General features: G+C 53.3%; 4 protein-coding genes across 5 annotated transcripts; 1 reads left to right on the top strand and 3 right to left on the bottom strand.

Moving 5' to 3' along the window:
* Window positions 1-25760: 25760 nt before the first annotated feature.
* On the bottom strand, window positions 25761-33723 carry LOC147645209 (uncharacterized). 2 transcript variants are annotated; one of them, XM_086874779.1, is made up of 4 exons: window positions 33623-33723; window positions 32248-32401; window positions 29135-29207; window positions 25761-28948 (listed from the first exon to the last, which is right to left on the bottom strand). In XM_086874779.1, exons 3-4 carry the CDS (start codon window positions 29178-29180, stop codon window positions 27942-27944), a joined length of 1053 nt encoding a protein of 350 aa, XP_086730905.1. In that variant the 5' UTR covers window positions 29181-29207; window positions 32248-32401; window positions 33623-33723; the 3' UTR covers window positions 25761-27941. The 2 variants fall into 2 exon arrangements, with proteins under 2 accessions (XP_086730905.1, XP_086730906.1); XM_086874780.1 differs by lacking the exon at window positions 33623-33723 and having other exon boundaries at window positions 32248-32395.
* A 16694-nt stretch (window positions 33724-50417) lies between these two features.
* On the top strand, window positions 50418-54419 carry LOC111945524 (olfactory receptor 14J1-like). The gene is made up of 3 exons (XM_086874783.1): window positions 50418-51215; window positions 52141-52266; window positions 53329-54419. The coding sequence occupies exons 2-3, from the start codon at window positions 52236-52238 to the stop codon at window positions 54282-54284; spliced, it is 987 nt and encodes a 328-aa protein (XP_086730909.1). The 5' UTR covers window positions 50418-51215; window positions 52141-52235; the 3' UTR covers window positions 54285-54419.
* A 19974-nt stretch (window positions 54420-74393) lies between these two features.
* On the bottom strand, window positions 74394-81059 carry LOC147645210 (serine/threonine-protein kinase pim-1-like). The gene is made up of 3 exons (XM_086874747.1): window positions 81051-81059; window positions 79345-79703; window positions 74394-74463 (listed from the first exon to the last, which is right to left on the bottom strand). The coding sequence occupies exons 1-3, from the start codon at window positions 81057-81059 to the stop codon at window positions 74394-74396; spliced, it is 438 nt and encodes a 145-aa protein (XP_086730873.1).
* An 8524-nt stretch (window positions 81060-89583) lies between these two features.
* On the bottom strand, window positions 89584-112658 carry LOC147645211 (serine/threonine-protein kinase pim-1-like). Its single transcript, XM_086874748.1, has 6 exons — window positions 112649-112658; window positions 91417-91646; window positions 91256-91306; window positions 90685-91051; window positions 89982-90158; window positions 89584-89725 (listed from the first exon to the last, which is right to left on the bottom strand). The coding sequence occupies exons 1-6, from the start codon at window positions 112656-112658 to the stop codon at window positions 89619-89621; spliced, it is 942 nt and encodes a 313-aa protein (XP_086730874.1). The 3' UTR covers window positions 89584-89618.
* Between the last annotated feature and the right edge of the window lie 9238 nt (window positions 112659-121896).

A 121896-nucleotide genomic window follows, 5' to 3' on the forward strand; every position in this document is an offset into this window, starting at 1 on the left:
ATCACAGTGGGAGCAGCTGGGTCCCTGCTGGCTGAGACTGGGATCCCACTGAGGGGACTGGAATCATACTGGGATTGACTGGGAGTGGCTGGGAACAACTGGGATCATGCTGAGAGCAACTGGGAGGAGCTGGGAATGACTGGGAGCGTGCTGGGGCTGACTGGGATATACTGGGAGAGACAGGGAGTCCCAGGGATCCCACTGGAGGCTACTGGGGTCACACTGGCACTGCCAGGGAGCAACTGGGGGCCACTGGCCTCATACTGGGAGTGACTGGGATGATACTGGGAGTGTGAAGGAAACTGGAAAATTGGGGAAAAAATGGAAAAAAACCCAGGATAAATTCAAGGAAAATGGAAGGGAAAATTCAGGGAAAAACCAGAAAAGTATCAGGGTGAAATCCAAAAACATCAGGGGAAAATCAGGAAAAAATTGGGAAAAATTTGGGAAAAATGAGAAAATTTGAAAAAATTGGGGAAAACCAGGAAAAATTTGGGGGGAAAAAAAGAGAAAACTCAAGGAAAAAATGGGGAAAAATTGGGGAAAAAAGTCAGGAAAAGAAAGTGGAAAAAAATTTGGGAAAAATCAGAAAAAATGGGGGAAAAATCAGGAAAAACCAGGGAAAATTGGAAAGAATATTGGGGAAATCAGGAAAAAAACTGGGAAAGAACTTGGAAAAACTGGGGAAGATCCATAAAAGAAAGAGGAATAAAATCTGGAAAGAAATAGGAAAAATCACAGGAAAAATCAGGTAAAAACTAGGAAAATTTGAGAAGAAATTGGAAAAAAGCTAGAAACGAATTGGAAAAGGAAAAGAGAAGAATCAGAAAAAAGTGGGAAATACATGAAAAAAATTGTGAAAAATTGTGAGAAATCAGGGAAAATATCAGGAAAAGAAAGCCGAAAAGACCCTGGGAAAAATCAGGAAAAAATTAGGAAAAATATTGGAAAAATGAAGGAAAAACCAAAAATATTTGAGAAAAAAAATTGCAAAAAAATCTGGAAAATAATTGGGAAAAAATCAGAGAAAAAATGTGGAAAAAAAGGAAAATCACGGGAAAATCAGGGAAATGAAATGGAAAAGGATAAAAATATCTGGAAAAATCAGAAAAAAAAAATAAAAAAAAATCAGGAAAGAATTGAGGAAAACCAGAAAAATTAAGGAAAGGATAAGGGAAAAATCTGGAAAAAAATGGGAAAAAAAGGAAAAAACACAAAAATCAAGGAAAAGTTTGAGAAAAAAAATGGGAAAAAATTGGAAAAAAAAAATCAGGAAAATAAAAAAAAATCATTGAAAATATTATGAAAAAAAATAAGGGAAAATCAGGAAAAATATTGAGAAAAAATTGGGTAAAATCAAGAAAAGAGGGAAGAAACCTGGAAAAAATTAGGAAAAATCAGTAAAAAAATTAGGAAATACAGGGAAAAATCAGGGACAAATTGTGAAAAAAATCGGGGAACGATGAGGAATAAATTGCGAAAAGAAGAGGGAAAAGTCAGGAAAAAACGGGGAAAAATCAAGAAAAAAATTTAGGAAAAGAATTGGGAAAAAACAGGGAAAAAACAGAAAAAGAAAGAGGAAGAAGACTGGGAAAAAACTGGGAAAAATCAAGGAAACAAATCAAGGAAAAAATCAGGAAAAGAAAGTGAGGGAAAAAACTTTGGAAAAATGGGAAAAAAATTGGGAAAAAAACAAGAAATATCAAGGAAACAAACAGGAAAAAATCAGAAAAAATTAGGAAAAAAAAGGGGAAATATTGGGACAAATCAGAGGGAAAAATCAGGAAAAAAATTTTAAAAATATTCGAGAAAAATTGTTTGAAAAATGAGGAAAAAAATCAGGAAAAGAAAAAGGGAATAAAACCTGAAAAAAATCAGGGAAAAAAATCAGGGAAAAAAATAAAAAAAAAAAAAGAAAAAGAAAAAAATTGCAGGAAAATCAGGAAAAGAAAATGGGTAAAACAGGGGAAAAAATCGTGAAAAAAATGGGAAAAACCAGAAAAATTACAGAAAAATTGGAGAAAAAGTTGGGAAAAAGACAGAAAACTTTGGGAAAAGAAGAGGAAAAAATCAGGAAAAAATGGGGAAAAAAATGGGAAAAATTCAGGGGAAAATGAGGGAAAAATCAGGAAAAAATAAGAAAAAAAACAAAGAGAGAAAAAAATTGGGGAAAATCAGGAAAAAAACAGGATGAAATCCCCCTATCCCATTTTTCCATGGAATTTTGGGAATTGCGTGCCTGGGAGGTTGTAGAAGAATTTCCAGATCTGGGAATCCAGGGAGAGGGGAAAGGTGGAATTTCAGATGAGCTGGTCAAAATTTTTGGGAAGGTTGATGGCCTGGTCCTATTCCAGCTTCCAGAATGTTCAGATGAATCCCACGCCTCCTTCCAGCTGAAAATCATGGAAAAATCACGGGAAAGCTGTGATTCAAATTCATGGAGTTTTGCCCCCAAAGCACCCTTTTTTCCCACCAAAATTTCTATTTTTCCCCCAAATTTCAATTTTTGAGATAATTAAATGGCGAAGATAATGGGAAATGGGGAAAAATAAGATAGAAATTGAGGAAGAATGGGGAAAAGTTGGGGAAAATTAGAAAAATATGGGGGAAAAGTGAGAAAAATGGGAGGAAAAATGGAGCAAAATAGAGGAAAATGGGGAAAAATGGGGAAAAAATAGGGAAAAAATGGGATAAAAATAGGAAAAATTTGAGGAAAATGAGATGGAAATGGAGAAAAAATTGGGAAAAATGGGAGAAAGAAAGGGAAGAAAATTAGGATAAAATTGTGGAAAAATGAGATAAAACCAGGATAAAAATGGGGGGGGGGGAATAAGGAAAACTGGGATAAAAATGGGAATAAAAATGGTAAAGACGAGGCAAAAATGGGGGAAAAATGGTAGAAATTGGGGAAAATAGGAGTAAACATGGGGAAAAAACTGGTAGGAAATGGAGCAAAAATAGGGTAAAATGGGGAAATAATAGATTAAAAACAGAAAAAAAAAATGGGAAAAATAGGAAAACATGGGGAACGATTTGAGGAAAAATGGAGGAAAAATAGGAAAAAAATCAGAAAAACTGGGAAAAAATGAGGACAAATGAGATAAAAAAATGGAAATTGAGGGAAAAAGGAAAAAAAAGGAGGAAAATTGGGGAAAAATAAAAAATAGGACAAAAATTTGGAAAATTGTTATGAAAATGGGATAAAATTAGAAAAAATAGAGCAAAAATGGGATAAAACTGTGGAAAATGGGATAAAATGGAGACAAATTGTACTCTAATAGGGAATGCCTGGGAGTGACTTGGCTTATGGTGGGGGGCACAGGAAACTGGAGCCACACGGGGGGAGCAACTGGGCAATGCTGGGAGCAGCCACTGCCGGCACCGGGAGCCCCGAACCCCTTTCCCGGCCATGCCGGACCCGCATCCCCCCGGCCCCTTTGCCGGGGCTCTGCCGCCACCGCCACCGGGACCCCCCAAAAACACCTCCCGGGGACCCCCGGGGTGCCCCCGAGGGGCATCTGCGGCTCTGGAGCCCTGCCATCCCCAAACATCCCCCCCAAAAACCCCAAAGCCAGGGAGCCCCGGGGGATTTGGGGCGAGCTCCCCCTCCCCGGGCACCTGCGGGATGGGGGGCGATGGTCCCGAAGGAGCTGCAGATGCAGAGAGCGGGGAGCGCAGGTGGAGCCTCCTCTGCCTGCTCCAGCTCTTCCTCCTCCTGCTCCTCCTCTTCCTCCTCCTCTGTCCCTCCTCTTCCTCCTCCTCTGTCCCTCCTCTGTCCCTGGGCGTGGTTCGGAGCCCTCGGGTGAGCGGGGCCGGGCCGGGACACGATGGGAAAGGGCTGGGTCCCCCCAAACCGAGCTGGGGGCAGCGGAGCTTTGGGGGAACAATGGGAACGGGGCGGGACAGGGGAACAGGGGGAGGTGGGAGCACTGAGGGTCCCCCAGTTCACCCCAGGAGCCCCAAGCCCCGTCCCAGCCCCCCCAGTTCCCCCCGCAGCCCCGGCTGAGGGGGGCTCAGCCCAGGAGCCGCCGTCGTTCGGGGCTCCCCCGAGTGCAGGAACGGGAGAGTTCCCGGCTCGGGGAGGCCCCAGCACAGGAGGGGATCTTGTCCCTCTTCCAGGGCCTTCCAGGGTCTTCAGGACCCTCTCAAGAGGAGTTTTTCTCTTTTTCAAGTTTTTTTGGGGGGGATCCCACCACTACAGGGGTGTTTTTTCCTCCCCATTTTAGGGTGTTTGTGCGGCCGCAGCCCCACAAGCCCCTTTTGAGGGGGGATCATGACGGCTTTAAGTGACATTTTTAGGGGTGTCCCCACCCCAAGCCCCTGTAGGGGATGTTTTGTCCCCCAGGGTGGATTTTGGGGGTTCTCTCTACCATGGCCGCTTTAAGGGCCCCCGGTGTTGTCGGGTCCCACTGTAACTCCTCTTAAAAGGGCAACACCGCTCCCGTTGGTTCCGGCAGTGGAGCCCGGGAGGGGTTGGGGGTCCCGGGAGGGGTTTGGGGGTACCTGGGTGATGCCGATGAAGGTGATGGGGTCCTCATGCTGGGTATAAACCTTCGTGAGGGGTTCCTGGGGATTTTCAGAAGTTCTGGGTGGTTTTGGTGCCATGGTGGTTTTTGGGGGGTTCTCAAGGGGGTTTACAGGGGTCCCGATGGGGGAATTTGGGCGATCCTGGGGATGAAATTGGGGATCTCAAGGCTGTTTTGGGGAACATGCTGGTGATGGACATGGGGACCCCATGCCAGGTATGAACCTTCTCAATGTCTGTATGGAGTTTTGCGGTTTTTTGGGAGTTTTTGGAGCATCCTGGTCTGTGTTTAAGATCCAAAAGAGGTTGGGGTGTCCCGGGGGCTTTGGGGGTTCTCGGCAGGTTTGGGGGTACCTGGGCAATGCGAGTGGCAGTGCTGGGGACCCCGTGCTGAGTTTGAACCTTCTCACAGCGCACAGGCAGCGTGAGCGTGTTCAGGGAGATCCTGGGGGGCCCGGGGGGTCACCCCAAATCCCAGGGACCCCAAATGCTGAGGGACCCCCCGAACTGCCCTCACCGCTGGATCTGCTGCAGGCAGGGGGGCACCAGCACTCGGCCCCCACCCTCCACCATCACAGGGGGGCTGTGGAAGAAATCTGGGGGTGCACGGACAGGTCGGGTGGGACCCCCAAAGTCCTGGGGGAGGGGATACGGGGGGACTTCCAGGAATTCCAGTTATCGGGGGATGAGAGGGGACCCAGGAAGAGTTTAGGGGGGCTGGATGGGTCCTGGGGGAGACCCCCAGGAGTCTTGTGGGGGGTGGGGAGGGCAAGGAACAGGGCAACCCCCAGGATGGGTTTGGAGGGGAACCGGATTGGGGCTCTCATGGCAGTGGGATGGGGAGATCTGCCCATGGAATTCCATGGGAATGGCATGGCAGTGAGATCCATCCACAGAATTCCCATGGGAATGGGACAGCAGCGGGATCCATCCATGGAGGTCCCGTGGGAATGGGATGATGTCTGAGATCCATCCATGGAATTTGCATGAGAATTCCCACATTCCCAAATTTTGCCTACCGAAATCCCACATTCCCATTCCCATATTCCCATGGGAATTCTGCCCTCCCCACCTTTACACTGCAGCGCCTCCCGCCCATATCTGACATATTTCCGGAGACATTCCCTGCAGCTGTGAGCCAGGGAATTTGTTAATCCCTCAGCCTGGATCTCAGGGATCCCCATGGCGGTGCCACAGTTGCCATCGCAGCCCCACAGATCCCCCAGCCCCGGCTCCCCCCGCTCAGCCCCGCTCTGGCTGTGCCGCTGCTGCAGCATCTGCAGCTCCCCGCTGGCCCCGCCATTGGCGCCGCTCTTTGCTGCCCGCCAGTGGCAGCCCGAGGCTGCAGTGACGTCACCGGTCGCCGGGCAGATCCCGGCGGCGCAGGGCGGCCAAGGCGGAAGCGAAAGTGCCCGAGGGAGCGCGGGGGGAGGGGACGGGGCAATTCCAGGGAATTCCCCTGGATCCCCTCCCGGGATCCCCCGGGACCCTCCTCGGCCGCGCACTGCGGGACCCCCGGGACAAACTGGGCTGAACTCCCGGGCCCTGCGCTCAAACTCTGCCTGGAACCCGCCGGCTTCGGCCCAAAGCGGGGGAAGCCCCGACATCCGCGGATCCCATTTTTCCTGCGGCTGCGGCTCCCCAGCCCCGGCGGAGCAGGAGCGGGCGCTGGGAGCCCGAGCCCCGATTCCCAGTCTCCTTCTCTCTCTCTCTGCTGCTCTCTCCCTCTCCTTTGGGTGATCAGAAATGCCAGAGCGGCTGGAGAGCCCCGTGCCCAGCTCGGCTTTCCCTGGAAAGGGAGGCCTGGGGGTGCGGTGCCCCGGGATGGCCGGGAATGGGGCTCCGGGGGTCCCCGGGCTGACGGAACCGGAGGATCCAGGGGCTGCCAGGGGAGGATCCCCGGGAAAGGGGGTGCAGGGCGCTGTTGGTGCAGGAGAAGGGGGTGCAGGGGGTCCCGGAGCTGGGGAAGGAGATGCGGGGGGGTCCCAGGGCCCAGGAATGGGGATCCAAGGGGGTCCCAGGGGGGCTCCCCAAAGCCCCTCCCAGGGCACAGCAGGAGCTGGGTCAGGAGCTCTGGCAGAGACAAAAGGGGGTGAGCCCGGCATGGGGGGGACATGGGGGAGTCACAGGCGCTCCCGGGGGGGGGACACGACCCCCGGGGACCCCTCCTCACCTTCTCCCACGTACCCCAACAGAGCCCCTAAATGGATGAGCAGAGCTCGGTGACTGCAGTATGAAACTTGTTCAGTGGCACAGGAGGATTTAGAATTGAGGACAGGGAAAGGGTTTAACACAGCCTCCTGTTTGAACAGCCTGGAGAGGGGGCTGGGGAGAAACCCATGCCTGCATTGAATTGAGAGAGATCCAGACCCGGGCTGGGAGAGATTTGAGACACACCCACCTTTGGACTTTGCTGTCCACAACACCCTGACACATAAAGGTAAAACCTTACAAAAGAAAGGACTTGGAAAATCATGGTTTAGGACTTGTTACGTGGGCTTAGTGTAGCTAGCAGCTGGCCTGATAAGTTCCCAGGCAAAAACATCTTGAGAATGAAAAGTTTGTTAACATAACAAGCTATTCTTGGGGAGAAAAACAAGTGCACCTGTAGTAACAAGGGATCTGTCCCATGGGAATCAGTAGAAAAAGTATGTAAACATTGTTAGAGAGAAAAGTTTGGATTGACGTGTACACTCACCATTACCAACCAGTGAACTGAGTTCCCAACCAACTGGAATTAAGCACGGAGCCTTCTGATAACCATGTAAATATAAGCTGTGTGCAATAAAGCTTTGGCTATGGTGGAAGAAGAAACAGGTGTCATTGTCCATCTCTACTGCGACACACCCAAGCAGGACATCGGGTCCTGCCGAAGCAGTGGAAAGAAGCAGCTCTGGTGGCCAAGTGGCACGGCCCATTCCAAGTGTCCCTGAGCACAGAAACAGCCCCAGCACAGCTGAACACGGGGGGACCCCTCAGCCTCGGCTCAAGGGCTCTGCAGCCCCGCAGATTTGGATTTCCCGGCTGCAGCAGGAGGATGGGAGCCGCCCCTGAGCCTGCACTGAAGGCAAGGCAGCAGCAGCCAGGGCTCCCCAGCGGGGGAAGCCCCTGGGCCTGCCCACAGATCCTCTGCTCAAATCCTCGGCCTGGGCACCCTCCTTTGGCATCTCCAGCCCCTGCGGGACAATCCTGGCTGGCACTGCTGGAGCTTCAGGGCTTTCTGTGCCTGCCCTCGCCACAGCTGCTGGGGAAGGCACCGGGAGAATTCCACTCTGGCTCTCAATTACACTCACACTCTGGGCTGGCTGGGATTAGAGTATATGAAAATATATCAAGTATAAAATTATTTTTTATTTGATTTCTCCAGTCAGGCTTGGTTTGCATTTGCCTTGGGGAAAGGAATTTTAAAGGGTTTTTCTTTTAAGGGATGTTCCACCTCTCAGCAGAGATGAACTTAACATCTCAATTGACTGGGAACGGCCCAAAAGATTCCCACAAAGACAACGACCATCAACAAAACATCAAGGCCCCACAGCAAACATCAACCAACATCTACCCCAGACACTGCCCTGGCACAGCTGGAGACACCTGGTCTGGAAAAGGCTGAGCAGGAAATCCAGGAGTGCAGACCTAATTCACATCAGAGACACAGAAATCCAGGTGCAACAGGAAACCAAACACTAAGGACTCCACACCTTGGAAACAATGAACACTAAACCAATGGATTTCTATGGGTTCAGACTGTATAAAGTTTAGGAAACATCTAGTAAAACTCACATGTCATGGAATGATTTTCTCTGCACATGCAGACTATGTGTGGTTGAAATGATTCTGTTCAGAATCAAGTCATGCCTTATTTCTCTAAAGACATTGTTGGAGAGTTTTTGCTTTTCACAGTTTCAGTGAAAGGATTACACCCTTAGAAGAATTTTTCGTAATAATTCTACTTTTCTATTGTCAGTTCTGTTTGGGCCAGGGGTGTGAGAATCAGTTTTTAGTCAGAGGAGAAGAAAACACTTGATTTTTTTCTAATTTTTGTTTTTATGATTGTGCGTGGCTCGTAGTGATGGCAACATTATGGTATGGGTTTTTCCATGTTCACCTTTAAGCTGCATTTTGAAAAGTAGAAGAGTTTGAAAGGTGGCCCATTAAAATGTAAAGAGTTAGTAGAAAATTGTTAAAAAAAAAAAAGAAAAGAAAATTGTAAGGGGGGGGCGGTGGGCTCCATGTGAGTCATCCCATGGCTGCCCTGGAAGAGAAGCTTCATTCCAGGCAGCCAGCAGAGGAGCTTTAGAAATGCAAATTAACACCCCTGGGGCAAAGCATGGACAATGTACCAGGGTGTTCCTGCCTGGGGGAGGAATTGGGCTGAATTCCTCTGCCCCTCACCCCAAGCTCTGCCTGCTGGCACAGATGGAATTTGCACAGCTGAAGGCAGATCCCATGGTGAGGATATCTGACTGCAGCAGAAATTGGTTAAGCTAAAAAGGAAAACAGCTAATTGAGAATGTTGTGAAAACTTCACTATAAAAAATGGGGGGAAGTCATCCCAGTCCCCACCTTAACTTGTGCTCTCAATTTCTATGTTATCTAGGGTGAATTAGAGCACTGGGGTTTTTTTGCTCCAAGTTAAGGGAAATCCGTTGGGAATCCAAGTATGTGCTGAATTAATTAGAGAAAAGCCAAAAATTGATGCAACCCTGGCTGGAGGGAGCACCCAAAAATGGGGAAAAGATGAACAGCCACCAGAACAAATCCTGCAACACCATGGACCAGGCCATGGGAACCCTAACAAATTCATATCAGGAGCCAGAGAACTAATTTATCATTTCCATGGTATAATTAGATTACATGATGTCCTCAAAATAATACCCAACCAGACAACTCCAGTTCCTGACTTTCTTCCCAACCAATCCACCCAGATGAGGAACACAACATTTCACCATGGGATGGGGTCGGATTATCTTTTAGCAGGAAAAGGAGGTAGAGTTTGTGGAAAGTTAAATTACTCAAACTGCTGCTGGCAAATAGATCACAGAGGAAAAGTGGTGAAACAGATAACAAAGGATGTAAGAAAAATGTCATGTACTGGTCCAAACGTGGAAAGGATGGGAATGGGCAACATTTCTGTGGTTCCCTGGCAGACCATGGGTTAAACTAATGCAGTTTCTCCTCTTATGTGCTACAGCAACTCTCATCTTTTCACCATGCACTGCATCTTGCTGAGTGCAGCTCATTCAGCAGCTGAGCAAGGGGATGCAGGGGGCAGCCAGGCCTCCTGAGCCACAAACGGCTACAAAAGGACAGAGAATGAGGGCACTGAGAGCAATCCCAAAATCAAAGAACACCCAGGAAGAAAAAACAGAGCCAATGAGTGAATCTGCTTGCAGATAGGGCCACGGACTTGCACATAAGGAAACAATGGGAGAAAGCCTCAGTTTCAGAAAATGTTACTAATTGACAAGGACCGCTGCTCTGACAAAGTCCCGCTAAATTCCTGAACTTCCAGAAGAACAAAGACTTAACAGAGCCATCAATATCGGATGTTCTACAAAAGTGGTGGGTACATATTAACCGGGACATGCAGGAGGCAGATGGGGAAGTCTGAACCTTCCAAGCACCTCCGCCAGTGGGGAAAGGGACAGGGACACGCGGCCGGGAAAATCAGGACAAAAACGAGGCCGCGTCCTCCAGCAGCTGGAGAGAGCGCACGGCAAATGCCCCACGGCCTCTCCCTTTGGGCAGCAATAAAGTCACTCTCACACCGCTCCTCGGGCTCCTTTGGCCACACAAACCTCTGGCGCCGGGAATTTTCCCGCCCAGCCCCGGGCACAGCGCAGCCACCTCCGGGCTACCGACACGAACCGGGACGAGCCAGCGCTGCTCCGGCACCGGCTCCTGCCGAGGCCCCAGCGGGAAGGAGACCGCGGGCAGCCGCTCCCGCAGCGCCCTCACGCCAGGGCCAACACGGGCCGGCCACGGCACAAGCCACCCGCCACAGCCCCCTGCCGCCCCCTCCCGGGCCCGCAGCGAGCCCCGAGCCCCCGCAGAACCGAGCGCGGCTCCCACCTGCGATGGCTGGGGCCGCCTCCGAGCTCCGCCGCCGCCTCACCGGGCTCCGGCCGCTGCCGCCGCTGCCGAGCCCGCACAGACGCTCCGGCAATGGCGGCTCTCCTGCCCCACGGCCGCCCTGGGGGCGCCAGCGGGGCCGGGCTTGTCCCCGCTCTGCCCAATCAGCGCGCGCCAGAGCCACGAGTGACGGCAGCAGCAGCCAATCGCAGCCAGTGGCGGGCTCTGCACACGGCACAGCCCCGCCCCGCGCTCTCAGGGCCCCCCCCCGGGCTGTGTGAGGGGAAGGGCGGAGATGAGGAACAGGCCTGGAACGGGCCCGGCCCGAGCCGCCATTGAGCTCCCAACACAAACAAAGTTGTCCGCAGCTCCCAGCCCGCTTTTCCCTGCCCTGGGTGTTCGGTGGCTCCGGCTCAGCGGGAAGCCCTGGAGCCTCACTTCTCCCACCTCTAATTAGGTGCCTCAGTGCATCGCTCGGATTTCTCCCAAAAAGGAGAAAACCGCCCCAAATCCCTGTGGATGAGTGGGGGAGGAGAGAGATTTCTGGCAGAAAATTCCAAAAACTCAGTGAAGGATCATGAGAAGTAAATTAATACCCCTAAAACCAGCTTCCCCCCACCCCTTCCTCCTCCCAGCTGTGCCTCCTACCCCGGCAGTGCAGGTGCGGTGAATTAAAGGGCCAGGAGACCTTCTGCTCCCATTAACAAGCCTTTATTAGAGAGAACTGGGCCTAGAGGTGGGGGCTCGGAGTGCACGCCGCCGCTGCTCCCTGTGGTCGATGTCGAGGATCACACAGGCCTGTCATCATCCACTGTCAGCAGGACCAGAGCCTCTATCCTCGCCAGGATCACCCAGAGACTCTGTCTTAGGCTCGAAAGTCCAGGGGTGTCTTCCCTCTCAAGTCCTGCCCAGGTCATGGCAACCAGCTTGCTGGACTGGGATTGGCGTACCCAGTCTCCCCAGGTCCCCGCTGCCTCCACAGTGTGGTCCTCCAGATGTTCCCTGAGCGTGGCTTGTTGTCCAGGGCTGTCTTTGCTCCCAGGTGGTAATATGATTTTAATATGCACCCATGTGCAAGTCTTTATGGGAAATGGGGAAGTTCATCCTGGGCAGCAGCGGCTAAATTACCTGATGGGTTGGGAGGGGGTAAGGGATGGGGATACAAATGCAAGGATAAAACAAGTACAAACTTCTTAACAGTGAACACTTTTGGGACTTAAAACACCAAAACCCCTTATCCAGGGACCCAAACTGGGATTGAAACATGAACATATAATTTGAACATTGGGATTTTTGTTTATAACAATATCCCCCTTCTTTTAATTTGACCAGGCATCAGCCTGCGTCAACTTGTTGTTTCAGGCTCCTGGTAGTGAAACTTCTTTAGTCTTTGGTGTTGGTCATATACCCTTTTTGCTTCTTTCAGCTCTGAACTTTCTAACATTAGGATCTTAGTTTTTCCCTTCTCTTGGGTTATTTCTAACGAGTTGTAGATCGTGCTGCTAGACTGTATTACTGAGGTAATCATTCTGATCAAACACAGGATGATGCAGGGAAGAAATAACAGTCCTGCTAGTCCCGCTATACCAATGAATGCCACCTTTTTCCACCAGCCCTTAAAGGACCAGAAACTATCCCACCAATCAGTATTCAGGATCGGCATCCATTCTTGGTTCCCTACGTAGGAGATTTTTCTGATCTCTTTAGAAATGTTCCAGATTACTTCACTTTTATCATCTATTTCTAGGCAGCATTCAGAGGTGTTGAACTTCCCACAGATTTCCCCCTCATCAGCGAGAAGGTAATCTACTGCCAGTCGGAGTTGGTACACCAGGTACATCAGGTCTGGGAGAGGTGGTCACTTATATGATCAAGGGCCAGGGCTGTTTTGTTCCATGTTATTTCAATTACAGCTTGGAGCCTGATTATTCTGTTTAACATGTATATTGGGGTCCTATATCCCCAGGACCCATCCTGGGCCCAGGTCGCTGGCCCATAAGTTCTTATTATTTTCTCCAGGGTCCAGACTGTTCCTTTCCAATTCTGGGTCCCTCCTGTGCTTATTACACTCCTCTTCTTCCTTTTTAGGGGCCTGTACTAGTTTGAAATCAAACCAGTGAGAGATCGCAAGTCAGAATTATAATTTAATAGGAAAATGATAAAAAGAATAAATGCAATAATATCAAAAACACTGACAGAGTCAGAATACAGCCTGGAACCCTGTTAGGGTGATGGTAGTCGTCCAGATGAGGTGGTCTTGTTGAAGCGTGATCCTCTGGAAGAAAGGGGGTCTGGTCTTCAGCTGAAAGTCCAGCAGTAGCTCCTGTCCTCTGGAAGTCCCGTAGGTAAGGGCTGCTGTGGTGTTCGAATTCTCAGCTTATATCCAGTATGGAATGCTTGGCTCCTCCCTCGGGGAGGAGCATCTCACAATGGGATGGTGAGTCATGAGATAAGGCCTTGATGAGCCATTAACAGAAAACAGTCCAGGAGGAAGTTATCTCTGAGTCATGCAGCAAGGCAGTGGTGGGCCCATTAACAGGGGACAATACAGGGGGAAGTTATCTATGAGTCATGGGGCAGGGCATTGATGGGCCCATTAACAGAAGGTAGCCCGGGGGGGGGGGGGGGGAGGCAGGGAGCACTGCCTCACCTGGTTTCAACAGTACACGAGGATGGTGATAGAATATACTGCAACCCAGGACATAATCCACCCCTTATTCTATTACCATCTACATAATTCCAAATCAGTACCTTCCTTAAACTCCACACACACACACACACATATATATATATATATACAATGGAACCTTACACACAGTTCTCACTTAAAATGAGGTCTCCTTGTGGCACACATCGGGTTTCCCCATCTTTCCGCATTACCCACCAAGTGCAACCAGGTCCTTGAGCGAAGACAATCCCACGGATAGGTTTGCTCTTGCCTGAGGTGGGATTAATCCAAACAGTCTTTCCTAACATACCTCTCATGTGTACCACAGGGACTTTATCTCCATCCACCGTGTGCAAGGGTTCAGACTGGGCAGGACCAGCTCGATTGATGGATCCTTTGGTGTTAACCATCCAGGTGGCCTTTGCTAAGTTCACTTCCCAATTTTTGAAGGTTCCTCCACCAAGTGCTTTTAGGGTAGTCTTGAGTAGTCCATTGCACCGTTCAACTTTCCCAGCAGCTGGTGCATGATAAGGGATATGATAGATCCATTCAATTCCATGTTCTCTGGCCCAAGTACTTACGAGGCTGTTCTTGAAATGCGTCCCGTTGTCTGACTCGATTCTCTCAGGGGTGCCATGTCTCCAAAGGACTTGCTTTTCCAGGCCCAAGATGGTGTTCCGGGCAGTAGCATGAGGCACAGGGTATGTCTCCAGCCATCCAGTGGTTGCTTCCACCATGGTCAACACGTAGCGCTTGCCTTGGCGGGTTTGGGGAAGGGTGATGTAGTCAATTTGCCAGGCTTCCCCATACCTGTACTTGGACCATCTTCCACCGTACCACAGAGGCTTCACCCGCTTGGCCTGTTTGATTGCAGCGCAGGTCTCGCAGTTGTGGATAACCTGTGAGATGCTGTCCATAGTAAGGTCCACCCCTCGCTCACGAGCCCATCGGTACGTTGCATCTCGTCCCTGATGACCAGAGGCATCATGGGCCCAACGAGCTAAAAATAATTCTCCCTTGTGCTGCCAGTCCAGATCCACCTGTGATATTTTCACCTTGGCAGCTCGATCCACCTGCTCATTGTTACGGTGCTCTTCATTAGCCCGACTTTTGGGTACATGAGCATCCACGTGTCGAACCTTCACGATCAGCTTCTCCACCCGAGCGGCGATGTCCTGCCAAATCTCAGCGGCCCAGATGGGTTTCCCTCTGCGCTGCCAGTTGGCTTTTCTCCATCGATCCAGCCATCCCCACAGAGCATTAGCTACCATCCAGGAGTCAGTGTAGAGATAGAGCCTCGGCCACTTCTCTCTTTCAGCAATATCTAAAGCCAGCTGGACAGCTTTAAGTTCTGCGACCTGACTCGATCCACCCTCTCCCTCGGTAGCTTGTGCAACTCGTCGTGTGGGGCTCCATACAGCAGCTTTCCATTTCCGGTTAGTGCTTACAATTCGGCAGGAACCATCGGTGAAGAGGGCATATCGTCTTTCACTCTCCGGTAGCTCATTATATGGTGGGGCTTCCTCAGCACGTGTCACTTGCTCCTCTTCTTCAGAAGATAATCCAAAAGTCTCACCTTCAGGCCAGTTTGTTATAATTTCCAGAATCCCAGGGCGGTTCAGGTTTCCAATATGGGCACGCTGTGTAATGAGGGCAATCCATTTGCTCCAAGTAGCATCGGTGGCATGATGCGTGGAAGGAATCTTTCCCTTGAACATCCACCCCAGCACCGGCAGTCGGGGTGCCAGAAGCAGCTGCGCTTCAGTACCAATGACCTCTGAGGCAGCTTGGACTCCTTCATAGGCGGCCAAAATTTCCTTCTCTGTTGGGGTGTAGTTGGCCTCGGATCCTCTGTAGCTTCGGCTCCAGAATCCCAGTGGTCGACCCCGAGTCTCACCAGGCACCTTCTGCCAAAGGCTCCAGGACAGACCATTGTTCCCGGCTGCAGAGTAGAGCACGTTTTTCACTTCTGGCCCCGTTCTGACTGGACCAAGGGCTACCGCATGAGCGATTTCCTGCTTGATCTGGGCGAAAGCTTGTTGCTGTTCAGGGCCCCAATGGAAATTGTTCTTCTTGCGGGTAACCAGGTAGAGAGGGCTCACAATCTGGCTATATTCAGGAATGTGCATTCTCCAAAAGCCTATGGCACCTAGGAAAGCTTGTGTTTCCTTCTTGTTGGTCGGTGGAGACATCGCAGTGATCTTATTGATGACTTCAGTGGGAATCTGACGCCGTCCATCTTGCCACTTTACCCCCAGGAACTGGATCTCCCGGGCAGGTCCCTTGACTTTGCTCCTCTTGATGGCAAAACCAGCCTTCAGGAGAATCTGGATGATCTTCTGTCCCTTCTCAAATACTTCTGCTGCCGTGTTCCCCCACACAATGATGTCATCAATGTACTGCAGGTGTTCTGGAGCCTCACCCTTTTCTAGCACAGTCTGGATCAGTCCATGGCAGATAGTAGGACTGTGCTTCCACCCCTGGGGCAATCGGTTCCAGGTATACTGCACACCCCTCCAGGTGAAGGCAAACTGAGGCCTGCACTCTGCTGCCAGAGGAATGGAGAAAAACGCATTTGCAATATCAATGGTCGCGTACCACTTTGCTGCCTTGGATTCCAGCTCATACTGAAGCTCCAGCATGTCTGGTACGGCTGCACTCAGTGGTGGCGTGACTTCATTCAGTCCACGGTAATCCACCGTCAGTCTCCATTCTCCACTGGACTTACGCACTGGCCATATGGGGCTGTTAAAGGGTGAACGAGCCTTGCTGACCACCCCTTGGCTCTCCAGCTCACGAATCATCGTATGGATGGGGACCACAGAGTCTCTGTCGGTGCGGTATTGCCGACGGTGCACTGTTGCTCTGGCAATTGGTACCTGTTGTTCTTCAACTCTCAGTAGTCCCACAGCAGAAGGGTTGTCTGAGAGACCAGGCAAGGTACTCAGTTGTCTGATGCCTTCTGTCTCTAGAGCAGCTATCCCAAAAGCCCAGCGATAACCTTTTGGGTCTTTGAAGTACCCGTTCCTGAGGTAATCTATGCCGAGGATGCATGGGGCCTCTGGACCAGTCACGATGGGGTGTTTCTGCCACTCATTCCCAGTTAAACTCACTTCAGCTTCCAGTACCGTGAGCTCCTGGGATCCCCCTGTCACCCCAGAAATAGAAATGGGTTCCGCTCCCACATACCTTGATGGCATTAGAGTGCATTGAGCGCCGGTATCAACCAAAGCCGTATATCTTTGTGGGTCAGATGTGCCAGGCCATCGGATCCACACTGTCCAATAGATCCGGTTGTCCCTCTCCTCTACCTGGCTAGAGGCAGGGACCCTCTAATCCTGGTCATGGTGCACGTTGCTCTCCTCCGGTGAATATGCTCTTGATGTCCCTTCAAGAGGATCACTCATATCATCATTTCTATACCTTCTGATGTTCTGGCCACGAGAGACCGGAGCGGCGCTGGCTCTAGATGAGCTCCTTGTGGTAGTTGTCCCTCTTTTTAGTTCACGTACCCGGGCTGCTAAGGAGGAGGTGGGTTTTCCATCCCACTTCCTCATGTCTTCTCCATGCTCCTGGAGAAAAAACCAGAGGTTACCTCGTGGAGTGTATCCTTTCTCCCTGGCTGGGGAATGCCTACTCCTAATAGCAGAGACTCTTGTTGGTTCTGGGGAGACGTGGTAAATTTCTTCCTTAAGTTCCTTTTTTAGTTTCTGATGGCCCTCTTCAATCAAGCTCCGGACTTGCTCAGCCAGCCTTGTTTCCACAGATGAGACATGGGTGCGAAACGGGGCAGTGACAGTGTCCTCGTAGATTCTTAGTTTATTGGCCAGGACACCCACCCTGTCCTCACCTTCCCTCCATTGCAGTGTTGCCAGGTAACGGGAGTACATCTCTGGTCCAAGCCGTGCAAATCTCAGCCACATCTGTGATGTGCACTGGACACCATCTGGGCTCTTAGGAAATCTCTCATCTTCTGCAAAAATGATCTCCAGCACAGCCAACTCCCTCAGGTATCGGATACCCTGTTCCATTGTGCTCCATTTTCCCTGGTGCACCTGGAGGTCTTCTTTGCAGAGGTATCTGTCCCTTACACTTGTCAGCAGTCGCCTCCAGAGGCTGAGAGTTTCTTGGGTTCTCCCAATCCCCTGGTCAATGACCACATCCCGGGACAGCGATCCCAGTTGCCTGGCCTCACTTCCATCCAGGATGGTGTCGTTTGCTGCAGCGTCCCAGATGCGGAGCAGCCAGGTTAGGATGGACTCGTTCGTCTGGCGGGTGAATTCCCTCCGCAGGTCACGCAGCTCACCTAGGGATAGAGAGCGAGTGATAATCTCTGGTTCTGTCTCCTCCGCTGCGTGTGAAGGTCCTGCCTCACCCTCATCAGTCACTATGCGGACTGATTTGCTTTTTGATTTCTTTTTCTGAATGGGGGCAACTTCTACCGGTTTAGGCTGCTCTGGTTCGGTGACTGTTTGTGTGGAGGTGCTCATGGCCCTTTTGGTTCCTTTCTCCTCTGTGGTAGTCTGCGTAGACATGGACGCTGTTGTTTTGCTCTTGGTTCCTTTCTCCTCTGTGGCAGTCTGAGTGGACACGGATGCTGTTGCTTTGCTCTTGGTTTCTTTCTCCTCTGTGGCAGTCTGCGTAGACACGGACGCTGTGGCTTTGCTCTTGGTTCCTTTCTCCTCTGTGGCAGTCTGTGTGGTCATGGATGCTGTTGCTCTGCTTTTGGTTCTTTTCTCTTCCTCCTCAAGAAGACGCTGTACCACACCAAACAGTGCTTTGTTTCTAAGCATGGTGTACATGGTGCAGGCCATGCAGAGAAAACAAAACAGCAAGACTAGGCTGTCCTTGGCATCCAGAGAGAACTCAATATTTTTAAAAACTGCTGTGCCTGACCTGAAAGGCTGGAAGAAACCACTCTCCACTCTTCCCACCAAGGGCAGGGTGCGATTGTTGAGAAGGTCCCAGATGTAGCAGCCCAGACTAGGACAAGCAAACAAAATTGAGTATATATTCCGAATGGTATTCATTGCCTCACAGGTTATCATGCCATAAGCATAATAAACCAATAAAGCAATTCTCATACCATTCCCTGGTCTCAACAGGAGCAATACAACAGGCAAGTAGTTCCCCATGTGAGGGAAAATATAGAGAGCAAGATACAGTACCCATATAGACAAGCCAACCACCATGGTGGATAGGTTTCTGTTAATATGAAATTGCAATTCTGACTTTCTCTCAGGTTAATGCCCCACGTTGGGCGCCAAAATATGTACTAGTTTGAAATCAAACCAGTGAGAGATCGCAAGTCAGAATTATAATTTAATAGGAAAATGATAAAAAGAATAAATGCAATAATATCAAAAACACTGACAGAGTCAGAATACAGCCTGGAACCCTGTTAGGGTGATGGTAGTCGTCCAGATGAGGTGGTCTTGTTGAAGCGTGATCCTCTGGAAGAAAGGGGGTCTGGTCTTCAGCTGAAAGTCCAGCAGTAGCTCCTGTCCTCTGGAAGTCCCGTAGGTAAGGGCTGCTGTGGTGTTCGAATTCTCAGCTTATATCCAGTATGGAATGCTTGGCTCCTCCCTCGGGGAGGAGCATCTCACAATGGGATGGTGAGTCATGAGATAAGGCCTTGATGAGCCATTAACAGAAAACAGTCCAGGAGGAAGTTATCTCTGAGTCATGCAGCAAGGCAGTGGTGGGCCCATTAACAGGGGACAATACAGGGGGAAGTTATCTATGAGTCATGGGGCAGGGCATTGATGGGCCCATTAACAGAAGGTAGCCCGGGGGGGGGGGGGGGGAGGCAGGGAGCACTGCCTCACCTGGTTTCAACAGTACATGAGGATGGTGATAGAATATACTGCAACCCAGGACAGGGCCTCTTTATGTTGTCATATAGTGGTATTCCAAGCTCTGAGCCAATCTCTTTTGGGAGCAGGAAGAAAGCTGGCTTTATCACCCCAATCGTGCAGCTACCTGACCAGTCTCCTGGTAGATGTGTATAAGCTGCATCCCCGCAGATCCAAAAGAAATCATCTGGGGCTTCCCAAAAACCCTCCCTGTCTTAATAAGGGTTCTCACAATACTTTGATAGGCTTCTAATTCCCCAGAAGGGATTGATCCTTTTTTCTGCACATTCATAAAGGTTATATCCTTTGTGATGAATGCACCCTTTTTCCCTCTTCTCTAAGGACCAATATCTTAGGTTGGGCTCTTGGGGGACCCATTTAGTTCCTAGATTCTTCGTTATATCTTTTGCATGCCATCCGCTCCACCAGGGTTCTATATCTTTTTCCAGTTTGTGGAATACAGTCTTCCCCAATTACCTTAGCCTTTAACTCCCATTTTTCCCTTCTCCTATACCCTGGCGTTCTTTGGCCTTCCCCAGTTCATTTTATGCTTAAAATTTCTCGAGGTTTCAAGCTAATTCCCTCCCAGGGCCAAATATCAGACATTTTAGTACTCCCACACACCAAACAATCAGTTATATTTAATTCCTTGCTGATGTTTTCAGCTGAATCAATGAACAAGTTCTTCCCACTCAAATTTTCCCATTCTTCATTTCCCACGCTCATGTCCACTCTTTTCTCCTTTACCACATCAGGTTCACCTTTTACTGGTTCGTTCTTTTCAAAGCACAGCCAAGTATCCCTCATGGGACAGTCTCCCAGAAGACGTTCTCTAAAAGTGACCGTATTTCTGGTAATCCAATATGTTTTTCTGTTTTCTTGGCATTCTTCTAATTGTGATTTGTTGTAACAAGAAGGACTCAAATTTGTGTGGACCCTTACCAGGGACCCTAGATTTTCCCCATCATACAAGGGATAATAACATTTCATGCAACAGTCTGTCCCCATGGCATTGGTGAGGTGCATTGCTATCACCAGACCTACCATGAGCCTTGTGATGATCCTTTTAGGCTCCCTGCAGTCCGTGAGTCCCAAGAGTCCAGCAGGAAACATGTTTGATCTCCCCTGGTCTTGCCTCTTGGGGTTTTCCTCACACTTTTTTGGGTGTCTGAGTCCAAGGCTTACAGCTTTATTATTTTTTTTGTCCTTCTCCTTTTTACTGTTGTCGGTTTTGGTCTTGGGAAAGCTGCCCTGTGAGGGATATAGTCTTGGCTAGGGATTCGAGCCCTATTTGGGGTTCTTCCACCTTTTCAAGCAATAATAACAATAGTTACAAGTTAATGACAACTGGAAAACACTTTAGCATTATTTCACAAACTTTAAAGAAACACTTAACCACAAATGTTGCAGCCAAGAGATCACTTAACAACAACTGTTATAATTCCAGTTCCTGATTGGGGACTTTAGTCTCTGGGTTTCCTTCTTTAGGTTATTTTCAAGTCCTTGGTGTTGGAGACAACAGTCCAGTTAGAGGGATCTTTTTTGGAGTTTACTTCCCCATCTGGTAGTGCCACTAGTCCTTTAACTCGAGTTACGTGTGTCCACCCTTTTTCCCGGGTTCTCACAGCCGTATGTGTGGTGAGTTGAAATTGGTAGGGTCCTTCAAACTTTGGAGTGAGAGGAGAGTTAGCCCAAGATTTTACCAATACCCAATCCCCAGGGTTGATATGGTGTGTGTCTACCTCAAAGGGAGGAGTTTGAGGGAGATACCCTTTTTTCCTGAGGTTTTCTAAAGTTTTAACAACAGTTTCCAAATACCTCCTTGAGGTTTCCTCCCCTTCAGTATACTGGGCAGTGCTGTAAGGAGTAATTAGGAAGGGGAGTCCAAATAACATTTCATAGGGGGATAGCCCTAAATCTGCTCGAGGTTGGGTTCTTATTTGCAACAAAGCCAAAGGGAAACATTTTATCCAGTCTAATTCTGTCTCCAGAGTCAGCTTGGTTAAGGTCGTTTTTATGGTCTTATTCATCCATTCTACCCGACCGGAGCTCTGGGGATGCCATGGGGTGTGTAACCTCCACTTTATCCCCAGGGCTTCAGTGGTTTCCTGGAGGACACGGGCAGTGAAATGGGGGCCTTGGTCTGAGTCTATGTTATTGATTAACCCATACCTGGGGACAATATATTCCAAAAGTATTTTGACTACTACTCTCGCTCTTTCATTCCAAGTAGGAAAAGCCTCTGGCCAATGGGTCAGGTGATCTATGATCACTAGCAGGTGTTTGTATCCCTGTGCTAGAGGCATTTCTGTGAAATCAATTTGCACATTTTGGAAGGGTCTCTCCGCTAGTTCCCTCCCCCCTGGTACGGGTTTCGTCATCACTCGTTGGTTTACCCTTTGACACATTACACAGCCCTGAGTGATGGCCTTTGCTATATCATAAACCCCTATGCAGATGTTCTCCCTCAAGGAGTGGTCACATAGATTCTGCATCCCCCAATGTGTCAATTTGTGTATTTCATCCAATACCCTGCTGTTGCAGTCCACAACTCCAGGATCTCATCCAGGGAAGCAGCAGGATTCTGGGGACCAGCATCAAACACCAACCGAGACGGGCTCCCGTTCATGAAACCATTTATTCAGCATGGGAACAAAGTCAGGTCCAGAACAGAGAGCCCCGAACAGAGGCACAGCAGGGGTTTTTGAGGGACAGAACCCCCGAGGGTTTCCACCTTTCAGGGTGGAGTTCAGGGTCAGGGAGCAGTAGAAGCACAGCAAGGGAGAACCCCTCAGGGACTCAAACCCAATCAGAACTCCTGGGCCGCCCTTCTCAAGGGGTTTGGGGTGGGACAATGTAACTCTTTGTCTCCTGAGGCTGCTGCCACACCACTATAATATTTTTTCCCCTGATCTATCATGCTGAGCACCATGCAAGGCTGTAGAGAGGTCAAGACAACCTCTGTTTTTAAAACTCTGCCCTGCAGCTATTCCTTACGGTGCTGTCAGCAGGGAAGACATTTTGTCTTCTAAAACCTTACCTCTGATAGTTTTTCCATCTGAAAACTATCTGGGCCAGGGGCAGCACCCAGGGACCTGCCCTGCCTGGGGGAACTTATACCTGGATCTTATAACTAAGTATCAGAAACAAGGGCACACACTCTGTATTCCAGACTCCAACATTTTATTCTTATTCTTAATTTTCCATGGTTTAAGTACTACTACGTCTTCATCTACTTCAGCTTCTACCTCTTCTTCCTAATATTCCTATTCTTATTCTTGATCATTTTTTGGTTTCTGGAGGGTCTTATGCAGGTTTTAGTGGGGGGGATTGGTGTTTTTTTCTTTTCTACTACTACTTCCTAAACACAACTTTCTTTTCTTTTGTTAGAATTGTGTGTGTTGCAGTCCAGCAGGCCGCCGTCGTGTCCTGGGAGCAACACCTCCTGTCTGTGTCCATTCCTCATGGCCAAAGTGCCCCAGGATCAGCATGGAGTCCTTTCCGGAGGAGAGGAAATGGCCTTGGAGTCCAGCAGGGAGGAGCTGGAGCCAGTGTCCCTGCAAAGGGCCAAGAGCCGTGTGGCTGTGGCCCTCGGGGACCCGGTGCAGGGGTGCCGCTGGCGGTGCCAGGCTGCCGCTGGGAGCCGATGACTTTCCAGGTGCCTTCCCGGCCGGACGATGGGCCGGGATGTGGCACTGAGCCCCGGCAGCGAGGGTCCCCCTTCGGGTGTCGCTTTGGGCTGCCGTGTGCCCTCAGGGAGCCGCCCTGGGGGTGCCGCAGAGCGGCCGGGGCCGACTCGGCCCACAGGGCCAGCGCAGGCCGGGGCAGCCCGTGCGGCTCCCTCGGGGCGCCGGGCAGGCCGCGGGGCAGCCGCCATCTGCAGCCCAGCGCTGCTGGCAGCGGGCGCTGATCCTGTGGCTGTGCCGCCAGGCAGGGGCAGTGGAACAGCCCCCACAGCCCCCGCAGCGCCCGCAGCCCCCGCAGCACCCGCCTCAAGAGCGAGCGGCCTTTCCTGTGGGGAAGCAGCTACCCAGGAGAAGAGACATCTTCCACCGTGGCTTGGGCTGCCAGAGGGCCAGGCCCGGCACAGAGTTGCTCTTGCGGGCACAGCTCGGGCTCCTGGCACTCCACCCAAGCTTCTCAAGGGACAGGCAGCAGGATTCCCTCTTGGGCTAAATCTGCCAGTCTCTGCTGCCTGGCCTCTTCTCCTTCCTCGTGCAGCTCCAGGACGCTCACCTCATCCCAGTCATCGTCCTCCCGCTGCCAGGCCTTGAGCTGGCTGCACAGGATGTCGCAGTATTCCCTGCTGTCCTGAGCCAGCTCTCCATCACTGTCATCATCCCAGCTGGACCTGGAGGATTTTCTCTTTGCTTTGCCTCCAGGCACCTCCTGGCCATCCTGGCACAGCTCTTGCTTGCGGCAAGCTTCCCAGTCCAAGAGTGCCCGGCGGCTCGTGCCTTCTCCTGGGGACAGCCGCTGCTCAGGAGATTCTTCCCAATCTGAGAATTCCTGACAGTGATCGCTGTCCGCCTGCCACGGCTCCTGCTCCCTGCACTTGCCCCACTCGGAGACAGCTGGGGAGGGCTCTTGCTCCCTGCCCTCATCCCAGTCCCAGAAATGCCAGTAGCTCCCCCATACTTGGACCAGCTCTTGCTCAAGGCCTTCATCCCACTCAGAGAGCTCCTGGCAGCTCTGGGCTTCTCCTGGGGACAGCTGTGGCTCAGTGCAGGCTTCCCCTGGAGTCCCTTGCTGGAACTTGTTCATTTCTCCTCAGCAGAGCTCTGGCTCTTCCTCAGCGCAGGACTCCACAGCTCCTCTCCTCCCTCTGCTTGCCCTCTCAGCCTCCTCCTGCTGCTCCCTCAAGGCCTGGGCTCTCTGTGAGCCGGGCCAGGGCCTGGGGGGCTGGGACTTAGGCTTCGCCTTCTCCTCCTCCGTGCCTGCAGTCCTCTGGTGCACACAAGTACCTGGACACAGCCACTGTCCTGGGACTGACCCAGGCCCCACAAGCCCTTTATATACCCCCCAGCCGGGGCGGGGCTCTGCCATGTCACAATGGACTTTGGGCACCGCAAGGTCCCGCGTCACCACGGGCCCTGACGCACCGTGCCTGTGTCACAAAGGCCACCCCGGCACCCCATGCCTGTGTCACAAAGGCCACCCCGGCACCCCGTGCCTGTGTCACAAAGGCCACCCCGGCACGCCTTGGACAGCCCAAGGCACCAGGAGCGGCCTGGAGCAGCCCAGGCCTTGGGGGATTGCAGCCCCTTCTTCTGAGCCGCTCCTTCAAATGATCAGGAGTGGCTGGGGCCAAGTGAAGGTGCAAAAGGAGACCGTGTGTGTCTTCGTTTGAAAGACAGGGGCCTGCTAAGGGAGGCAGGAGGCTCCTTTGCAATGGAAAATGTAAACCCCCTCCCTCCCAATTATTATCCCTTTGAAAGGCACTCTCTGGCAAAGATAGAAGGACAGGAAGAAGAGTTTGTGCTGCTTTTGCATGAATTGCAATTTGGTGAGCAGGGAAGAAGCCCCCCCATGGAAATGATTTTACTGAGAGGAGCTGCTAAGCGAGAGCTGCCTCTGTGCCAAGCAAAATCCAAGAGCTGGCTAGCTGTGGGAACTGACTACCTATTAAAGCATTTAAAAAGCTGGATCCACCTCTGTGAGACTGACATTTTGCAGACAGGCAAGCCCGGGAAATCTCTCTCTTGCTTCCACCTTTGAGGAGGTACCCGGCTGCCGGTCGAGCCGGGCCCCGCTGCACTGCGGCCCTTGCAGTCGTGCTGACAGTGGCCACAACAATCCTTAAAGCTTCAGGGTCCCCTGACACCCGGGCAACCGAGGAGGAAATTAAAGGAGCGGGTTCGCTGGAGTCCCCAAAACCAACTGGAATAGGAAAATCAAGTAGGGATGAGGCCCATAAAGCCTGCGCAGCACAGGAGCAAAGTGCAAAGACCAGGCCTAGGGGCAGACACAACAATATCTAGGGGAGGTGTGAGGGCACAGTCTGAGGGCGTGGGTCCAGACACAGACTGGGGTTAGAAAGATGCAAAATACTGCGACGAATTGCAACCAATACGGGGAGAGATACAGGAAGATTCTAGAAACATAACTTTCAGTGGGGTGACTTGATGAACGTATGAATTGCCATCAAGCCTTTGGCAAGCGCTTCCCAAGGCTTGAACTCAAAGCCTGCTGCTTCAGGGCTGAAGTCTTTCTGGCCCTGTGTCCCAGAAGGGCTGAATCGCACAGGCTCGGCCTGGCGGGGCCGGGCTGGCCCCAGCAGTGACCGGGTGGGGACGGGAGGCTGCGGGACCCCGGCTGAGGCTGGGCCGGACCACGGCTGCTCACACCTTGCCGAGCCTAAGCCGTGCCCCGCTGCCGGCCCCCGCTGAGCTGGAGTCCGCTGGGCTCCGGGAGGAGCTCCGGGTGGGTCCAGGCCCCCTCGGCCATGGCCTGACGCTGCCCGCCGCGGCCCTTCACACCTGGGCTAGCTCTGCTCACTGGCCGCTGGCAGCACCAGGAGTGGGGAACGGTCTGGGAGCTGTTTTCCCGGACCGAGCCTTCAGAGCCTCTCCGCCACTCAAGGCTCTGCGGATCTTAGCATCGTGGGCTTCAGTAAGGAGATGGAGGAGACCCAGAGTCCAAGCAGCTTTCCAGGAACAGGATTTACTGAGGGAAAGGAGCGGTGACAGGACGAGGGCTGGAAAGACACAAAGGGACCCAAGGACTCTGAGCCCTGAGCACTCCTGTGCTCTCCAATTTAAAGAGGGGAGGGTACAAACCAAGGACCAATGGGAATACAGTATGGGAGGAGTCGGGAGGAGGGTTCACAATACTAGGAGCCAATAGCGGTAACATTTGGGAGGGGTGGCAGTCGCAAAGCCAATGGGGCTTCGAGTAGGGGATGAAAGGCAGGGAACTTGCTGGAACAAAGGGTTGGGTTTACATTGAATGACAGGGACCAGGGGCAGGCTAAAGGTTATGGACAAGGAAGGTTCAGGAAAAAGGGGAGGGGTTTACAAAAACTGACAGGAGGGCAAAACCATTACACAATCATAGGGGGATAACAACAGGAACAAACCATTCACTTAATAATCAGAACAAAATAAACAGACTGCAACAAGCACTGACTGAGCCAACTCGTCCAACCCATCCAACTTCAAGCTATCCAGATTTTGAAAACTGGAAGTCAGGAGAAAAGAGAGGGACAAAGATCCACAATCAGCCTTGGATCCAGCGCCATCGTAGCTGCTGTGAGCTCCAGGGCCGTGGCACATGTCAGTGTCACACCCGTGTCACAGCCTCACCTGCTCTGCTCCCTCTCCCAGCTGGGGTTTTTGGGGTGCCAGGGGCTTGGCAGCCACTTTGGGGCTGGAGCAGAGGCTGCAGTGGCTGGGCTGGGGCAGTGACCGCCCCACACAGGCAGAACTTGCTCTGCCCCCAAACACACCCTGGAGATGTCTGGGGCCATTCATCATTTCTCTGCTCTCCAGCACTGAGGCAACGCACTCTGGCTACAGCTCTGAGCTCGTGCCCATGGCAACCAGCCCTGGCAATGGGGCTCCATGGAGCTGCTCTCAGGAACACCCCAAGAGCTGGGGAGTGCCCCAAAAGCGCCTCAGAAATGTGAGATGCCCCAAAGTCTCTTCAGGAATGTTGAATATCCAAAACCTCATTCAATAATGGGCTCCCCCTCCCTTCATCATCCCCAAACTTTGGCTGTCTCATTGCAGACCCCACCCCACATCCCCAATCCCAACCCCAACCCATCCCATCCCTGCTGGACATCAAGACCCCCTTCCCAAGACCAATTTCCCTCATTTCACACCTCCCAAACTCTATCCCACCTATCCTGCCCCATCCAATGCCATTCTCAACTCACCTGATTTGCATCCCACTTCACCTCGTCCCCTTCCAACCCCATTCCACCTGATGCCTTTAGAAGGCTGACCTAGAACAGGGGCTGCACAGAGTTAAGAATAAAGTTTATTAAAAGGCCTTAGAGGATACACCTTGGGCAGTACAAGAACCTGGACAGGGCTACACCCAAGATGGACCAGAAATGGTCACAAAAATGGACAAGTGATCATGAGGTCTCACATTTTCAGAAGTTTAGGTCCATCTGCATATTTGGATTCACTGTCCAATTACAGCTTCAGATGAGGAAGTCCTATCCTTGTTTTCTCTCTTCAGTCCACCCTTGTTCATGCTTTTGGGCATGGAACTTGTAACAATTGTCCTTGGTATCAAGCTAGAAAAGGAATTGTTTTGTCTACCTTCTCTCTGAAGAGAGCTCCCTAGCACTTAATAGGAAGTTCAAAACTACAAACCTAGGCAGTGCAGAATACGAAAAATATGAAAGCTAAAACTTAAGGCAACACACCCTGAGGGACTGTGGAATCCAGTCATTTTGGGTGGGATTGAGTAGATTTCAATGGCACTGAGTGATTTTGAGGTGACAGATAGAACTCGCTCATCTCCTTGAGTGGCAAGAGATGGAGACAAATAAACCAAATACCCCCAAAACCCTCCCCATTACCTCCCTGAATACCAGATTCCCTTCAAGCACTAGTAAAAGAGATGTTTTAGATGCCTTTGATGAATCTGTAGACTTTTACCCCAATTTTGTCTGTTTTAAAGGGATGAAGATGAATCAAAAGAAAATTAGGGCCAAATCAAAATGACCACCAGCCCAGTGTCTTCCCAACACAGATCACTGGGAACGTGGGTCATCAGGGCTCTGCCCAACGTGGGTCCTCTGATGGGGGATGGAGCTGGAGCAGCGCATGGACACCTTTCTGCACTTGGGGCACTCACAGGGCTTCCCTTACCGGTGCCTCCGTTGGTGCTGGGTCAAGTTAGAGCTCTGGGTGAAGCTCTTCCCACACTGGGGACACTCGTAGGGCCTCTCCCCAGTGTGGATACGCCGGTGCCTGATGAGGTTGGAGTTGTCCTTGAAGCCCTTCCTGCAGTCAGGGCAGTGGAAGGGCCTCTCATCTGTGTGAATCAGCTGGTGCTGGAGGAGATGGGAGCTGGTCTGAAACCTCTTCCCACACTCGGAGCACTCGTAGGGCCTCTCCCCAGTGTGGATCATCTGGTGGATGATCAGTTGGGACCTCCGGCTGTAGGTCATCCCACATTCCCCACACTCATAGGGACGTTCCCCAGTGTGGGTTCTCTGGTGGCAGATCAGGCTGGAGCTCTGTCTGAAGCTCTTTCCACATTCCCCACACTCGTAGGGCCTCTCCCCAGTGTGGATGCGCCGGTGGGTGATGAGGTTGGAGTTGTGCTTGAAGCCCTCCCCACAGTCAGGGCAGCGGAAGGGCCTCTCATCCGTGTGAATCCGCTGGTGCTGGAGGAGACTGGAGCTGGTCTGAAACCTCTTCCCACACTCAGGACACTCGTAGGGCCTCTCCCCACTGTGGATGCGCTGGTGGATGATGAGGTGGGAGTGGCAGTAGAAGCCATTCCCACATTCTCCACACTCGTAGGGCCATTCCCCAGTGTGGATCATCTGGTGGCGGATCAGGCTGTTGCTCTGTCTGAAGCTCTTCCCACACTCCAAGCACTTGTAGGGCTTCTCCCCATCCTGAAGCTGCTCATGGACCACCAGCTCAGAGCCCCGCCTGGATCTCTGGCCGCCTTCCCGGCACAGGGTGGGTCTTTCCTCCTCAGAGCACCCTGGGATGGGTTTGGAGCCCCTCCTCCTGTGGGATCTCCATGGCTTTTCTTCCATGTTGAATTCCTGCGCTGTGGAGCCACTCAAAACAGCCTCTTCCATGAGGTTCTGCTGTGGGGATTTGTCCTCCCTGGTCTCCATCCTCAGCTCCTGGTCTGGGGGAGGAAGGACAAGGAGAGGATGGGATTTGTCTCCGTGCCAGAGGGAAGGGGAAGGAGATCCCCCCAGTGCGTCCCCGGCAGGACGGCGTCGGCAGCGGGGTTGTCCTGCAGCCGGGGGCCAGGCTGGGCTGGGAGATGGAGCAGGAGAGAGGGGGAAAGGGGCACTGACTTCCTCCTCACCTGCCTGGGTGTCCTGGTGCATCTTCCTCGTAGCCTCCTTCTCCATCTGGCCAAGGTTTGGGAATGGGAAATCCTGGTTTGGGGAAATACAAGGGATGAGGACATTGAGTTTGAAGGTCCCTCTGTCCAAGCTCGTCTCTAGAAGTCACCGGACATCTGGGGTCCGTAAAACCTCCAAAAAACACCAAGATTCAGCCCTGAAAATGCCTCCCAGGATTTCCCCAACTCTAGTCTCTCCTGTTTGGGGTTCAAGGGTTCCCGCCTGTCCCAGCTGCTGGGAGTCAAGCTTGTACTGGGGACAACCTGTCTGCTCGGTCCCTACCATCCCCAGGCTGCTGGGAGTGCCAGGAATCCGAAAAGTTCCCCGTTTCCATTTCCCCACTTAGGGATGGTGAGACCCCCCAATGTCCCCCCAGGTAGGATTTTTCGCTCAGCTTTGCAGTTCCACATTCTCCAAACATCCCCCCCCGCAAAATAAACCCAACCCAGGGACCCCCCCAGGATATCCGGGCAAAGCTCCCACTCCCCCATCACCTGTGGGATGGTGGGTGATGATCCCACAGGAGGGGGCTATGAATTCAAGGAGTGCTCAACCTTGTGGTTCCTTCTCCTTTCCGTGATCCTCCTTTGTCCCTCCTCTTCCTCCCTCTCCTCCCCTTCCATCCTTCCTCCTCCTCTTCCTCCCTAACGCCAACTCCTTCTCCTATTTCCATCCCTTCTCTCTCTCCTTCTTCCTCCCTCCTCTTCCATCCCTCCTCCTCCTCCCCCAGGAGCAGCGACACCCTCGGTGCCCCGTTCCCAAACCCCTCACAGCCCACGGCAGGAGCGGGGATGGAGCCGGGACAGGTCGGGATGGGCAGCGCGGGGCTCTCCGCTGCTCCCACCCGCTGGGGACGGGGGGAACCCGGCCCGGGGAAAAGGAGAGGGAAACTGGGAAAATTGGGGGCTGCAGATCCAACCTGGGGCTGGCTGGGGACCCTGGCTGGGGACTGCCAGCCCTTGGGGCTCCTCTGGGGAGATGTGGGAGGGGGGAACACAGAGAGGGCTGGGGGATCCCAGGAGTGGCAGCACTGGCAGGGACTGGTTTGTACTGGGGTAACTGGAACCTTACTGGGATAACTGGGAATGATTGGGAATGAGCACAAGCATGCTGAGGGCAGCTGGGATATACTGTGAGTGACAGTGACCATACTGGGAACAGCTGGAACCACACTGGGAGAAACGGGGAGTGAGTGGGACCGTGCTGAGATGGACTGGGACTATTCCAGGGACAACTGGGATCATACCAGGAGGAACTGGGAAGAATTGCAACTATTCTGGGATCATACTCAACTGGGATCATACTGGTAGGAACTGGGAAGAATTACAACTATTCTGGGATCACACTCAACTGGGATCATACTGGGATCACAGTGGGAGCAGCTGGGTCCCTGCTGGCTGAGACTGGGATCCCACTGAGGGTGACTGGAATCATACTGGGATTGACTGGGAGTGGCTGGGAACAACTGGAATCATGCTGAGAGCAACTGGGAGGAGCTGGGAATGACTGGGAGCGTGCTGGGGCTGACTGGGATATACTGGGAGAGACAGGGAGTCCCAGGGATCCCACTGGAGGCTACTGGGGTCACACTGGCACTGCCAGGGAGCAACTGGGGGCCACTGGCCTCATACTGGGAGTGACTGGGATCAGACTGGGATGACTGGGATCAGACTGGGAGTGACTGGGATTAGATTGTGACTGGGATGATACTGGGAGTGTGAAAGAAACTGGAAAATTGGGGAAAAAATGGAAAAAAGCCCAGGATAAATTCAAGGAAAATGGAAGGGAAAATTCGGGGAAAAACCAAAAATATCAGGGTGAAATCCAAAAGAATCAGGGAAAAATCAGGAACAAATTTGGGAAAAACGGGAAAATCTGACAAAAAATTGGGGAAAACCAGGAAAAGTTTTGGGGAAAAAAAGAGAAAACTCAAGGGAAAAAATGTGAAAAAATTGGGGAAAAATCAGGAAAAGACAGTGGAAAAAATCTGGGAAAAATCAGGAAAAATCAGAAAAAATGGGGAAAAAATCAGAAAAAATAGGAAAAGAAGGAAAAGTAATGAAAAACCAGGGAAAATTGGAAAGAATATTTGGGAAATCAGGAAAAAACCTGGGAAATAACTTGGAAAAATTGGGGAAAATCCAGAAAAGAAAGAGGAATAAAATCTGAAAAGTAATAGGAAAAAAACCAGGAATAATCAGGTAAAAACAAGGGAAATTTGAGAAGAAATTGGGAAAAAGCTAGAAACTATTTGGGAAAGGAAGAGAGAAGAATCAGGAAAAAATGGGAAATACATGAAAAAATTGTGAAAAATTGTGAGAAATCAGGGAAAATATCAGGAAAAGAAAACCAAAAAGACCCTGGGAAAAATCAGGAAAAATCAGGAAAAAATTGGGAAAATATTGGAAAAATGAAGGAAAAACCAGAAATATTTGAGAAAAAATTGCAAAAAAATCTGGAAAATAATTCGGAAATAATCAGAGAAAAAATGTGGAAAAAAAAAGAGAATCAGTGTAAAATCAGGGAAACAAACAGGAAAAGGATAAAAAAAATCTGGGAAAATCAGAAAAAAATAATGAAAAAAAATCAGGAAAGAACTGGGGAAAACCAGAAAGATTAGAGAAAGGAAAAGGGAAAAATCAGGGAAAAAAAATGGGATTAAAACAGGAAAAAGCACAAAAATCAAGGAAAAGTTTAAGAAAAAAATGGGAAAAAAAAGAAAAAAAAATCAGAAAAATAAAAAAATAATGAAAAAAACCCCTGGGGGAAAATCAGGAAAAAAAATGGGAAAAACAAGGGAAAAAATTGGGAAAAAATGGGAGAAACCAGAAAAATTATGGAAATATTAGAGAAAAAGTTGGGGAAAGACAAAAAATTTTGGGAAGAGGGAAAAATTAGGAAAAACAAAAAAATCAGGAAAAAAATGGCGAAAAAACTGGGAAAAATTCAGGGAAAAATGAGGGAAAAATAAGAAAAAAAAAAAAAAGGGAGAAAAAGATTGGGGAAAATCAGGAAAATTCCAGGATGAAATCCCCCTATCCCATTTTTCCATGAAATTTTGGGAATTGCCTACCTGGGAGGTTGTAGAAGAATTTCCGGACCTGGGAATCCGGGGAGTGGGGAAAGGTGGAATTGCAGATGAGCTGGTCCAGATTTTTGGGAAGGTTGATGGCCTGGTCCTATTCCAGCTTCCAGAATGTTCTGATGAATCCCACTCCTCCTTCCAGCTGGAAATCATGGGGAAATCATGGAAAAATCATGGGAAAGCTGTGATTCAAATTCATGGAGTTTTGCCCCCAAAGCACCCTTTTTTCCCACGAAAATATTAATTTTTTTGAATAATTAAATGGAAAAGATTAGGGGGAAATAGGGAAAATTAGGATGGAAATGGAGGAAAAATGGGGGAAATTGGAGCCAACGTGGGAAAATAATAGGGAAAAAATGGGATAAAATTAGGGAAAAATGGGATAGAAATGAAGGAAAAATTGGGAAAAATGGGAGAAAGGAATGGAAGAAGATGGGGATAAAATGATGGAAAAATGAGATAAAACCAGGATAAAAATGGGGAAAAAAAATGAGGGAAACTGGGAGAAAAATGAAGGGAAAATGGGAATAAAAATGGTAAAAATGAAGTGAAAGTGGGATAAAAATGGAAGAAAATGGGGAAAACAGGAGAGAACATGGGGAAAAAACTGGGGGAAAATGGAGCAAAAAGAGGGTAAAATGGAGAAATGGGGAAAAAATAGATTAAAAATGGAAAAAAAAAAAGGGAAAAATTAGGACAACGTGGAGAAAAAATGGAGTAAAAATGCAGGAAAAAATAGAAAAAAAATCAGAAAAAATAAGAAAAAAATGAGGAAAAATGAGTTAAAAAGGGAGGAAATGGAGGAAAAAAGGAGAAAAATGGGTGAAAACTAGGGAAAAATAAAAAATAGGATAATAATGGGGAAAAAATATATGAAAACGGGATAAAATGAGGAAAAATGGAAAAAAGTGGGACAAAACCAGGATAAAAACGGGAAAAATTTGGGATAAATGGGATACAAATGTGGGAAAATGGGGATAACATTTGGGAAAAATGGAGACAAGTTGTACCCTAATAGGGAATGACTGGGAGTGATTTGGCTTATCGTGGGGTGCACAGGAAACTGGAGCCACACGGGGGGAGCAACTGGGCTCATGCTGGGAGCAGCCACTGCCGGCACCGGGAGCCCCGAACCCCTTTCCCGGCCATGCCGGACCCGCATCCCCCCCCGGCCCCTTTGCCGGGGCTCTGCCGCCACCGCCACCGGGACCCCCCAAAAACACCTCCCGGGGACCCCCGGGGTGCCCCCGAGGGGCATCTGCGGCTCGGCTCTGGAGCCCTGCCATCCCCAAACATCCCCCCCAAAAACCCCAAAGCCAGGGAGCCCCGGGGTATTTGGGGCGAGCTCCCCCTCCCCGGGCACCTGCGGGATGGGGGGCGATGGTCCCGAAGGAGCTGCAGATGCAGAGAGCGGGGAGCGCAGGTGGAGCCTCCTCTGCCTGCTCCAGCTCTTCCTCCTCCTGCTCCTCCTCTTCCTCCTGCTCTGTCCCTCCTCTTCCTCCTCCTCTGTCCCTCCTCTGTCCCTGGGCGTGGTTCGGAGCCCTCGGGTGAGCGGGGCCGGGCCGGGACACGATGGGAAAGGGCTGGGTCCCCCCCAAACCGAGCTGGGGGCAGCGGAGCTTTGGGGGAACAATGGGAACGGGGCGGGACAGGGGAACAGGGGGAGGTGGGAGCACTGAGGGTCCCCCAGTTCACCCCAGGAGCCCCAAGCCCCGTCCCAGCCCCCCCAGTTCCCCCCGCAGCCCCGGCTGAGGGGGGCTCAGCCCAGGAGCCGCCGTCGTTCGGGGCTCCCCCGAGTGCAGGAACGGGAGAGTTCCCGGCTCGGGGAGGCCCCAGCACAGGAGGGGATCTTGTCCCTCTTCCAGGGCCTTTCAGGGTCTTCAGGCCCCTCTCAAGAGGAGTTTTTCTCTTTTTCAGGTTTTTTGGGGGGGATCCCACCACTACAGGGGTGTTTTTTCCTCCCCATTTTAGGGTGTTTGTGCGGCCGCAGCCCCACAAGCCCCTTTTGAGGGGGGATCATGACGGCTTTAAGTGACATTTTTAGGGGTGTCCCCACCCCAAGCCCCTGTAGGGGATGTTTTGTCCCCCAGGGTGGATTTTGGGGGTTCTCTCTACCATGGCCGCTTTAAGGGCCCCCGGTGTTGTCGGGTCCCACTGCAACTCCTCTTAAAAGGGCAACACCGCTCCCGTTGGTTCCGGCAGTGGAGCCCGGGAGGGGTTGGGGGTCCCGGGAGGGGTTTGGGGGTACCTGGGTGATGCCGATGAAGGTGATGGGGTCCCCATGCTGGGTATAAACCTTGGTGAGGGGTTCCTGGGAATTTTCAGAAGTTCTGTGTGTTTTTAGGGCCATGGTGTTTTTTGGGGGTTCCCAAGGGGGTTTACAGGAGTCCCGATGAGGGAATTTGGGCGATCCCAGGGGTGGAGTTTGGGGTCCCAAGGCTGTTTTGGGGTAGCTGCTGGTGATGGAGATGGGGACCCCATGCCAGGTATGAACCTTCTCAATGTCTGTATGGGGTTTTGTGGTTTTGGGGAGTTTTTGGAGCACCAGGGATGTGTTTGGGATCAGGGGAGGTTGGGGTGTCCCGGGGGGTTTGGGGGTTCTCGGCAGGTTTGGGGGTACCTGGGCAATGCGGGTGGCAGTGCTGGGGACCCCGTGCCGGGTTTGAACCTTCTCACTGTGCGTGGGCAGCGTCAGCGTGTTCAGGGAGATCCTGGGGGGCCCGGGGGTCACCCCAAATCCCAGGGACCCCAAATGCTGAGGGACCCCCCGAACTGCCCTCACCGCTGGATCTGCTGCAGGCAGGGGGGCACCAGCACTCGGCCCCCACCCTCCACCATCACAGGGGGGCTGTGGAAGAAATCTGGGGGTGCACGGACAGGTCGGGTGGGACCCCCAAAGTCCTGGGGGAGGGGATACGGGGGGACTTCCAGGAATTCCAGTTATCGGGGGATGAGAGGGGACCCAGGAAGAGTTTAGGGGGGCTGGATGGGTCCTGGGGGAGACCCCCAGGAGTCTTGTGGGGGGTGGGGAGGGCAAGGACCAGGGCAACCCCCAGGATGGGTTTGGAGGGGAACCGGATTGGGGCTCTCATGGCTGCGGGATGGGGAGATCTGCCCATGGAATTCCATGGGAATGGCATGGCAGTGAGGTCCATCCACAGAATTCCCTTGGGAATGGGACAGCAGCAGGATCCATGCATGGAGATCTCACGGGAATGGGATGTCTGAAATCCATCCATGGAATTTGCATGAGAATTCCCACGTTCCCAAATTTTGCCCTCCCAAATCCCACATTCCCATTCCCATATTCCCATGGGAATTCTGCCCTCCCCACCTTTACACTCCAGCGCCTCCCGCCCATATCTGACATATTTCCAGAGACATTCCCTGCAGCTGTGAGCCAGGGAATTTGTTAATCCCTCAGCCTGGATCTCAGGGATCCCCATGGCGGTGCCACAGTTGCCATCGCAGCCCCACAGATCCCCCAGCCCCGGCTCCCCCCGCTCAGCCCCGCTCTGGCTGTGCCGCTGCTGCAGCATCTGCAGCTCCCCGCTGGCCCCGTGCCGGTGCCGCTCCTTGTGCCGGCCCTGGCTATCCCAATATCCCAGCCCTGGCTATCCCAATATCCCGTCCCTGGCTATCCCAATATCCCAGCTCTGGCTATCCCAATATCCCAGCTCTGGCTATCCCAAGATCCCAGCCCTGGCTATCCCAATATCCCGGCTCTGGCTATCCCAAGATCCCGGCTCTGGCTATCCCAAGATCCCAGCCCTGGCTATCCCAATATCCCAGCTCTGGCTATCCCAAGATCCCGGCTCTGGCTATCCCAAGATCCCAGCCCTGACTATCCCAATATCCCAGCTCTGGCTATCCCAAGATCCCGGCTCTGGCTATCCCAAGATCCCAGTCCTGGCTATCCCAATATCCCAGCCCTGGCTATCCCAATATCCCAGCTCTGGCTATCCCAATATCCCGGCCCTGGCTATCCCAATATCCCAGCTCTGGCTATCCCAATATCCCAGCCCTGGCTATCCCAAGATCCCAGCCCTGGCTATCCCAAGATCCCGGCTCGGCTCCGCCCGGCCCCGCTCGCTGCGGCGGCGCTGGAAGGGGATCCCAGCCAGGGACCCCATGGACATGGACTGCGGGAAGCCCGGGCCGGGCTCCGACAGCGCCGCGTGCAGGGAACGCAGGGAGAGGAGAACTGGGGGGACATTTGGAGATTTGGGATCGGGGGGGTCACGGCTGAAGGAAAGGGGGAACGGGGAGAGCCGGGAAGGGCATTTGGGGATGCCAGGAGTGACAAGAGGGGAGGCTAGGGCTGGCTAGATGTGGCATGGCTGGAGTTCAGGGCGTTCCTGTACCCAGGAAAGGGAGCTCCAAGGGTCCCCGCTGTCCCCATTGCCAGGACAGGGCAGGGAAAGCCGGGATGGCTGGGAATAGGGGTCCCGGGTGTCCTGAGTGCTGAGGAAAGGAGGGGCTGGCTGCTGGGAGAGGCAGGAATAGGGGTCCAGGGGGTAAATGGGTCAAGAAGAAGGGGGCTCTGGGGGCTGCGAGAGGCGGGATGGCCGGGAAAGGGGTGCAGGCGTTCCTGGTGCCGGATAAGGGGGTGCAGGGTGGGACCCACGGCCGGGAATGGGGGTTCGGTGGGATGGCGGCGCCCAGGAATGGGGGTTTAGGGGCCCCTTGGCGCTCCGGAATGGGCGATCAAAGAGTCCTGGTGCCAGGGGTCCCCCTCACCTCTCTCTGCCCCCCGAGAGCGCCCCCGGCCCCAGCGCTGGAGCCATCGCGCTGCTCCGCTGCGGCCCCGCCCACAGCTCCGGCCCCACCCCCAGAGCCGCCTCCAGCGCCGCCATTGGCGCCCCTCTTTGCTGCCCGCCAATGTCACACATGGCGCTATGATGTCATACAGCCATGCCATGATGTCACAGCCTTCTCTGTGATGTCACACAGTCCCCTCTGTGATGCCATAGCTGCACAGTGACATCACAAAACAAGCTGTGATGTCACAGCCCCATCTGTGACCTCACATAGCCCACTCAGAGCTGTCACACAGCCCCTTTCTGACATCACAGCTGCTCTGGGGCTCCAGGACACAGCCACAGAGGTGCTGCTGGGACACAGCCCCCTCTGGCACATCCCACAGCCCCTGCCAGTGCTGAGCCCCTGGCAGCTCTGTCTGGGCCTGCTCTCTGTGTCCCTGAGCTGCCCTGGCAGGGCCCCAGCCCTGCTGGGCTGTGCTCAGGAGCTGCTCCTGGCCAGAGCTGTCTCCCTGTTGCTATGGTCTGTTCCCATGGCAACATCTGCCCCATTGTTATGGTCTGTTTCCATGGCAGCCATAACCAGCCCCCTGTTGCTATGCTATTTACATGACAACCATCACAGCCCCTGTTGCTATGGTCAGTCCCTTAGCAGCTCCATGGAGACCCCATGCCAGGGGTGGTTGCCATGGACACCAGCTCAGACCTGGAGCCAGAGCCCATTGCCATGGCAACCATGTGCAGTCCCATCCCCAGGCTCATGGGATCCCAGAGCCACAGAATTGGCTGAGTTGGGAGGTAGCCATGGGGATCCTCCAGTCCAACTGCTGGCCCTGCACAGGACACCCCAACAATCCCAGCCTGGGCCTGGCAGCGCTGGCCAAACGCTGCTGGAGCTCAGCCAGCCCTGGAGCTGGGAGCCTTCCCTGGGGAGCCTGTTCAGTGCCCCAGCAGCCTCGCGGGAAAAACCTTTTCCTCACATCCAGCCTAAACCTGCCCGCCTCAGCTCCAGCCGCTCTCTCCACTCCTGTCCCTGGGCACCAGAGGGAAGAGTTTCCCGCAGCCCCCAGCCAGGGACCCGCTCCCAAGGCTGCTGCCATGGCAACCAGGCCTGGCACCAGCTGGGATGCTCGGTTTCCACGGGCTGGGCTTCAGGAATGGCATTCCCCAATTTCCTGCTCCTGCTGAAACCGCGCTGCTGCTCGCTTCCCTCCCACCTCCCATGGAAAGCACAAAAGGCAAAGATCCCAGGCTGGGAAAAGAACAATTTATTGAGAACAACAACGAGATAAGGCAAAAACAGGAACAGAAACAATTTTGGTAACAGAAAGGATAAGACAAACCATTCACAGGGAAAACTAAAATACCACCAACTGACTCTTCCTGGCCACGTATTTCCTCCTGCCAAGAAAGGACACCCTTCTCTGGTGAGAGAGAGGGAGTCCTTTTCCTGCCTCTGGCAATGACCTGAGATGGGATTGAATATAATGGACCATGATCACAGTCTCACATTCTTTGATCCCACATCATGACATTGCCATGGGCAGGAAAAGATACAGGTGTCTTCCCAGCATGGATCCCAGGGAACACGGATCACCAGGTCTCTTCCCAGTGTGGATTCTCCATGGGCAGATGAAGCTGGAGAAGTGCACAAAGCTCTTCATGTATTTTGAGGCACTTGCAGGGCTTCCCTTACCGGTGCCTCCGTTGGTGTCTGCCAAAGTTAGACCTGTCTGAGAAGCTCTTCCCACACTGGGTACACTTGTAAGGCCTCTCCCCAGTGTGGATATGTTTGTGGGTATTGAGGTTGGATCTGTGGATGAAGCTCTTCCCACATTCCCCACACTTGTAGGGCCTCTCCCCAGTGTGGATGCGCCGGTGGGTGATGAGGTGGGAGTTTCGCTTGAAGCCCTCCCCGCAGTCAGGGCAGCGGAAGGGCCTCTCATCCGTGTGAATCCGCTGGTGCAGGAGGAGATTGGAGCTGCTCTGAAACCTCTTCCCACACTCGGGACACTCATAGGGCCTCTCCCCAGTGTGGATGCGCTGGTGGATGACAAGTTGGGACTTGAAGCTGAAGCCCTTCCCACATTCCCCACACTCGTAGGCCCATTCCCCAGTGTGGATCATCTGGTGGCGGATCAGGCTGTTGCTGTGGCTGAAGCTCTTCCCACACTCCAAGCACTTGTATCACTTCTCCCCATCCTGAAGCTGCTCATGGACCACCAGCTCAGAGCCCTGGCTGGATCTCCGGCCGCCTTCCTGGCACAGGGTGGGTCTTTCCTCCTCAGAGCACCCTGGGATGGGTTTGGAGCCCCTCCTCCTGCGGGATCTCTGGGGATTTCCCTCCCCACTGGATTCCTGCACTGTGGAGCTGCTCAAAACAACCTCTTCCATGAGGTTCTGCCGTGGGGATTTGTCCTCCCTGGTCTCCATCCTCAGCTCCTTGTCTGGGGGAGGAAGGACAAGGAGAGGATGGGATTTGCCTCCGTGCCAGAGGGAAGGGGAAGGAGATCCCCCCAGTGCGTCCCCGGCAGGACGGCGTCGGCAGCGGGGTTGTCCTGCAGCCGGGGGCCAGGCTGGGCTGGGAGATGGAGCAGGAGAGAGGGGGAAAGGGGCACTGACTTCCTGCTCACCTGCCTGGATGTTCTGGGGCATCTTCCTCTTCCTTGCAGCCTTCTCATCCATCCAGCCAAAGTTTGGGATGGGGAAATCCTGGTTTGGGAGAAAACAAGGAATGAGCACGTTGAGTTTGAAGGTCCCTCTGTCCAAGTCCCTGTCTAGAAGTCACTGGGAATCTGGGGTGTCTTGATTTAAAAGGAAAGGTGTTTACTAAGGAAAGGAGAAGCCTCCATTGAAATTGATAAAAATGTAAGCAACAGCCCTTTCCAAATTATTATAATCTTGATTTCAAAGTGATCCCAGATAAAAATATAGGAATAACAGTTCTTTACTAAAGAAATTAAAATGAAAATGCAGCAGTACAATAGAAAAAACCCACAAAAAAAACAGCACTCTGAAAGAGTCAGAATACAACCTGATACCCTGTTGGTCAGGGTGCTGGTAGCAGTCTGATTAAATGGTGGCTGCAGTCTTCCTGGAGTGACTGATGTGGTTCTGTTGAAGCAATGATCCCATAGAAGATTGTAGCTTACCTCTGAAGTTCCGGTGCTGTAGATGGGTCTGGTCTCTCCTCTGGGAATCCAGTGGAGAAAGACTGCCTGTGGTGGTTTGATGCTCTGATTATATCCATGCAGGAATGCTTGGCTCCTCCCCCTGGGTGGAGCATCTCACAATGGGATGATGTCATTTTATCAGTCCTGCAGTGAGACTCAATGGCCCATTAACAGAAGATATCTCACTGGAGGAAGGATGGGTGGTGGAAGAGATAAAGAACACTGCCCCACCTGGTTTTAACAGCTGGCCCATTAACAGAAGATATCCCCCAGTTATGAGGGCTGGGTGATGAAAGAGATAAAGAAAACTGCTCCTCTAGTTTTTAACAGATGTTGACAGAATACATGCTTTTGTTTGAATCTTGCATTGCAACCCAAGACATGGGGTACATAAAAATTTTACACCACCAAAATCTGGCCCAGAAAATGCCTCCCAGGAGTTCTAGTTCCATCTCTGTTCTCTCCCTTTTGGTGTTCAGGCTTTCACCCCTGTCCCAGCTGCTGGGGGTCACACTTGTACTGTGGGTCCCCTGTCCACTCGGTCCCTGACCTCTTCTGGCTGCTGTGAGTGCCAGGAATTTGAAAACTTCCTCCCATTTCCATCTCCCCACTTAGGGATGCAGGGGGTTTTTGGGGTCCCAGGGTCCCTGCTCCCCTTATTCCCTTCTTGGGGATGCATGGGGTCCAAGGAGACCCCCCTGCCCCTCTCTATGCAATTGAGAGTCCCACGAATCATGGCACTCCTCCTCTCTGGGCTCCCCACTTTGGGGTCCTCAGGGACACAGGGCTCTGCTCCTCCAGGCTGCCTCTGCCAGCAGCTGCCACTGGGAACCCCAAATGTCCCCCTAAAGGACATTTTCTTCTCAGCCTTGGTGTTCTTCATTCTCCAATCATCACCCCCAAAAACCCAACCCAGGAAGCCCCCAGGATATCTGGGCCGGGCTCCCCCTCCCTCGTCACCTGTGGGATAGGGGGGGTGTTGATCCCATGGATGGGGGAGCTGTGAATTCAGGGAGTGAATCCCAGCTTGACTGGGATATGCTGGACCTGAGATCATACTGGGATAACAAGCACCTAACTGGGATTACTAGGAGTGTCTGGGAATGGCTATGGACATGCTGAGGGCAGCTGGCATATACTGGGCGTGTCTGTGATCATACTGGGGATGACTGGGAACACACTGGGAACAATGGGAACCATGCTGGGGACAACTGGGAGCAACTGGGAGTGACAGGGTCTACACTGGGGGCAACTCCAACTGGGCATGACTGGGACCATGCAGGGAGCAGCTGGGATCATCTGGGAAGTGACTGGGACTATACTGGGGCCAACTGGGATCAACTGGAATCATGCTGGGAGGAACAGGGAGCAGCTGGAACCATCCTGAGGGTAACTGGCATCCTACTGGGATCACAGTGGGAGCAGTTGGGCCATGTTGGGACCATACTGGCAGCAACTGGAACTGCACTCAGGATGACTGGGAGTGGCTGGGAGCAACTGGAATCAGCCTGGAAGCATCTGAGAAGTGACTAGGAGCAACTGGGATAGACTGGGAGAAACTGAAACCACAGTGCAGGTAAATGGGAGCAACTGGAAGCACACTGGATAATCCTGGGAGCAGCTGTGCCCATGCTGGGGTCATACTGGGATCCTACTGGAACTAGCTGGGATCATACTGGAAGTGACCACAAAGGTGCTGGCTGTGACTGGAACCATGCTGGAGGTGACTGGGAGCAACTGGGCCCATCCTGGGAGTGACAGGGAGTCACTCTGGCCATGACTGGAATCATGCTGGAAGGATATGGGAGTGATTTGAACCATACCAGGGGTGACTGGGTGTAACAGCAAATACTGGGAGTGAGTGAGATTGTAGTGGGAGTGACTGGGAGTGACTGGGATGCTTGGTTCCTCCCCCTGGCTGGAGCATCTCACAATGGGATGATGTCATTTTATCAGTCCTGCAGTGAGACTCAATGGCCCATTAACAGAAGATATCCCCTTGGAGGAAGGATGGGTGGTGGAAGAGATAAAGAACCCTGCCCCACCTGGTTTTAATGGCTGGCCCATTAACAGAAGATATCCCCCAGTTATGAGGGATGGGTGATGAAAGAGATAAAGAAAACTGCTCCTCTAGTTTTTAACATGGTGATAGAATACATACATTTGGTTGCATCTTGCATTGCAACCCAAGACATGGGGTACATAAAAATTGTACACCACCAAAATTTGGCCCTGAAAATGCTTTCCAGAAGTTCCCCATTTCTGTTCTCTCCCTTTTGGTGTTCAGGGTTTCCCCCTGTCCCAGCTTCTGGGGGTCATGCTTGTACTGTGGGTCCCCTGTCTACTTGGTCCCTGACCTCTTCTAGCTGCTGGGAGTGCCAGGAATTTGAAAAGTTCTTCCCATTTCAATCTCCCCACTTAGGGATGCTGGAAGTTTTTGGGGTCCCAGGGTCCCTGCTCCCCTTATTCCCTTCTTGGGGGTGCAGGGGGACCAAGGAGACCCCCCTGCCCCTCTCTATGCAATTGAGGGTCCCACAAATCATGGCACTCCCCCTCTCTGGGCTCCCCACTTTGGGGTCCTCGGGGACACAGGGCTCTGCTCCTCCAGGCTGCCTCTGCTGGCAGCTGCCACTGGGAACCCCAAATGTCCCCCTAAAGGGCATTTTCTTTTCAGCTTTGGTTTTCTTCATTCTCTAATCATCACCCCCAAAAACCCAACCCAGGAACCCCCGAGGATATCTGGGCCGGGCTCCCCCTCCCTCGTCACCTGTGGGATGGGGGGGTGATGATCCCACAGGTGGGAGGGGGCTGTGAATTCAGGGAGTGAATCCCAGTTCGACTGGGATATACTGGGCCTGAGATCATACTGGGATAACAAGCACCTAACTGGGATTACTAGGAGTGTCTGGGAATGGCTATGGACATGCTGAGGGCAGCTGGGATATACTGGGAGTGTCTGTGATCATACTGGGGATGACTGGGAACACACTGGGAACAATGGGAACCATGCTGGGGACAACTGGGAGCAACTGGGAGTGACAGGGTCTACACTGGGGGCAACTCCAGCTGGGCATAACTGGGACCATGCAGGGAGCAGCTGGGATCATCTGGGGAGCAACTGGAACTATACTGGGGCCAACTGGGTGCAACTGGAATCACACAGAGAGGAACAGGGAGTGACTGGAACCATCCTGACGGTAACTGGCATCCTACTGGGATCACAGTGGGAGCAGTTGGGCCATGCTGAGCAAGACTGGGACCATACTGGCAGCAACTGGGACTGCACTCAGGGTGACTGGGAGTGGCTGGGAGCAACTGGGATCAGGCTGGAAACACCTGAGGAGTGATTGAGAGCAACTGGGATAGACTGGGAGAGACTGAAACCACAGTGCAGGTAAATGGGAACAACTGGAACCATGCTGGATAATCCTGGGAGCAGCTGTGCCCATGCTGGGGTCATACTGGGATCCTACTGGAACTAGCTGGGATCATACTGGAAGTGACTGCAAAGGTGCTGGCTGGGACTGGAACCATGCTGGAGGTGACTGGGAGCAACTGGGCCCATCCTGGGAGTGACAGGGAGTCACTCTGGCCATGACTCGAATCATACTGGGAGGGCCTGGGTGTGACTGGAACCATACTAGGGGTGGCTGGGTGCAACAGCTCATACTGGGGGTGACTGAGATTGTAGTGGGAGTGACTGGGATCATCCTGGAAGTGTTTTTCTGTAGATCTTCTGTCCTTCTGTTTTCTATTTCTTCTCCTTCTAATCCTATGTATCTGGAACATTTTTGGATAGATAACATCTTAAGGGTTAACACTTTTTAGGTTAAATGAGCTAAGTTTGCAAAGTTAATGCTATGGTAAGAGTTTTATGTTCAGTTGGATGTTGTATTAAACCCTTTGCCAAAATTTCTTGACTGTCTATATTTTGCCAGTAGAATTTTGTGTCATTTTGACTTCTTAGCTCAGTTGGTCAGAGAATGGTGCCAGCAGCACCGAGTTTGTGGGTTCAGTCCTTGTGTGGGCCATTATATTAAGAGCTGGACTTGGTGGTCCTTGTGGGTCCCTTCCTACCAATAATATTCTTTGCATCTGTCCATGTTGAGAAGATCTGGTTGTTGTTTCTCCTGTGCACCAAATTCAAGCACAGGAACCTTTGGTTACCACCAGCATTGAAGTGTTCTGGGGTGTTACAGCCCTGCAGGCTCACAGTGGCCTCTTGTTTCCATAAGGCCCCAGAGTGTCCCAATGGTCCCTTGGTTCCATGGGCCCAAGAGTGCCACAACAATCCCCTTGGTTCCACAACTTCCCATGGTGTCACACTGGCCCCTTGGTTCCATAATGATCTGGAGTGTCACACAGGTTTATGGCATTTGTCCTTGCTGCCCCTCACATCCCACTGCCCCACAAAGAGCCCCGAGCCACCCGTGAGGGACAGGCCCTGCTGGGCCAGGCCTGGGCTCAGGGCTTGGCCTTTCTGCTTCCTCCAACCCAGCCAGGGCTTGCTCAGCATTGCAGTTCCCTGCTCAGAGCCTTTGGTTCCTGGCAATCCTGGCCTCCAGGATCTGCTCTCACCAGTCCCTGGGGAGCCTTTGGCAGTCCCTGCCCTCAGTGGGGCTGATTGATGCTCCAAGGGACTTGGAGTTTTGCTTCTGACTCCTTGAGCAGCTTCATCAGTCTGAAGGAGGGACAAAGGAGGATCAGAGAAAGAAGGAACCACGAGGTCAAGCACTCCCTGAATTCACAGCCCCCCCAACTCTGGGATCATCACCTCCCATCCCACAGGTGACCGGGGAGGGAGAGCTCGGCCCAGATATCGTGGGGGGTCCTTCTTGGGTTGTGTTTTTTGGGGGGGGATGTTTGGAGAATGAAGAACCCCAAAGATGAGTGGAAAATGCCCCTTGGAGGGATACTGGGGGATCCCAGCATCCCTAAGTGGGGAGATGGAAACAGGGGGAACTTTTTTGATTCCTGGCACGCCCAGCAGCCTGAAGAGCTCAAGGACCGAGCAGACAAGGGACCCAAAGTACAAGTATGACCCCCAGCAGCTGGGACAGGGAGGAACCCCTGAACACCAAAGGAGTGAGACCAGAGACGAGGAACTCATGGAAGGCATTTTCAGGACTGCATCTTGGTTTTTGGGGGGTTCATATGGACTCCATGTCCTGGGTTGCAATGCAAGATGTAACCAAAAGCATGTTTTCTATCACCATTTGTTAAAAAGTGGTACAGCAGTTTTCATTATCTTCTCCATGACCCATCCCTCATAACTGGGGGATATCTTCTGTTAATGGGCCAGCCATTAAAACCAGGTGGGGCAGGGTTCTTTATCTCTTCCACCACCCATCCTTCCTCCAGTGAGATATCTTCTGTTAATGGGCCATTGAGTCTCACTGCAGGACTGATAAAATGACATCATCCCATTGTGAGATGCTCCACCCAGGGGGAGGAGCCAAGCATTCCTGCATGGATATAATCTTATAATCAGAACACCAGAGGCAGTCTTTCTCCACTGGATTCTCAGAGGAGAGACCAGACCCATCTACAGCACTGGAACTTCAGAGGTAAGCTACAATCTTCTATGGGATCATTGCTTCAACAGAACCACATCAGTCACTCCAGGAGGACTGCAGCCACCATTTAATCAGACTGCTACCAGCACCCTGACGAACTGGATGTAAGGTTGTATTCTGACTCTGTTGGTGGGTTGTCTATTTGTTGTTGGGTTTTTTTTGTACTGCTGAATTTTCATTTTCCTTTCTTTAGAAAAAAAAATATTGTTCCTATTCCCAGATCATTACCTGAGAGCACTTTGATTTCAAGATTATAAGAATTCGGAGGGGATGGGATGTTTACATTTTTATCAATTTAAATGGAGGTTTCTGCTTTCCTTAGCAAACATCTTTCCTTTCAAACCAAGGCACCGCAGATGCCCCAATGACTTCTAAATATGGACTTGGTAAGAAGTACCATCAGAGTCCATGTGCTCATTCCTTGTTTTCTCCTAAACCAGGATTTTCCAATCCCAAACTTTGGCCAGATGGAGAAGCAGGCTGTGAGGAAGAGGAAGATGCCCCAGGACACCCAGGCAGGTGAGGAGGAAGTCAGTGCCCCTTTCCCCCTCTCTCCTGCTCCATCTCCCAGCCCAGCCTGGCCCCCGGCTGCAGGACAACCCCGCTGCCGACGCCGTCCTGCCGGGGACGCACTGGGGGGATCTCCTTCCCCTTCCCTCTGGCACGGAGGCAAATCCCATCCTCTCCTTGTCCTTCCTCCCCCAGACAAGGAGCTGAGGATGGAGACCAGGGAGGACAAATCCCCACAGCAGAACCTCGTGGAAGAGGCTGATTTGAGCAGCTCCATGGCTCAGGAATCCAACGGGGAGGAAAAGCTCCAGAGATCCCGCAGGAGGAGGGGCTCCAAAGCCATCCCAGGGTGCTCTGAGGAGGAAAGACCCACCCTGTGCCGGGAAGGCGGCCGGAGATCCAGTCAGGGCTCTGAGCTGGTGGTCCATGAGCAGCTTCAGGATGGGGAGAAGCCCTACAAGTGCTTGGAGTGTGGGAAGAGCTTCAGCCAGAGCAACCGCCTTATCTGCCACCAGATGATCCACACTGGGGAATGGGCCTATGAGTGTGGGGAATGTGGGAAGGGCTTCAGCTGCAGCTCCCAACTCGTCCGTCACCAGCGCATCCACACTGGGGAGAGCCCCTACGAGTGTGGGGAGTGTGGGAAGAGGTTTCAGAGCAGCTCCAATCTCCTCCTGCACCAGCGGATTCACACGGATGAGAGGCCCTTCCGCTGCCCCGACTGTGGGGAGGGCTTCAAGCAAAACTCCCACCTCATCAGGCACCGGCGCATCCACACTGGGGAGAGGCCCCACAAGTGTGCACAGTGTGGGAAGAGCTTCACCCAGAGCTCTCACTTGACCAGACACCAACAGAAGCACCAGTAAGGGAAGCCCTGCGAGTGGTCCAAATGCAGGAAGAGCTTCGTGCGCTGCTCCAGCTTCATCCTGCATTGGAAGACTGACATTGGGAAGAGACCTGGTGATCCATGTTCCCTGTGATCCATGCTGGGAAGACACCTGTACCTTTTCCTGCCCATGGCAATGACATGATGTGGGATTGAAGAACATGAGAGTCTGACCATGTCCCTGTCATTATATTCCATCCCATCTCAGGTCATTGCCAGGGGCAGGAAAAAGACTCCCTCTCTCTCACCAGAGTAGAAGGGTGTCCTTTCTTGGCAGGAGGAAATGCATGTCCAGGAAGAAACAGTCGGTGGTGGTTTAGTTTTCCCTGTGAATGGTTTGTCTTATCCTTTCTGTTACGAAATGTATTTCTGTGTCTGTTTGTTCCTTATCCCGTTGCTGTTCTCAATAAATTGTTCTTATCCCAGCCTGGGATCTTTGTCTTTTGTGCTTTCCATGGGAGGTGGGAGGGAAGCGAGCAGCAGCGCGGTTTCAGCAGGAGCAGGAAATTGGGGAATGCCATTCCTGAAGCCCAGCCCGTGGAAACCGAGCATCCCAGCTGGTGCCAGGCCTGGTTGCCATGGCAGCAGCCTTGGGAGCGGGTCCCTGGCTGGGGGCTGCGGGAACCTCTTCCCTCTGGTGCCCAGGGACAGGAGTGGAGGGAGCGGCTGGAGCTGAGGCGGGCAGGTTTAGGCTGGATGTGAGGAAAAGGTTTTTCCCGCGAGGCTGCTGGGGCACTGAACAGGCTCCCCAGGGAAGGCTCCCAGCTCCAGGGCTGGCTGAGCTCCAGCAGCGTTTGGCCAGCGCTGCCAGGCCCAGGCTGGGATTGTTGGGGTGTCCTGTGCAGGGCCAGCAGTTGGACTGGAGGATCCCCATGGCTCCCTCCCAACTCAGCCAATTCTGTGACTCTGTGATCCCATGAGCCTGGGGATGGGACTGCAAATGGTTGCCATGGCAACGGGCTCTGGCTCCAGGCCTGAGCTGGTGTCCATGGCAACCACCCCTGGCATGGGGTCTCCATGGAGCTGCCGAGGGACTGACCATAGCAACAGGGGCTGTGATCGTTGTCATGGAAACAGACCATAACAATGGGTCAGATGTTGCCATGGGAACAGACCATAGCAACAGGGAGACAGCTCTGGCCAGGAGCAGCTCCTGAGCACAGCCCAGCAGGGCTGGGGCCCTGTCAGGGCAGCTCAGGGACACAGAGAGCAGGCCCAGACAGAGCAGCCAGGGGCTCAGCACTGGCAGGGGCTGTGGGATGTGCCAGAGGGGGCTGTGTCACAGCAGCACCTCTGTGGCTGTGTCCTGGAGCCCCGGAGCAGCTGTGATGTCAGAAAGGGGCTGTGTGAAAGCTCTGAGTGGGTTGTGTGAGGTCACAGCTGGGGCTGGGACATGACAGAGTTTGTTGTGTGAGGTCACTGAGCAGCTACAGCATCATAGAGGGGATCTGTGACATCACAGTGCAGGTTGTGACATTGTAGTGTGGCTGCATGACATCACAGCATGGTCTGGGTGATATCACTTAGTGGGTGGTGATATCAGAGAGAGGACTATGACACCAGAGGTTAGATAAAGAATATCACAGAGAGGGTTGTGACATCACTGAGCAGACTGTGACACCACATGGTTGTGATATGAAATCCAGGAGTGGGCAGTGACATCACAGAAGAGCCATGTGACATCTCAGGACAGGTTGTATGACATCACAATACTGACTGTGACATCACAGAGTGAACTATGACATCAAATGTTGCTGTGTGATATCACAGGAGGCTATGTGACATCATGAGGTGGTTTTGTGGCATATAGGAAGAGAAGTGACATCACAGAAATGTGGTGTGACATCCCAGAGCAGGTTGTGTGACACCACTGAGTGGGCTGTGACATCCCAGGTGGCTGTGTGACATCTCGAGGTCACTGGGGAGGTCACTCTGCCCCAACCTCCCTCACAGTTCCCCCCAGAGAAGTCCAACGCTGCCCTTGCAGCAGCCTGTCTGCACAGAAACACTCCCAGGGCTCTCTGCATTTCCCTTCCCTCACTCTTGCCTCACTCACACACCTCCCAACAACCCACTTGGTGCTTTCAGCTGCAAGGAGTTCAAAGCTTGTCTGTCCTTCAGCAGCTGCTCTAATTCTGCCTTCAGCCAACTCTGGGGTTGTGTTTATTGTAGAACTCCCTGTGTGTCTGAAACATTCCTTGTGTGGCTCTGCCTTGGGGAAGGGGAACCTCCTTGGTGGCACCTTGGGCTTGGCACACACTTGAGGAGGGTGTCTGTTTTCCGTGGGGAAACTCAGCAGTTTTAGATTGCTAAAATCAAAGAAGGAAAACCCCTCTTTGCCTGAGTGCAGCCAGTTCTGTGAGCAAAGCAGGTCCCAGGGGAGTGAGGAGAGACAGGATGGGGCTGGGGAATGTGGAGCAAGGTTGTCCCCACTGGGTCAGCCCTCAAGGCACAGCTTCTCTGACCTGGCCAGACCTCCTTAGGAGAGACCCTGGATCAATATCCATCACTGAATGCTGCAATCACCTCTGCTCTAAAGAGAACAGGAATAAAATATACCCTTTAAAATAGGAACAGATATTTCTTAGAAGCTCTTTGAACTATTTCTCCATAACTATTGTAGGAAACTTTCCTAAGAATTGCACCAGACCAGAGGGAAATCAAGGCACAGCCATGGTTTGTTAGGATTTGCTTGATCCTAATGAGCCCCGTGGTGCATTTGGAGCTGAGCCCTTGAACCTCAGGGCCTGAGAGGAGATTGCACAAACCTTTCCAGGAGCCCAAGTCAGAGGAAAAACCCAAAGTGTCTCCAGGCATTAATGGGTCCCACTGAGGTCCATCCCCAACACAGGCTCCTCATGGACTCCTTGGAGGAGAGAACTGAAGGCCAGGATTGCACAAAAACCTCCCAGAGACTCAGTGTGGGAAGGAAAATCCAAAGTAGCTGGAAAAGCCCTGAGTATCTCAAAGTATTGATGAGCCCCACTGAGTGTCAATGCAAAGCTCCCAAGGGACTCGTTAAAGCAGATAATTGGGGCCAGGATTGCACAAACTTCTCAGAGACTCAGGGTGGGAAGGAAAAAGGAAAGTGCCTTAAGAACCTGAAGTACCTTGAAGCATTAATGAGCCCCACTGAGTGTTGTTGCTGACAAAGCCTCTCAAGGGACTAATTACAGCAGATAATTGGAAGCCAGGATTGCACAAAGGTCTCAGAGACTCCAAGGCAAAAGCCAAAGTCCTTTGAAAAAGCTGCAGTCCCTGGGAGCATGAAGGAGCCCCCAGGGCCATTCCTGAGCAAGGCTCCCCAGGGACTCCTTCCAGCAGATCCCTGAGGCCACTGGCATGTGGGCTAGGGGGGGTGCTGAGGGCAGGCCAAGGGGGTGACAGTGGCCAGCCTTGCTGGGGCTGTGCCAGGAGGCCCCAGGGCCTCAGGACAAGGTGTCTCCTCACAGCCCTTGCTGGCACAGCTTTGGCTGCTGTGGCCCAGGTCACCAAGCCTTGGCTTCTCTTTGTCCCCAGCTGTCATCAGTGCCTCCAGTTCTCTGCTCTGCCTGGGGCCTGGGGACACTTTCTCAGTCACATCCCTCAGTGGGACCCATTAAAAGTGAAAGAAACTTTGGAGTTGGATTCTGACTTGGAGTTCTTGAGAGCTTTCTTCCCCTCCCTGTCAGGGACTGATGTTCAGGGCCTCAGCACAAAGCCCCAAGAGGCTCATTAAAGTCCTGCTGCTGTGTCTGTGCTGCTGAGCTGGGCCGGGCTCCTGGCACAGAGGCAGCTCCTGGAAACCAAGAAGAGCTTCAAAAGCACATTTCTCTTGCTGAGCAGCTCTTCTGCCAGCCCAGCAGGGCTGGGGCACTGCCTGCAGCCACCCTGGCCACAGCCCAGAGGCACAGAGAGCTTCAATCAGTCAGGGCTGGGAAGGGGCTGAGAAGTGCCTGGGGCAGAATCCCTGCCAGCCCTTGGCACAGGAAGCCTCTGGCTGCAGGACAATGCAGCTGCAGCTCCTGGAGGCATCTCCTCAAGCTGGAACATGCCAGTGCCTACAGACCCTGTGAGTACATTCTCTGCCTGTCCCTTGTGCAGAGCAGCCAGGGGTGCCCAGGGCTGTCCTGCAGAGCAGGGTCCTGCAGCCCAGGGCGCTGTGCTGGGGCAGGGACTCTGCTGCCTGCCAGGGACAGCTCTCAGCCGGCCCGGGGAGCTGCTCCCAGCGCTGGGGAGAAGCTGTGGGGGGAAGGAGCCACCCTGAGCAGGGCAGGGGCTGCTGCTGAGAGGGGCTGTGTGGGGCAGGGCTGCTCCCAGCTCCAGTCCTGCCTGGGCACAGCTCCAGAGGACACTTCCCAAAAGAAGGTGAGCCTGGGATTGATGTAAAGATCAGGAGCTTTCCTGAGACTGTTTTCAATGTCTTGCTTTAAGCAGGGTGGGAAAGCTGGGATGATGACAAAAATATTTTTGCTTTTTATATATGTTTAATAATTTTTTAGATCTGTAAACTATTATATAGTTGTAAAATTATAATCCTTAATTAACTCAAACTACTACTATATACTTATATAATTATTATCATTAATTAACTCTGTTTCCTAAACATTCTCTTAGATTTTAGAACAATAAACTGACCTTCTAAATACATTTCTGAAATACCATATTGTCTTATCATCAGAAAGAGGAGCTACAAGAAGAGCATTTTGTTTTGTAACCAGAATGTGAGCAGTCATAACAAAAAGTGGGGCAAAGAAACCCTTGGACCTACTCTAATAGATTGTCTCAGGGGTGTGTAACTGGGGCAGCTGAATCTCCTATTGAATGTTTCTGTTAAATATCCTAATTAATTAATCTTAATAAATTGCTGAAATAAGGGGCTGGGTGTGCCTCATCCCTACTGGGACACCTGGAAGTTTCCAATAAAGGTCTGGTTTTTACTTTACTATTCTAATACTGTTGCAGAGGTTTGGGTTTTTTTTCTCTTTTGATTATAGACAACAAAGGGGACGATAGAAGCAGAAGAGGAATTGTAATCCCAGAATCACAGAACATTCTGAGTTGAAGGGGACACACCAGGATCAGCAAAGTAATGTTGGAACATTTACAGAGATGCCAGAATTGTAAGTTTGGTGCTCAGTCTCTCTGCTGGGAGGCTCCTAAACAGCCTAAATGCACTGCTCTGATATTGTCATTGGTATCTGGGGCTCTCAGTGAGGCTCTGGCATCTGCAGCAGCTGAGTCAGGCCCTGCCCTTGGGATTGCTGCCAGGCAGGTGTGTCCATGGGAATGGGGTGTCCCAGCTTCCCTGTGACCTGTGGGGCTGTGGGCAAAGCAGTCCATGGCAAAGGGGAATGAGCTGAGCCCCCTCCCTGAGATCCCATCATGGGCACACCTGGGGATCTCCTTGCTGTGTCCTTCCAAGCTCTGAGCTGCTCTCCTGGCTGCAAATCTGTGCCAGAGCCTCTCAGAGTTCCCTGAATGTCCCACGGGGAAGGGCAGAGATGCCACAGCTGAGGAAATGCTGTTGGCTCTGCCAAGGGAGCCGTGAGTGTCCTTGGCAGAGGGGGGTGCTGAGACCTTGCCCAGAGACCTTTAGAGAGGGTGAGACATTCAGGGATCCCTCTGCTCTGGGCAGGGTCTGGTTTATGCCAGGGTGACACAGGAGTGAGATTGTGCTCTGATTCCAGCCAAAGGTGCAAACCCAGGGCAGTTGGGATCAAGCCCATTCAGCCCCTCACCTTCCCTAAGCCACAGGGAATCCTTTGCCTCTCACATCTCTCAGTGGGAAATTCTGAGTGCAGCAGAAATGCTGGGGATTTCTGACCTCAGAGAACCAGGAATGATTTGTGGGTAGGAAAATAATTCCTAAAACCAAATCCTGCCATACATTAGAAGTGTGTGTGCAGATGCTACCAAGCCCTTCTGCATTAGGAGTGATTCTCCTTTACAAATCCTGAATTTCCAGCCTTGTCCCTCTCCTGCATGGCCACAAACCCAGGGCAGCAGGGCAGGGATGGCTCCTGGAGAGTCCCCAGGCACAGGCCTGGCTGCTCCTGGCACAGTCAGACAGCACAGCTGGAGCTCAGTCAGGGACCTGGGTGAAGATTTTCCCAGAGCAGGAACAAGGGTGGGTGAGTCCCAGCCTCTCCTGATTTGTCACTGCTCTTTTTCTTCATGAACAGGTCCCCATGTGCAGCCACAGCAAATGTCCAACAGCAGCTCCATCAGCCACTTCCTCCTGCTGGCATTGGCAGACACGCGGCAGCTGCAGCTCCTGCACTTCTGCCTCTTCCTGGGCATCTCCCTGGCTGCCCTCCTGGGCAACGGCCTCATCATCAGCGCCGTAGCCTGCAGCCACCACCTGCACAGCCCCATGTTCTTCTTCCTGCTCAACCTGGCCCTCACTGACCTGGGCTCCATCTGCACCACTGTGCCCAAAGCCATGCACAATTCCCTCTGGGACACCAGGACCATCTCCTATTCAGGATGTGCTGCACAAGTCTTTTTCTTTTTGTTCTTCATCTCAGCAGAATATTTCCTCCTGACCATCATGTGCTACGACCGCTACGTGTCCATCTGCAAACCCCTGCACTACGGGACCCTCCTGGGCAGCAGAGCTTGTGCCCACATGGCAGCAGCTGCCTGGGCCAGTGGCTTTCTCAATGCTCTCATGCACACAGCCAATACATTTTCCCTGCCCCTGTGCCATGGCAATGCCCTGGGCCAGTTCTTCTGTGAAATCCCACAGATCCTCAAGCTCTGCTGTTCACAATCAAACCTCCATGAACTTGAGCTCATTGCAGTTAGTTCCTGTTTAGCACTTGGCTGTTTTGTGTTCATTGTTTTCTCCTATATGCAGATCTTCAGGGCTGTGCTGAGGATCCCCTCTGAGCAGGGACGGCACAAAGCCTTTTCCACCTGCCTCCCTCACCTGGCTGTGGTCTCCCTGTTCCTCATCACTATCATGTTTGCTCACCTGAAGCCCCCCTCGATCTCCTTCCCATCCCTGGATCTGGCAGTGTCAGTTCTGTACTCGGTGGTGCCTCCAGCCCTGAACCCCCTCATCTACAGCCTGAGGAACCAGGAGCTCAAGGCTGCAGTGTGGACACTGATGACTGGATGGTTTCGGAAACATTAAACTCCTGGCACATTTCTGCAAATCACTTGTAATAAAACTTATCTTTGATACTTCTTGGTGGTTTCATTTTGGAGGTTCTTTTACTTAGTTTTATGTTTTAAAATTGTCTTCAATAAAATGTAATTTTTGGTGCCATTTCTCATTTTGTTTCCCTCCACCATCCCTGTTGCCACAGACTGTGTCAATGAGGGCCTGTGCTCTTGATGGCTTTAAATGAACTAAAGGATCTCCCAGCAAAGTTTTCTCCAGAGATGCCCCTTTTGTTCCTTTCTCTGGAGCTGCAGCAGCAGTGTCTGTGTGCAGAGCTGGGGCAGATCAGTGCTGGCACAGCAGCTGTGGCCAGGAGCAGCAGCACTTGGTGTTGCCAGTGCTGCTCCCGTGCCACTGCCCCGCTGCCCTCCTGGCCCTGGTGTTGCTGCAGGGCCTGAGTGCTCTCGGGGCCGGGCACAGCCCTGGGGGTGGCAGTGCCGGGGCTGCAGCAGGGACAGGCCATGGGCACTGCTGGGGCAGCGCTGACGCCTCAGGGCAGGGCCTGGGGGCTCCAGGCTCCTTGCCCAGGCTCTCTCAAGAACACGGCCAGGCCAAAGCTCAGCACAGAAAACCCCCGTGAGCAGCCCCAGGCTGGCCGTGGGCAGGCTGGGGGCAAACAGCATGGCTGGGGCTCTGCAAGGTCCCTGGGGGAGATGGGAAGGAGCAGCAGAGTAGGGGCTGATCCATCCCCACTGCGCTGGACACCCCAGGGCAGCGTCCCAGAGCGTCCTCATGGAGCTGCCAACAACATCCCCCCTGTGCAGCCCTGGCCTCTCCCCCAGCTCAGAGAGGTGCCGCATCCTTGCAGGCACATGTCATGAATAAAATCTCTCAAGAAATCCACCCAGGATAAAATACTGTGTTTAGTTAGGTACAGTTAATGTTCTTATCCCATTTGTAAACCTTGTACCCCTTGTTTACTCCAATGGTTATTAGTAATATTAATTACTTACCAGTTTCTGAAGTGTTTTAAATGTTCTTATGAGGCATTCCTGTACCCTTTCCCTTACTTCCCTGCTACCTTGTAAAACAGCTGCTCCCATGGGGGCTAAATCCAACTAACAAAAGCAACCCATTAGAAAGGTATGCCACAGAACCAGGCAACTCCCATGGTCGCTGTGCCACACTAGAACAAAGAAACTCCCAGGAAGCTGTGTAACCGAATAAAATGCAAACTAAGGCATGCAGGACACCAAAACAATGAGCTAACAGAGGAATAAAAGGACAAGGAAATGTATTTGAGCAAGCTATGATGCAAGATCATCTCCCTGCATCACCTAAACCTGCTTAGAAACCATCTTCCTGCATCACCATGACCTAAAGAGGACAGGAAAGGACTGACAGCCCTGGACAGCAAACCAGGACGACAGGTCTCTGGCTACTCTCATGAGGAAGGAAGCCCCAGCTCTGCAGTGTGTGCTGCAAAGCTGAATTGTGTCTCCTCCTTAGAGCTGACAGTGTGGGAATGGCCGGGATGCAAACAACCCCTTGGGCCCCCCCCACCCCAAGAGCTGAATCCTAATAAAGGCATCAAACAGGAGTCTTGTCTCCTGGCCAATTTCTTTCAATTACCGTGTGCTGCACAGGCCGTGGCCGAGGGGGCCTGGACCCACCCGGAGCTCCTCCCGGAGCCCAGCGGACTCCAGCTCAGCGGGGGCCGGCAGCGGGGCACGGCTTAGGCTCGGCAAGGTGTGAGCAGCCGTGGTCCGGCCCAGCCTCAACCGGGGTCCCGCAGCCTCCCGTCCCCACCCGGTCACTGCCGGGGCCAGCCCGGCCCCGCCAGGCCGAGCCTGTGCGATTCAGCCCTTCTGGGACACAGGGCCAGAAAGACTTCAGCCCTGAAGCAGCAGGCTTTGAGTTCAAGCCTTGGGAAGCACTTGCCAAAGGCTTGATGGCAATTCATACGTTCATCAAGTCACCCCACTGAAAGTTATGTTTCTAGAATCTTCCCTTATCTCTCCCCCAGTTGGTTGTAATTCGTCACAGTATTTTGCATCTTTCTAACCCCAGTCTGTGTCTGGACCCATGCCCTCAGACTGCGCCCTCACACCTCCCCTAGATATTGTTGTGTCTGCCCCTAGGCCTGGTCTTTGCACTTTGCTCCTGTGCTGCGCAGGCTTTATGGGCCTCATCCCTACTTGATTTTCCTATTCCAGTTGGTTTTGGGGACTCCAATGAACCTGCTCCTTTAATTTCCTCCTCGGTTGCCCGTGTGTCAGGGGACCCTGAAGCTTTAAGGATTGTTGTGGCCACTGTCAGCACGACTGCAAGGGCCGCAGTGCAGCGGGGCCCGGCCCGACCGGCAGCCGGGCACCTCCTCAAAGGTGGAAGCAAGAGAGAGATTTCCCTGGCTTGCCTGTCTGCAAAATGTCAATCTCACAGAGGTGGATGCAGCTTTTTAAATGCTTTAATAGGTAGTCAGTTCCCACAGCTAGCCAGCTCTTGGATTTTGCTTGGCACAGAGGCAGCTCTCGCTTAGCAGCTCCTCTCAGTAAAATCATTTCCATGAGGGGCTTCTTCCCTGCTCACCAAATAGCAATTCATGCAAAAGCAGCACAAACTGTTCTTCCTGTCCTCCTATCTTTGCCAGAGAGTGCCTTTCAAAGGGATAATAATTGGGAGGGAGGGGGTTTACATTTTCCATTGCAAAGGAGCCTCCTGCCTCCCTTAGCAGGCCCCTGTCTTTCAAACGAAGACACACACGGTCTCCTTTTGCACCGTCACTTGGCCCCAGCCGCTCCTGATCATTTGAAGGAGCGGCTCAGAAGAAGGGGCTGCAATCCCCCAAGGCCTGGGCTGCTCCAGGCCGCTCCTGGTGCCTTGGGCTGTTGAAGGGGTGCCGGGGTGGCCTTTGTGACACAGGCACAGGGTGCCGGGGTGGCCTTTGTGACACAGGCACGGGGTGCTGGGGTGGCCTTTGTGACACAGGCACGGGGTGCCGGGGTGCCCTTTGTGACACAGGCACGGGGTGCCGGGGTGGCCTTTGTGACACAGGCACGGTGCGTCAGGGCCCGTGGTGACGCGGGACCTTGCGGTGTCCAAAGTCCATTGTGACATGGCAGAGCCCCGCCCCGACTGGGGGGTATATAAAGGGCTTGTGGGGCCCGGGTCAGTCCCAGGACAGTGGCTGTGTCCAGGTACCTGTGTGCACCAGAGGACTGCAGGCACGGAGGAGGAGAAGGCGAAGCCCAAGTCCCAGCCCCCCAGGCCCTGGCCCGGCTCACAGAGAGCCCAGGCCTTGAGGGAGCAGCAGGAGGAGGCTGAGAGGGCAAGCAGAGGGAGGAGAGGAGCCGTGGAGTCCTGCGCTGAGGAAGAGCCAGAGCTCTGCCGAGGAGAAATGAACCAGTTCCAGCAAGGGACTCCAGGGGAAGCCTGCACTGAGCCACAGCTGTCCCCAGGAGAAGCCCAGAGCTGCCAGGAGCTCTCTGAGTGGGATGAAGGCCTTGAGCAAGAGCTGGTCCAAGTATGGGGGAGCTACTGGCATTTCTGGGACTGGGATGAGGGCAGGGAGCAAGAGCCCTCCCCAGTTGTCTCCGAGTGGGGCGAGTGCAGGGAGCAGGAGCCGTGGCAGGCGGACGGCAATCACTGTCAGGAATTCTCAGATTGGGAAGAATCTCCTGAGCAGCGGCTGTCCCCAGGAGAAGGCACGAGCCGCCGGGCACTCTTGGAATGGGAAGCTTGCCACAAGCAAGAGCTGTGCCAGGATGGCCGCCAGGAGGTGACTGGAGGCAAAGCAAAGAGAAAATCCTCCAGGTCCAGCTGGGATGATGACAGTGATGGAGAGCTGGCTCAGGACAGCAGGGAATACTGCGACATCCTGTGCAGCCAGCTCAAGGCCTGGCAGCGGGAGGACGATGACTGGGATGAGGTGAGCGTCCTGGAGCTGCACGAGGAAGGAGAAGAGGCCAGGCAGCAGAGACTGGCAGATTTAGCCCGAGAGGGAATCCTGCTGCCTGTCCCTCGAGAAGCTTGGGTGGAGTGCCAGGAGCCCGAGCTGTGCCCACAAGAGCAACTCTGTGCCAGGCCTGGCCCTCTGGCAGCCCAAGCCACGGTGGAAGATGTCTCTTCTCCTGGGCAGCCGCTTCCCCACAGGAAAGGCCGCTCGCTCTTGAGGTGGGCACTGTGGGCGCTGCGGGGGCTGCAGGGGCTGCGGGGGCTTTTCCGCTGCCCCTGCCTGGCGGCACAGCCACAGGATCAGTGCCCGCTGCCAGCAGCGCCGGGCTGCAGATGGCGGCTGCCCCGCGGCCTGCCCAGCGCCCCGAGGGAGCCGCACAGGCTGCCCCGGCCTGCGCTGGCCCTGCGGGCCGAGTCGGCCCCAGCCGCTCTGCGGCACCCCTGGGGCGGCTCCCCGAGGGCACACGGCAGCCCAAAGCGGCACCCAAAGGGGGACCCTCGCTGCCGGGGCTCAGCGCCGCATCCCGGCCCATCGTCCGGCCGGGAAGGCACCTGGAAAGTCATCGGCTCCCAGTGGCAGCCTGGCACCGCCAGCGGCACCCCTGCACCGGGTCCCCAAGGGCCACAGCCACATGGCTCTTGGCCCTTTGCAGGGACACTGGCTCCAGCTCCTCCCTGCTGGACTCCAAAGCCATTTCCTCTCCTCCGGAAAGGACTCCATGCTGATCCTGGGGCACTTTGGCCATGAGGAATGGACACAGACAGGAGGTGTTGCTCCCAGGACACGACGGCGGCCTGCTGGACTGCAACACACACAATTCTAACAAAAGAAAAGAAAGTTGTGTTTAGGAAGTAGTAATCGGAAAGAAAAAAACCCAACACCCCTCCCCCCCCCATTAAAACCTTCATAAGACCCTCCAGAAACCAAAAAATGATAAAGAATAAGAATAGGAATATTAGGAAGAAGAGGCAGAAGCTGAAGTAGATGAAGACGTAGTAGTACTTAAAACATGGAAAATTAAGAATAAGAATAAAACATTGGAGTCTGGAATACAGAGTGTGTGCCCTTGTTTCTGATACTTAGTTATAAGATCCAGGTATAAGTTCCCCCAGGCAGGGCAGGTCCCTGGGTGCTGCCCCTGGCCCAGATAGTTTTCAGATAGGAAAAACTATCAGAAGTAAGGTTTTAGAAGACAAAATGTCTTCCCTGCTGACAGCACTGTAAGGAATAGCTGCAGGGCAGAGTTTTAAAAACAGAGGTTGTCTTGACCTCTCTACAGCCTTGCATGGTGCTCAGCATGATAGATCAGGGGAAAAAATATTATTGTGGTGTGGCAGCAGCCTCAGGGAGACAAAGAGTTACATTGTCCTACCCCAAACCCCTTGTGAAGGGCGGCCCAGGAGTTCTGATTGGGTTTCAGTCCCTGAGGGGCTCTCCCTTGCTGTGCTTCTACTGGTCCCTGACCCTGAACTCCACCCTCAAAGGTGGAAACCCTCGGGGGTTCTGTCCCTCAAAAACCCCTGCTGTGCCTCTGTTCAGAGCTCTCTGTTCTGGACCTGACTTTGTTCCCATGCTGAATAAATGGTTTCATGAACGGGAGCCCGTCTCGGTTGGTGTTTGATGCTGGTCCCCAGAATCCTGCTGCTTCCCTGGACGAGATCCTGAGGTTGCTGACTGCAACATATGGTGAGAGATTGCGTGGCATCCAGTGAAGCAAGAGAACAGCAGGACCCGGCTCCATGGACACCTCGTAAGTCACCGGCTGATGGCTTGAGAGCCGGCGAGACCCCCGCCTAAGAAATGAGGACTCGAGAGTACCTGGCAGGTAGGCTGGGTTGGGAGTGCCTTGGGCATGGGGAAGAAAAGGGCTTACGGAGGTGTGGGAGCCAAGACCAGACACTGGGACACCTTACATCACCCAACGAGACATATTATGGACGATTATATTAACATTATGGACGATTTTGGATGGTATGGCTCTTCTGGTGGACTGTTTTTGTCTTCTGTGAAGTTCCTTTTTTTTTTTTTTGGTGTATACCTCCCTGTTCCTTCCCCTTTCCTCTGTTCCTAAGGGCAGGACAAAGGGTGAAAAAAGCCAAGATGGCTCAGGGCTGCTGCCAACTCCCCGTCACCCCGGTGTCTTTCTGCCATCCCATCCCTGTTCTGAAGGCAGGCAAGGGACGGAGAACATCCAGAGTGATGCGGGTCTGCTGCCGTCTGCCCGTCATTCCGTGTCCTCCTTCACCCCCTGTCTTTCCATATCCCCCGTTCCCGGTCCAGGAAAGTCCATCCCGGCCTCCCCCGCCATCCCAAGATGGCTCTGGCCACGCGGTCTGGGATCCCTTGTTTCCCGCCTTGCTCCTTCTTTTCCAGCCCCGAACCTTCCCTTCCCCCAGTAACTCCTGCTTCGCCCCCACCCCTTTGTTCGGTGCTCCACCCCTGGGGGCTCTGCCTTTTCCATCCTGGGCAACACCTCCTCCGGGGAGATCGAAACTGGAACCTGAGCTCCCAGAGCCAGTGTTTCACCGAGATCATCTAAAGCGGCGATGCCCATATGGGAACCAGAGCCGAAACTGGAGAACGGAGAACTCTGCCCCTCGTGAGAGGAGATCTAAGAGCTGCACCCTTCCTCAAAGAGAATCCTAAACTGCAAGAGACTGAACTAAAAAACCATTATGTTTGCATTAAGTACCATCACTGTTTAATTTGCCCAGCATGGTCCGAGATTTAAATGTTTGTTTTCAATATTGTTTTTTCTGTTTGCTTAATGTGTTTTGTTATTGAGTTTTTGTTGTCCCACAAAGCAAAGCGGGTGCTCTGTGGAGGAGGTGAGATTTTAAGGTATATGTTTGGAAACATTTTAAGCTCCTAATTAAAATAAAAAAAAAAAAAAAATAAAAAAAAATAAAAAAGGAGCAGATGTGGCAGCAGCCTCAGGGGAGACAAAGAGTTACATTGTCCCACCCCAAACCCCTTGAGAAGGGCAGCCCAGGAGTTCTGATTGGGTTTGAGTCCCTGGGGGGTTCTCCCTTGCTGTGCTTCTACTGGTCCCTGACCCTGAACTCCACCCTCAAAGGTGGAAACCCTCGGGGGTTCTGTCCCTCAAAAACCCCTGCTGTGTCTCTGTTTGGGGCTCTCTGTTCTGGACCTGACTTTGTTCCCATGCTGAATAAATGGTTTCATGAACGGGAGCCCGTCTCGGTTGGTGTTTGATGCTGGTCCCCAGAATCCTGCTGCTTCCCTGGATGAGATCCTGGAGTTGCGGACTGCAACAGCAGGGTATTGGATGAAATACACAAATTGACACACTGGGGGACGCAGGGTCTATGTGACCATTTCTTGAGGGAGAACATCTGCATAGCAGATGCCATCTGATATAGCAAAGGCCATCACTCAGGGCTGTGTAACGTGTCAAAGAGTAAACCAACGAGTGATGACGAAACCTGTACCAGGGGGGAGGGAACTAGCGGAGAGACCCTTCCAAAATGTGCAAATTGATTTCACAGAAATGCCTCTAGCACAGGGATACAAACACCTGCTAGTGATCGTAGATCACCTGACCCATTGGCCAGAGGCTTTTCCCACTTGGAATGAAAGAGCGAGAGTAGTAGTCAAAATACTTTTGGAACATATTGTCCCCAGGTATGGGTTAATCAATAACATAGACTCGGACCAAGGCCCCCATTTCACTGCCCGTGTCCTCCAGGAAACCACTGAAGCCCTGGGGATAAAGTGGAGGTTACACACCCCATGGCATCCTCAGAGCTCCGGTCGGGTAGAACGGATGAATAAGACCATAAAAACGACCTTAACCAAGCTGACTCTGGAGACTAAATGAGATTGGATAAAATGTTTCCCTTTGGCTTTATTACAGATAAGAACCCGACCTCGAGCAGATTTAGGGGTATCCCCCTATGAAATGTTATTTGGACTCCCCTTCCTAATTACTCCTTACAGCACTGCCCAGTATACTGAAGGGGAAGAAACCTCAAGAAGGTATTTGGAAACTGTTGTTAAAACTTTAGAAAACCTCAGGAAAAAAGGGTATCTCCCTCAAACTCCTCCCTTTGAGGTAGACACACACCATATCAACCCTGGGGATTGGGTATTGGTAAAATCTTGGGCTAACTCTCCTCTCACTCCAAAGTTTGAAGGATCCTACTAAGTTCAACTCACCACACATATGGCTGTGAGAACCCGGGAAAAAGGGTGGACACACGTGACTCGAGTTAAAGGACCAGTGGCACCACCAGATGGGGAAGTAAACTCCGAAAAAGATCTCTCTAACTGGACTGTTGTCCCCAACACCAAGGACTTGAAAATAACCTAAAGAAGGAAACCCAGAGACTGAAGTCCCCAACCAGGAACTGGAATTACAACAGTTGTTGTTAAGTGTTCTCTTGGCTGCAACATTTGTGGTTAAGTGTTTAAAGTCTGTGAACTAATGTTAAAGTGTTTTCCAGTTGTGGTTAACTTGTAACTATTATTATTATTATTATTATTATTATTATTATTATTATTATTATTATTATTTGAAAAAGTAAAAGAACCCCTCCCCCCCCGAATAAGGCTCCAATTTCCTAGCCAAGACTATATCCCTCCCTGGGCAGCTTTTCCCAAGACCAAAACCGACAACAGTAAAAAGGAGAAGGACAAAAAAATAATAAAGCTGTAAGCCTTGGACTCAGACCCCCAAAAGAGTGTGAGGAAAACCCCAAGAGGCAAGACCAGGGGAGATCAAACATGGTTCCTGCTGGACTCTTGGGAGTCACAGACAGGAGGGAGCCTAAAAGGATCATCACAAGGCTCATGTAGGTCTAGTGACAGCAATGCACCTCACCAATGCCATGGGGACAGACTCTTGCATGAAATGTTATTATCCCTTGTATGATGGGGAAAATCTAGGGTCCCTGGTAAGGGTGCACACAAACTTGAGTCCTTCTTGCTACAACAAATCACAATTAGAAGAGTGCCAAGAAAACAGAAAAACATATTGGATTACCAGAAATACGGCCACTTTTAGAGAACGTCTTTTGGGAGACTGTCCCATGAGGGATACTTGGCTGTGCTTTGAAATGAACAAACCAGTAAAAGGTGAACCTGATGTAGTAAAGGAGAAAAGAGTGGACATGAGGGTGGGAAATGAAGAATGGGAAAATTTGAGTGGGAAGAACTTGTTCATTGATTCAGCTGAAAAGATCAGCAAGGAATTAAATATAACTGATTGTTGGGTATGTGGGAGTACTAAAATGTCTGATATTTGGCCCTGGGAGGGAATTAGCTTAAAACCTCGAGAAATTTTAAGCATAAAATGAACTGGGGAAGGCCAAAGAACACCAGGGTATAGGAGAAGGGAAAAATGGGAGTTAAAGGCTAAGGTAATTGGGGAAGACTGTATTCTACAAACCGGAAAAAGATATAGAACCCTGGTGGGGCGGATGGCATGCAAAAGATATCTTATAATGAAGAATCTAGGAACTAAATGGGTTCCCCAAGAGCCCAACCTAAGATATTGATCCTTAGAGAAGAGGGAAAAAGGGTGCATTCATCACGAAGGATATAACCTTTACGAATGTGCAGAAAAAGGGACCAATCCCTTCTGGGAAATTAGAAGCCTATCAAAGCATTGTGTTATAAATGCAAAGGCAATTTCGGGTTATATAAAAGAGAAATTTATTATAAAACAATAATAAATTCGAACAACGAGAAAAAACCACAATAAAATGAGCAGCGCAGCGCTGGGTGGACAGGGTCTATACACAAGGTATAGGTGCTCCCAAATCCACGCCTGCGAGTCCCTTGGCCTGGGTTTTTATAGGAAGTTTGTGTCCCGAGGCCAAATTCCAAGCAGGCACCCTTCGCTAAGAGGTTCTTGATTGTTCGAAGAATAGATTTCCTGGCACCGGAGAATAGAGTCAATAGACGCTGGGCAGAGGCTCCTCATATGTAAAGAGGTCCAGGATGTCTTTTTGATATCATTTTGGTCCGGGCCATTAGGGTGGAGTGGTGGGACCCATCCTGGAGCCGATGGCTTATCTCGGCTGGCTCCTCTTCCTTTGTCTAGTTTTTTTTACACTTCTCCAACACAGGCGGGCAGGGCGGAGGAGCTCAGGTCCAGCGATATCTCGTCCGGGCCCGTTCTTTTGTTTGTTCGATGGCCTGGGCTGATGTGCCTGCTTGTGATCGTTATCTGGGTGTTTGGCTGCAATCTGTTGCCTCTCGGAGGAGAATCACGAACAGATCCGGAGAAGGACTTATTCCCATTACATGTTGTATTTTATGCCATTGCAATCACATATATATATATTTTATTTATACCCTTTACGAATTTTTACTCATAGATTAATTTATTACAGCATAGTATTAAAACAAAAACTACTTTAGTTTTTATAACCCAAAGACTGCAAAAGATAGCTGGAGACGCCCCCTACATTCAGAAACTGTCTTATCCAGATGAAGACAGCAGTGACCAGAACTCTGGGGGAGGAATTTATTGCATTTCTGTTATCAGGAAATGTAAATCTCGTTGGCGCCAAGAAGATTGATCTATTGGGAAGGGGGCAAGAGAAAACTAAACAGAAGAACACCAAAGATCCTAAGAAGAATGTATGAATATGCATGAGAATTTATGGATATGTAGTAGGATTCTGTTTTTAAGGGACAATCCTTTGTTAGTCTGGTGTGCTCTCTTGGCTGAATGCAGAGACACCTGGCTGTATCTATGTACTTTATTTTTAGCTCCGAATCATCTTTTTATTAAACCTTTAAATTCTATAAGAAAAATACGTGAACTTCATTTTTCACAACACTGAGCTGTTTGGCCGGACATCTGGAGGTGCAGAGGCGCTCCTGTAGAGAAAGAAAGTGGCTGAGGCCCCCAGCTGCCGCTGGCACACAGGGACCCTCCTGCACAGCAGGGCCCAGAGCTGCCAAGGCTCCCCAGCACGGCTGGAGCTGCTGGCACAGCTTGGCCCAGCTGGACAGCTGCCCCTCAAGGCCCTGGAGAGCAGGGGATGGCTCTGGGCAGGGTCCCTGGCCAGGAGCAGGCCCCAGAGCACCTCTGCCTGTCAAGGGCAATCTCGTCCCTGCTCTTTCTCCTGCCCACCTTGCTTTGCCTCTGCCCGCTGCTCCTGGGGCTGCTCTTGGCCAGGCAGCCTCAGTGGCAGCCAGCACTGGCTGCAGCCCCAGCGGGCTCCCCAGGACAAGGCCCAGCAATTAAGAGGCCAATGAAAGGTCTGGGCAGCAGCAGAACTCTTGGCAGAGTTATTTGGGCAACCAAGGACTAGCCACAAGTCCACAGCAGCTTCACTGGGAATGTTTCTATTCTACAATAACTTTCAAAAGAAGCTGTTTGAGGGAAAAATGAACAAAACACTCACCGTTTTGTCTTCCAGACATACCAGATTCCAACACCGCATAAAACGAAGAAATGCACCAAACAAAGCAGGCCTGCCATTAATTCCAGCCAACAGCGTGTTCCCTGACAGAAACCTCTTCTGATGCCCTTCTGGAAATTGGGAACACGTGTTGTTCCGGCTGCATCTGCAGGAGCAATGGGCAGCGTGAGGCCTGTGCTGTGATCCATTGCTGAGCTGGCAGCACGGTGGGTATGTCCAGGATATTCCCTGTTTCCCTCAGAGCTGGGGCCTGCAGGCACCTTGCCAGCCCTTGGCACAGGCTGTGCCACCCAATAAAACCCAGAAAGCTGAGAGGAGAACCCAGGGACAGCACAGCTGCTTGGGCAGTGGCTCCTTCCAGGGACACGGTCCAAACCCATCCCTGAGCAGCCACTGCCACCCCTGACCCTCCCTGCTCTGTGACAGCTCCCCCAGCCCAAGGGGACAGAGCCAGGCCCTGTCAGGGGCCAGTGCAGCCCCTGCCAAGTTGGGAGCCAGGGCTGGCTGTGGCCCTGGGCTCGTGGCAGGGCTCCTGCTCAGGGCTGCTCCTGTGCCTTGGGCCTCTGGATGCTTAGGGCCGGCTCTGGGAGCAGCTGCAGTGGGATGGACACTGGTGCACGAGTCCCATTTCCCAGGGGCTGGGAATGAGCTCCAGAGGCCTGGAAGCCGAGGCACCTCCAGCTTTGGCTGCTGCCAGGCTCTGCAAGGAGAGGCCCTGTGGGAAGAGCTGCTGGCACACAGCCCCACCGAGGGCTGAGCCCAGCACAGCAATTACCTCCTGTGCCTGGGCCCGTGCCTGCAATTGCCTCCCTTCCTTCAGGAAATGCCGCCTTCCATAGAGCCTCTCTGTCCATCCCTTGAGAAAGGAAGAGGCACAGCTGGATCAGATGGAACCATTACATAGCAGGGAAGTGGCCTCTTCAGGAGGCAGTGCTTGTCAAAGACATGGAAGAGGATCAGGAAAAGGCCCAGGCTCTCTCTTGTCCAAACCACCACCTCTCCTGATCTGCTCAGAGACCAGGAAGTTGCAGAGGATCTCAAGGTGTGCATGGGCCATGGTGCAGTTTGGGCAGCCTGTCTGCTGATGCCAAATGCCTTCCTGCAGAGGCTGGGCAGAAACTGCATCCAGGCCAGGCTGGGAAACAGCCCTGCAGGGCTTGAAAGCAGCAGCAGGGCAGTGAGGCTGCCATGGATCCCTTCCCATGGTGCAGGGCATGGCATGTCCAGAGAAAGCCCCTGACTGCAGAGTCTCAGGAAAGGCTGAGGGAAATGTACCCACCACGCCCTGTGAGCAGTTCCTTCTCTATTTCTTTCAGGATATGGTGTGACTCAAGTGGTTCTTTCTGTCCTGTGGCTCTGTTCTTCCCTCTCGGAGGACCTTAACAAAAAATAGTTCCATTTGCCAGGAATGGATCCCAGAAAAGCAATGCTCAGCCTGTGGGTACGGCAGGGACACACCACTCACCCCTGCGATGGGAGCCGGGCTTGCGGGCAGTGATCAGCAAAGGATCTGGGAAAGTCCTCCCTGCAGACACACCTGTAACTCAACAGCCACAGAAGCTTCTGTCACCTGGTTCCTACCAGGTTGTCAATGATTATTCCTCGATGGGACACTGAGAACATAACTGCAGGAGGCTCCAAGGGCTTCAAAACTTTATCCAGCCAATCTAATGGAGAATCCTTCCTGGGAACCTCATCTGGAAGGGAACAGATCAGAACCATTCCATGGTGTGCTGGGATCGCCCTTCTGCCTTAGGGAACTGGGCACTGCCAGGGGGTTGGGTAAGACCATGGGAGCCAGATGTCAGTGGACATGGAGGAAGCTGTAGAGGGGCCTGAAATGCTCTGGGCTGGCTCCTGGTCACTCTCAACACTCTTTCCATGCCCTGTGCAACATCCCTGAAGGGCGGGCACTCCCCAGTAGCAGAGATGTACAGCTCAAGCCTCAGCAGGGCTCAGGCCCAGAGGCACAGCAATTACCTCCTGGGACTGTGCCTGGCATGGCTTCCCTTCCTGCAGCAGAGGCTGTCCATGAGCCACTGCTTCCTCTGGGAAACGCTGCCTTCAGCACAGCCTCTCCATCCACTTCTGCAGAAAGGGACAGCTGGATCAGATGGCAGCATTCCCCACTGGGGAGGTGGCATCTTCAGGAGGCAATGCTTCTCAAAGACTTGGTTAAAGACCAGGATATCATATCAACTTTTGGGATTGGCCAGGGCCCTCCTTTCTCCAAACAGCTGCCATTTCTGATCTACCCGGAGACCAGAGAATTCTACAAGATCTCAGGCTGTGCATGGCCCATGGTGCAGTTTGGACTCCCTGTCAGCTGATACCAAATGCCTTCCTGCAGAGGCTGGGGAGAAGCTGCAGCCAGGCCAGGCTGGGAAACAGCCCTGCAGGGCTTGAAAGCAGCAGTGGGGCAGTGAGGCTGACATGGATCCCTTCCTGCTGTGTTGGGCACTGCGTGTCCAGATGTGCAGAGAAAGTCCCCAGCTGCTGAGTCTCAGGAGAAGGCTGAGGGACATGGACCCACCTTGTCCTTCCTGCAGAATTTTCTTCAGCATTTGCCTCATGGGTTTGGATGGCTCATGGGGTTTCATAACTCCTGTAGCTTTGGTATTTCCTCTTGGAGGACCTTAGAGCAAAATAATTCCATTTCCCAGGAATGGATCCCAGAATGCCAATGCTCAGCCTGTGGGGTCAGCAGGGACACACCACTCACCCCTGTGATGGGAGCCAGGCTTGTGTGCAGCAACCAACCCAGGAGCTGGGAGAGTCCTCCCTGCAGACACACCTGTAACTCAACAGCCACAGAAGCTTCTGTCATCTCTTCTGATCTGAACAGGCAGCACTGAGCCTCAGGAGTGGTGAGAGGACCACGCAGGGTGAGGGCACACATGTGCATGGCTCTGTCCTGGCACCTGCAGCGATGCTCTCCTGGCCAAGCCTTGGGCTCTGAGCTGGCAGCTCTCCCAGGGGGAAAGGCCTTCACCTACCCTCACCATCTTCCAGAGCCTCAGTCCTGGGTGTGGGTTGGGAAGCCAGATCACCTTCAGCAAGAGGCTTGGCTGAAAAAAGAGGTAGGACAGAACAGCTCTCGTGGCTCTGTAGGAGACCCTCAGGCTCCCTGGGGCTGGCAAAGGAGCCATGCAAGGCACAGCCCCGGGACACAGCCCTGGGCCCGGCCCCTTCCCTCTCTGCTCTTCTCCGTGGCTGCACAGAGCACATGGAAGGAGACACTGGCATTGCACACGGGAAGAAGACTGACAGCTAAATGCTCCTTCTTCCCACTGGTAGTGACCTGTGGGATCCCTCAGGGCTCCAGAAGGGAGCAGGGCGAGGTTTCTAGAACCCAACAAGCCTGAGATTATTTTAAGAGATATGGCATATGAGTGAGCTCTTGCCACCTTGTCATTTTGTGTTCTGTCAGTAAAGGGAATAGAAGAACTTGCCTCCAGCATTCTCCAAGATATTCAAAGTATCATTCAGTAGCACTTCCAAATAATTGAGGTTGAGTTCCAAATCTAGAAGGGAGCACAGATCAGAACAGTTTCCATGGTGTTCCAAGATCCCCTTCTACCTTAGGGAACGGGGCAGTGCAAAGGAGCCGTGCTAAGGCTGTGGGTGCCAGATGTCAGTGGACATGGCCACAGCTGCAGAGGGGCCTGGGGGCTCTGGGCTGGCTCCTGGTCACTCTCCACCCTCTTTGCAGGCCCTGTGCAGCATCCCTGGGAGAGGTGGCTGGAGCAGCCCAGGCCCCACTGGGGCCCTCTCTCTGCCACAGCTGAAAGAATTGTAAAAGCAATGGGGAAGAACTACAGCAGGCAGTGCCACAACTGTCCCTCAGGCCCTCCCTCCCTCCTGCCCACGTTCTGCTGGGACAGCTCTCCCATCCCATAGGGACTGGGCCAGGCTCTTTCAGGATACAGTGGAGCCTTGCCCTCCCCCTCTGCCTATTCCCCACCATGGGCACCCCTTTGCAGCTGCTGCCAGGTTTTGGGACCTGTCTCCCATGGAGGGACCCCAGCAGGACTGCTCAGTAGCCAAGTGCCCTGAGCCTGCTGGGGATAATTCCACTGGGCTGTGCTGGTCTTGTCCGGGCTGTGCCTGCACTGCCAAGCAGCAGAGATGGCAGCTCAAGCCTCAGAAGGGCTCAGGCCCAGAGGCACAGCAATTACCTCCTGGGACTGGGACTGTGCCTGGCATGGCCTCCCTTCCTGCAGCAGAGGCTGCCCATGAGCCACTGCTTCCTCCGGGAAACGCTGCCTTCAGCGCAGCCTCTCCTTCCGTCTCTGGAGAAAGGAAGAGGGATACATGCATCAGGTGGGGCTGTTTGTTCCCCAACATGAAGGTGGCATCTTCAGGAGGCAATAGTTGTCAAAGATATGGATAAGTTTCAGGAAGGCATCCAAACTTTGGAGCCAGGCCAGCCACATCTACCACAAGACTGGGAAATTGCAGGGGATTTCAGGGTGTTCATGGCCCATGCTGCAGTTTGGGCTCCCTGTCAGCTGATGCCAAATGCCTTCCTGCAGAGGCTGGGGAGAAGCTGCAGCCAGGCCAGGCTGGGAAACAGCCCTGCAGGCTGTGAAAGCAGCAGCAGGGCAGCAAGGCTGCCATGGATCCCTTCCTGCTGTGCCAGGCACGGCGTGTCCAGATGTGCAGAGAAAGCCCCCAGCTGCTGAGTCTCAGGAGGAGGCTGAGGGACATGGACCCACCACGGCGTCTCTCCAGTTCACTCAGCCTCTTGTCTCCTGTAGGTTTGTTCCTCCCTATAGGAGAACCTTAACAGAAAGTATTACCATTTCAGATGAATGGATCCCACAGAACCAGGGCTCAGCCTGTGGGATCAGCAGGGACACACCACTCACCCCTGTGATGGGAGCTGGGCTTGCGTGCAGCAACCAGAAAAGGAGCTTGAAATGTCCTCGCTGCAGACACACCTGTAACTCAACAGCCACAGCAGCTTCTGTCACCTGGATCCTGCCAGGGTGTCAGTGATTATTCCTTGTTGGGACAGTGAGAACGTACCTGCATGGGGCTCCAGAGGAAGAAAATCTTCATGAAGCCAAGCTGCCTGAGAAGCCTTCCTACCACCCTCATCTGGAAGGGAGCACAGATCAGAACCATTCCATGGTGTGCTGGGACCCCCTTCTGCCTTAGGGAACAGGGCACTGCAAAGGGGTCGGGGAAGGCTGTGGGAGCCAGATGTCAATGGACATGGCCAAAGGTGCAGAGAGGCCTGGGGAGCTCTGGGCTGGCTCTGGTCACTCTCCACCCTCTTTGCAGGCCCTGTGCAACATCCCTGGAAGGGCAGTGGGACCAGCCCAGGGCCCCTGAGGCCTCTGTCCCTCCCACAGAGAAAATCCTCCCTAAAGCCCTGGGGAAAACCATCCCCAACACTTCCCAGGGAGAAGGGAGCACTGTCCCGGGAAAGGGAAGCCAGGCTGCTGGCTCACCTGCTCGCCCTGCTCGCCACGGAGCAGCCTGGGCAGCCCTGTCAGGCAGTGCCACTGCCAGGAGGAGCAGGAGGAGGAGGCGCAGAGCAAAGGCCATGGTGCCTTGCCCACTGCCAGTCCTGCAGCTCTTGCTGCCACCACTGTCCTGACACCGCTGTCCCAATGTCAGCACCGCTGCTGCCGCCGCCGCTGCTGCCACAACAGTCGTGGTCAAGGACTGACTGCTCGGTCCTTATGGTGCTGGGCAACCACGGGGCTCTGGGACCTCTGTGACCTCAGAGCCTGCTGTCACCTCAGCCTGCTGTCGCCCCAGAGCCTTCTGTGACCTCATGGCCTTAGATGTCTGCCCCAAGTGTACTCCCATCTGTACTAGAGGACTGCTCTGACTGTGAATCTTTGACTTCATCAAAGAGTCATTGCTAAACAAAACCTTGGTTTTGCCTGCTGACATTGCTGGTCAGGCGCTGTCCCAGGAGATGCTCTTGATGGTTGCCTCTTTTCCTGGGCATGGCACTGGAGGAGGTCCAGGCCCAGGTGATGCCACTGAAGGAAATGTGCCCTCAGCCCAGGGACGCTCAACACAGACTCCCCCAGCCCCTCGGGGCCCTGCCTCTGGTCACAGCAGCCCCTGTCTGGCTCCTGCCTGCCCACACCAGGGTCAGCCCTGCCTGCTCCTGGACATGGAGCTCAGCCAGGGCTGGTGCTGTGTGGGCTTTGCTGGTGGTACCAGCCGGACACTGGGGTGAGAGCTCCATCTCTTTATTGGAACAGAAGAGCTGTGCTGGGCCCTGCCCTGGCAGGAGGGACCCACCTTCAGTCCAGGCCACAGAGCAGGGCGGGTCCCTTCAGGGACACAGGGCCTTGCTTTGGGTGGTGGCAGCATCTGCACAGCAGCAAGCTGGTAATGCAGCTGTGACAGGGACATCACGTATGGGCATGGAGATGTGAAATGTGTGGTGCAGTGTCCCTGAGGGAGGTGTTGGCCTTTCCTGTGAAGCTGCAGAGGGGAACCTGTTGAGAGAGGAGATGGCTGAGGCCCCAGCTGCAGCTGGCACACAGGGACCCTCCTGCACACTGCGAGATTCTCACTGTGCTCAAAGTTTCCCTCTGAAGACTAAGAGCTGAATGTGGATGGGCTTAGCAGCTGATCTGCAGGCCAAACAATTGAGTTAGCAAAAGAAGAAATTGAGAAAATACAAGTTTATCCATAGCAAGGAAGAAAGCAAGGCCGTTAGCATGGAAACCAATAAAAAGGGATATAAGGGGTATTTGCAGTTGTAATAAATGGAATTGGTTCGTGCTAACTAAATTGTAACTGTTATTAAAGTTCTTATTAGAAACAATCAAGAATCAGTGTTACAAAGCAGATGTACCCCTTTGCAGATGTTACATGTCAAAATTAAGGTTCAGGACGTAGTTTAGAAGATAAATGGTGTCTCAAGACCAAAATTGCCTTGAGATGGACCAAAATTAGAACAAATTTAGGCATTGGGCCTAAAGATTAGTAAACATAAGGCTAATTAATAGACTTACATAACACAATGCTCAGTATGTATGCAGAAACCTGTAAGGTTATCCAAAGGACAACAAGGAAGAAGAGAAGCCTTCACCAAAAGACCACCAAAAGAAGACTGAAGACCCCCTAACAACAAGTGAGGCATGTGCCGTGAAGAAAAGTGATGTAAAGTCAGAAAAACTTGAAATAGGAGGGAACTTAGAGGAAACATTAAGGAATATGTATAAGGATACAGTATATAAGTTTAGCTTGAAGTGCTTTGTTTTGAACGTGAGGCAGGGTGGGAAGCCTCTGTACCCTGGTCAGTTTTGCTTATGCTTTAATCATACTTAATTACTAGCAGATTATATATATACATTTTAATTTTTATTAGACTGTAGTATTTTACTAAACTGTATTCTTTTATACCACATTACTATTCAATTTAGTAAATTGTATTCATTTTTAATTAAACTGCCATTAACCCAAGGGACCTAGTTGTCAAAATTCTAATTTCATTTATAACAGTATTTTAAAAAGAAGGCTGTTACAACAACATTGGTATTTACCAAACATGACACAACATGAGCTATATTAACAAAGAAGGCACCTTACGGTGACAACATTCTACTGTTCAAACTGTAAAACATCTTTGTGTACTGATCAGGGGGTAACGATTTACTCTTTACAATCCTGATGCTGAATGTCTCCTGAGGAGGTCTGGTCACAGAGAAGAATGAGCCCCTTGTGAGCTGCCCCTGTTTGGACAACCTGCTCCTCACCCTGAGCCTCAGCATGTCTGACATCGCCCACCTGGGACTGACATCCCAAAACATTGAGAACATTTCTCTTTATAATTTTTCTTTATAATTAAAACCTAATTAATTAATAAAAATAAAATTTTATTTTTATAATACTATTATTCTGTATTTTTATAACCTAATTTTTATATTTATATAAAAGAATTGTTACATTTTTAGCAACTAAAAACATTATCGGTCCTTGGTTCAAAGTAGCACATTTCCGTTCATTAATTAATTGACCACTATTTCTCCCTCTTTATGCTAATTATTCCTATTTTTAGTCCTTTGATCATCATTTTTATCATTTTCTCAGACAGGGTAAAAGGGACCACTTTGGGGTCCATGGGGACTTTTTTGAGGAACATTTGGGGCAGTTTTGGGTCTGGGGAGGGAATTTAGAGACAACCTGGGGGTCTGGAGGACACATGGGGAGCCGGGAGGGCACTTGGAGCGGCATTTAGGGATTCTGTGAGACAATTCGGGGTTCGGGGGAGCACTTGGGGGTCCAGGGGTTCACTTGGAGGTCAGGGAGGGGAATCTGGGGGCCCTTCGGGGTCCGGGCGGGCACTTGGGGGGCTGTAACGGGGAATCTCTGGGTCGCGGGGGATGATGGGAGTTGTAGGCGCCGGTATAATGAGGCTTAATCGGGCCGCGGAGCATCACGGGAGTTGGAGGCTCAGCGCCAATAGGTTCCGGTAAGGCGCGGGGCATGACGGGAGACGAAGTCCCGGCTGGAATAGCGCTCTGTGGGCGCCGCGGAGCATGATGGGACTGTAGTCCCGGAAGTGGCTCGGAAGGCGCGTTCGGCGGTGTGGGGAAGCGCTTGGAGAACACTTCTGCGTCCGAGCTGCAGGTGCTCTGGGCGAATGTACACGGCTCGGGAGCACTTGGGGGGAACCTGGGGAGCTGTGACCGGGCTCTTTAGGGCGCGGGGCACGGCAGGAGGTTTGGGCGCGGAACTGTGTTGTGGGATGATGGGAGATGAATTCCCAGCAGTGGCTGGAAGGGGAATCTGTGGGGTCGGGAGCATTCAGGGATCCAGGGACGCTTTGGGGGGCCTCGAACGGGCGCTGAGGGGGCAGTCGGGGATCCTGAAGGGTCTGGGGGACACATGGGACATATGGGGGGCGATCCCGGGGTTCTGGGGAGTGCAGGGCATATTCCCAGTTCCTGACAACCTGGTCTCAATTGCCCCCTGGAGGCTCCTACTGACTGCCAGTATCATCCCAGTATGATCCCAGTATGATGTCAGTACACAGCCAGTGCAATCTCAGCCACTGCCAGGATGATCCCAGTCCAAACCAGTCCCTGCCAGTGCTGCCACTCCTGGGATCCCCCAGCCCTCTCTGTGTTCCCCCCTCCCACATCTCCCCAGAGGAGCCCCAAGGGCTGGCAGTCCCCAGCCAGGGTCCCCAGCCAGCCCCAGGTTGGATCTGCAGCCCCCAATTTTCCCAGTTTCCCTCTCCTTTTCCCCGGGCCGGGTTCCCCCCGTCCCCAGCGGGTGGGAGCAGCGGAGAGCCCTGCGCTGCCCATCCCGACCTGTCCCGGCTCCATCCCCGCTCCTGCCGTGGGCTGTGAGGGGTTTGGGAACGGGGCACCGAGGGTGTCGCTGCTCCTGGGGGAGGAGGAGGAGGGATGGAAGAAGGAGAGAGAGAAGGGATGGAAGTAGGAGAAGGAGGTGGGGTTAGGGAGGAAGAGGAGGAGGAAGGATGGAAGGGGAGGAGAGGGAGAAAGAGGAGGGACAAAGGAGGATCAGGGAAAGGAGAAGGAACCACAAGGTTGAGCACTCCTTGAATTCATAGCCCCCTCCTGTGGGATCATCACCCACCATCCCACAGGTGATGGGGGAGTGGGAGCTTTGCCCGGATATCCTGGGGGGGTCCCTGGGTTGGGTTTATTTTGCGGGGGGGGAATGTTTGGAGAATGTGGAACTCCAAAGCTGAGTGGAAAATCCTACTTGGGGGGACATTGGGGGGTCTCACCATCCCTAAGTGGGGAAATGGAAACAGGGGGAACTTTTTGGATTCCTGGCACTCCCAGCAACCTGGGGATGGTAGGGACTGAGCAGACAGGTTGTCCCCAGTACAAGCGTGACTCCCAGCAGCTGGGACAGGCGGGAACCCTTGAACCTTCTCTCCTTGAAGACAGGGGAGACTAGAGATGGGGAACTCCTGGGAGGCATTTTCAGAGCTGAATCTTGGTGTTTTTTGGAGGTTTTATGGACCCCAGATGTCCGGTGACTTCTAGAGATGAGCTTGAACAGAGGGACCTGCAAACTCAATGTCCTCATCCCTTGTATTTCCTCAAACCAGGATTTCCCATTCCCAAACCTTGGCTGGATGGAGAAGGAGGCTGTGAGGAAGAGGAAGATGCCCCAGGACACGCAGGCAGGTGAGGAGGAAGTCAGTGCCCCTTTCCCCCTCTCTCCTGCTCCATCTCCCAGCCCAGCCTGGCCCCCGGCTGCAGGACAACCCTGCTGCCGACGCCGTCCTGCCGGGGACGCACTGGGGGGATCTCCTTCCCCTTCCCTCTGGCACGGAGGCAAATCCCATCCTCTCCTTGTCCTTCCTCCCCCAGACAAGGAGCTGAGGATGGAGACCAGGGAGGACAAATCCCCACAGGAGAAGCTCATGGAAGAGGCCGTTCTGAGCAGCTCCACGGCACAGGAATCCAATGGGGAGGAAAATCCCCAGAGATCCCGCAGGAGGAGGGGCTCCAAACGCTGCCTAGGGTGCTCTGAGGAGGAAAGACCCACCCTGTGCCGGGAAGGCGGCCGGAGATCCAGCCGGGGCTCTGAGCTGGTGGTCCATGAGCAGCTTCAGGATGGGGAGAAGCCCTACAAGTGCTTGGAGTGTGGGAAGAGCTTCAGCCAGAGCAACAGCCTGATCTGTCACCAGATGATCCACACTGGGGAATGGGCCTATGAGTGTGAGGAATGTGGGAAGGGCTTCAGCTGGAGCTCCCAACTCATCATCCACCAGCGCATCCACACTGGGGAGAGGCCCTACAAGTGTCCTGAGTGTGGGAAGAGGTTTCAGAGGAGCTCCACTCTCCTCAGGCACCAGCGGATTCACAGAGATGAGAGGCCCTTCTGCTGCCCTGACTGTGGGGAGGGCTTCAAGCAGAACTACACCCTCATCACCCACCGGCGCATCCACACTGGGGAGAGGCCCTATGAGTGTGGGGAATGTGGGAAGAGCTTCAGCCGGAACTCCAGCCTGATCTGCCACCAGAGGATCCACACCGGGGAACAGCCCTATGAGTGTGAGAAATGTGGGATGACCTTCAGCCGGAGGTCCCAGCTGACCATCCACCAGATGATCCACACTGGGGAGAGGCCCTATGAGTGTCCCGAGTGTGGGAAGAGGTTTCAGACCAGCTCCCATCTCCTCGAGCACCAGCGGATTCACACGGATGAGAAGCCCTTCCGCTGCCCCGACTGCAGGAAGGGCTTCAAGCACAACTCCCACCTCATCACCCACCGGCGCATCCACACTGGGGAGAGGCCCTACGAGTGTGGGGAATGTGGGAAGAGCTTCAGCCGCAGCTCCAGCCTCAACACCCACAAACGCCTCCACACTGGGGAGACACCCTACGAGTGTCCCCTGTGTGGGAAGAGCTTCACCTGGAGATCTAGCTTGACCCAACACCAACGGCAGCACCAGTAAGGGAAGCTCTGCAAATGCCCCAAAGTACAGGAAGAGCTTTGTGCACTGCTCCAGCTTCATCCCCCCTTGGAAAATTCAAGTTTGGCAGAGACCTGGTGATCCATGTTCCCTGTGATCCATGCTGGGGAGACACCTGTACCTTTTCCTGCCTATGGCAATGACATGATGTGGGATCAAAGAACATGAGGGTCTGGCCATGGCCCTTTTGTTACATTCAATCCCATCTCAGGTCATTGCCAGGGGCAGGTGTTTGTGGTTAGGTGTCTTTTTTTTTTTTAATTCCGGATTGCCTGTGGAATTTTTACCCATTAGTTGTGGGGACAGCCTAACTGTGGGTAATTGCTGGGTGATTGACAAAAGACAAAGAGCTTGGCCGGGCCCAGGGAGGGAAGGGGGGCAGGAAAAGACGAGAGCGGGGACAGTTTGGGGGGCTTTCTTCAGCTTCGGAGAAGGACACGTTGGGTGCAGAGCTGCTGCGGTGGGGAGAAGGGAATTTCGCCATCACTCACACGGAGCTGCTGCTGCTTCTCCTTCTCCCCTCTTTGTTGGTGGCCTCGCACCCCCTGTCCTGCCGGGACGTGTGGCAGTGCCAGGCACCGCCGTGGAGCTGCTGATCCACCTCAGCCACCGGCCCAGGATCTCAGCTCATCCCTGCTGTTCCAGCTGAGTGTTCCTCAGAGCCCTGCAGGAGCACCGGGACTGCCCGCCCGAGGGGGTTTGTGAAACAAAGCCTCTCCTCCATCCCTTCTCGTCTCAGCCGAGAAAGCTGTCACGGGGCCCCTGGTTCTGTTTTCCTGTTAATGCTGAAGTTATTGTTGTTTGTTTGCCTGGTTATAAATACTAATAAAGAACTGTTATTCCTATCCTCAGATCTCTGCCTGAAAGCCCCTTGATTTCAGAATTATAATAATTCAGAGGGAGGGGGTCTACGTTTTCATTCCAGGGGAGGCCCCTGCCCTCCCTAGCAGACACCTGTCCTCCAAAACAAAGACAGATGGGGAGTTTCTCCATCCTCCTTACCCTTGTGGGGCCAGCAGTGCTCTTGGTTCCTCATGCTCTTTTTGTGGGGCCTTTTGTGTCTGTGCCCCTCTGACTTAGGGGGACAGGGGATATTTGCTGCCCCCTTTCTGCTTCTGGGAAGCCTGTGCGGGCTCTTAGTCCCTCTCTGATTTGGGGGGTGCCAGTGTTGTCACCTTCCCGGCAGCCCCCGTCTGCTCTTTGTCCTTTGCCAGGCCAGGGGTGTTCTCTGTCCTCTTGCAATTTGTGGGGCTGGCACAGGCACAATTCCCCTCCTCTTTGGGGGGGCTGGCAGTCTCCTCTTCCCCCTCTGACTTGGGGGATGCTCTGGGCTACATCCATCACTTATTTTGGGTTGCCAGGTATTTATCTCCCTTCAGTTTGGGGGGCCCGGGGATCGTCTCCATCCTCCTCCAGTTTTGAGGGGCCTAGGAGAAGTCTCTGTCTCCCACCGGTTTGGGGGGACTGGTGCAGGCTCCACCCCCCTCTGATTTTGAGGGACAACCTGGAGGAAAGGCACCAAAAGCTTGACAAAGTCTGAGGGGAACGCTCTGATTACCCCTTTTGCTAAGAGGTTCCCTTAGCTGAAGTTGCTAACCAGGACAAAAGTTCCAGGCCCGCAGTGGGTTTTGGGTTGTTTTATTTCCTGGGCCCTCAGTCCTGCGTGGGACACGGGAACTGGGTGCTGCAGAGGCTGCGCCAAGGCATCAGAAATGGCCACCCAACACCCAAGGGTGGTAGAAGATCTGCTCCAGCACCGGCCGGTCCATGGGGTGCTTGGACAAACAGCAGCGGATCAGATGTTGGCACTCTGGGGAGAGAAGGCAGAAAGCGGCGCTCACTTGCAGAAGGCTCCTGCCCAGCTGCTCCCGGCGCCTGCAGAAGCCGGGCCACGCTGCGTGTGCTGGGAGCTGCCCTTGGCGGGAGAGCGGCACGGCAGGACAAGCGTCCCCTCCTTCAGCCAAGCGTGCCACACCCAGCCTGCCACGGGCCACCTGCTGCAGCCGGCCCTTGAGGGCACATGGACGTCCCGCGCAGCTGCGGGAGGGCCGGGCTGGGCTGCGCGGTGCCACCTGCCAAAGCCTGCCTGCTTCAGGCCGCGTACCAACCTGGAGAGACCTCCTGCGGGAAGAAGAGCTGCCCCAACACGGTGTCACGCTCGTTCTCGAAGGGCAGGAACCCGCACACCATCTCCAACAGCCGGCTGAATGCCGCACCCTGTGGCCCAGGAGGGAATGGGGCTGTGCAGTGCCTGGCACTGGGAGCAGGGCCTGCGATCTGGGCTCAACGGCAAACTGTGTGCAGGCCCGCTCCTGGAGGAAGGTGCCGCAACCGAAGTCCATCAGCTTCATCTCACCAGTCTCCGGGTTGATGAGGAGGTTCTCTGGCTTGATGTCCCGGTGCAGGACACTGCAGGCGGTGCAGTGCCACACGGCCTCCAGCACCTGCCAGAAAAGCCAGCGTGCCACCTCCTCGCTCAGGAACTCTTGCTCCTGCAGGACGTGCAAGAGATCCCAAGATTGCTCCGGATGCTCCATCACCAGCACGAAGCTGTCAGGCAGCTGGAACCAGTCAAGGAGCTGGATGATTCTGCGGCAGCCAAAGCCCACCTTTTCCATCAGCAGGATCTCCAGTGGAACACAGGTGCCATTGGGCTGTGAGGAGAAGACAATGCCTCCATCACAGGACCTGATGCTGCCAGGAACCCCCCAAGTGTCCGCATGTGCAGCAGCCCCAGCCAGCGCCGGCCACCTTGCTCTGACCTGCTTCTAGGCTGCTCTCAGAAGCCCTGGCCTGGCCTACGAATGCCCCTCCAGAGCCCCATGGCAGCCTCAGTCAGCTCCTCAGGTCTCACCTGCTGGTACAGAAGCCTTGTTGGTATTTGGTGGCTGTATGGGAGCAGCTTCCTGGAGATGGAGGAAACTCCCTGGTCCCTCAGGAATTGTCTCCTCCACCAGGCACGGGCTGTTGCCAGCTGGCACGTCCAGCACCGTCACCTGGGAGCTGTGGTCCGGCAGCTGCTGGCTCCAGGACACTTGCTGCTCCTCCCCCTGCTCCTGAGACGGCTCCCCTGGATCGGGCTGGGCTTCCACTTGGACCTGGGGGCTTTCCCTGGCCATGTCAGTGGTCAGGGTCACACCCATGTTGTCAAGGTCCAAGGGAGCTGGGAGACCTGTCCCTGGGCTCTGCACCTTCTGCAGGCTGACAGGTCTGGCTGAGCCTCTCCGAGCGATGGAGGCTGTCAGAGATAGTGGAGGCTCCTGGCACCATGGACGTTCCCTGACAGTCTGAGCTTCTTGCACGGATGGCGGGTTTTCTCTGGTGAGCCATCCTTGCAAGGCTTGAGGCTCTCCCACCGATGTCCAATCTTGCTGGGAGCAGCCTCCTGAAGGGATGGCGGCTTCTGGAGAAGCTGGGAGAGCCACAGCAGGGCAGGTGGCCTCACCTCATCAGCTTCTCCAGTTCTTTCCACAACGCCAGCCACATCCCAAAGTAGAGCGGCACAGATGTCCCATTGTGTGCCCAGTGCCGGATCATCACTTCCTGCAGCTCTTGGGCCACTGCCATGCAGGGACCGCAGCTGCTGGAGCTCTCCAGAGGGCTTGCGGGAGCACCTGGCCGCCGGCGAGGGGTGGCCCGAGGCCTGGAGAACCTGGGAGCCGCAGGGGCTGCTTGGTTCCTCCATGGGCCTCTGGGCCTAACCCTGGGGCGCTTCCTCGTCTGCCGCCTCCATGGTTTCCAGTGGCCACCGGCCCAGCAGACAGCCACAGCGGCCAGCAGCAGGACAAGGGCAGCCATCAGGACGCCACCGTCACCCATGGCTACGGCACGTCCCATGGCGACTGCACTGGCAGCTGCGGGGGCTGACCTGGTTTATATAGGGCTGGCGTGGTGATGTCACAGTGCTGTGGCCAGGACAGCTGTGTGACATCACGGCCCTGCATCACACCAGAGCTCAGCCCCTTTGTGACATCACGGCCCTGCGTCACCCCAGCCCTCACCAGTTCCATGGGAGCGAGGAAGGGGCTCCCTGTGGGCACTCGAGCACCCTCTGGAGCAGAGGAGAAGGAAGATTCTTGTCTAAATAGGACACGGGGATGAGGAGGGGAACGGTGATGGTGTCACCTCCTTGCTGGCTGAGCATGGGACATGGATTGTCCAGTTGGGGATTGCAAAGTCCATGGACAGGACAAGCCCTGCTCAGCAACATGGAAACCATCGGTGTGCTGTCCACTACATTCCCATGCTGAATCCAAACTTGGATTCAAATCTAATTCTGTGCCTCTTTCTGGGAATTAAATGGATCCTATCCCATTGAAAACCAGTACCTTTAAAACTTTAGGGATATCTGACTTCAGGGAATTGAGGTGCAAATAAAATGAAATAGTATGATGGAGTTTGTGTCCACCTAAAATTAACACTTTAATGAGAAATAAAATAAGGACAACGCCCATAAACCGTGCGCAGTATAGGGACAAACTGCAAAGACCAGGACTACTAAATATACTACTAAATATACAGGGTAGGCCTGAGGGCAGAGTCTGAGGGCATGGGTCCAACCACAGACTGGGGTTAGAAATATGCAAAATACTGCAACAAATAACAACCAATCAGGGGAGAGAACCAGGAACATTCTAGAAACATAACCTTATAAGGGGTGAGTCGATTAACATATTAACTGCCATAATCCCTTTCTCTTTGCCACAACTTAATCAAATGCTTCCCAAGGCTTGAACTTAATGCCTCTTTTTTTTCTGGGTGAAATTCGGCTGGCTTGGATCCCCAGCGAGGCACATTCCCTTATCACATTAGTCTGTTCTTCACCCAACACTCCCTGTCCCCGTTCATTTCACACTGGGATTTCTGCTCCAGAAGGATTCTCTGAGGGACACAATTAAAAGTCTCTCATGGAATGGGCAGATCCAGATTTAACAAGTGGGAAAGAGTTTAACCCCACTATCTGTTTAACTGGTCCCGAGGGTGGAGACCTGAAGGAAACTCATGACTGGATTCAGGTCATAGATCTACAGATGCCAAGGAGATATTAAATTATCCTCCTTAGAATTAAAGCTGGGAATTTTTCTTTCTCTGGAGCAGTAAATTAGGATGTTGATGGGCCCCCCTTCTCTGCTCGTCCTGACCCTCCTGCCCCAGCCTCGCTCGGTTCCATTCACGTTCCTCCTGTCAGGGACACTCTCCACACAGATCATGGCTCGGATTCCTTGGATCCTCAGCAGTGTTTTCCTTGGATTTTAGCCAGGGCTTCCCTGGTTTTGGGGCAGGCTGGAGCGTGTGGAGCTTTCTGCAGCCACCGTTAGGGGTGTGTGTCTCCCTTTTCCCCAGCAATTTCCCTCTGTCTTCCCATTACCGACGTTTCTCCTCTCCACCTCTTCCAGCTCCATGCCATGTTGACAGGAGGTCAGAAAGAGCAGGAAAACAGAAACAAGCTCCACAGCGAATTCCTGGAAGAAAATCCATCGATGGCAGGGAGGCTGCTGTGGCTCCTTCCTGAAAATCGGGGCTGTTGGGAGCACGGCGCAGGGTGTCCCAGGACTTAGAGCTGGACACTGAACCCTCCTGGATCTCCTTGGCACCCATCCCTGGTCAGGATGGTTCTGGATATCCTCCTGGATCTGCCCCAGGACGGTCCCTGCTCCCTGGGGTGGGATGGGATGGGTAGAGGACAAGGAATGAAGGTCAGGAGAACAGTACAGAGATGCTTCTTGCCACTGCAGCAAGAAATTTGGTGCACTGAAAGGTCAGCTGGAGACGAAGGTGGCCAAAAATGTGAGGCACAATAAAAATTGACTTGTTAAATCCATTAATAAAAAAAAAATTAAAAAATAGAAATTACATCATCCCCTTCCAGGATGTGTATGGTCCCCTGACAAACATGGACACAGACACAGTGCAGGTTTTCTAATGCATTTATAGCCTCTGTCTTCAACACTCACCCCTCCCTTCCCAGAGGAAAACACGCATTGTACCAAGGACACTACAAAGTCCTTGAAGAGGGCAAGCCCTGCTCAGCAGAAACCAAACCACCCCAGACTGAATCACAGCATTCCCATCTTGAATCCAAACCCAGCACGTGCCAGCTCTTGGGAAGAGAGGAACCCCATGGCAGTCGAAACCAGAGCAGTGGGACAACCATGAGCGCTCTTTGGAATATCCGGATTTATAGAGCGGAGGCTCTGCAGAAGTTGGTGAGCTGCTATGAGAAAACTCTTGCAGTCCTCGCCAGCCATTTCAGGAGAGCTCCCCAGAGACAGAGGAACTTCTCCTCCCTTTGTCTCTTGGGGATCTTCTCTGGCACAGAGTAGTGGTTGTTTGAAGTTGGTGCCGCTGCAGCATCCTGGGAGCCAGGGCTTGACACAGGTGGCAGCGGCACTCTTCCTGATGTGCTGCCACTTGCTCCAGGGAAGGATTCATTGCAAGGGGCTGAGCTCCGGTTCTGATTTCCAGGCTTTTCCAGGCCATGTTCATGTTCAGGGATGAGCCAGGGCTGTGATCCCTGAATTGGGTGGGGCCGTGATGTCACAAAGGGGCTGAGCGCTGGGGTGATGCAGGGCCGTGATGTCACAAATGGGTTGAGGTCTGGTGTGATGCAGGGCCGTGATGTCACACAGCTGTCCTGGCCACAGCACTGTGACATCACCACGCCAGCCCTATATAAACCGGGCCAGCCCCCGCAGCTGCCAGTGCAGTCGCCATGGGACGTGGCGTAGCCATGGGTGACGGTGGTGTCCTGATGCCTGCCCTTGTCCTGCTGCTGGCCGCTGTGGCTGTCTGCTGGGCCGGTGGCCACTGGCAACCACGGAGGCGGCAGACGAGGAAGCGCCCCAGGGTTAGGCCCAGAGGCCCATGGAGGAACCGAGCAGCCCCTGCAGCTCCCAGGTTCTCCAGGCCTCGGGCCACCCCTCGCCAGGGGCCAGGTGCTCCCGCAACCCCTCTGGAGAGCTCCAGCAGCTGCGGTCCCTGCATGGCAGTGGCCCAAGAGCTGCAGGAAGTGATGATCCGGCACTGGGCACGCAATGGGACATCTGTGCCGCTCTTCTTTGGGATGTGGCTGGTGTTGTGGAAAGAACTGGAGAAGCTGATGAGGTGAGGCCACGTGCCCTGCTGTGGCTCGCCCAGCTTCTCCAGAAGCCACCATCCCTTCAGGAGGCTGCTCTCAGCAAGACTGGCCATCCTTGGGAGAGCCTCAAGCCTTGCAAGGATGGCACAGCAGAGAAGACCCGCCATCCATGCAAGGAGCTCAGGTGGTCAGAGAACGTCCATGGTGCCAGGAGCCTCCGCTATCTCTGACAGCCTCCATTGCTCGGAGAGGCTCAGCCAGACCTGTCAGCCTGCAGAAGGTGCAGAGCCTAGGGACAGGTCTCCCAGCTTCCTTGGACCCTTGGACTTCAACAACATGGGTGCATCCCTGAGCACTGACATGGCCAGGGAAAGCCCACAGGTCCAAGTGGAAGCCCAGCCCGATCCAGGGGAGCCGTCTCAGGAGCAGGTGGAGGAGCAGCAAGTGTCCTGGAGCCAGCAGCTGCCGGACCACAGCTCCCAGGTGACGGTGCTGGATGTGCCAGCTGGCAACAGCCTGTGCCTGGTGGAGGAGACAATTCCTGAGGGACCAGGGAGTTTCCTCTTTCTCCAGGATGCTGCTCCCATTGAGCCACCAAATACCAACAAGGCTTCTGTACCGGCAGGTGAGACCTGAGGAGCTGTCTGAGACTGCCATGGGGCTCTGGAGGGGCATTCATAGGCCAGGCCAGGGCCTCTGAAAGCAGCCTAGAAGCAGGTCAGAGCAAGGTGGCTGGCGCTGGCTGGGGCTGCTGCACATGCGGACACTTGCGGGGTTCCTGGCAGCATCAGGCCCTGTGATGGAGGCACTGTCTTCTCCTCACAGCCCAACGGCACCTGTGTTCCAACAGAGATCGTGCTGATGGAGAAGGTGGGCTTTGGCTGCCGCAGAATCATCCAGCTCCTTGACTGGTTCCAGGTGCCCGACAGCTTCGTGCTGGTGATGGAGCATCAGGAGCAATCTTGGGATCTCTTGCACGTCCTGCTGGAGCAAGAGTTCCTGAGCGAGGAGGCGGCACGCTGGCTTTTCTGGCAGGTGCTGGAGGCCATGTGGCACTGCACCGCCTGCGGCGTCCTGCACTGGGACATCAAGCCAGAGAACCTCCTCGTCAACCTGGAGACTGGTGAGATGAAGCTGATGGACTTCGGTTGCGGCATCTTCTTGCAGGAGTGGGCCTTCACAGAGTTTGCCGGTGAGCCCAGAGCGCGGGCCCTGCTCCCAGTGCCAGGCACTGCACAGCCCCATTCCCTCCTGGGCCGCGGGGTGCGGCATTCAGCCGGCTGCCGGCTGCCCTGGGGCACGGGGCAGGTGCTGTGCCCCAGGAGCCGGCTGCCGGCCCTGCCGACAGAAAGGGGCTGCAAAAGCCGGGCCCCGGCTCCTCGGCTTGGCAGGCCCGCAAGGCCTTGGGCTGCTCCGCTGGCGTTCTCAGCCTTGCAGAATGGTTCCTTGGCTTTGGCCCATTGTCAGGGGGAGGCGGGCAGGCCTTGGGGGGAAGTTGTGGCCACGGCTGCAGCCCCTGCCTCTGGCAGGAGGCTGGCACCAGGCTCTGGAAGGCAGCAGCCTGCGCCTGAGCAGCGCCGCCCGTCTCCCCTAGGAACACGCACGTACTGCCCGCCCGAGTGGATCGGCCTGCGCTGCTACCACGGCGATGGGGCGACCATCTGGTCCCTGGGCGTGCTGCTGTTGGAGATGGTGTGCGGGTTCCTGCCCTTCGAGAACGAGCGTGACACCGTGTTGGGGCAGCTCTTCTTCCCGCAGGAGGTCTCTCCAGGTTGGTACGCGGCCTGAAGCAGGCAGGCTTTGGCAGGTGGCACCGCGCAGCCCAGCCCGGCCCTCCCGCAGCTGCGTGGGACGTCCATGTGCCCTCAAGGGCCGGCTGCAGCAGGTGGCCCGTGGCAGGCTGGGTGTGGCACGCTTGGCTGAAGGAGGGGACGCTTGTCCTGCCGTGCCGCTCTCCCGCCAAGGGCAGCTCCCAGCACACGCAGCGTGGCCCGGCTTCTGCAGGCGCCGGGAGCAGCTGGGCAGGAGCCTTCTGCAAGTGAGCGCCGCTTTCTGCCTTCTCTCCCCAGAGTGCCAACATCTGATCCGCTGGTGTTTGTCCAAGCACCCCATGGACCGGCCGGTGCTGGAGCAGATCTTCTACCACCCTTGGGTGTTGGGCGGGCATTTCTGATGCCTTGGCGCAGCCTCTGCAGCACCCAGTTCCCGTGTCCTACGCAGGACTGAGGGCCCAGGAAATAAAACAACCCAAAACCCACTGCGGGCCTGGAAGTTTTGTCCTGGTTAGCAACTTCAGCTAAGGGAACCTCTTAGCAAAAGGGGTAATCAGAGCGTTCCCTTCAGCCTTTGTCAAGCTTTTGGTGCCTTTCCTCCAGGTTGTCCCTCAAAATCAGAGGGGGGTGGAGCCTGCACCAGTCCCCCCAAATCGGTGGGAGACAGAGACTACTCCCAGGCCCCTCAAAACTGGAGGAGGATGGAGACTATCACCGGGCCCCCCAAACTGAAGGGAGATAAATACCTGCCCCCCCCAAACTAAGAGATGGATGTAGCCCAGAGCATACCCCAAGTCAGAGGGGGAAGAGGAGACTGCCAGCCCCTCCAAAGAGGAGGGGAATTGTGCCTGTGCCAGCCCCACAAATTACAAGGGGACAGAGAACACCCCTGGCCTGGAAAAGGACAAAGAGCAGCCGGGGGATGCCAGGATGGTGACAACACTGGCAACCCCCAAATCAGAGAGGGACAAAGAGCCCGCACAGGCTTCCCAGAAGCAGAAAGGGGGCAGCAAATATCCCCTGTCCCCCTAAGTTGGAGGGGCACAGACACAAAAGGCCCCACAAAAAGAGCATGAGGAACCAAGAGCACTGCTGGCCCCACAAGGGTAAGGAGGATGGAGAAACTCCCCATCTGTCTTTGTTTTGGAAGACAGGTGTCTGCTAGAAAGGGCAGGGGCCTCCCCTGGAATGAAAATGTAGACCCCCCTCCCTCTGAATTATTATAATTCTGAAATCAAGGGGCTTTCAAGCAGAGATCTGAGGATAGGAATAACAGCTCTTTATTAGAATTTATAACCAGGCAAACAAACAACAATAACTACAGCATTAGCAAGAAAACAGAACCAGGGGCCCCGTGACAGCTTTCTCGGCTGAGACGGGATGGAGGAGAGGCTTTGTTTCACAAACCCCCTCGGGCGGGCAGTCCCGGTGCTCCTGCAGGGCTCTGAGGAACACTCAGCTGGAACAGCAGGGATGAGCTGAGATCCTGGGCCGGTGGCTGAGGTGGATCAGCAGCTCCACGGCGGTGCCTGGCACTGCCACACGTCCCGGCAGGACAGGGGGTGCGAGGCCACCAACAAAGAGGGGAGGAGGAGAAGCAGCAGCAGCTCCGTCTGGGTGATGGTGAAATTCCCTTCTCCCCACCACAACAACTCTGCGCCCGAAGTGTCCTTCTCCAAAACTGAAGAAAGCCCACCAAACTGTTGCCACCCTCCTTTTTTTCCTGCCCCCTTCCCTCCTTGGTCCCGGCCAAACTCTTTGTCTTTTTTCAAGCACCCACCAAGTACCCACAGTTAGGTTTTACCCCAAACTAATGGGTAAAAATCCTATGGGCAAGCCAGAAATAAAAAAGAAAGACACCTAACCCCCACCAGTCCCTGAGACTGGGGCTTGGCCTTCCTCATGGAGAGGGGCATCAAGGAAGGCTGCAGTGTGATGGAGACTGTGATGGGCTGGGAACTCACTGGGGGAAAGGAGGGAGCAGTTGTGAAGTAAAAGGCAGGTGTGGGGACAGAACTGTGCAGAGAAGGGCTGAGCTACAGCTTGAGCAAGATGAAAAATGTCATTTGGGGTCATCCCAGATGGATTTCATTTCAGAAGTCATGAAACAAGTTTAATTTTTGGGGGGTGTCATGTTTTCCCTTGGAGGTGGACACTCTGCAGACTTGAGCTGCATTGCCAAAATGCTCAAGTCTCTGCTGCAGGTCACAGCGTTTCTTCTTTGGCTGATCCCTGCCCGGTGCTGAGCCCAGCAGAGCCCTGGCAGAGCCCAGAGCAGCCTCAGCATCCGCAGAGCCCGGCTGCAAGGAGAGAAAGCAGAAACCGCCCGTCAGCTGAAGGCTCCTGTCCCCTTGTCCCAGCCAGCCGCGGTGCCCAGGCCATGCTGGCCGTGCTCAGAGCTGGGCCCAAAGCTGCCCATCACTGCTGCCTTGGGGAGCAGAGCAGGAGGGCAGGACATGTGCCCAGCCTGCAGCCAGCCACGGCAGATCCAGCCCCTCAGCAGCTGCCCAGAGCGGGATGCTCCTGTGCCCGCTGCCATCTCCCAAAAGCTCTTGTCCCAGCCATGCCAAGGAGATGAGGACCCACCTCACACCATCCGCTGCCACAAGAAAAGCTGGTCCCAAACCATGTCCTCAGTCTTCTCCAAGGGCACGGCCCATCCACGGCACAGCTGGTCCCAAGCACTTCCTGATCCAGACTGGACCCCACCTGGAACGCTTCCTTTAGAAAAACAAACAACAAATTAATGAAAATAGGTCACAGACAAAAAGGGGAAACAAGAAAAATGGTAAAAAAATCTTATGTCTGTCAGGAGCTTGAGGAAGGCCCAACTCCTGCATTCTGGGGAAAAACCCACCCATGGGTGAGGGAAGCCCATGCTTTCTCCCTTTCCCCCTGCACTGTCCCCCAAAATCACGGTGATCCCAAAGCAAAGCAGGGGAGTGGAGCAGCCCAAGCCCTTCCTTGCCTGCACAGCAAAGCAGCCGTGCTCAGGTTCTGGAGTCCCACCTGTGCTCCTGCCATGGGGGTTTGTTTGTGTCGGGCTGGCTGCCCCAGCCCCAGCCCGGGGCACGGTGGGTGCTGGGGGCTGTTGGCAGGGCCAGGATCCCACTCCCATTTCGTAACCACCCCAGCCCACGTCCCCAGCCCTGCCAAAACCCAGCTGGGCAGCCACTGAGGAATCAGTTGCATCTGCCCCAGCAAAGGGGAAACCTTTGGTTCCCGGCCAATGCACAAATCTGGGAGCATCCCCCTGGGTCTGGACTTACCTGAAAATTCCCTGTGGAGCCTGGCTTTGAAGAAGGTGCCAGAATCAAAGTCCATCATCACCAGCTCCCGCTGGCCAGGTGGAGGAAGAGGTTGTCATCCTTGCTGCTGTCCTCCATGTCTCCAGCAGCAGCAGCAGCAGCCCCACCTGGTACAGCTTCTCCAGGGGCTCCTTCTTCCCTGGGGTGACACCAGGCTGTCAGGGTTCTGCCCAGGGCCTGGCTGTCAGTGAAGCAGGACAAGCAAAACCAGCTCAGATGGTGCCCACCAGTGCTGGGCAGAGCAGCTCAGCTCCAGCACAAGGGCTGTGTGTTCCCATTCGATGACCCCAGTGCAGTGACACAGGCAGGACAAAAAAGTCTGGGTTTCTTTGCTGCTGATTGCCAGGGCATGTGTGGAGCTGTAACTTACCAGGTCCCTGCATCACTGTGCCCGTGGCTCCCTCCCTTCTTCTAGGGCTGATGAATATCCTGCATCCAGGGATCACAGGACAGGTCTTCTAATGAGGGCCTGTCCAAGGAGTTCAGGGATAAACACCACCTGATCAGAATCTGGCAGTCTGGGGAGAGAAACCACAAACCACTGGTCAGTTGGAGAAGGCTCCTGTCTGCTTTGCCCCACTATTCCCGTGCCCAGGCCATGCTGGATGTGCTCAGAGCTGGGCCTAAACTTTCCCATCAATTCTTTGTTTTGGAGGAGAGCAGGAGAGCAGGACATGTGCCACCTCCTCAGCAGCTGCCAGAGCGGGATGCTCACGAGCCCGCTGCTGTCTCCCAACACTGGTGTTCCCCCCGTGCCCAGGGATGAGGATCCACCTTGGGAGAGCCGTTGTGGCAGCGGGAGCTGGCCCCATCTGATGTTCCTGCCCCTCCTGAAAGGGTGCTCCCCGCAGACCATCTCGTGCAGCAGGATGCCCAGGGACCAGACGGTCGCTGCCTCGCCATGGTACCAGCCGAAGTCGTTCCATTCCGGGGGGCTGTATGACGGTGTTCCTATGGAATATGGATGGAGCTCATCAGGGGGATGCTGCTGCTCCCAGAGCCTGGCCCCAGCATCCCTGGGCATGTGGGGGCTGCCCCAGTGGCACACGGGGTGACCTGCTGCCCTCTCACCAGCACCTGGGACTTGTGTACAAACTTGGGGTTGGAAAAGAAGCCACTGGTGCTGGAAGAGGGCAGCAGAAACCCTGGCAAGGCCCGACCATGAAACACAAAGTGAAGTAACCACTCAGTGCTGGGGAAAAACCACACCCACATCCTCCCTGCTGGCATTGCCCAAAAAATATCTTGAACCAAGGCAAACCAGGTGAGCAGAGCAGTCCAAGCCCATTCTCACCTGTACACCAAACCAGCTAGTGCACAGGTTCTGGCTCCCCCTCTCTGCTATCCCCACCCACAGGGGATTTTGTCAGTCTGGCTGCCCCATCCCCAGCCCCAGTCCTGGGAGAATCCCTGCTGCCACACCCAGGTTGGGCCAGGAGATGCCAGGACCGGGATCACCACCCCTGTGTGGGCTCACCTGCAAACTGAGTGTAGGCTGTGTCCTGCAGGTAGGTGCCACAGCCGAAGTCAATCAGTTTTGCCTGGCCGGTGTCCAGGTCTACCAAGACGTTCTCAGGTTTGATATCTCTGTGCAGGACCCCGCAGCTGGTGCAGTGCCGCACGGCCGCCAGCACCTGCTGGAACAGCTCCCGCGCCTCTTCCTCGGACAGGAACCTCCGTGCCCGAATGAAACGTCGCAGGTCCTGACACCGCTCCGGGCGCTCCAGCACCATCACGATGGTGCTGGGGAGCTCAAACCATTCCAGCAGCTGCACCACACCGGGGAAGCCTGTGGACACCTTGTCCAGCAGCACTATCTCCAGGGGTGCGCTGGTGCCGTCGGGCTGCGGGAGGAGCACGGTGCCGTCAGTGGGGCTGAGGCCGTGCCAGGGCTCGGGAAGCCCTCAGCCAGCCCGGGATGCTCTGTGCCCTCCGCTGGCCCCACGCCCGCTCTCCCTCCAGGTGTCCTGGCGGCTCCCACCCTGCCGGGCCCCGGCTCATCCCCGCCCGGCACGGCCCGGCTTCTGCCGCTGGCCCCGCTCACTCACCAGCTCGCCCCAGTGCCGGACGCGGTTCCGTGGCACCTTTTTGATGGCCACCTGCAAGCCAAAGGGAACAGCGGATTCAGCTCACCGCCCACCGTGTCCAGCCCCATCCTCCTCCTCCGCCCCCTCCTCCTCCTCCGCCCGCCGCCGGCCCCTCTGCTCACCGGGAGTCCGTCCGAGAGCCGAGTGGCCGCAAAAACTCTGCCAAAGCCGCCGCGCCCCAGCAGTGACCCCACTCGGTAGCGCTGCTGCAGGGCCTGCTGCGCCTTCCCTGGGGAAGAGACGCGGCCGTCAGTGCTCGGCCCGGGGCCAGGAACGGCCCCCGAGCGCTCCCCGAGCTCCCCGGGCCGGGCACCCGCAGGCGTTCCCTCATTGGAACGCGACAGCGGCGGAGCTCGGGCCGGGGAAGCCGCAGCGGAGGCGGCGGCAGCGGCCGCACCGCCTGTGTCCTCCGCGGGCCCCGGGAGGAGCCGGGGCCGGGGCCGGGGCCGGGGCCGGGGTCGGGGTCGGGCCAGGTGAAGCCAAAGGGCAGCGATGCCGCCCCAGCCCCTGGCACTGATGCCCGCCCAGCACAGCCAGAGCCAGCACAGCCAGAGCTGGGCGGAGGCGAGACCGCGGAGGGACGGCCGGGGATGGAGACGGAGACGGGGACGGGGCCGGGGCCGGGGCAGCCCCGCCCGGGGCCGGGGGCGGGCTGGGGGCATGGCCCGGGTGGGCACGGGGAAAGAGGAAAGTGGGAGATGAGGGGGCACTGGGAAAGGGAGACCGGGAGAGGATGCGGGACCGCGGGAGAGGGAGAAGAGAGACAGAAAATTTTTAAATTCGCTTCCTGCTGCTGCCGCCGCTGCTGCTGCTGCCGCTGCTGCTGCAACTGAAGCACCGGGGCCGTTTGTCCCCGTGTCCGTTTGTCCGTTGCCCGCTCGGCCCCGCCCCGAGCCCCGCGCTCCCCGGGCAGCCCCTGAGCCTGGCCAAACACGGCAACTTTGCCCTGCTGAGCCAAGAGCCAGAGTCTGGACTCCTGCACAGGGGCACAGCAATGCCCTTGGCTGCTGCTGTGCCTTGTCCCTGCTGAGGCTCAGACACCGTCTGAGCACATTCCCTCAATGCAGAATTTGTACCTGAGCCGAGCACTGCACTTGTGTCTCCAGCATTGCTTTCCAAGGAAAACAGGGCAAGGCAAACTGGCTATAGCTCAGGGTATTTTACAGGGTCTAAAACTTGCCAAGTCTCAGATCTTAGAGGTGAGAGCCATTTGGAATGAATGGGATGGACAAACAGTGCAAGATGGAAAAGGAAAACATAAAAATAGAGAATAGAGAAAAAAAAAAAAAGAGAAAAATAGAGAAAAACATATTGTTTGTTTCTTTGGATTTTATTTTCATTTCTTAAAAAAGCTGTTTCAATTTTCCCAGAATCTTCTCCCCAGCCCCGTCTGTCCTTTCCAAAAACCTGTCCTGGAGAACAAGGCGCAGCTCCTGTCACAAGATGTGCCCCCAGCTGCAGCTTCTCTTGGCTTCCCACACTGTGAGTGCAGCACAACTCTTGCAGCAAAGCAGGACAAATGTTTGAAGAACTTGACAACTTGTTCTTTCTTTTCCTTGTGCACAGGGGAGTTGTGCCATTGGTGAGGTTTTCATTGTTCCTCTTCTACCCGAAGAAAACATGATGGGCTGCCAGGAATTGTTGGGGAATACAAGCCTGGCTGAATGTGGAGAAAGAATCTCCAGAGCCTGCAGCCAGCAGTGGAGAGCTCATCATTCCAACAGCCCCATGGACATCTGGAAAGTGATCTGGAACATGAAGATGGGCTGACAGAGGGAGTTTGTTTCTGTGTTCAGTTGAGATGATCCTACATCTCTTGCAGTGGGAGAAATCAAGAGCACAATCAGTTGATGATAAGCAGCAGAACATGATAAGCTGGAGCTCTCAGTGGATGAGAGAAAGAATGTGAAAAGGAGAAATGCAGGGAATGACTTGGTGAACTTTGTGTGTAAGAAGGGTCATTTTTTCCTAATAATTCCCAATTCATTCCCTTTGCTTTTATCCTTTTAACAAGGCCCATTGCATCTCAGATTCCTAATGAAATGAGAACCCTGAGCTTGTGGAGCTGCCTGAAAGGTGCCCTGTTCCTTTTTCTTCTGCTGCTCAGAAGAAACAATGAAGCGAGTTGGGGAGTTCTGGTTTTTCTTTCTCCTGGTGGATTTTTTCATTTTATTTGCCACTGCAGAGGCAATTTCTGTGATGGCCTCTGTCAGTTGATTCTATTTCAGCAGCAGCAGCAGCAGCAACAGGGCTGTGTTTGAGCACTGCAAATGTGACCTGTGTGGCTTTAATTCCCCTTGACTTAGTGCTCAGGGACTTGGGAGCATTTTGATCTCTACTGATCATGATGCCTGAAACAAAAATCCTGAGTTCCCCGTGACAAAAGCACAGTGGGTAGCACTGATTGAAAGAGGCAATGGCAGCTGTACTGCTAAAATTCAAGTGGCAAGCAGAAGAGGGGCAAGAGCAGCCGGGATCTACAATTGCCAAGGCCAAGGCACCAACAGCCTCCTGCTGTCTCCTCAGGGTGAGTAAAACAGGGCTGAAAACAGCGCTGGAACCCGATCCTTTCTTCCTCTGAGGGCTGGCTGAGGGCAGCAGAGGCGGGCCCTGAGGAATCAGGGCTGTTTGTGGGGGAGTGTTGCTGTAGTCCAGCATTGCCCTGGCAAAAGCCCTGGGAAGCCGAGGCAGGAGCAGGTGGGAAGGGCCGGCGCTGCTGCTGCTCCTGGCCGGGAGCCCCGGCCGGGCCGGGCCTGCGCCCGCTGCGCTGCGGCTGCTGCTGCTGCCAGAGCCGGGCGGGACTCGGGGACAGGGAATGGACACGGGGGGACAGCAAAGGCCTTGGGGGCTGCAGGGATGTTGGTGCTGGGGCCAGCGCCAGCACAGAGCTTCAGCCCGCAATGAACCCCGAGGGAAACGCTGGGGAAAGGCTCCATTCAGCCTTTCTTTACTCGGCCCTGTGAAGGGACCGAAATAAAAGGAGAGTGAGCAGGGCCCGACCCCTTCTCCTTTGGGAGGAGCCCCTGGGGCTGTGAGGGGCCGTGAGGGGAAATGAGAGGTTCTGTGGGGCCATGAGAGGTTCTGTGGGGCCATGAGGGGTAGTGAGGGGCCATGAGGGGCTGTGAGGGGCCAAGAGATGTTCTATGGGGCCATGAGAGGTTCTATGGGGCCATGAGGGGCTGTGAAGGGCCATGAGGGGCTGTGAGGGGCCATGAGGAGCCTCAGCCCTGGCAGGAGGGGTCCCACCATGTCCCCAGGGCAGGGCAGCCGTGAGGGGCCGCGAGTGCAGATGTGGCAGCAGAGCGGGCTTGGGGCACCTCTGGGAAGGGATGAGACCCTTCCCCAGCTCCAAACCACACCAAACCCAGCATTAACAGGATTTTCCATCTTTAGAATCCACTGGCAACTTGGAAATGACTGTACAGTTTAAACCCAGTGGGAAAAGCAAGGGAATTTTCCCAGTGAGAGACATCCAGCCATTTTTATTCATGTCCAAGATTTAAAAGTCTTGACAGTGAAAAGTAATACTAATAAATAATAATAACAACAAGTTTATTTCTTGAATAATAATTCTTCTGAATCCAAACAATCAGCTCAGAAACATGTTTTTGTTTGTAATAGATTAGTAGTAAAGAAATAAATTGAAATAGATTTCATTTGTAATTCAGACATGTTTCATCCTTTTCCCCATTTCTGGTCTCCTTCCTCCAGGGTAATTTCCTTTACTCACCCACTTTCTAATAGGTAGAAGGGAGTTAAGCACACTGGAAAAGACAACAGCTCCTGTTTCCAAGGGAAGCAGCCACCACTCCAGGGAACCTGAATTGCCCCCAGGCACGTGTGTGCACTTGAAGGGTGAGCAGGTGTTGGGGACAGAGATCTCAAACTCCTTCTAAGGCTGTGAGAAACCCACAGGTGGCAAAGTATCATTGTGAGTCAACTCCTGCTGAAATTCCATTCCCCCACACCCTCCAAATGGGCAGGCAGGGCTGGGCTCTGGCAGGGTTCAGTTTTGAGTGCCTTGTGCTCCCTGGCATGGAAGTGATCCTATGAACTCTGGTACTGATGGATTGTGGAATGGCTGCTGAAGGAGGAGGGGGAATCTCAGCAGACAGGAAAGTCTCTTCTTCTCCTTTCTCCCTGCAGAACCCCCTCTCCAAAGAGGAATGCCTGTGCTGGGTTTCCATGGCACCCCTTCCCTCAGCCCAGTGTCTGAGCCACTGTGTGCTCTGCAGGAGCCAAAGCCAGAGGAGTCCCAATATCAGTCACCCCACGGTCCCCACACAGCAGGAGAAAGCACTGCTTGCAGTGGGGCTGCTGATCTGTGACCCGTCCTGGTTCCATCCACCCCACTCCTCTCAGCCACAGGCACCAGAAGGATCCCAGGAAAGCCACAGTGCTCTACCAGATGCCAGGAGCACTCCCTGCTGTGGCCTCAGGGATGCTGGGTGACTTCGTGGATGAGGATCTGTGGCTGGTGATGGAATGTGTGGATGGAGGCCCTTGACAGGAGGTTGTTGGAGACACGTGTGGGGCTGAAGGAGAAATGGCAGCTGTCAGTGGGGAGGGCAGGGACCCCGCTTGTGAGTCCATTGCCTTGGACACCCTCAGCCACAAGATGTCCAAGGAGTCACACAAGGCTTTGGCACTCTCAGCCTTCTTTCCCCCAAGTTCCTGCTTTCTGTACATTGACAGTACAGAACCTTGCTTGTTTCTACAACTAGAACAAAGATCCCAGATGGAACAAGCCTTGCTGGTTTTAGTCAGAAGCATCAGTGACCAAAAGTTGTGTTTCCATTGGTTTGCTCACATCTTTGTTCCTTCTCAGTGTTCAGGCTGGGCTGTGGGGTGTCCTCATTTGCTGCATTTTCTGAGCTCCTCTTGGATCCCTTGAGCAATAGGTTGTGCCCTCTGAGGATCCTCTGTGCTCCTTGGTGACCCAGGAGAACCTTGCAGGCGGTTTTTGGGGGAGCTGCTGCTGTGATGTCACAGGAACGTTGCCGTGTCCTTGTGGTGTTCCCGTTGCTGTGGGGCACAGAGGCCTCAGTGTCAGAGCGGCTCTGGGCACCTGCTCATTGCCTGAGGATCCTCCTGCCCGAGGCATTCTCAGCAGCCAGCCCAGCCCCTGACGGGTGTCCTTCTGTCCTGGCAGGGGAACAGACAGTCTGCAGACGTGTGCAGCACAGCCAAAATGATCCAGCAAGTGGTTGCTGCAGTTTGCACTCTGCACTCTGGGGCTTCTTATGGGTATTTTTTAACCCACTGGGCCCCTAAGTCGAGGATTTCCCCAGGTGCACCATATGTGCCTTTGGGATTGCTGTGGGCTTTCTGTTCTTCCTTTGGGACAGAGGTGATTTTGAATGAAAATTGCCATTAGGATGCCATTTATTTGGGAGAGCTCCTGCCAACAACTTCTTTAAAAAGGGGTTGTTTTTAGCCAGCAGGGTGTGCACAGCATTTGGAATGGAGCCTGGGGGGGTTCTGTTCCCCAGGGGGAGAGTCTGTGGCAGTGAACTCTGGCACTCCCTCTGTTTGCTGGCCTAGCCAAAAACTGGACACAGCCTTGTATTTTGTGCTGTTCTCTTGCTTGCTGTGTGATCCAAAAGGACTGTGGCTCCAGGAGGGAAGTTGTGAAAGTAAAATGCTCTGTTGGCATTGACTTGTTGTGTGGGATTTTCCAGCACAGGCAGATTTTTCTCCTAACAGCATCTGGTTCAGGTGAAGGTCCCCTCACACATGGATACTGGGAAGCTCCTTCTTCAGTGAGCAGGAAAGGAACCTTTGGTGTTCAGAGATCCCAGTTGTTCCCTTTCAACACCAGTATGAGCCCAGTAAGCTCCAGTATGATCCTTGTCACAAGGCAGCACTCCCAGGATGGTCCCAGTTGCCTCTGGCTAGATCAACCCAGTCAGTCCCAGTATGATGCCATTGGCTCCCAGCATGCTCCCAGTTGCTCCCAGTCACCCCCTGTATGGGGGATGATGTGCATGGTGTGTTCCCAGTCATTCTCAGATACTCCCAGTATGAGTCCAGCCACTCCCAGTATGATCCAAAATTGGATTGCTGGGAGTCCTCATGGAATCCTGGAGACCATTGTGACACTCTAGGGCCCCATGGAACTGTGGTGACACCAGGTTGGCTGGGAGTGTTGATGTGCTGAAGGGTAGGAGGGCTCTGCACAGGGAGCTGGACAGGCTGGATCCAGGGCCCAAACCCAACAAGGTGAGGTTTAACAAGTCCAAGTGCCAGGTCCTGCACTTTGGCCCCAACAACCCCTGCAGTGCTCCAGGCTGGGGACAGAGTGGCTGGACAGCAGCCAGGCAGAAAGGGACCTGGGGCACTGATGGACAGCAGGCTGGGCATGAGCCAGCAGTGTGCCCAGGTGGCCAAGGAGGCCAATGGCCCCTGGCCTGGATCAGGAACAGTGTGGCCAGCAGGAGCAGGGCAGGGATTCCTCCCCTCTACTCTGCACTGGTTGGGCAGCACCTCGAGTGCTGTGTCCAGTTCTGGGCCCCCAATTTAGGAAGGCCATGGAGGAGCTGGAGCGTGTCCAGAGAAGGGCAACAAGGCTGGTGAGGGGTCTGGAGCACAAGTCCTGTGAGGAGCAGATGAGGGAGCTGGGGTTATTAATCAAAATGAATAGGAAATCTGGAGCAGGAAGAGTAAAGAAAGCAAAGGGGAAGCCAAGGAAATGCTCAGGGCAGTTTGGGGGTGGCTGCCAGGCAGCCCTGGCTCTGAGCAACAATGTCTGCAGTGACACAGGAAACTCACAGCTCATGGGAACAAACTTTCTGTGTGACTTCAGAGGCCACGACAAACCTGAGTGGTTTCCCTCCCATCCCCCAGCCCTGCCTGGCCCCAGGGGCTGATGGCATTTGTGCCCCCTCAGGTTCATCTCCCCACAGCAGCACCATGGGGGTGCTGACGCCTGCTCTGGGCAGTGCAAACAGGGGCTCCTGAGCCAGTGCTGCCGTGTCTGTGCCTGCAAGGATGCAGCACCTCTCTGAGCTGGGGGAGAGGCCAGGGCTGCACAGGGGGATGTTGTTGGCAGCTCCGTGAGGACGCTCTGGGACGCTGCCCTGGGGTGTCCAGCGCAGTGGGGATGGATCAGCCCCTGCTCTGCTGCTCCTTCCCATCTCCCCCAGGGACCTTGCAGAGCCCCAGCCATGCTGTTTGCCCCCAGCCTGCCCACGGCCAGCCTGGGGCTGCTCACGGGGGTTTTCTGTGCTGAGCTTTGGCCTGGCCGTGTTCTTGAGAGAGCCTGGGCAAGGAGCCTGGAGCCCCCAGGCCATGCCCTGAGGCGTCAGCGCTGCCCCAGCAGTGCCCATGGCCTGTCCCTGCTGCAGCCCCGGCACTGCCACCCCCAGGGCTGTGCCCGGCCCCGAGAGCACTCAGGCCCTGCAGCAACACCAGGGCCAGGAGGGCAGCGGGGCAGTGGCACGGGAGCAGCACTGGCAACACCAAGTGCTGCTGCTCCTGGGCACAGCTGCTGTGCCAGCACTGATCTGCCCCAGCTCTGCACACAGACACTGCTGCTGCAGCTCCAGAGAAGGGAACAAAAGGGGCATCTCTGGAGAAAACTTTGCTGGGAGATCCTTTAGTACCTTTAAAGCCAGCAAGAGCACAGCCCCTCATTGACACAGTCTGTGGCAACAGGGAGGATGGAGAGAGAAACAAAATGAGAAATGCCAGAAACAATGATATTTTATTGTGGAGAAGTTCTAAAAAGTAAAACAAAGAAAACATCCAATATGAAACCACTAAGAATTATCAAAGATTACTTTTATAACAAGTGATTTGGAGAAATTGGCCAGCAGTTTAATGTTCCTGAAATGATCCAGTCATCAGTGTCCACACTGCAGCCTTGAGCTCTTGGTTCCTCAGGCTGTAGATGATGGGGTTCAGGACTGGAGGCACCACTGAGTACAGAACTGACACTGCCAGATCCAGGGATGGGGAAGAGATGGAGGGGGGCTTCAGGTAGGCAAATGTACCAGTGCTGATGAACAGGGAGACCACAGCCAGGTGAGGGAGGCAGGTGGAAAAGGCTTTGTGCCTTTGTCCCTGCTCAGAGGGGATCCTCAGCACAGCCCTGAAGATCTGCACATAGGAGAAAACAATGAACACAAAACAGCCAAGTAGCAGACAGGCACTGACTGCAATGAGCCCAAGTTCTCTAGTGTAGGAATTGGAGGAGGAGAGCTTGAGGATCTGTGGGATTTCACAGAAGAACTGGCCCAGGGCATTGCCATGGCACAGGGGCAGGGAAAATGTACTGGCTGTGTGCAGCAGTGAATAGAGAAAGGCACTGGCCCAGGCAGCTGCTGCCATGTGGGCACAAGCTCTGCTGCCCAGGAGGGTCCCGTAGTGCAGGGGTTTGCAGATGGACACGTAGCGGTCGTAGCACATGATGGTCAGGAGAAAATACTCTGTTGCAGCACAGAAAAACAAAAAAAATACTTGTGCCACACATCCTGTGTAGGAGATGTGTCTGGTGTCCCAGAGGGAATTGTGCATGGCTTTGGGCACAGTGGTGCAGATGGAGCCCAGGTCAGTGAGGGCCAGGTTGAGCAGGAAGAAGAACATGGGGCTGTGCAGGTGGTGGCTGCAGGCTACGGCGCTGATGATGAGGCCGTTGCCCAGGAGGGCAGCCAGGGAGATGCCCAGGAAGAGGCAGAAGTGCAGGAGCTGCAGCTGCCGCGTGTCTGCCAATGCCAGCAGGAGGAAGTGGCTGATGGAGCTGCTGTTGGACACTTGCTGTGGCTGCACGTGGGGACCTGTTCATGGACAAAGGACAGTGACAAGTCAGGAGAGGCTGCTTTGAGTCAAACCTGGGCCATTCCCTGTACACTGTCCAGCTGGGATTCACCCACCCTTGTTCCAGCTCTGGGAAAACTTCACCCAGGTCCCTGACTGATCTCCAGCTGTGCTGTCTGAGTGTGCCAAGAACAGCCAGGCCCGTGCCTGGGGGCTCTCCAGGAGCCATCCCTGCCCTGCTGCTTGGGTTTATGGCCATGTAACAGAGGGGAAAAGCTGGATATTCAGGATTTGTCAGGGGAATCACTCCTAATGCAGAAGGGCTTGTTGCCATCTTTATTCCCACTTCTAAAAGATATTGAGAGCAGGAAGAAATTTTAAATATTCTTTTCCTGCCCACAAATCATTCCTGGTTCTCTGAGGTCAGAAATCCCCAGCATTTCTGCTGCACTCAGAATTTCCCACCGAGAGATGTGAGAGGCAAAGGATTCCCTGTGGCTTAGGGAAGGTGAGGGGCTGGATGGGCTTGTTCCCAAGTGCCCTGGGTTTGTACCTTTGGCTGGAATCAGAGCACAATCACACTCCTGTGTCACCCTGGCATAAACCAGACCCTGCCCAGAGCAGAGGGATCCCTGAATGTCTCACCCTCTCTAAAGGTCTCTGGGCAAGGTCTCAGCACCCCCCTCTGCCAAGGACACTCACGGCTCCCTTGGCAGAGCCAACAGCATTTCCTCAGCTGTGGCATCTCTGCCCTTCCCTGTGGGACATTCAGGGAACTCTGAGAGGCTCTGGCACAGATTTGCAGCCAGGAGGGCAGCTCAGAGCTTGGAAGGACACAGCAAGGAGATCCCCAGGTGTGCCCATGATGGGATCTCAGGGAGGGGGCTCAGCTCATTCCCCTTTGCCATGGACTGCTTTGCCCACAGCCCCACAGGTCACAGGGAAGCTGGGACACCCCATTCCCATGGACACACCTGCCTGGCAGCAATCCCAAGGGCAGGGCCTGACTCAGCTGCTGCAGATGCCAGAGCCTCCCTGAGAGCCCCAGATACCAATGACAATATCAGAGCAGTGCATTTAGGCTGTTTAGGGGCCTCCCAGCAGAGAGACTGAGCACCCAAACTTACAATTCTGTCATCTCTGTACATGTTCAAACATTACTTTGCTGTTCCTGGTGTGTCACTTTCAACTCAGAATGTTCTGTGATTCTGGGATTACAATTCCTCTTCTGCTTCTCTCATCCCCTTCATTGTCTATAATCAAAAGAGAAAAAAACCCCAAACCTTTGCAACAGTGTTAGAACAGTAAAGTAAAAACCAGACCTTTATTGGAAACTTCCATGTATCCCAGTGGGGATGGGGTGCACCCGGCCCCTTATTTCAACAATTTATTAAGATTAATTAATTAGGATATTTAACAGAAACATTCAATAGGAGATTCAGCTGCCCCAGTTACACACCCCTGAGTCAACCCATTAGAGTAGGTCCAAGGGTTTCTATGCCCCACTTTTTGTTATGACTGCTCACATTCTGGTTACAAAACAAAATGTTCTTCTTGTAGCTCCTCTCCCTGATGATAAGACTATACAGTATTGCAGAAATCTATTTAGAAGATCAGATTATTTTTCTAAAATCTAAGAGAAAGGTTAGGAAATATATTAGAGTTAATTAAGGATAATAGTTGTCCTTAATTATAATATAAATGTAATATAATATAATATAATAGTATAGTATAGTATAGTATAGTATAGTATAGTATATAATAATAGTTTAATAGAGTTAATTAAGAATTAAAATTTAATAATTACATAATAATAGTTTACAGATCTAAAAATATATTAAAAATGCATAAAAAGCAAAAATCTTTTTGCTATCATCTCAACTTTCCCACCCTGCTTAAAGAAAGAAATTGAAAATAGTCTCAGGAAAGCTCCTGATCTTTACATCAATCCCAGGCTCACCTTCTTTTAGGAAGTGTCCTCTGGAGCTGTGTCCAGGCTGGACTGGAGCTGGGAGCAGCCCTGCCCCACACAGCCCCTCTCAGCAGCAGCCCCTGCCCTGCTCAGGGTGGCTCCTTCCCCCCACAGCTTCTCCCCAGCGCTGGGAGCAGCTCCCCGGGCCGGCTGAGAGCTGTCCCTGGCAGGCAGCAGAGTCCCTGCCCCAGCACAGCGCCCTGGGCTGCAGGACCCTGCTCTGCAGGACAGCCCTGGGCACCCCTGGCTGCTCTGCACAAGGGACAGGCAGAGAATGTACTCACAGAGTCTGTAGGCACTGGCATGTTCCAGCTTGAGGAGATGCCTCCAGGAGCTGCAGCTGCATTGTCCTGCAGCCAGAGGCTTCCTGTGTCAAGGGCTGGCAGGGATTCTGCCCCAGGCACTTCTCAGCACCTTCCCAGCCCTGACTGATTGAAGCTCTCTGTGCCTCTGGGCTGTGCCCAGGGTGGCTGCAGGCAGTGCCCCAGCCCTGCTGGGCTGGCAGAAGAGCTGCTCAGCAAGAGAAATGTGCTTTTGAAGCTCTTCTTGGTTTCCAGGAGCTGCCTCTGTGCCAGGAGCCCGGCCCAGCTCAGCAGCAGAGACACAGCAGCAGGACTTTAATGAGCCCCTTGGGGCTTTGTGCTGAGGCCCTGAACATCAGTCCCTGACAGGGAGGGGAAGAAAGCTCTCAAGAACTCCAAGTCAGAATCCAACTCCAAAGTTTCTTTCACTTTTAATGGGTCCCGCTGAGGGATGTGACTGAGAAAGTGTCGCCAGGCCCCAGGCAGAGCAGAGAACTGGAGGCACTGATGACAGCTGGGGACAAAGAGAAGCCAAGGCTTGGTGCCCTGGGCCACAGCAGCCAAAGCTGTGCCAGCAAGGGCTGTGAGGAGACACCTTGTCCTGAGGCCCTGGGGCCTCCTGGCACAGCCCCAGCAAGGCTGGCCACTGTCACCCCCTTGGCCTGCCCTCAGCATCCCCCCTAGCCCACATGCCAGTGGCCTCAGGGATCTGCTGGAAGGAGTCCCTGGGGAGCCTTGCTCAGGAATGGCCCTGGGGGCTCCTTCATGCTCCCAGGGACTGCAGCTTTTTCAAAGGACTTTGGCTTTTGCCTTGGAGTCTCTGAGAGCTTTGTGCAATCCTGGCCTCCAATTATCTGCTGTAATTAGTCCCTTGAGAGGCTTTGTCAGTAACAACACTCAGTGGGGCTCATTAATGCTTCAAGGTACTTCAGGTTCTTAAGGCACTTTCCTTTTTCCTTCCCACCCTGAGTCTCTGAGAAGTTTGTGCAATCCTGGCCCCAATTATCTGCTTTAACGAGTCCCTTGGGAGCTTTGCATTGACACTCAGTGGGGCTCATCAATACTTTGAGATACTCAGGGCTTTTTCAGCTACTTTGGATTTTCCTTTCCACACTGAGTCTCTGGGAGGTTTTTGTGCAATCCTGGCCTCCAGTTCTCTCCTCCAAGGAGTCCATGAGGAGCCTGTGTTGGGGATGGACCTCAGTGGCACCCATTAATGCCTGGAGACACTTTGGGTTTTTCCTCTGACTTGGACTCCTGGAAAGGTTTGTGCAGTCTCCTCTCAGGTCCTGAAGTTGAAGGGCTCAGCTCCAAATGCACCATGGGGCTCATTAGGATCAAGCAAATCCTAACAAACCATGGCTGTGCCTTGATTTCCCTCTGGTCTGGTGCAGTTCTCAGGAAAGTTTCCTACAATAGTTCTGGAGAAATAGCTTGAAGAACTTCTAAGAAATATGTATTCCTGTTTCAAAGGGTGTCTTTTATTCCTGTTCTCTTTAGAGCAGAGATGATTGCAGCATTCAGTGATGGATATTGATCCAGGGTCTCTCCTAAGGAGGTGTGGCCAGGTCAGAGAAGCTGTGCCTTGAGGTCTGACCCAGTGGGGACAACCTTGCTCCACATTCCCCAGCCCCATCCTGTCTCTCCTCACTCTCCTGGGACCTGCTTTGCTCACAGAACTGGCTGCACTCAGGCAAAGAGGGGTTTTCCTTCTTTGATTTTAGCAATCTAAAACTGCTGAGTTTCCCCATGGAAAACAGACACCCTCCTCAAGTGTGTGCCAAGCCCAAGGTGCCACCAAGGAGGTTCCCCTTCCCCAAGGCAGAGCCACACAAGGAATGTTTCAGACACACAGGGAGTTCTACAATAAACACAACCCCAGAGTTGTCTGAAGGCAGAATTAGAGCAGCTGCTGAAGGACAGACAAGCTTTGAACTCCTTGCAGCTGAAAGCAGCAAGTGGGTTGTTGGGAGGTGTGTGAGTGAGGCAAGAGTGAGGGAAGGGAAATGCAGAGAGCCCTGGAAGTGTTTCTGTGCAGACAGGCTGCTGCAAGGGCAGCGTTGGACTTCTCTGGGTGGAACTGTGAAGGAGGTCGGGGCAGAGTGACCTCCCCAGTGACCTCGAGATGTCACACAGCCACCTGGGATGTCACAGCCCACTCAGTGGTGTCACACTATAGAGGAATGGCTAGAGAGCAAAGGTCATATTCCCATGCAGCAGTTAGCTGGGAAAGAATTAGACAATAGAGTACAGTTGGTGTGAGATGTTGCAAAGTCAGGAAGGCCTTGCTGATAACTGTTAACTGAGAACAGGACGCTGTGATCAGAAGAATGTGAATTCAGCATAGATGAGCGATCACAGGAATGTAGAATTAGGTGGAGTTGACCTTAAATGAAGTATCCAATAATGAGCTTGCTTTTTGCACTATGTATGAGCCTAATTATTGATGCTATATAAGTGGTGCTAGAGTTACCAATAAACGAGACTTGCTGATCATTCATATTGAGTGCTGCATTTCTCCCACCGAACTCATCATCACACAACCTGCCCTGGGATGTCACACCACCTTTCTGTGATGTCATGTCTCTTCCTATATGCCACAAAAACACCTTGTGATGTCACATAGCGTTCTGTGATGTCAAACAGCCACATTTGATGTCATTGTTCACTCTGTGATGTCACAGTTGGCACTGTGATGTCATACAACCTGTCCTGAGATGTCACATGGCTTTTCTATGATGTCACTGCCCACTCTAGGATTTCATATCACAACCATGTGGCTTCACAGTCTGCTCAGTGATGTCACAACCCTCTCTGTGATGTTGTACATCTAACCTCTGGTGTCACAGCCCTCTCTGTGATGTCACAACCCACTAAGTGATATCACCCAGGCCACACTGTGATGTCATACAGCCACACTCTGAAGTCACAGCCTGCTCTGTGCTGTCACAGAATCCCCTCTATGATGCTGTAGCTGTTCAGTGACATCACACAACAAACTCTGTCATGTCACAGCCCCAGCTGTGACCTCAAACAACCCACTCGGAGCTGTCACACAGCCCCTTTCTGACATCCCAGCTGCTCTGGGGCTCCAGGACACAGACACAGAGGTGCTGCTGTGACACAGCCACCTCTGGCACATCCCACAGCCCCTGCCAGTGCTGAGCCCCTGGCAGCTCTGTCTGGGCCTGCTCTCTGTGTCCCTGAGCTGCCCTGGCAGGGCCCCAGCCCTGCTGGGCTGTGCTCAGGAGCTGCTCCTGGCCAGAGCTGTCTCTCTGCAGCGCTGCCCTTGCCAGGAGCTGCCTCTGGGCCAGGAGCCCGGCCCAGCTCAGCAGCACAGACACAGCACCAGCACTTTCATCACCCTCTCGGGCCTGTGGGGCTCTTGGCATCACACTCAGTCCCTCAGAGTGTGCTCCAGAAACTCCTCAAGAGCTCCAAGTCAGATGGAAACACTGAAGTTTCTTGTAGTTGAAATGAGAGACACGAGTGAGAAAGCGTCCCCAGGTTCCAGGCAGAGCAGAAGACTGGAGGCCCTGATGGCAGCTGGGGACAAGCAAGGGAAAGGTGTCTGTGGTGCTGAGCAAAGCTGGATGTGTTTCAGGAATGCCAAGGGCCAAGGGCTGAGCCCCAGCCCCTGGCAAGGCAGATGCTGTCCCTCCCTCATTGCTCAGGGCTCTTCCCGGGCCACTGGCATGTGGGGATGTGCAATGCCAAGGGCAGCACCATGGGGCGGCCCCTGCCAGGCTGCTGAGCAGGGACAAGGAGGCAATGAGGCCCCAGGGCTGCCAGGGTCACTTGTCCCCTGCTGGCCTCAGGCCCAGGGCCAGCAGCCATGGCCAAAGGGCTGCACAAGTTGCCTCAGGCAGGGCCTTGCAGCTGCGCAGCCCAGGGCCCTCAGCCTCTACCTGCTGCTTATGTGATGAGGCCTCCAAACCCCATCCTGGGAGATTTTTGGGTCCTCTCCAAGGTCTGTGAAGATGGAAACACTGGTCAAAGTTATTTCCTCACAGATCTTGCAATGACACAACAAGGATCAATATCTTTAAAGTGATCTAGAGTGGATTTGGATTTGTTAGAAGGAGGAAATATTTTACAATGAGAGTGGCACAAAACTGCAACTGCTTTTCCAGAGAAATGGATGCCCCATCCCAGGAATGCTCCCAGAGCAGGAGCTCTGTGCAACCTGACACAGTGAAAGCCCCTCCCCTCCCCAAGGATGGAATTGCTGTTTCATCCTTGGAATTGTGTGGGTTCTCTGATGTGCTGGGTGCCCTCACAGCGCTCCTGGTCAGAATGTCTGCTGAGGGCCAGCCAGGCTGCTGCAGTGGCACTGACCTCACAGCCATCACCATTGCAGCCATGTCCCCTGGGCCTGGCTCTCCCCTTTCCTCTGCCCCTGCCTTGTCTCTGCTGCCATGAAGAGTTGTTTCATTATTATCTTGTCCCCAAGGTGCTGGGGCCAATTGCTTCCCAGTCAGGCTCCTGGAGCAGCAGTGGCTTTTCAGAGCCCAGCCAGAAATGAGCCCTGAAGCAGCAGCTCTGCAGTGCTGGCCACCAGGCCGGGGTGCCAAGGGAGCCTTCTGGCCATGGCCTGGAAGCAGCTGCTGCTGCCAAGGTGCCTTTGGTGCCTCAGGCTGTCCCTGGCACAGCTCCCAGCACGGCACTCTGCACTTGTGCCCGAGCCCTTCCCTGGCTTGGGGCTGGCCTGGGGCTTTTCCTGCAGCAGGATCTGCCCTGGCCATGGCACAGGAAAGGCAGTTCCTGCTGGAGCAGGAGGCTGTGCCTGGAATGAGCTCAAACAACTCCAGCAAAGCCCTGTTTACTTCAAAATTGCTCCCTAGAGCACTGTAGTCTAATAATTGTTATAGCTCCTGTACTCTAGAGTAAATAACTTTTTTATTTACTCTGTGGTGTAAATAAATCCTTCTCTCTAATCATGATCACAATCAATTGATCAGAATCAATAGCTGTATTTATATCAATATCTCTGGTATACCATTGTTAATCGTGTGGGAGAAATTGCATTACGGTTCAGTTCCACCTGTCAAATATTTACACATAAACCTCTGACAAACTCTGGAGCTGGGATTGGATCCAGCTACTCCCAGTCTCCTCTCTTAGAAAGAATTTAAAAGTCGAGGCATCCCAGAGGGGTTTGAGGATCCCTGTTGGCTGTTGGGTGTCATTTCTCCACCTCATGACTCAGCAGGAATTTCTCCAATAAAGAAATAAAGCTTTTGCCTGAAGCTCCTACTCTGCCCATGACAGGAAGCCCTGAGAGTGTCTGTGACATCCCGGCTCTTTGGCAGCCTGGGGACTCCTGGGAGGTCTCTGTGTAGCCCCTGGGAGTGCGTGTCACATTCCGGCTCCTGAATAGCCTGGAGACACTTGGAATGTTGCCATGGAGCCCATCTGAGGGCCAGTAACAAATCTGAAATGTAGGCAACCATCACAGCCCCTGTTGCTATGGTCAGTCCCTTGGCAGCTCCATGGAGACCCCATGCCAGGGGTGGTTGCCATGGACACCAGCTCAGACCTGGAGCCAGAGCCCGTTGCCATGGCAACCATTTGCAGTCCCATCCCCAGGCTCATGGGATCCCAGAGCCACAGAATTGGCTGAGTTGGGAGGGAGCCATGGGGATCCTCCAGTCCAACTGCTGGCCCTGCACAGGACACCCCAACAATCCCAGCCTGGGCCTGGCAGCGCTGGCCAAACGCTGCTGGAGCTCAGCCAGCCCTGGAGCTGGGAGCCTTCCCTGGGGAGCCTGTTCAGTGCCCCAGCAGCCTCGCGGGAAAAACCTTTTCCTCACATCCAGCCTAAACCTGCCTGCCTCAGCTCCAGCCGCTCCCTCCACTCCTGTCCCTGGGCACCAGAGGGAAGAGGTTCCCGCAGCCCCCAGCCAGGGACCCGCTCCCAAGGCTGCTGCCATGGCAACCAGGCCTGGCACCAGCTGGGATGCTCGGTTTCCATGGGCTGGGCTTCAGGAATGGCATTCCCCAATTTCCTGCTCCTGCTGAAACCGCGCTGCTGCTCGCTTCCCTCCCGCCTCCCATGGAAAGCACAAAAGGCAAAGATCCCAGGCTGGGATAAGAACAATTTATTGAGAACAGCAACGAGATAAGGAACAAACAGACACAGAAACAATTTTGGTAACAGAAAGGATAATACAAACCATTCACAGGGAAAACTAAAATACCACCAAATGACTCTTCCTGGCCACGTATTTCCTCCTGCCAAGAAAGGACACTTTTCTCTGGTGAGAGAGAGGTAGTCCTTTTCCTGCCCCTGGCAATGACCTGAGATGGGATTGAATATAATGGACCATGATCACAGTCTCACATTCTTTGATCCCACATCATTACATTGCCATGGGCAGGAAAAGATACAGGTGTGTTCCCAGAATGGATCCCGGGGAACATGGATCACCAGGTCTCTTTCCAACGTGGATTCTCCATGGGCGGATGAAGCTGGAGCAGTGCACAAAGCTCTTCCTGTATTTTGAGGCACTTGTAGGGCTTCCCTTACTGGTGCCTCCACTGGTGTCTGCCAAAGTTAGACCTGTCTGAGAAGCTCTTCCCACACTGGGTACACTTGTAAGGCCTCTCCCCAGTGTGGATGTGTTTGTGGGTATTGAGGTTGGATCTGTGGCTGAAGCTCTTCCCACATTCCCCACACCTGTAGGGCCTCTCCCCAGTGTGGATGCGCCGGTGGGTGATGAGGGTGGAGTTCTGCTTGAAGCCCTCCCCGCAGTCAGGGCAGCGGAAGGGCCTCTCATCCGTGTGAATCCGCTGGTGCAGGAGGAGATTGGAGCTGGTCTGAAACCTCTTCCCACACTGGAGACACTCATAGGGCCTCTCCCCAGTGTGGATGCGCTGGTGGATGACAAGTTGGGACTTGAAGCTGAAGCCCTTCCCACATTCCCCACACTGATAGGCCCATTCCCCAGTGTGGATCATCTGGTGGCAGATCATGCTGTTGCTCCGGCTGAAGCTCTTCCCACACTCCAAGCACTTGTAGGGCTTCTCCCCATCCTGAGGCTGCTCATGGACCACCAGCTCAGAGCCCTGGCTGGATCTCCGACCGCCTTCCTGGCACAGGGTGGGTCTTTCCTCCTCAGAGCACCCTGGGATGGGTTTGGAGCCCCTCCTCCTGTGGGATCTCCGGAGCTTTTCCTCCCCATTGGATTCCTGCATTGTGGAGCTGCTCAAAATTGCCTCTTCCACGAGGTTCTGCAATGGGGATTTGTCCTCCCTGGTCTCCATCCTCAGCTCCTTGTCTGGGGGAGGAAGGACAAGGAGAGGATGGGATTTGCCTCCGTGCCAGAGGGAAGGGGAAGGAGATCCCCCCAGTGCGTCCCCGGCAGGACGGCGTCGGCAGCGGGGTTGTCCTGCAGCCGGGGGCCAGGCTGGGCTGGGAGATGGAGCAGGAGAGAGGGGGAAAGGGGCACTGACTTCCTCCTCACCTGCCTGGGTGTCCTGGAGCATCTTCCTCTTCCTTGCAGCCTTCTCATCCATCCAGCCAAAGTTTGGGATTGGAAACTCCTGGTTTGGGAGAAAACAATGAATGAGCACGTTGAATTTGAAGGTCCCTCTGTCCAAGTCCCTCTCTAGAAGTCCCTGGGTATCTGGGGGGTCTTGGTTTGAAAGGAAAGGTGTTTGCTAGGGAGGGCAGAAACCACCATTGAAATTGATAAAAATGTAAGCAACAACCCTCTCCAAATTATTATAATCTTGAAATCAAAGTGCTCTCAGATAAAGATATAGGAATAGAAATAATAGTTCTTTACTAAAGAAAGGAAAATGAAAATGCAGCAGTACAAAAGAAAAAAAACAAAAAAACAGCTCTCTGAGAGAGTCAGAATACAACCTGACACCCTGTTGGTCATGGTATTGAAAGCAGTCTGATTAAATGGTGGCTGCAGTCCTCCTGGAGTGACAGATGTGGTTCTGTTGAAGCAATGATCCTGTAGAATATTTTAGCTTACCTCTGAATTTCCGGTGTTGTTGATGGGTCTGGTCTCTCCTCTGGGAATCCAGTGGACAAAGACTGCCTGTGGTGCTTTGATGCTCTGATTATATCCATGCAGGAATGCTTGGCTCCTCCCCCTGGGTGGAGCATCTCACAATGGGATGATGTCATTTTATCATTCCTGCACTGAGACTCAATGGCCCATTAACAGAAGATATCCCCCTGGAGGAAGGATGGGTGGTGGAAGTGATAAAGAACACTGCCCCACCTGGTTTTAACGGCTGGCCCATTAACAGAAGACATCCCCCCAGTTATGAGGGCTGGGTGATGAAGGAAATAAAGAAAACTGCTTTACCAGGTTTTAACAGATGGTGATAGAATACATACTTTTGGTTACATCTTGCATTGCAACCGAAGATATGGGGTCCTTAAAAACCTCCCAAACACCAAGGTTCAGCCCTGAAAATGTCTCCCAGGAGTTCCCCATCTCTGGTCTCTCCCCTTTGGTGTTCCTGGGTTCCTCCCCATTCCAGCTTCTGGGGTTCGTACTGTGGGTCCCCTGTCTACTCGGTCCCTGATCTCTTCAGGCTGCTGGGAGTGCCAGGAATCTGAAAAGTTTCCCCCCTTTCCATCTCCCCACTTAGGAATGCTGAAAGTTTTGATGATCCTGGGGTCCCTGCTCCCCTTAGTCTCTTCTTGGGGGTGCAGGTGGTCCATGGAGACCCCCCACCCTCTCTCCAGGTTGTTGAGGGTGCCGTGAATTGCGGTGCTCCCCTTCTCTGGGCTCCCCACTTTGGGATCCTGGGGGACACAGGGCTCTGCTCCTCCAGGCTGCCTCTGCCAGCAGCTGCCACTGGGAACCCCAAATGTCCCCCCAAGGGCCATTTTCTGCTCAGCTTTGGAGTTCTTCATTCTCCAATCATCACCCCCAAAAACCCAACCCAGGAACCCCCCAGGATATTTGGCCGAGCTCCCCAACCCTGGTCACCTGTGGGAGGGGGGATGATGATCCCACAGTTGGGGGACAGTGAATTCAGGGAGTGCTGGACTGGGATATACTGGGAGTGACTGAGATCCTACTGGAATAACGAGCACCTGACTGGGATTACTGGGAGTATCTGGAAATGCCTATGGACATGCTGAGGGCAACTGGAATATACTGGGAGAGTCTGTAACCATACTGGGGATGAATGGTAACACACTGGGAACAAATAGAAACCATGCTGGGGACAACTGGGACCTCATGCTGGGGACAACTGGGACCCCATGCTGGGAAAAACTGGGAGGAACTGGGAGTGACTGGGTCTTCACTGGAGGCAGCTGGGAATGACTGGGACCTTGCTGGGAGGGGCTGGGATCATCTGGAGAGGGACTGGGACTCTACTGGGGGCAACTGCGTGCAATTTGGATCACACTGGGAGGAACAGGGAGCAACTGGAGACATGCTGAGGGCAACTGGCATCCTACTGGGATCACAGTGCTAGCAGCTGGGCCATCCTGGGCAAGACTGGGAGCATACTGGCAGCAACTGGCACTGCACTCAGGGTGACTGGTAGTGGCTGGGAGCGATTTGGATCAGGCTGGAAGCACCTGAGGAGTGACTAGGAACAACTGGGATAGACTGGGAGTGACTGAATCCACAGTGGAGGTAAATGGGAGCAACTGGAACCACCCTGGATAATCCTGGGAGCAGCTGTGCCCATGCTGGGGTCATACTGGGATCCTACTGGAACTAGCTGGGATCATAATGGGAGTGATTGGAAAGGTGCTGGCTGTGACTGGAACCATGCTGGAGGTGACTGGGAGCAACTGGGCCCATCCTGGGAGTGACAGGGAGTCACTCTGGCCATGACTGGAATCATACTGGGAGGATCTGGGTGTGACTGGAACCATACTGGGGGTGACTGGGTGCCATAGCTCATACTGGGGGTGACCGAGATTGTAGTGGGAGTGACTGGGATCATCCTGGAAGTGTCTTTCTGTAGATTTTCTGTCTTTCTGTTCTCTATTTCTTCTCCTTCTACTCCTATGTACCTGGAACATTTCTGGATACATAACATCTTAAGGGTTAACACTTTTTAGGTTAAATGAGCTATGTTTGCAAAGTTAATGCTATGGTAAGAGTTTTATGTTCAGTTGGATGTTGTATTAAACCCTTTGCCAAAATTCCTTGATTGTCTGTATTTTACCAGTAAAATTTTGTGTCATTTTGACTTCTTAGCTCAGTTGGTCAGAGCATGGTGCCAGCATCACCTTTGCTGTGGGTTGTGGGTTCAATCTCTGTGTGGGCCATTCATTTAAGAGCTGGACTTGATCCTTGTGGGTCCCTTCCTACCAAGAATATTCTTTACATCTGTCCATGTTGAGAAGATCTGGTTGGTGTTTCTCCTGTGCACCAAACTCAAGTACAGGAACCTTTGGTTACCACCAGCATTGAAGTGTTCTTGGGTGTTACAGCCCTGCAGGCTCACAGTGGCCTCTTGTTTCCATAAGGCCCCAGAGTGTCCCACTGGTCCCTTGGTTCCATGGGCCCAAGAGTGCCACAATGATCCCCTTGGTTCCACAACTTCCCATGGTGTCACACTGACCAATGTTTCCATAAGGATCTGGAGTGTCACACAGGTTTATGGCATTTGTCCTTGCTGCCCCTCACATCTCACTGCCCCACAAAGAGCCCCGAGCCACCCGTGAGGGACAGGCCCTGCTGGGCCAGGCCTGGGCTCAGGGCTTGGCCTTTCTGCTTCCTCCAACCCAGCCAGGGCTGGCTCAGCATTGCAGTTCCCTGCTCAGAGCCTTTGGCTCCCAGCAATCCTGGCCTCCAGGATCTGCTCTCACCAGTCCCTGGGGAGCCTTTGGCAGTCCCTGCCCTCAGTGGGGCTGATTGATGCTCCAAGGGACTTGAAGTTTTGCTTCTGACGCCTTGAGCAGCTTCATCAGTTTGAAGGAGGGACATAGGAGGATCAGGAAAAGGAGAAGGAACCACGAGGTCAAGCACTCCCTGAATTCACAGCCCCCCCACCTATGGGATCATCACCCCCCATCCCACAGGTGACCGGGGAGGGGGAACTTGGCCCAGATATCGTGGGGGGTCCTTCTTGGGTTCTGCTTTTTGGGGGGGGATGTTTGGAGAATGAAGAACTTCAAAGCTTAATGGAAAATGCCCCTTGGGGGGATACTGGGGTGTCTCAGCATCCCTATGTGAGGAGATGGAACCAGGGGGAACTTTTCATATTCCTGGCACTCCCAGCAGCCTGAAGAGGTCAGGGACTGAGTAGACAGGGGACCCCCAGTACAAGCGTGACCCCCAGCAGCTGGGACAGGGAAGAACCCCTGAGCACCAAAGGAGGGAGACCAGACATGGGGAAATCCTGGGAGGCATTTTCAGGGCTGCATCTTGGTGTTTGGGAGGTTTTTATGGACCCCGTGTCTTGGGTTGCAATGCAAGATGTAACCAAAAGTATGTATTCTATCACCATCTGTTAAAACCTGGTAGAGCAGTTTTCTTTATCTCTTTCATCACCCATCCCTCATAACTGGGGGATATCTTCTGTTAATGGGCCAGCTGTTAAAACCAGGTGGGGCAGTGTTCTTTATCTCTTCCACCACCCATCCTTCCTCCAGGGGGATATCTTCTGTTAATGGGCCATTGAGTCTCACTGCAGGACTGATAAAATGACATCATCCCATTGTGAGATGCTCCAGCCAGGGGGAGGAGCCAAGCATTCCTGCATGGATATAATCTGAGAATCAGAACACCAGAGGCAGTCTTTGTCCACTGGATTCCCAGAGGAGAGACCAGACCCATCTACAGCACAGGAACTTCAGAGGTAATGTACACAATTCTATGGGATCATTGCTTCATTGCTTATCTGAGATCACTTTGATATCAAGATTATAATAATTTGGAGAGGGCTGTTGATTACATTTTTATCAATTTCAATGGGGGTTTCTGCTTTCCTTAGCAAACACCTTTCCTTTCAAACCAAGACCCCCCAGATGCCCTGGTGACTTCTAGAGAGGGACTTGGACAGAGGGACCTTCAAACTCAGGATGCTCATTCCTTGTTCTCTCCCGAACCAGGATTTCCCCATCCCAAACTTTGGCTGGATGGATGAGAAGGCTGCAAGGAAGAGGAAGATGCCCCAGGAATCCCAGGCAGGTGAGGAGGAAGTCACTGCCCCTTTCCCCCTCTCTCCTGCGTCTGCTGGGGACGCATTGGAGGGAACTCCTTCCCCTTCCCTCTGGCATGGAGGCAAATCCCATCCTCTCCTTGTCCTTCCTCCCCCAGACAAGAAGCTAAGAATGGAGACCAGGGAGGACAAATACCCACGGCAGAACCTCATGGAAGAGGCCATTTTGAGCAGCTCCACAGTGCAGGAATCCAATGGGGAGGAAAATCCCCAGAGATCCCGCAGGAGGAGGGGCTCCAAACCCATCCCAGGGTGCTCTGAGGAGGAAAGACCCACCCTGTGCCGGGAAGGCGGCCGGAGATCCAGCCAGGGCTCTGAGCTGGTGGTCCATGAGCAGCTTCAGGATGGGGAGAAGCGCTACAAGTGCTTGGAGTGTGGGAAGAGCTTCAGCCAGAGCAACAAACTGATCCGCCACCAGATGATCCACACTGGGGAATGGCCCTACGAGTGTGGGCAATGTGGGAAGGGCTTCAGCTGCAGCTCCCAACTCATCATCCACCAGCGCATCCACACTGGGGAGAGGCCCTATGAGTGTCCCGAGTGTGGGAAGAGGTTTCAGAGCAGCTCCACTCTCCTCAGGCACCAGCGGATTCACACGGATGAGAGGCCTTTCCGCTGCCCTGACTGCGGGGAGGGGTTCAAGCGAAACTCCGCCCTCATCAGGCACCGGCGCATCCACACTGGGGAGAGGCCCTATGAGTGTGGGGAATGTGGGAAGAGCTTCAGAAACAGGTCCGACCTCAATACACACAAACGTATCCACACTGGGGAGAGACCCTACGGGTGTCCCCAGTGTGGAAAGAGCTTCACCCAGAGCTCTCACTTGACCAGACACCAACGGAGGCATCAGTAAGGGAAGCCCTGTCATTGCCCCAAGTGCAGGAAGAGCTTTCTCCACAGCTCCAGCTTCATCCCCCCTTGGAGAATCCACATTGGGAATAGACCTGGTGATCCGTGTTCCCTGGGATCCATGCTGGGAACACACCTGTCCCTCTTCCTGCCCATGGCAATGACATGATGAGAGATCAAAGAACATGAGAGTCTGGCTATGGCCCTGTCATTATATTCAATCCCATCTCAGGTCATTGCCAGGGGCAGGAAAAGGACTCCCTCTCCCTCACCAGAGGAGAAGAGTGTCCTTTCTTGGCAGGAGGAAATATGTGGCCAGGAAGAGCCAGTCAGTCGCATTTTAGTTTTCCCTATGAATAGTTTGTCTTATCCCTTCTGTTTTCCACATTGTTTCTGTTCCCGTTTGTTCCTTATCTTGTTGCTGTTCCAAATAAATTGTTCTTATCCCTGCCTGGGATCTTTGTCTTTTGTGCTTTCCATGGGAGGTGGGAGGGAAGAGAGTGGCAGCGCGGTTTCAGCAGGAGCAGGAAATTGGGGAATGCCATTCCTGAAGCCCAGCCCATGGAAACCGAGCATCCCAGCTGGTGCCAGGCCTGGTTGCCATGGCAGCAGCCTTGGGAGCGGGTCCCTGGCTGGGGGCTGCGGGAACCTCTTCCCTCTGGTGCCCAGGGACAGGAGTGGAGGGAGCGGCTGGAGCTGAGGCAGGCAGGTTTAGGCTGGATGTGAGGAAAAGGTTTTTCCCGCGAGGCTGCTGGGGCACTGAACAGGCTCCCCAGGGAAGGCTCCCAGCTCCAGGGCTGGCTGAGCTCCAGCAGCGTTTGGCCAGCGCTGCCAGGCCCAGGCTGGGATTGTTGGGGTGTCCTGTGCAGGGCCAGCAGTTGGACTGGAGGATCCCCATGGCTCCCTCCCAACTCAGCCAATTCTGTGGCTCTGGGATCCCATGAGCCTGGGGATGGGACTGCAAATGGTTGCCATGGCAATGGGCTCTGGCTCCAGGCCTGAGCTGGTGTCCATGGCAACCACCCCTGGCATGGGGTCTCCATGGAGCTGCCAAGGGACTGACCATAGCAACAGGGGCTGTGATGGTTGTCATGTAAATAGCATAGCAACAGGGGACTGGTTATGGTTACCATGGAAACAGACCATAACAATGGGGCAGATGTTGCCATGGGAACAGACCACAGCAGGGAGACAGCTCTGGCCAGGAGCAGCTCCTGAGCACAGCCCAGCAGGGCTGGGGCCCTGCCAGGGCAGCTCAGGGACACAGAGAGCAGGCTCAGACAGAGCTCCCAGGGGCTCAGCACTGACAGGGGCTGTGGGATGTGCCAGAGGTGGCTGTGTCCCAGCATCACCTCTGTGTCTGTGTCCTGGAGCCCCAGAGCAGCTGTGATGTCAGAAAGGGGCTGTGTGACAGCTCTGAGTGGGCTGTGTGAGGTCACAGATGGGGCTGTGACATCACAGAGTTTGTTGTGTGAGGTCACTGAGCAGCTATGGCATCATAGAGGGGACTGTGTGACATCACATAGATGGCTGTGACATCATGACATGGCTTTATGACATCATAGACCTGGTTGTGAGGTCAAAGTATGTGCTGTGACATTACAGGGTATCTGTATGACGTCACAGAGATGGTTGTGTGACATCACTGATGGGTTATGACATCACAGAGCTGGCTGTGACATCATAAAGGATGGTGTGAGGCCATTGAGCAGACACTGCCATCATCGAGGGTGGCTCTGTGACATCACAGACCAGTATGTGACATCACAGAAAAGACTGTGACATCACAGTTTGAATTTTTGACATCACAGTCTTCTGTGACATCACAGTACAGTTGTGTGACAACACATGATAACATCCCAGAGTTGGCTCACTTAACAGAGCTCAAACCTAACAGGACTTCAGTTATACCTTAACCTTAACTGAAACCTCAAATGTCACAATTTAGCAAAACATTTTGCTAATTAAAATACAGCATTTACTGTGTTTAACCTAACTCACAACCTATGACTTATCAAATTAGCAGAGGAATAATACTAAACAGTATTTAAATTAGCTCATAATTTATATTAATCCTAACAATGGAGCAAAAGAAGAACACTAGGCATTATTTAACTTAGCTTATGCCTCGTGACTTACCCTCACTCACAGGCCTGACTGACTCAGATCTCCAAGGCACTCCAGCCCCTCCCAGAGCAGCATTTCTGCCACATTTGCCAGGGCACAGCACTGGTGTGTGCACACAGACACAAAGAGGCAGTGCAAGGCAGCTGTGAGAAATTCCCCTGCAGGGCAGGGAAATGCTCCCTGCCGATGCTTTGGCATCTCCCCAGCGGGCCAAGGGCTGAGCCTGGAGGAGTGGGGGGATCGGCCCAGGCTCCGTCCTTGTTCGGGGATGCCCCGAGTGCAGCAAACGGGAGAGTTCCTGGCTCACAGAGGCCCCACTCCGAGGGAGGTGGCTGGCCCAGGAGAGCTGCAAGGGGCTCCTTTTGGAGCGCTGTTTGTAGGGCCCCAAGAGAGGGGCTTCAGGCACAGCAATGTTTCATCCTGGCCACACCTGGCATCAACAGCTTTCTTTGCAAGGCTGAGAACAGGGATGTTGTGCCACGCAGGGAACAGGAACAGTTCCCAGGGCTGCTCCTGAAGCAAGCAGGAGCTGCTTGGGCAGCAGCAGTGCCTGGGAGCAGACAGTGTTTCTGATGAGCTGCAGAGGAGCTGAGCCCAGGGGCTGTTGGCCAAGGCCCAGGCCCAAGGAGCATTTCTCAGCTGGCAGGGCGGCCTGAGAAGGGGAGGGGGGAATGCACCAGCACAGGGCCCCATGGAACCAAGGGACCATTGTGACACTGTGGGGCACCATGAAATAAACAAAGGATTGTGACACTGAGGGGCCTCATGGAACCAGTGAGACCATTGTGGTCCCCACAGAACCAAGAGGACCATTGGGATCCTGTGGGGCCTCGTGAAACCAAGAGGCCTTTGTGACACTGCAGGGCTTCATGGAACCAAAGGTCCAGGGTGACACTGTGGAGCCACAGGAGACCTTTGTGACACTGCAAACCGCCAAGGTCCATTGTGACATTTCAGGCCTCATGGAACAGAGGAGTCATTGAGGGGCCTGTGGGACCACAGAGACCATTGTGACACTGCAAGGCCTCATGGAATCGCTGGGATCATTGTGACACTGCAGGGCCTGATGGATCCTGAGGCCATTGTGACACTGTGGTACTCCATGGAATCAAGAGTCCACTGTGACACTGCAGGTCTTCTTATAATCAGTGCTCCACTCTGACACTGCAGGATCCCATGGAATCACAGCACCATTATGACACTGAAGGGCCCCATGGAAGTAAGGGTCCATTGTGACTCTATGGGGCCCCATTAAAATCAAGGGAACACAGAACAGGTCTGGCTGATTTGGCCTCCCAGGGGGCACCTGACTGGTCCAACTGACCTTGACATGTTGAGGGTCTCTTCTCATCTACTATTAAAACACTAAATTGTTGTTTAAAACAACAATAAACTGTGAATTCCTTCCTATGGGAAAAAACTGTCCTGCTTCTCCAGGCATCCATGGCCAAAATTTGGATTCCACCTCCAGTGTTCCCTTCATCCAAAGCCTGCTCCCAGACAAAATCTGCCATTACAGACAAGTTGGGCTGGCCTTGGCCTCCTGATGTTCAGCCCTCACCTGCTTTCCAAACCCTGGATCTCTGTGCTTTCCTTCCTATGGAAAAGAATTGTCCATCTCAGCCAGGTGCCCATGACCAAAATTGGAATTCCACCTCCAGCTTTGCCTGTTGTGAGAGACTGGAGGAGATTGTTGGCTGGAAACATTTTGTGTTTCAAAGGGGAGGAAGGGGCAGGTCCAGCCTTGTCCTGTCCTGTAACGCCAGCACTGCACTGCCCTGGAACCCCAATCCCCCCAGAGCCTCTATCCCAGCCCTGCAGTGTCTGCCAGTCTCTGGCACACCAAAGGCAATGCTCCACAGCCACCTCTGGAGCCCCCAGCCCAGCTCCTGAGTGACCAAATGATCGGAAATCCCACCTGGGGAATGGGCCCAGGAAGACCAAGGGGTGTTTAAGGCTGAGCACAAGGCAAGCACACATCTTGAGCCTACCTCCTCTTGGGATTTCTATCTGAACATTGCTGGAATCCAGGAGTTGTGTTGGGGGTTAGGTGTCCTTTTTTTGTTCTGGCTTGCCTGTGGAATTTTTACCCATTAGCTGCGGGGATAACCTAACTGTGGGTACTTGGTGGGTGCTCGACAAAGGACAAAGTCTGGCTGGGCCCAGGTGGGGAAGGGGGCAGGAAAGGAGGCTGGGGACAGTTTTTAGCTGGCTTTCTTCGGCTTTGGGGAAAGACAAATTTTTTCCTGGGTCGTGGAGCTGCTACAGTAGAGAGAAGGGAATTTCGCCATCCCCCAGACGGAGCTGCTGCTGCTTCTCCTTCTCCCCTCTTTGTTGGTGGCCTCGCACCCCCTGTCCTGCCGGGACGTGTGGCAGTGCCAGGCACCGCCGTGGAGCTGCTGATCCACCTCAGCCACCGGCCCAGGATCTCAGCTCATCCCTGCTGTTCCAGCTGAGTGTTCCTCAGAGCCCTGCAGGAGCACCGGGACTGCCCGCCCGAGGGGGTTTGTGAAACAAAGCCTCTCCTCCATCCCATCTCAGCCGAGAAAGCTGTCACGGGGTCCCTGGTTCTGTTTTCTTGCTAATGCTGTATTTATTGTTTGTTTGTTTGCCTGGTTATACTAGTAAAGAACTGTTATTCCCATCCCCAGATCTCTGCCTAAAGGCACCTTGATTTAAAAACTATATTAATTTGGAGAGAAAGGGTCTACATTCTTTCATTCCAAGGGAGGCTCCGGCTCTCCCTAGCAGACACCTGTCTTCTAGAACCAAGACAAAATCTCCTAAATATCCTACAAATTTAAAAAAAAATCCCACATAATTGCAGAAAAATCACACACAATTCCCTAAATCTTCTCAAAACCCTATCAAACTGCAGAAAAATCCCACCAAATCTCCACAAATTTCCACAAAATCTAAGAAAAATCCCACAAAATTCTTAAATTCTCAAAATACCAGAAAATAATGGAAAAATCCAAAAAAATTATATCAACTTTTGCAAAATCCCATAAAAATAAAAAAAAATCTCTGAATCTTCCCAAAACCCTACCAAATTCCACAAATATCTCACAAAATCTCCTGAATATCCCACAAAATTCAAGAAAAATCCCACCAAATTGCAGAAAAATCCCATACTATTCCCTAAATGTTCTCAAAACCCTATCAAATTTCAGAAACATCCCAGAAAATCTCCACAAAATATCACAAAATCTAAGAAAAATCCCTCACAATTCTTCAAGTCTCCTCAAAATCTCAAAAAAACCCAGAAAATTCCACAACCGTACAAAAAAATCCCACCAAATTCCAGAAACATCCCACCAAATCTCCACAAAATTCCACAAAATCTAAGAAAAATCCCTCAAAATTCATAAAGTCACCTCAAAATCTCTCAAGATTCCAGAAAAATATCTCACAAAATTCCATAAATCTTCCCAAAACTCTAACAAATTCCAGAAACGTCCAACCAAATCTAAACAAAATTCCAAAGAAGCTAAGAAAAATCCCTCATAATTTTTCATGTCTCCTCAATATCCAACAAAATTCCAGAAAAATCCCACAAAATGGCAGAAAGCTTCTCAAAAGTCCAACTAATTGCAGAAACATCCCAGAAAATCCCCCACAAATTTCCACAAAACCTAAGAAAATACCTCAAAATCCTTCATGTCCCCTCAAAATCCTTCATGTCCCCTCAAAATCCCTGAAAATTGTAAAAAACTCCCACAAAATCTCCTCAATATTCTACCAAATTCAAGAAAAATCCCACCGAATTCAGAAAAATCCCATACAATTCCCTAAAGGTTCTCAAAACCCCACCCAATTCCAGTAATATCCCACAAAATCCCCACACATTTACACAAAATCAACAAAAATACCTCAAAATCCTTCATGACTCCTCAAAATCCCACAAAATTCCACAAAACTTCCACAAAATCTCTTCAATGTTCAACAAAATTGAAGAAAAATCCCACCAAATTCAGAAAAATCCCACACAAATCATTAAATGTTCTCAAAACCCCAGCAAATTCCAGAAACGTCCTACAAAATCCCAACAAATTTCCACAAAATCTAAGAAAATACCTCAAAATCCTTCATGTCTCCTCAAAATCCCTCAAAATTCTACAAAAATCCCTCCAAATCTCCTCAATATCCAGCAACATGCAAGAAAAATCCCACCACATTCCAGAAAAATCCCACACAAATCATTAAATGTTCTCAAAACCCCAGCAAATTCCAAAAACATCCCACCAAATCTCCACAAAATACCAAAAAATTCCACAACAGTACAAAAAAAAATCCCACAAAATACCAGAAAAATCCCACCAAATCTAAATTAATTTCCACAAAATCTAAGAAAAATCCCTCACAATTCTTCAGGTCTCCTCAATATCCCACCAAATTGCAGAAAAATACCACAAAATTGCAGAAAGCTTCTC

Source organism: Cyanistes caeruleus, unplaced genomic scaffold (assembly GCF_971803275.1).
Source record: "Cyanistes caeruleus unplaced genomic scaffold, bCyaCae1.hap1.1 HAP1_SUPER_30, whole genome shotgun sequence".
Classification (NCBI taxonomy): domain Eukaryota; kingdom Metazoa; phylum Chordata; class Aves; order Passeriformes; family Paridae; genus Cyanistes; species Cyanistes caeruleus.

Bases quoted from the DNA above. Each gene is read 5' to 3' on its own strand.
- LOC111945524 (XM_086874783.1), top strand. From the start codon at position 52,236: ATGTTGGAACATTTACAGAGATGCCAGAATT. The intron at 52,267-53,328 runs GTAAGTTTGGTG...CTTCATGAACAG, and splicing joins TTTACAGAGATGCCAGAATT to GTCCCCATGTGCAGCCACAG.
- LOC147645211 (XM_086874748.1), bottom strand. The intron at 91,307-91,416 runs GTGAGCAGAGGG...TTTGGCTTGCAG, and splicing joins GGCTCTCGGACGGACTCCCG to GTGGCCATCAAAAAGGTGCC. The intron at 90,159-90,684 runs GTGAGCCCACAC...CATATTCCATAG, and splicing joins AGCCTACACTCAGTTTGCAG to GAACACCGTCATACAGCCCC.
- LOC147645209 (XM_086874779.1), bottom strand. From the start codon at position 29,180: ATGGAGAAGGAGGCTACGAGGAAGATGCACCAGGACACCCAGGCAG. The intron at 28,949-29,134 runs GTGAGGAGGAAG...TTCCTCCCCCAG, and splicing joins GCACCAGGACACCCAGGCAG to ACCAGGAGCTGAGGATGGAG.
- LOC147645210 (XM_086874747.1), bottom strand. The intron at 74,464-79,344 runs GTTTGCCGTTGA...TGTGTCCCCCAG, and splicing joins CAGGAGCGGGCCTGCACACA to ACCCTTCAGGATCCCCGACT.